The following is a 144,179-nucleotide window of genomic DNA, read 5'->3' as shown; positions in this document are numbered from 1 at the left end:
TATTCAACCTAATAGATATTTAATTTACATGAATTCCATCAACATGGCATTCCGGGTTCCGTACATGATACATGCATGACGGATTCGAGAAACATGCGTTTCTGAGTTGTGAGCATGTGGATTAGTGAACTTTCATCCACCAAAGAAGGCATATATTACACTTTGAAATATTTACTCTGACTTCATAAGTTTTTTGTATCACCAGGTTCTAAAATCGGACATTTGGCAGTAGAAAACACTCTTTGAGCGAATTCTCACCAATACACATGTACTTTACATTGTTTACATAACCATGGCATTCCGTATTCCGAACATGTTTCATGCATCACGGATTCCTCAAACATGCATTTCTGAGCTGTGAACATGCGCATGACAGATGTTTCAATCACCAAACAAGTTACTTATGCACTTTGAAATAGTTCCTTGGACTTCGTTGCTTCTCCTATCACCAGTTTCAAGAATCACACTTTGATCCCAGGAAAACCCTCTTGGAGCGAATTCTACCCTAGAGATATGTAATTTGAATAGATTCCTTCAACATGATATTCCGTGTTCCGTACATGTTACATGCATGACGGATTCGACATACATGCATTCCTGAGTTGTGACCATGTGGATTACTGATTTTTCATCCTCTACAAAAGGAATAATTTCATATAGACTCGTGTACACATTTTCACAAGCTTTCCCTAAGACAAGTTTCGAATTCGTTCATTTTTCACAGAAGAATACTTCTGGAGTGTATTCAACCTAATAGATATATAATTTACATGAATTCCATCAACATGGCATTCCGGGTTCCGTACATGATACATGCATGACGGATTCGAGAAACATGCGTTTCTGAGTTGTGAGCATGTGGATTAGTGAACTTTCATCCACCAAAGAAGGCATATATTACACTTTGAAATATTTACTCTGACTTCATAAGTTTTTTGTATCACCAGGTTCTAAAATCGGACATTTGGCAGTAGAAAACACTCTTTGAGCGAATTCTCACCAATACACATGTACTTTACATTGTTTACATCACCATGGCATTCCGTATTCCGAACATGTTTCATGCATCACGGATTCCTCAAACATGCATTTCTGAGCTGTGAACATGCGCGTGACAGATGTTTCAACCACCAAACAAGTTACTTATGCACTTTGAAATAGTTCCTTGGACTTCGTTGCTTCTCCTATCACCAGTTTCAAGAATCACACTTTGATCCCAGAAAAACCCTCTTGGAGCGAATTCTACCCTAGAGATATGTAATTTGAATAGATCCCTTCAACATGATATTCCGTGTTCCGTACATGTTACATGCATGACGGATTCGACATACATGCATTCCTGAGTTGTGAGCATGTGGATTACTGATTTTTCATCCTCTATAAAAGGAATAATTTCATATAGACTCGTGTACACATTTTCACAAACTTTCCCTAAGACAAGTTTCGAATTCGTTCATTTTTCACAGAAGAATACTTCTGGAGTGTATTCAACCTAATAGATATTTAATTTACATGAATTCCATCAACATGGCATTCCGGGTTCCGTACATGATACATGCATGACGGATTCGAGAAACATGCGTTTCTGAGTTGTGAGCATGTGGATTAGTGAACTTTCATCCACCAAAGAAGGCATATATTACACTTTGAAATATTTACTCTGACTTCATAAGTTTTTTGTATCACCAGGTTCTAAAATCGGACATTTGGCAGTAGAAAACACTCTTTGAGCGAATTCTCACCAATACACATGTACTTTACATTGTTTACATCACCATGGCATTCCGTATTCCGAACATGTTTCATGCATCACGGATTCCTCAAACATGCATTTCTGAGCTGTGAACATGCGCGTGACAGATGTTTCAACCACCAAACAAGTTACTTATGCACTTTGAAATAGTTCCTTGGACTTCGTTGCTTCTCCTATCACCAGTTTCAAGAATCACACTTTGATCCCAGAAAAACCCTCTTGGAGCGAATTCTACCCTAGAGATATGTAATTTGAATAGATCCCTTCAACATGATATTCCGTGTTCCGTACATGTTACATGCATGACGGATTCGACATACATGCATTCCTGAGTTGTGAGCATGTGGATTACTGATTTTTCATCCTCTATAAAAGGAATAATTTCATATAGACTCGTGTACACATTTTCACAAACTTTCCCTAAGACAAGTTTCGAATTCGTTCATTTTTCACAGAAGAATACTTCTGGAGTGTATTCAACCTAATAGATATTTAATTTACATGAATTCCATCAACATGGCATTCCGGGTTCCGTACATGATACATGCATGACGGATTCGAGAAACATGCGTTTCTGAGTTGTGAGCATGTGGATTAGTGAACTTTCATCCACCAAAGAAGGCATATATTACACTTTGAAATATTTACTCTGACTTCATAAGTTTTTTGTATCACCAGGTTCTAAAATCGGACATTTGGCAGTAGAAAACACTCGTTGAGCGAATTCTCACCAATACACATGTACTTTACATTGTTTACATAACCATGGCATTCCGTATTCCGAACATGTTTCATGCATCACGGATTCCTCAAACATGCATTTCTGAGCTGTGAACATGCGCATGACAGATGTTTCAACCACCAAACAAGTTACTTATGCACTTTGAAATAGTTCCTTGGACTTCGTTGCTTCTCCTATCACCAGTTTCAAGAATCACACTTTGATCCCAGAAAAACCCTCTTGGAGCGAACTCTACCCTAGAGATATGTAATTTGAATAGAGTCCTTCAACATGATATTCCGTGTTCCGTACATGTTACATGCATGACGGATTCGTCATACATGCATTCCTGAGTTGTGACCATGTGGATTACTGATTTTTCATCCTCTATAAAAGGAATAATTTCATATAGACTCGTGTACACATTTTCACAAGCTTTCCCTAACACAAGTTTCGAATTCGTTCATTTTTCACAGAAGAATACTTCTGGAGTGTATTCAACCTAATAGATATATAATTTACATGAATTCCATCAACATGGCATTCCGGGTTCCGTACATGATACATGCATGACGGATTCGAGAAACATGCGTTTCTGAGTTGTGAGCATGTGGATTAGTGAACTTTCATCCACCAAAGAAGGCATATATTACACTTTGAAATATTTACTCTGACTTCATAAGTTTTTTGTATCACCAGGGTCTAAAATCGGACATTTGGCAGTAGAAAACTTTCGTTGAGCGAATTCTCTCCAATACACATGTAATTTACATTGTTTACATAACCATGGCATTCCGTATTCCGAACATGTTTCATGCATCAGGGATTCCTCAAACATGCATTTCTGAGCTGTGAACATGCGCATGACAGATGTTTCAACCACCAAACATGTTACTTATGCACTTTGAAATAGTTCCTTGGACTTCGTTGCTTCTCCTATCACCAGTTTCAAGAATCACACTTTGATCCCAGGAAAACCCTCTTGGAGCGAATTCTACCCTAGAGATATGTAATTTGAATAGATTCCTTCAACATGATATTCCGTGTTCCGTACATGTTACATGCATGACGGATTCGACATACATGCATTCCTGAGTTGTGACCATGTGGATTACTGATTTTTCATCCTCTACAAAAGGAATAATTTCATATAGACTCGTGTACACATTTTCACAAGCTTTCCCTAAGACAAGTTTCGAATTCGTTCATTTTTCACAGAAGAATACTTCTGGAGTGTATTCAACCTAATAGATATATAATTTACATGAATTCCATCAACATGGCATTCCGGGTTCCGTACATGATACATGCATGACGGATTCGAGAAACATGCGTTTCTGAGTTGTGAGCATGTGGATTAGTGAACTTTCATCCACCAAAGAAGGCATATATTACACTTTGAAATATTTACTCTGACTTCATAAGTTTTTTGTATCACCAGGTTCTAAAATCGGACATTTGGCAGTAGAAAACACTCTTTGAGCGAATTCTCACCAATACACATGTAATTTACATTGTTTACATAACCATGGCATTCCGTATTCCGAACATGTTTCATGCATCACGGATTCCTCAAACATGCATTTCTGAGCTGTGAACATGCGCATGACAGATGTTTCAACCACCAAACAAGTTACTTATGCACTTTGAAATAGTTCCTTGGACTTCGTTGCTTCTCCTATCACCAGTTTCAAGAATCACACTTTGATCCCAGAAAAACCCTCTTGGAGCGAATTCTACCCTAGAGATATGTAATTTGAATAGATCCCTTCAACATGATATTCCGTGTTCCGTACATGTTACATGCATGACGGATTCGACATACATGCATTCCTGAGTTGTGAGCATGTGGATTACTGATTTTTCATCCTCTATAAAAGGAATAATTTCATATAGACTCGTGTACACATTTTCACAAACTTTCCCTAAGACAAGTTTCGAATTCGTTCATTTTTCACAGAAGAATACTTCTGGAGTGTATTCAACCTAATAGATATTTAATTTACATGAATTCCATCAACATGGCATTCCGGGTTCCGTACATGATACATGCATGACGGATTCGAGAAACATGCGTTTCTGAGTTGTGACCATGTGGATTAGTGAACTTTCATCCACCAAAGAAGGCATATATTACACTTTGAAATATTTACTCTGACTTCATAAGTTTTTTGTATCACCAGGTTCTAAAATCGGACATTTGGCAGTACAAAACATTCGTTGAGCAAATTCTCTCCAATACACATGTAATTTACATTGTTTACATAACCATGGCATTCCGTATTCCGAACATGTTTCATGCATCAGGGATTCCTCAAACATGCATTTCTGAGCTGTGAACATGCGCATGACAGATGTTTCAACCACCAAACAAGTTACTTATGCACTTTGAAATAGTTCCTTGGACTTCGTTGCTTCTCCTATCACCAGTTTCAAGAATCACACTTTGATCTCAGGAAAACCCTCTTGGAGCGAATTCTACCCTAGAGATATGTAATTTGAATAGATTCCTTCAACATGATATTCCGTGTTCCGTACATGTTACATGCATGACGGATTCGACATACATGCATTCCTGAGTTGTGACCATGTGGATTACTGATTTTTCATCCTGTACAAAAGGAATAATTTCATATAGACTCGTGTACACATTTTCACAAGCTTTCCCTAAGACAAGTTTCGAATTCGTTCATTTATCACAGAAGAATACTTCTGGAGTGTATTCAACCTAATAGATATATAATTTACATGAATTCCATCAACATGGCATTCCGGGTTCCGTACATGATACATGCATGACGGATTCGAGAAACATGCGTTTCTGAGTTGTGAGCATGTGGATTAGTGAACTTTCATCCACCAAAGAAGGCATATATTACACTTTGAAATATTTACTCTGACTTCATAAGTTTTTTGTATCACCAGGTTCTAAAATCGGACATTTGGCAGTAGAAAACACTCTTTGAGCGAATTCTCACCAATACACATGTACTTTACATTGTTTACATAACCATGGCATTCCGTATTCCGAACATGTTTCATGCATCACGGATTCCTCAAACATGCATTTCTGAGCTGTGAACATGCGCATGACAGATGTTTCAATCACCAAACAAGTTACTTATGCACTTTGAAATAGTTCCTTGGACTTCGTTGCTTCTCCTATCACCAGTTTCAAGAATCACACTTTGATCCCAGGAAAACCCTCTTGGAGCGAATTCTACCCTAGAGATATGTAATTTGAATAGATTCCTTCAACATGATATTCCGTGTTCCGTACATGTTACATGCATGACGGATTCGACATACATGCATTCCTGAGTTGTGACCATGTGGATTACTGATTTTTCATCCTCTACAAAAGGAATAATTTCATATAGACTCGTGTACACATTTTCACAAGCTTTCCCTAAGACAAGTTTCGAATTCGTTCATTTTTCACAGAAGAATACTTCTGGAGTGTATTCAACCTAATAGATATATAATTTACATGAATTCCATCAACATGGCATTCCGGGTTCCGTACATGATACATGCATGACGGATTCGAGAAACATGCGTTTCTGAGTTGTGAGCATGTGGATTAGTGAACTTTCATCCACCAAAGAAGGCATATATTACACTTTGAAATATTTACTCTGACTTCATAAGTTTTTTGTATCACCAGGTTCTAAAATCGGACATTTGGCAGTAGAAAACACTCTTTGAGCGAATTCTCACCAATACACATGTACTTTACATTGTTTACATCACCATGGCATTCCGTATTCCGAACATGTTTCATGCATCACGGATTCCTCAAACATGCATTTCTGAGCTGTGAACATGCGCGTGACAGATGTTTCAACCACCAAACAAGTTACTTATGCACTTTGAAATAGTTCCTTGGACTTCGTTGCTTCTCCTATCACCAGTTTCAAGAATCACACTTTGATCCCAGAAAAACCCTCTTGGAGCGAATTCTACCCTAGAGATATGTAATTTGAATAGATCCCTTCAACATGATATTCCGTGTTCCGTACATGTTACATGCATGACGGATTCGACATACATGCATTCCTGAGTTGTGAGCATGTGGATTACTGATTTTTCATCCTCTATAAAAGGAATAATTTCATATAGACTCGTGTACACATTTTCACAAACTTTCCCTAAGACAAGTTTCGAATTCGTTCATTTTTCACAGAAGAATACTTCTGGAGTGTATTCAACCTAATAGATATTTAATTTACATGAATTCCATCAACATGGCATTCCGGGTTCCGTACATGATACATGCATGACGGATTCGAGAAACATGCGTTTCTGAGTTGTGAGCATGTGGATTAGTGAACTTTCATCCACCAAAGAAGGCATATATTACACTTTGAAATATTTACTCTGACTTCATAAGTTTTTTGTATCACCAGGTTCTAAAATCGGACATTTGGCAGTAGAAAACACTCGTTGAGCGAATTCTCACCAATACACATGTAATTTACATTGTTTACATAACCATGGCATTCCGTATTCCGAACATGTTTCATGCATCACGGATTCCTCAAACATGCATTTCTGAGCTGTGAACATGCGCATGACAGATGTTTCAACCACCAAACAAGTTACTTATGCACTTTGAAATAGTTCCTTGGACTTCGTTGCTTCTCCTATCACCAGTTTCAAGAATCACACTTTGATCCCAGAAAAACCCTCTTGGAGCGAATTCTACCCTAGAGATATGTAATTTGAATAGATTCCTTCAACATGATATTGCGTGTTCCGTACATGTTACATGCATGACGGATTCGACATACATGCATTCCTGAGTTGTGAGCATGTGGATTACTGATTTTTCATCCTCTATAAAAGGAATAATTTCATATAGACTCGTGTACACATTTTCACAAGCTTTCCCTAACACAAGTTTCGAATTCGTTCATTTTTCACAGAAGAATACTTCTGGAGTGTATTCAACCTAATAGATATATAATTTACATGAATTCCATCAACATGGCATTCCGGGTTCCGTACATGATACATGCATGACGGATTCGAGAAACATGCGTTTCTGAGTTGTGAGCATGTGGATTAGTGAACTTTCATCCACCAAAGAAGGCATATATTACACTTTGAAATATTTACTCTGACTTCATAAGTTTTTTGTATCACCAGGGTCTAAAATCGGACATTTGGCAGTAGAAAACTTTCGTTGAGCGAATTCTCTCCAATACACATGTAATTTACATTGTTTACATAACCATGGCATTCCGTATTCCGAACATGTTTCATGCATCAGGGATTCCTCAAACATGCATTTCTGAGCTGTGAACATGCGCATGACAGATGTTTCAACCACCAAACATGTTACTTATGCACTTTGAAATAGTTCCTTGGACTTCGTTGCTTCTCCTATCACCAGTTTCAAGAATCACACTTTGATCCCAGGAAAACCCTCTTGGAGCGAATTCTACCCTAGAGATATGTAATTTGAATAGATTCCTTCAACATGATATTCCGTGTTCCGTACATGTTACATGCATGACGGATTCGACATACATGCATTCCTGAGTTGTGACCATGTGGATTACTGATTTTTCATCCTCTACAAAAGGAATAATTTCATATAGACTCGTGTACACATTTTCACAAGCTTTCCCTAAGACAAGTTTCGAATTCGTTCATTTTTCACAGAAGAATACTTCTGGAGTGTATTCAACCTAATAGATATATAATTTACATGAATTCCATCAACATGGCATTCCGGGTTCCGTACATGATACATGCATGACGGATTCGAGAAACATGCGTTTCTGAGTTGTGAGCATGTGGATTAGTGAACTTTCATCCACCAAAGAAGGCATATATTACACTTTGAAATATTTACTCTGACTTCATAAGTTTTTTGTATCACCAGGTTCTAAAATCGGACATTTGGCAGTAGAAAACACTCTTTGAGCGAATTCCCACCAATACACATGTACTTTATATTGTTTACATCACCATGGCATTCCGTATTCCGAACATGTTTCATGCATCACGGATTCCTCAAACATGCATTTCTGAGCTGTGAACATGCGCGTGACAGATGTTTCAACCACCAAACAAGTTACTTATGCACTTTGAAATAGTTCCTTGGACTTCGTTGCTTCTCCTATCACCAGTTTCAAGAATCACACTTTGATCCCAGAAAAACCCTCTTGGAGCGAATTCTACCCTAGAGATATGTAATTTGAATAGATCCCTTCAACATGATATTCCGTGTTCCGTACATGTTACATGCATGACGGATTCGACATACATGCATTCCTGAGTTGTGAGCATGTGGATTACTGATTTTTCATCCTCTATAAAAGGAATAATTTCATATAGACTCGTGTACACATTTTCACAAGCTTTCCCTAAGACAAGTTTCGAATTCGTTCATTTTTCACAGAAGAATACTTCTGGAGTGTATTCAACCTAATAGATATTTAATTTACATGAATTCCATCAACATGGCATTCCGGTTTCCGTACATGATACATGCATGACGGATTCGAGAAACATGCGTTTCTGAGTTGTGAGCATGTGGATTAGTGAACTTTCATCCACCAAAGAAGGCATATATTACACTTTGAAATATTTACTCTGACTTCATAAGTTTTTTGTATCACCAGGTTCTAAAATCGGACATTTGGCAGTAGAAAACACTCGTTGAGCGAATTCTCACCAATACACATGTAATTTACATTGTTTACATAACCATGGCATTCCGTATTCCGAACATGTTTCATGCATCACGGATTCCTCAAACATGCATTTCTGAGCTGTGAACATGCGCATGACAGATGTTTCAACCACCAAACAAGTTACTTATGCACTTTGAAATAGTTCCTTGGACTTCGTTGCTTCTCCTATCACCAGTTTCAAGAATCACACTTTGATCCCAGAAAAACCCTCTTGGAGCGAATTCTACCCTAGAGATATGTAATTTGAATAGAGTCCTTCAACATGATATTCCGTGTTCCGTACATGTTACATGCATGACGGATTCGACATACATGCATTCCTGAGTTGTGACCATGTGGATTACTGATTTTTCATCCTCTATAAAAGGAATAATTTCATATAGACTCGTGTACACATTTTCACAAGCTTTCCCTAACACAAGTTTCGAATTCGTTCATTTTTCACAGAAGAATACTTCTGGAGTGTATTCAACCTAATAGATATATAATTTACATGAATTCCATCAACATGGCATTCCGGGTTCCGTACATGATACATGCATGACGGATTCGAGAAACATGCGTTTCTGAGTTGTGAGCATGTGGATTAGTGAACTTTCATCCACCAAAGAAGGCATATATTACACTTTGAAATATTTACTCTGACTTCATAAGTTTTTTGTATCACCAGGTTCTAAAATCGGACATTTGGCAGTAGAAAACACTCTTTGAGCGAATTCTCACCAATACACATGTACTTTACATTGTTTACATAACCATGGCATTCCGTATTCCGAACATGTTTCATGCATCACGGATTCCTCAAACATGCATTTCTGAGCTGTGAACATGCGCATGACAGATGTTTCAACCACCAAACAAGTTACTTATGCACTTTGAAATAGTTCCTTGGACTTCGTTGCTTCTCCTATCACCAGTTTCAAGAATCACACTTTGATCCCAGAAAAACCCTCTTGGAGCGAATTCTACCCTAGAGATATGTAATTTGAATAGATTCCTTCAACATGATATTCCGTGTTCCGTACATGTTACATGCATGACGGATTCGACATACATGCATTCCTGAGTTGTGAGCATGTGGATTACTGATTTTTCATCCTCTACAAAAGGAATAATTTCATATAGACTCGTGTACACATTTTCACAAGCTTTCCCTAAGACAAGTTTCGAATTCGTTCATTTTTCACAGAAGAATACTTCTGGAGTGTATTCAACCTAATAGATATATAATTTACATGAATTCCATCAACATGGCATTCCGGGTTCCGTACATGATACATGCATGACGGATTCGAGAAACATGCGTTTCTGAGTTGTGACCATGTGGATTAGTGAACTTTCATCCACCAAAGAAGGCATATATTACACTTTGAAATATTTACTCTGACTTCATAAGTTTTTTGTATCACCAGGTTCTAAAATCGGACATTTGGCAGTAGAAAACATTCGTTGAGCAAATTCTCTCCAATACACATGTAATTTACATTGTTTACATAACCATGGCATTCCGTATTCCGAACATGTTTCATGCATCAGGGATTCCTCAAACATGCATTTCTGAGCTGTGAACATGCGCATGACAGATGTTTCAACCACCAAACAAGTTACTTATGCACTTTGAAATAGTTCCTTGGACTTCGTTGCTTCTCCTATCACCAGTTTCAAGAATCACACTTTGATCCCAGGAAAACCCTCTTGGAGCGAATTCTACCCTAGAGATATGTAATTTGAATAGATTCCTTCAACATGATATTCCGTGTTCCGTACATGTTACATGCATGACGGATTCGACATACATGCATTCCTGAGTTGTGACCATGTGGATTACTGATTTTTCATCCTCTATAAAAGGAATAATTTCATATAGACTCGTGTACACATTTTCACAAGCTTTCCCTAAGACAAGTTTCGAATTCGTTCATTTTTCACAGAAGAATACTTCTGGAGTGTATTCAACCTAATAGATATATAATTTACATGAATTCCATCAACATGGCATTCCGGGTTCCGTACATGATACATGCATGACGGATTCGAGAAACATGCGTTTCTGAGTTGTGAGCATGTGGATTAGTGAACTTTCATCCACCAAAGAAGGCATATATTACACTTTGAAATATTTACTCTGACTTCATAAGTTTTTTGTATCACCAGGTTCTAAAATCGGACATTTGGCAGTAGAAAACTTTCGTTGAGCGAATTCTCTCCAATACACATGTAATTTACATTGTTTACATAACCATGGCATTCCGTATTCCGAACATGTTTCATGCATCAGGGATTCCTCAAACATGCATTTCTGAGCTGTGAACATGCGCATGACAGATGTTTCAATCACCAAACAAGTTACTTATGCACTTTGAAATAGTTCCTTGGACTTCGTTGCTTCTCCTATCACCAGTTTCAAGAATCACACTTTGATCCCAGGAAAACCCTCTTGGAGCGAATTCTACCCTAGAGATATGTAATTTGAATAGATTCCTTCAACATGATATTCCGTGTTCCGTACATGTTACATGCATGACGGATTCGACATACATGCATTCCTGAGTTGTGACCATGTGGATTACTGATTTTTCATCCTCTACAAAAGGAATAATTTCATATAGACTCGTGTACACATTTTCACAAGCTTTCCTTAAGACAAGTTTCGAATTCGTTCATTTTTCACAGAAGAATACTTCTGGAGTGTATTCAACCTAATAGATATTTAATTTACATGAATTCCATCAACATGGCATTCCGGGTTCCGTACATGATACATGCATGACGGATTCGAGAAACATGCGTTTCTGAGTTGTGAGCATGTGGATTAGTGAACTTTCATCCACCAAAGAAGGCATATATTACACTTTGAAATATTTACTCTGACTTCATAAGTTTTTTGTATCACCAGGTTCTAAAATCGGACATTTGGCAGTAGAAAACATTCGTTGAGCAAATTCTCTCCAATACACATGTAATTTACATTGTTTATATAACCATGGCATTCCGTATTCCGAACATGTTTCATGCATCAGGGATTCCTCAAACATGCATTTCTGAGCTGTGAACATGCGCATGACAGATGTTTCAACCACCAAACAAGTTACTTATGCACTTTGAAATAGTTCCTTGTACTTCGTTGCTTCTCCTATCACCAGTTTCAAGAATCACACTTTGATCCCAGGAAAACCCTCTTGGAGCGAATTCTACCCTAGAGATATGTAATTTGAATAGATTCCTTCAACATGATATTCCGTGTTCCGTACATGTTACATGCATGACGGATTCGACATACATGCATTCCTGAGTTGTGACCATGTGGATTACTGATTTTTCATCCTCTATAAAAGGAATAATTTCATATAGACTCGTGTACACATTTTCACAAGCTTTCCCTAACACAAGTTTCGAATTCGTTCATTTTTCACAGAAGAATACTTCTGGAGTGTATTCAACCTAATAGATATATAATTTACATGAATTCCATCAACATGGCATTCCGGGTTCCGTACATGATACATGCATGACGGATTCGAGAAACATGCGTTTCTGAGTTGTGAGCATGTGGATTAGTGAACTTTCATCCACCAAAGAAGGCATATATTACACTTTGAAATATTTACTCTGACTTCATAAGTTTTTTGTATCACCAGGTTCTAACATCGGACATTTGGCAGTAGAAAACACTCTTTGAGCGAATTCTCACCAATACACATGTACTTTACATTGTTTACATAACCATGGCATTCCGTATTCCGAACATGTTTCATGCATCACGGATTCCTCAAACATGAATTTCTGAGCTGTGAACATGCGCATGACAGATGTTTCAACCACCAAACAAGTTACTTATGCACTTTGAAATAGTTCCTTGGACTTCGTTGCTTCTCCTATCACCAGTTTCAAGAATCACACTTTGATCCCAGAAAAACCCTCTTGGAGCGAATTCTACCCTAGAGATATGTAATTTGAATAGATCCCTTCAACATGATATTCCGTGTTCCGTACATGTTACATGCATGACGGATTCGACATACATGCATTTCTGAGTTGTGACCATGTGGATTACTGATTTTTCATCCTCTATAAAAGGAATAATTTCATATAGACTCGTGTACACATTTTCACAAACTTTCCCTAAGACAAGTTTCGAATTCGTTCATTTTTCACAGAAGAATACTTCTGGAGTGTATTCAACCTAATAGATATTTAATTTACATGAATTCCATCAACATGGCATTCCGGGTTCCGTACATGATACATGCATGACGGATTCGAGAAACATGCCTTTCTGAGTTGTGAGCATGTGGATTAGTGAACTTTCATCCACCAAAGAAGGCATATATTACACTTTGAAATATTTACTCTGACTTCATAAGTTTTTTGTATCACCAGGTTCTAAAATCGGACATTTGGCAGTAGAAAACACTCTTTGAGCGAATTCTCACCAATACACATGTAAATTACATTGTTTACATAACCATGGCATTCCGTATTCCGAACATGTTTCATGCATCAGGGATTCCTCAAACATGCATTTCTGAGCTGTGAACATGCGCATGACAGATGTTTCAACCACCAAACAAGTTACTTATGCACTTTGAAATAGTTCCTTGGACTTCGTTGCTTCTCCTATCACCAGTTTCAAGAATCACACTTTGATCTCAGGAAAACCCTCTTGGAGTGAATTCTACCCTAGAGATATGTAATTTGAATAGATTCCTTCAACATGATATTCCGTGTTCCGTACATGTTACATGCATGACGGATTCGACATACATGCATTCCTGAGTTGTGACCATGTGGATTACTGATTTTTCATCCTCTATAAAAGGAATAATTTCATATAGACTCGTGTACACATTTTCACAAGCTTTCCCTAAGACAAGTTTCGAATTCGTTCATTTTTCACAGAAGAATACTTCTGGAGTGTATTCAACCTAATAGATATATAATTTACATGAATTCCATCAACATGGCATTCCGGGTTCCGTACATGATACATGCATGACGGATTCGAGAAACATGCGTTTCTGAGTTGTGAGCATGTGGATTAGTGAACTTTCATCCACCAAAGAAGGCATATATTACACTTTGAAATATTTACTCTGACTTCATAAGTTTTTTGTATCACCAGGCTCTAAAATCGGACATTTGGCAGTAGAAAACACTCTTTGAGCGAATTCTCACCAATACACATGTACTTTACATTGTTTACATAACCATGGCATTCCGTATTCCGAACATGTTTCATGCATCACGGATTCCTCAAACATGCATTTCTGAGCTGTGAACATGCGCATGACAGATGTTTCAATCACCAAACAAGTTACTTATGCACTTTGAAATAGTTCCTTGGACTTCGTTGCTTCTCCTATCACCAGTTTCAAGAATCACACTTTGATCCCAGGAAAACCCTCTTGGAGCGAATTCTACCCTAGAGATATGAAATTTGAATAGATTCCTTCAACATGATATTCCGTGTTCCGTACATGTTACATGCATGACGGATTCGACATACATGCATTCCTGAATTGTGACCATGTGGATTACTGATTTTTCATCCTCTACAAAAGGAATAATTTCATATAGACTCGTGTACACATTTTCACAAGCTTTCCCTAAGACAAGTTTCGAATTCGTTCATTTTTCACAGAAGAATACTTCTGGAGTGTATTCAACCTAATAGATATATAATTTACATGAATTCCATCAACATGGCATTCCGGGTTCCGTACATGATACATGCATGACGGATTCGAGAAACATGCGTTTCTGAGTTGTGAGCATGTGGATTAGTGAACTTTCATCCACCAAAGAAGGCATATATTACACTTTGAAATATTTACTCTGACTTCATAAGTTTTTTGTATCACCAGGTTCTAAAATCGGACATTTGGCAGTAGAAAACACTCTTTGAGCGAATTCTCACCAATACACATGTACTTTACATTGTTTACATCACCATGGCATTCCGTATTCCGAACATGTTTCATGCATCACGGATTCCTCAAACATGCATTTCTGAGCTGTGAACATGCGCGTGACAGATGTTTCAACCACCAAACAAGTTACTTATGCACTTTGAAATAGTTCCTTGGACTTCGTTGCTTCTCCTATCACCAGTTTCAAGAATCACACTTTGATCCCAGAAAAACCCTCTTGGAGCGAATTCTACCCTAGAGATATGTAATTTGAATAGATCCCTTCAACATGATATTCCGTGTTCCGTACATGTTACATGCATGACGGATTCGACATACATGCATTCCTGAGTTGTGAGCATGTGGATTACTGATTTTTCATCCTCTATAAAAGGAATAATTTCATATAGACTCGTGTACACATTTTCACAAACTTTCCCTAAGACAAGTTTCGAATTCGTTCATTTTTCACAGAAGAATACTTCTGGAGTGTATTCAACCTAATAGATATTTAATTTACATGAATTCCATCAACATGGCATTCCGGGTTCCGTACATGATACATGCATGACGGATTCGAGAAACATGCGTTTCTGAGTTGTGAGCATGTGGATTAGTGAACTTTCATCCACCAAAGAAGGCATATATTACACTTTGAAATATTTACTCTGACTTCATAAGTTTTTTGTATCACCAGGTTCTAAAATCGGACATTTGGCAGTAGAAAACACTCGTTGAGCGAATTCTCACCAATACACATGTAATTTTCATTGTTTACATAACCATGGCATTCCGTATTCCGAACATGTTTCATGCATCAGGGATTCCTCAAACATGCATTTCTGAGCTGTGAACATGCGCATGACAGATGTTTCAACCACCAAACAAGTTACTTATGCACTTTGAAATAGTTCCTTGGACTTCGTTGCTTCTCCTATCACCAGTTTCAAGAATCACACTTTGATCCCAGGAAAACCCTCTTGGAGCGAATTCTACCCTAGAGATATGTAATTTGAATAGATTCCTTCAACATGATATTCCGTGTTCCGTACATGTTACATGCATGACGGATTCGACATACATGCATTCCTGAGTTGTGACCATGTGGATTACTGATTTTTCATCCTCTACAAAAGGAATAATTTCATATAGACTCGTGTACACATTTTCACAAGCTTTCCCTAAGACAAGTTTCGAATTCGTTCATTTTTCACAGAAGAATAGTTCTGGAGTGTATTCAACCTAATAGATATATAATTTACATGAATTCCATCAACATGGCATTCCGGGTTCCGTACATGATACATGCATGACGGATTCGAGAAACATGCGTTTCTGAGTTGTGAGCATGTGGATTAGTGAACTTTCATCCACCAAAGAAGGCATATATTACACTTTGAAATATTTACTCTGACTTCATAAGTTTTTTGTATCACCAGGTTCTAAAATCGGACATTTGGCAGTAGAAAACACTCTTTGAGCGAATTCTCACCAATACACATGTACTTTACATTGTTTACATAACCATGGCATTCCGTAATCCGAACATGTTTCATGCATCAGGGATTCCTCAAACATGCATTTCTGAGCTGTGAACATGCGCATGACAGATGTTTCAACCACCAAACAAGTTACTTATGCACTTTGAAATAGTTCCTTGGACTTCGTTGCTTCTCCTATCACCAGTTTCAAGAATCACACTTTGATCCCAGAAAAACCCTCTTGGAGCGAATTCTACCCTAGAGATATGTAATTTGAATAGATCCCTTCAACATGATATTCCGTGTTTCGTACATGTTACATGCATGACGGATTCGACATACATGCATTCCTGAGTTGTGAGCATGTGGATTACTGATTTTTCATCCTCTATAAAAGGAATAATTTCATATAGACTCGTGTACACATTTTCACACACTTTCCCTAAGACAAGTTTCGAATTCGTTCATTTTTCACAGAAGAATACTTCTGGAGTGTATTCAACCTAATAGATATTTAATTTACATGAATTCCATCAACATGGCATTCCGGGTTCCGTACATGATACATGCATGACGGATTCGAGAAACATGCGTTTCTGAGTTGTGAGCATGTGGATTAGTGAACTTTCATCCACCAAAGAAGGCATATATTACACTTTGAAATATTTACTCTGACTTCATAAGTTTTTTGTATCACCAGGTTCTAAAATCGGACATTTGGCAGTAGAAAACACTCTTTGAGCGAATTCTCACCAATACACATGTACTTTACATTGTTTACATAACCATGGCATTCCGTATTCCGAACATGTTTCATGCATCACGGATTCCTCAAACATGCATTTCTGAGCTGTGAACATGCGCATGACAGATGTTTCAACCACCAAACAAGTTACTTATGCACTTTGAAATAGTTCCTTGGACTTCGTTGCTTCTCCTATCACCAGTTTCAAGAATCACACTTTGATCCCAGAAAAACCCTCTTGGAGCGAATTCTACCCTAGAGATATGTAATTTGAATAGATTCCTTCAACATGATATTCCGTGTTCCGTACATGTTACATGCATGACGGATTCGACAAACATGCATTCCTGAGTTGTGACCATGTAGATTACTGATTTTTCATCCTCTATAAAAGTAATAATTTCATATAGACTCGTGTACACATTTTCACAAGCTTTCCCTAAGACAAGTTTCGAATTCGTTCATTTTTCACAGAAGAATACTTCTGGAGTGTATTCAACCTAATAGATATATAATTTACATGAATTCCATCAACATGGCATTCCGGGTTCCGTACATGATACATGCATGACGGATTCGAGAAACATGCGTTTCTGAGTTGTGAGCATGTGGATTAGTGAACTTTCATCCACCAAAGAAGGCATATATTACACTTTGAAATATTTACTCTGACTTCATAAGTTTTTTGTATCACCAGGTTCTAAAATCGGACATTTGGCAGTGGAAAACACTCTTTGAGCGAATTCTCACCAATACACATGTAATTTACATTGTTTACATAACCATGGCATTCCGTATTCCGAACATGTTTCATGCATCACGGATTCCTCAAACATGCATTTCTGAGCTGTGAACATGCGCATGACAGATGTTTCAACCACCAAACAAGTTACTTATGCACTTTGAAATAGTTCCTTGGACTTCGTTGCTTCTCCTATCACCAGTTTCAAGAATCACACTTTGATCCCAGAAAAACCCTCTTGGAGCGAATTCTACCCTAGAGATATGTAATTTGAATAGATCCCTTCAACATGATATTCCGTGTTTCGTACATGTTACATGCATGACGGATTCGACATACATGCATTCCTGAGTTGTGAGCATGTGGATTACTGATTTTTCATCCTCTATAAAAGGAATAATTTCATATAGACTCGTGTACACATTTTCACAAACTTTCCCTAAGACAAGTTTCGAATTCGTTCATTTTTCACAGAAGAATACTTCTGGAGTGTATTCAACCTAATAGATATTTAATTTACATGAATTCCATCAACATGGCATTCCGGGTTCCGTACATGATACATGCATGACGGATTCGAGAAACATGCGTTTCTGAGTTGTGAGCATGTGGATTAGTGAACTTTCATCCACCAAAGAAGGCATATATTACACTTTGAAATATTTACTCTGACTTCATAAGTTTTTTGTATCACCAGGTTCTAAAATCGGACATTTGGCAGTAGAAAACACTCTTTGAGCGAATTCTCATCAATACACATGTACTTTACATTGTTTACATAACCATGGCATTCCGTATTCCGAACATGTTTCATGCATCACGGATTCCTCAAACATGCATTTCTGAGCTGTGAACATGCGCATGACAGATGTTTCAACCACCAAACAAGTTACTTATGCACTTTGAAATAGTTCCTTGGACTTCGTTGCTTCTCCTATCACCAGTTTCAAGAATCACACTTTGATCCCAGAAAAACCCTCTTGGAGCGAATTCTACCCTAGAGATATGTAATTTGAATAGATTCCTTCAACATGATATTCCGTGTTCCGTACATGTTACATGCATGACGGATTCGACAAACATGCATTCCTGAGTTGTGACCATGTAGATTACTGATTTTTCATCCTCTATAAAAGTAATAATTTCATATAGACTCGTGTACACATTTTCACAAGCTTTCCCTAAGACAAGTTTCGAATTCGTTCATTTTTCACAGAAGAATACTTCTGGAGTGTATTCAACCTAATAGATATATAATTTACATGAATTCCATCAACATGGCATTCCGGGTTCCGTACATGATACATGCATGACGGATTCGAGAAACATGCGTTTCTGAGTTGTGAGCATGTGGATTAGTGAACTTTCATCCACCAAAGAAGGCATATATTACACTTTGAAATATTTACTCTGACTTCATAAGTTTTTTGTATCACCAGGTTCTAAAATCAGACATTTGGCAGTGGAAAACACTCTTTGAGCGAATTCTCACCAATACACATGTAATTTACATTGTTTACATAACCATGGCATTCCGTATTCCGAACATGTTTCATGCATCACGGATTCCTCAAACATGCATTTCTGAGCTGTGAACATGCGCATGACAGATGTTTCAACCACCAGACAAGTTACTTATGCACTTTGAAATAGTTCCTTGGACTACGTTGCTTCTCCTATCACCAGTTTCAAGAATCACACTTTGATCCCAGAAAAACCCTCTTGGAGCGAATTCTACCCTAGAGATATGTAATTTGAATAGATCCCTTCAACATGATATTCCGTGTTTCGTACATGTTACATGCATGACGGATTCGACATACATGCATTCCTGAGTTGTGAGCATGTGGATTACTGATTTTTCATCCTCTATAAAAGGAATAATTTCATATAGACTCGTGTACACATTTTCACAAGCTTTCCCTAACACAAGTTTCAAATTCGTTCATTTTTCACAGAAGAATACTTCTGGAGTGTATTCAACCTAATAGATATTTAATTTACATGAATTCCATCAACATGGCATTCCGGGTTCCGTACATGATACATGCATGACGGATTCGAGAAACATGCGTTTCTGAGTTGTGAGCATGTGGATTAGTGAACTTTCATCCACCAAAGAAGGCATATATTACACTTTGAAATATTTACTCTGACTTCATAAGTTTTTTGTATCACCAGGTTCTAAAATCGGACATTTGGCAGTAGAAAACACTCTTTGAGCGAATTCTCACCAATACACATGTACTTTACATTGTTTACATAACCATGGCATTCCGTATTCCGAACATGTTTCATGCATCACGGATTCCTCAAACATGCATTTCTGAGCTGTGAACATGCGCATGACAGATGTTTCAACCACCAAACAAGTTACTTATGCACTTTGAAATAGTTCCTTGGACTTCGTTGCTTCTCCTATCACCAGTTTCAAGAATCACACTTTGATCCCAGAAAAACCCTCTTGGAGCGAATTCTACCCTAGAGATATGTAATTTGAATAGATTCCTTCAACATGATATTCCGTGTTCCGTACATGTTACATGCATGACGGATTCGACATACATGCATTCCTGAGTTGTGAGCAAGTGGATTACTGATTTTTCATCCTCTATAAAAGGAATAATTTCATATAGACTCGTGTACACATTTTCACAAGCTTTCCCTAAGACAAGTTTCGAATTCGTTCATTTTTCACAGAAGAATACTTCTGGAGTGTATTCAACCTAATAGATATATAATTTACATGAATTCCATCAACATGGCATTCCGGGTTCCGTACATGATACATGCATGACGGATTCGAGAAACATGCGTTTCTGAGTTGTGACCATGTGGATTAGTGAACTTTCATTCACCAAAGAAGGCATATATTACACTTTGAAATATTTACTCTGACTTCATAAGTTTTTTGTATCACCAGGTTCTAAAATCGGACATTTGGCAGTAGAAAACATTCGTTGAGCAAATTCTCTCCAATACACATGTAATTTACATTGTTTACATAACCATGGCATTCCGTATTCCGAACATGTTTCATGCATCAGGGATTCCTCAAACATGCATTTCTGAGCTGTGAACATGCGCATGACAGATGTTTCAACCACCAAACAAGTTACTTATGCACTTTGAAATAGTTCCTTGGACTTCGTTGCTTCTCCTATCACCAGTTTCAAGAATCACACTTTGATCCCAGGAAAACCCTCTTGGAGCGAATTCTACCCTAGAGATATGTAATTTGAATAGATTCCTTCAACATGATATTCCGTGTTCCGTACATGTTACATGCATGACGGATTCGACATACATGCATTCCTGAGTTGTGACCATGTGGATTACTGATTTTTCATCCTCTATAAAAGGAATAATTTCATATAGACTCGTGTACACATTTTCACAAGCTTTCCCTAACACAAGTTTCGAATTCGTTCATTTTTCACAGAAGAATACTTCTGGAGTGTATTCAACCTAATAGATATATAATTTACATGAATTCCATCAACATGGCATTCCGGGTTCCGTACATGATACATGCATGACGGATTCGAGAAACATGCGTTTCTGAGTTGTGACCATGTGGATTAGTTAACTTTCATCCACCAAAGAAGGCATATATTACACTTTGAAATATTTACTCTGACTTCATAAGTTTTTTGTATCACCAGGTTCTAAAATCGGACATTTGGCAGTAGAAAACACTCTTTGAGCGAATTCTCACCAATACACATGTACTTTACATTGTTTACATAACCATGGCATTCCGTATTCCGAACATGTTTCATGCATCACGGATTCCTCAAACATGCATTTCTGAGCTGTGAACATGCGCATGACAGATGTTTCAACCACCAAACAAGTTACTTATGCACTTTGAAATAGTTCCTTGGACTTCGTTGCTTCTCCTATCACCAGTTTCAAGAATCACACTTTGATCCCAGAAAAACCCTCTTGGAGCGAATTCTACCCTAGAGATATGTAATTTGAATAGATCCCTTCAACATGATATTCCGTGTTCCGTACATGTTACATGCATGACGGATTCGACATACATGCATTTCTGAGTTGTGAGCATGTGGATTACTGATTTTTCATCCTCTATAAAAGGAATAATTTCATATAGACTCGTGTACACATTTTCACAAACTTTCCCTAAGACAAGTTTCGAATTCGTTCATTTTTCACAGAAGAATACTTCTGGAGTGTATTCAACCTAATAGATATTTAATTTACATGAATTCCATCAACATGGCATTCCGGGTTCCGTACATGATACATGCATGACGGATTCGAGAAACATGCATTTCTGAGTTGTGAGCATGTGGATTAGTGAACTTTCATCCACCAAAGAAGGCATATATTACACTTTGAAATATTTACTCTGACTTCATAAGTTTTTTGTATCACCAGGTTCTAAAATCGGACATTTGGCAGTAGAAAACACTCTTTGAGCGAATTCTCACCAATACACATTAATTTACATTGTTTACATAACCATGGGATTCCGTATTCCGAACATGTTTCATGCATCACGGATTCCTCAAACATGCATTTCTGAGCTGTGAACATGCGCATGACAGATGTTTCAACCACCAAACAAGTTACTTATGCACTTTGAAATAGTTCCTTGGACTTCGTTGCTTCTCCTATCACCAGTTTCAAGAATCACACTTTGATCCCAGAAAAACCCTCTTGGAGCGAATTCTACCCTAGAGATATGTAATTTGAATAGATTCCTTCAACATGATATTCCGTGTTCCGTACATGTTACATGCATGACGGATTCGACATACATGCATTCCTGAGTTGTGACCATGTGGATTACTGATTTTTCATCCTCTATAAAAGGAATAATTTCATATAGACTCGTGTACACATTTTCACAAGCTTTCCCTAAGACAAGTTTCGAATTCGTTCATTTTTCACAGAAGAATAATTCTGGAGTATATTCAACCTAATAGATATATAATTTACATGAATTCCATCAACATGGCATTCCGGGTTCCGTACATGATACATGCATGACGGATTCGAGAAACATGCGTTTCTGAGTTGTGAGCATGTGGATTAGTGAACTTTCATCCACCAAAGAAGGCATATATTACACTTTGAAATATTTACTCTGACTTCATAAGTTTTTTGTATCACCAGGTTCTAAAATCGGACATTTGGCAGTAGAAAACTTTCGTTGAGCGAATTCTCTCCAATACACATGTAATTTACATTGTTTACATAACCATGGCATTCCGTATTCCGAACATGTTTCATGCATCAGGGATTCCTCAAACATGCATTTCTGAGCTGTGAACATGCGCATGACAGATGTTTCAACCACCAAACAAGTTACTTATGCACTTTGAAATAGTTCCTTGGACTTCGTTGCTTCTCCTATCACCAGTTTCAAGAATCACACTTTGATCCCAGGAAAACCCTCTTGGAGCGAATTCTACCCTAGAGATATGTAATTTGAATAGATTCCTTCAACATGATATTCCGTGTTCCGTACATGTTACATGCATGACGGATTCGACATACATGCATTCCTGAGTTGTGACCATGTGGATTACTGATTTTTCATCCTCTACAAAAGGAATAATTTCATATAGACTCGTGTACACATTTTCACAAGCTTTCCCTAAGACAAGTTTCGAATTCGTTCATTTTTCACAGAAGAATACTTCTGGAGTGTATTCAACCTAATAGATATTTAATTTACATGAATTCCATCAACATGGCATTCCGGGTTCCGTACATGATACATGCATGACGGATTCGAGAAACATGCGTTTCTGAGTTGTGAGCATGTGGATTAGTGAACTTTCATCCACCAAAGAAGGCATATATTACACTTTGAAATATTTACTCTGACTTCATAAGTTTTTTGTATCACCAGGTTCTAAAATCGGACATTTGGCAGTAGAAAACATTCGTTGAGCAAATTCTCTCCAATACACATGTAATTTACATTGTTTACATAACCATGGCATTCCGTATTCCGAACATGTTTCATGCATCAGGGATTCCTCAAACATGCATTTCTGAGCTGTGAACATGCGCATGACAGATGTTTCAACCACCAAACAAGTTACTTATGCACTTTGAATTAGTTCCTTGGACTTCGTTGCTTCTCCTATCACCAGTTTCAAGAATCACACTTTGATCCCAGGAAAACCCTCTTGGAGCGAATTCTACCCTAGAGATATGTAATTTGAATAGATTCCTTCAACATGATATTCCGTGTTCCGTACATGTTACATGCATGACGGATTCGACATACATGCATTCCTGAGTTGTGACCATGTGGATTACTGATTTTTCATCCTCTACAAAAGGAATAATTTCATATAGACTCGTGTACACATTTTCACAAGCTTTCCCTAACACAAGTTTCGAATTCGTTCATTTTTCACAGAAGAATACTTCTGGAGTGTATTCAACCTAATAGATATTTAATTTACATGAATTCCATCAACATGGCATTCCGGGTTCCGTACATGATACATGCATGACGGATTCGAGAAACATGCGTTTCTGAGTTGTGAGCATGTGGATTAGTGAACTTTCATCCACCAAAGAAGGCATATATTACACTTTGAAATATTTACTCTGACTTCATAAGTTTTTTGTATCACCAGGTTCTAAAATCGGACATTTGGCAGTAGAAAACATTCGTTGAGCAAATTCTCTCCAATACACATGTAATTTACATTGTTTACATAACCATGGCATTCCGTATTCCGAACATGTTTCATGCATCAGGGATTCCTCACACATGCATTTCTGAGCTGTGAACATGCGCATGACAGATGTTTCAACCACCAAACAAGTTACTTATGCACTTTGAATTAGTTCCTTGGACTTCGTTGCTTCTCCTATCACCAGTTTCAAGAATCACACTTTGATCCCAGGAAAACCCTCTTGGAGCGAATTCTACCCTAGAGATATGTAATTTGAATAGATTCCTTCAACATGATATTCCGTGTTCCGTACATGTTACATGCATGACGGATTCGACATACATGCATTCCTGAGTTGTGACCATGTGGATTACTGATTTTTCATCCTCTACAAAAGGAATAATTTCATATAGACTCGTGTACACATTTTCACAAGCTTTCCCTAAGACAAGTTTCGAATTCGTTCATTTTTCACAGAAGAATACTTCTGGAGTGTATTCAACCTAATAGATATTTAATTTACATGAATTCCATCAACATGGCATTCCGGGTTCCGTACATGATACATGCATGACGGATTCGAGAAACATGCGTTTCTGAGTTGTGAGCATGTGGATTAGTGAACTTTCATCCACCAAAGAAGGCATATATTACACTTTGAAATATTTACTCTGACTTCATAAGTTTTTTGTATCACCAGGTTCTAAAATCGGACATTTGGCAGTAGAAAACATTCGTTGAACAAATTCTCTCCAATACACATGTAATTTACATTGTTTACATAACCATGGCATTCCGTATTCCGAACATGTTTCATGCATCAGGGATTCCTCAAACATGCATTTCTGAGCTGTGAACATGCGCATGACAGATGTTTCAACCACCAAACAAGTTACTTATGCACTTTGAAATAGTTCCTTGTACTTCGTTGCTTCTCCTATCACCAGTTTCAAGAATCACACTTTGATCCCAGGAAAACCCTCTTGGAGCGAATTCTACCCTAGAGATATGTAATTTGAATAGATTCCTTCAACATGATATTCCGTGTTCCGTACATGTTACATGCATGACGGATTCGACATACATGCATTCCTGAGTTGTGACCATGTGGATTACTGATTTTTCATCCTCTATAAAAGGAATAATTTCATATAGACTCGTGTACACATTTTCACAAGCTTTCCCTAACACAAGTTTCGAATTCGTTCATTTTTCACAGAAGAATACTTCTGGAGTGTATTCAACCTAATAGATATATAATTTACATGAATTCCATCAACATGGCATTCCGGGTTCCGTACATGATACATGCATGACGGATTCGAGAAAAATGCGTTTCTGAGTTGTGAGCATGTGGATTAGTGAACTTTCATCCACCAAAGAAGGCATATATTACACTTTGAAATATTTACACTGACTTCATAAGTTTTTTGTATCACCAGGTCCTAACATCGGACATTTGGCAGTAGAAAACACTCTTTGAGCGAATTCTCACCAATACACATGTACTTTACATTGTTTACATAACCATGGCATTCCGTATTCCGAACATGTTTCATGCATCACGGATTCCTCAAACATGAATTTCTGAGCTGTGAACATGCGCATGACAGATGTTTCAACCACCAAACAAGTTACTTATGCACTTTGAAATAGTTCCTTGGACTTCGTTGCTTCTCCTATCACCAGTTTCAAGAATCACACTTTGATCCCAGATAAACCCTCTTGGAGCGAATTCTACCCTAGAGATATGTAATTTGAATAGATCCCTTCAACATGATATTCCGTGTTCCGTACATGTTACATGCATGACGGATTCGACATACATGCATTTCTGAGTTGTGACCATGTGGATTACTGATTTTTCATCCTCTATAAAAGGAATAATTTCATATAGACTCGTGTACACATTTTCACAAACTTTCCCTAAGACAAGTTTCGAATTCGTTCATTTTTCACAGAAGAATACTTCTGGAGTGTATTCAACCTAATAGATATTTAATTTACATGAATTCCATCAACATGGCATTCCGGGTTCCGTACATGATACATGCATGACGGATTCGAGAAACATGCATTTCTGAGTTGTGAGCATGTGGATTAGTGAACTTTCATCCACCAAAGAAGGCATATATTACACTTTGAAATATTTACTCTGACTTCATAAGTTTTTTGTATCACCAGGTTCTAAAATCGGACATTTGGCAGTAGAAAACACTCTTTGAGCGAATTCTCACCAATACACATGTAATTTACATTGTTTACATAACCATGGCATTCCGTATTCCGAACATGTTTCATGCATCAGGGATTCCTCAAAGATGCATTTCTGAGCTGTGAACATGCGCATGACAGATGTTTCAACCACCAAACAAGTTACTTATGCACTTTGAAATAGTTCCTTGGACTTCGTTGCTTCTCCTATCACCAGTTTCAAGAATCACACTTTGATCCCAGAAAAACCCTCTTGGAGCGAATTCTACCCTAGAGATATGTAATTTGAATAGATCCCTTCAACATGATATTCCGTGTTCCGTACATGTTACATGCATGACGGATTCGACATACATGCATTCCTGAGTTGTGAGCATGTGGATTACTGATTTTTCATCCTCTATAAAAGGAATAATTTCATATAGACTCGTGTACACATTTTCACAAACTTTCCCTAAGACAAGTTTCGAATTCGTTCATTTTTCACAGAAGAATACTTCTGGAGTGTATTCAACCTAATAGATATTTAATTTACATGAATTCCATCAACATGGCATTCCGGGTTCCGTTCATGATACATGCATGACGGATTCGAGAAACATGCGTTTCTGAGTTGTGACCATGTGGATTAGTGAACTTTCATCCACCAAAGAAGGCATATATTACACTTTGAAATATTTACTCTGACTTCATAAGTTTTTTGTATCACCAGGTTCTAAAATCGGACATTTGGCAGTAGAAAACATTCGTTGAGCAAATTCTCTCCAATACACATGTAATTTACATTGTTTACATAACCATGGCATTCCGTATTCCGAACATGTTTCATGCATCAGGGATTCCTCAAACATGCATTTCTGAGCTGTGAACATGCGCATGACAGATGTTTCAACCACCAAACAAGTTACTTATGCACTTTGAAATAGTTCCTTGGACTTCGTTGCTTCTCCTATCACCAGTTTCAAGAATCACACTTTGATCTCAGGAAAACCCTCTTGGAGCGAATTCTACCCTAGAGATATGTAATTTGAATAGATTCCTTCAACATGATATTCCGTGTTCCGTACATGTTACATGCATGACGGATTCGACATACATGCATTCCTGAGTTGTGACCATGTGGATTACTGATTTTTCATCCTCTATAAAAGGAATAATTTCATATAGACTCGTGTACACATTTTCACAAGCTTTCCCTAAGACAAGTTTCGAATTCGTTCATTTTTCACAGAAGAATACTTCTGGAGTGTATTCAACCTAATAGATATATAATTTACATGAATTCCATCAACATGGCATTCCGGGTTCCGTACATGATACATGCATGACGGATTCGAGAAACATGCGTTTATGAGTTGTGAGCATGTGGATTAGTGAACTTTCATCCACCAAAGAAGGCATATATTACACTTTGAAATATTTACTCTGACTTCATAAGTTTTTTGTATCACCAGGTTCTAAAATCGGACATTTGGCAGTAGAAAACACTCTTTGAGCGAATTCTCACCAATACACATGTACTTTACATTGTTTACATAACCATGGCATTCCGTATTCCGAACATGTTTCATGCATCACGGATTCCTCAAACATGAATTTCTGAGCTGTGAACATGCGCATGACAGATGTTTCAATCACCAAACAAGTTACTTATGCACTTTGAAATAGTTCCTTGGACTTCGTTGCTTCTCCTATCACCAGTTTCAAGAATCACACTTTGATCCCAGGAAAACCCTCTTGGAGCGAATTCTACCCTAGAGATATGTAATTTGAATAGATTCCTTCAACATGATATTCCATGTTCCGTACATGTTACATGCATGACGGATTCGACATACATGCATTCCTGAGTTGTGACCATGTGGATTACTGATTTTTCATCCTCTACAAAAGGAATAATTTCATATAGACTCGTGTACACATTTTCACAAGCTTTCCCTAAGACAAGTTTCGAATTCGTTCATTTTTCACAGAAGAATACTTCTGGAGTGTATTCAACCTAATAGATATATAATTTACATGAATTCCATCAACATGGCATTCTGGGTTCCGTACATGATACATGCATGACGGATTCGAGAAACATGCATTTCTGAGTTGTGAGCATGTGGATTAGTGAACTTTCATCCACCAAAGAAGGCATATATTACACTTTGAAATATTTACTCTGACTTCATAAGTTTTTTGTATCACCAGGTTCTAAAATCGGACATTTGGCAGTAGAAAACACTCGTTGAGCGAATTCTCACCAATACACATGTAATTTACATTGTTTACATAACCATGGCATTCCGTATTCCGAACATGTTTCATGCATCACGGATTCCTCAAACATGCATTTCTGAGCTGTGAACATGCGCATGACAGATGTTTCAACCACCAAACAAGTTACTTATGCACTTTGAAATAGTTCCTTGGACTTCGTTGCTTCTCCTATCACCAGTTTCAAGAATCACACTTTGATCCCAGAAAAACCCTCTTGGAGCGAATTCTACCCTAGAGATATGTAATTTGAATTGAGTCCTTCAACATGATATTCCGTGTTCCGTACATGTTACATGCATGACGGATTCGACATACATGCATTCCTGAGTTGTGACCATGTGGATTACTGATTTTTCATCCTCTATAAATGGAATAATTTCATATAGACTCGTGTACACATTTTCACAAACTTTCCCTAAGACAAGTTTCGAATTCGTTCATTTTTCACAGAAGAATACTTCTGGAGTGTATTCAACCTAATAGATATTTAATTTACATGAATTCCATCAACATGGCATTCCGGGTTCCGTACATGATACATGCATGACGGATTCGAGAAACATGCGTTTCTGAGTTGTGAGCATGTGGATTAGTGAACTTTCATCCACCAAAGAAGGCATATATTACACTTTGAAATATTTACTCTGACTTCATAAGTTTTTTGTATCACCAGGTTCTAAAATCGGACATTTGGCAGTAGAAAACACTCTTTGAGCGAATTCTCACCAATACACATGTACTTTACATTGTTTACATAACCATGGCATTCCGTATTCCGAACATGTTTCATGCATCACGGATTCCTCAAACATGCATTTCTGAGCTGTGAACATGCGCATGACAGATGTTTCAACCACCAAACAAGTTACTTATGCACTTTGAAATAGTTCCTTGGACTTCGTTGCTTCTCCTATCACCAGTTTCAAGAATCACACTTTGATCCCAGAAAAACCCTCTTGGAGCGAATTCTACCCTAGAGATATGTAATTTGAATAGATTCCTTCAACATGATATTCCGTGTTCCGTACATGTTACATGCATGACGGATTCGACATACATGCATTCCTGAGTTGTGACCATGTGGATTACTGATTTTTCATCCTCTATAAAAGGAATAATTTCATATAGACTCGTGTACACATTTTCACAAGCTTTCCCTAACACAAGTTTCGAATTCGTTCATTTTTCACAGAAGAATACTTCTGGAGTGTATTCAACCTAATAGATATATAATTTACATGAATTCCATCAACATGGCATTCCGGGTTCCGTACATGATACATGCATGACGGATTCGAGAAACATGCGTTTCTGAGTTGTGAGCATGTGGATTAGTGAACTTTCATCCACCAAAGAAGGCATATATTACACTTTGAAATATTTACACTGACTTCATAAGTTTTTTGTATCACCAGGTCCTAACATCGGACATTTGGCAGTAGAAAACACTCTTTGAGCGAATTCTCACCAATACACATGTACTTTACATTGTTTACATAACCATGGCATTCCGTATTCCGAACATGTTTCATGCATCAGGGATTCCTCAAACATGCATTTCTGAGCTGTGAACATGCGCATGACAGATGTTTCAACCACCAAACAAGTTACTTATGCACTTTGAAATAGTTCCTTGGACTTCGTTGCTTCTCCTATCACCAGTTTCAAGAATCACACTTTGATCTCAGGAAAACCCTCTTGGAGCGAATTCTACCCTAGAGATATGTAATTTGAATAGATTCCTTCAACATGATATTCCGTGTTCCGTACATGTTACATGCATGACGGATTCGACATACATGCATTCCTGAGTTGTGACCATGTGGATTACTGATTTTTCATCCTCTATAAAAGGAATAATTTCATATAGACTCGTGTACACATTTTCACAAGCTTTCCCTAAGACAAGTTTCGAATTCGTTCATTTTTCACAGAAGAATACTTCTGGAGTGTATTCAACCTAATAGATATATAATTTACATGAATTCCATCAACATGGCATTCCGGGTTCCGTACATGATACATGCATGACGGATTCGAGAAACATGCGTTTATGAGTTGTGAGCATGTGGATTAGTGAACTTTCATCCACCAAAGAAGGCATATATTACACTTTGAAATATTTACTCTGACTTCATAAGTTTTTTGTATCACCAGGTTCTAAAATCGGACATTTGGCAGTAGAAAACACTCTTTGAGCGAATTCTCACCAATACACATGTACTTTACATTGTTTACATAACCATGGCATTCCGTATTCCGAACATGTTTCATGCATCACGGATTCCTCAAACATGAATTTCTGAGCTGTGAACATGCGCATGACAGATGTTTCAATCACCAAACAAGTTACTTATGCACTTTGAAATAGTTCCTTGGACTTCGTTGCTTCTCCTATCACCAGTTTCAAGAATCACACTTTGATCCCAGGAAAACCCTCTTGGAGCGAATTCTACCCTAGAGATATGTAATTTGAATAGATTCCTTCAACATGATATTCCATGTTCCGTACATGTTACATGCATGACGGATTCGACATACATGCATTCCTGAGTTGTGACCATGTGGATTACTGATTTTTCATCCTCTACAAAAGGAATAATTTCATATAGACTCGTGTACACATTTTCACAAGCTTTCCCTAAGACAAGTTTCGAATTCGTTCATTTTTCACAGAAGAATACTTCTGGAGTGTATTCAACCTAATAGATATATAATTTACATGAATTCCATCAACATGGCATTCTGGGTTCCGTACATGATACATGCATGACGGATTCGAGAAACATGCATTTCTGAGTTGTGAGCATGTGGATTAGTGAACTTTCATCCACCAAAGAAGGCATATATTACACTTTGAAATATTTACTCTGACTTCATAAGTTTTTTGTATCACCAGGTTCTAAAATCGGACATTTGGCAGTAGAAAACACTCTTTGAGCGAATTCTCACCAATACACATGTACTTTACATTGTTTACATCACCATGGCATTCCGTATTCCGAACATGTTTCATGCATCACGGATTCCTCAAACATGCATTTCTGAGCTGTGAACATGCGCGTGACAGATGTTTCAACCACCAAACAAGTTACTTATGCACTTTGAAATAGTTCCTTGGACTTCGTTGCTTCTCCTATCACCAGTTTCAAGAATCACACTTTGATCCCAGAAAAACCCTCTTGGAGCGAATTCTACCCTAGAGATATGTAATTTGAATAGATCCCTTCAACATGATATTCCGTGTTCCGTACATGTTACATGCATGACGGATTCGACATACATGCATTCCTGAGTTGTGAGCATGTGGATTACTGATTTTTCATCCTCTATAAAAGGAATAATTTCATATAGACTCGTGTACACATTTTCACAAACTTTCCCTAAGACAAGTTTCGAATTCGTTCATTTTTCACAGAAGAATACTTCTGGAGTGTATTCAACCTAATAGATATTTAATTTACATGAATTCCATCAACATGGCATTCCGGGTTCCGTACATGATACATGCATGACGGATTCGAGAAACATGCGTTTCTGAGTTGTGAGCATGTGGATTAGTGAACTTTCATCCACCAAAGAAGGCATATATTACACTTTGAAATATTTACTCTGACTTCATAAGTTTTTTGTATCACCAGGTTCTAAAATCGGACATTTGGCAGTAGAAAACACTCGTTGAGCGAATTCTCACCAATACACATGTAATTTACATTGTTTACATAACCATGGCATTCCGTATTCCGAACATGTTTCATGCATCACGGATTCCTCAAACATGCATTTCTGAGCTGTGAACATGCGCATGACAGATGTTTCAACCACCAAACAAGTTACTTATGCACTTTGAAATAGTTCCTTGGACTTCGTTGCTTCTCCTATCACCAGTTTCAAGAATCACACTTTGATCCCAGAAAAACCCTCTTGGAGCGAATTCTACCCTAGAGATATGTAATTTGAATTGAGTCCTTCAACATGATATTCCGTGTTCCGTACATGTTACATGCATGACGGATTCGACATACATGCATTCCTGAGTTGTGACCATGTGGATTACTGATTTTTCATCCTCTATAAATGGAATAATTTCATATAGACTCGTGTACACATTTTCACAAACTTTCCCTAAGACAAGTTTCGAATTCGTTCATTTTTCACAGAAGAATACTTCTGGAGTGTATTCAACCTAATAGATATTTAATTTACATGAATTCCATCAACATGGCATTCCGGGTTCCGTACATGATACATGCATGACGGATTCGAGAAACATGCGTTTCTGAGTTGTGAGCATGTGGATTAGTGAACTTTCATCCACCAAAGAAGGCATATATTACACTTTGAAATATTTACTCTGACTTCATAAGTTTTTTGTATCACCAGGTTCTAAAATCGGACATTTGGCAGTAGAAAACACTCTTTGAGCGAATTCTCACCAATACACATGTACTTTACATTGTTTACATAACCATGGCATTCCGTATTCCGAACATGTTTCATGCATCACGGATTCCTCAAACATGCATTTCTGAGCTGTGAACATGCGCATGACAGATGTTTCAACCACCAAACAAGTTACTTATGCACTTTGAAATAGTTCCTTGGACTTCGTTGCTTCTCCTATCACCAGTTTCAAGAATCACACTTTGATCCCAGAAAAACCCTCTTGGAGCGAATTCTACCCTAGAGATATGTAATTTGAATAGATTCCTTCAACATGATATTCCGTGTTCCGTACATGTTACATGCATGACGGATTCGACATACATGCATTCCTGAGTTGTGACCATGTGGATTACTGATTTTTCATCCTCTATAAAAGGAATAATTTCATATAGACTCGTGTACACATTTTCACAAGCTTTCCCTAACACAAGTTTCGAATTCGTTCATTTTTCACAGAAGAATACTTCTGGAGTGTATTCAACCTAATAGATATATAATTTACATGAATTCCATCAACATGGCATTCCGGGTTCCGTACATGATACATGCATGACGGATTCGAGAAAAATGCGTTTCTGAGTTGTGAGCATGTGGATTAGTGAACTTTCATCCACCAAAGAAGGCATATATTACACTTTGAAATATTTACACTGACTTCATAAGTTTTTTGTATCACCAGGTCCTAACATCGGACATTTGGCAGTAGAAAACACTCTTTGAGCGAATTCTCACCAATACACATGTACTTTACATTGTTTACATAACCATGGCATTCCGTATTCCGAACATGTTTCATGCATCAGGGATTCCTCAAACATGCATTTCTGAGCTGTGAACATGCGCATGACAGATGTTTCAACCACCAAACAAGTTACTTATGCACTTTGAAATAGTTCCTTGGACTTCGTTGCTTCTCCTATCACCAGTTTCAAGAATCACACTTTGATCTCAGGAAAACCCTCTTGGAGCGAATTCTACCCTAGAGATATGTAATTTGAATAGATTCCTTCAACATGATATTCCGTGTTCCGTACATGTTACATGCATGACGGATTCGACATACATGCATTCCTGAGTTGTGACCATGTGGATTACTGATTTTTCATCCTCTACAAAAGGAATAATTTCATATAGACTCGTGTACACATTTTCACAAGCTTTCCCTAAGACAAGTTTCGAATTCGTTCATTTTTCACAGAAGAATACTTCTGGAGTGTATTCAACCTAATAGATATATAATTTACATGAATTCCATCAACATGGCATTCCGGGTTCCGTACATGATACATGCATGACGGATTAGAGAAACATGCGTTTATGAGTTGTGAGCATGTGGATTAGTGAACTTTCATCCACCAAAGAAGGCATATATTACACTTTGAAATATTTACTCTGACTTCATAAGTTTTTTGTATCACCAGGTTCTAAAATCGGACATTTGGCAGTAGAAAACACTCTTTGAGCGAATTCTCACCAATACACATGTACTTTACATTGTTTACATAACCATGGCATTCCGTATTCCGAACATGTTTCATGCATCACGGATTCCTCAAACATGCATTTCTGAGCTGTGAACATGCGCATGACAGATGTTTCAACCACCAAACAAGTTACTTATGCACTTTGAAATAGTTCCTTGGACTTCGTTGCTTCTCCTATCACCAGTTTCAAGAATCACACTTTGATCCCAGAAAAACCCTCTTGGAGCGAATTCTACCCTAGAGATATGTAATTTGAATAGATTCCTTCAACATGATATTCCGTGTTCCGTACATGTTACATGCATGACGGATTCGACATACATGCATTCCTGAGTTGTGAGCATGTGGATTACTGATTTTTCATCCTCTACAAAAGGAATAATTTCATATAGACTCGTGTACACATTTTCACAAGCTTTCCCTAAGACAAGTTTCGAATTCGTTCATTTTTCACAGAAGAATACTTCTGGAGTGTATACAAACTAATAGATATATAATTTACATGAATTCCATCAACATGGCATTCCGGGTTCCGTACATGATACATGCATGACGGATTCGAGAAACATGCGTTTCTGAGTTGTGACCATGTGGATTAGTGAACTTTCATCCACCAAAGAAGGCATATATTACACTTTGAAATATTTACTCTGACTTCATAAGTTTTTTGTATCACCAGGTTCTAAAATCGGACATTTGGCAGTGGAAAACACTCTTTGAGCGAATTCTCACCAATACACATGTAATTTACATTGTTTACATAACCATGGCATTCCGTATTCCGAACATGTTTCATGCATCACGGATTCCTCAAACATGCATTTCTGAGCTGTGAACATGCGCATGACAGATGTTTCAACCACCAAACAAGTTACTTATGCACTTTGAAATAGTTCCTTGGACTTCGTTGCTTCTCCTATCACCAGTTTCAAGAATCACACTTTGATCCCAGAAAAACCCTCTTGGAGCGAATTCTACCCTAGAGATATGTAATTTGAATAGATTCCTTCAACATGATATTCCGTGTTCCGTACATGTTACATGCATGACGGATTCGACATACATGCATTCCTGAGTTGTGAGCATGTGGATTACTGATTTTTCATCCTCTACAAAAGGAATAATTTCATATAGACTCGTGTACACATTTTCACAAGCTTTCCCTAAGACAAGTTTCGAATTCGTTCATTTTTCACAGAAGAATACTTCTGGAGTGTATTCAACCTAATAGATATATAATTTACATGAATTCCATCAACATGGCATTCCGGGTTCCGTACATGATACATGCATGACGGATTCGAGAAACATGCGTTTCTGAGTTGTGACCATGTGGATTAGTGAACTTTCATTCACCAAAGAAGGCATATATTACACTTTGAAATATTTACTCTGACTTCATAAGTTTTTTGTATCACCAGGTTCTAAAATCGGACATTTGGCAGTAGAAAACATTCGTTGAGCAAATTCTCTCCAATACACATGTAATTTACATTGTTTACATAACCATGGCATTCCGTATTCCGAACATGTTTCATGCATCAGGGATTCCTCAAACATGCATTTCTGAGCTGTGAACATGCGCATGACAGATGTTTCAACCACCAAACAAGTTACTTATGCACTTTGAAATAGTTCCTTGGACTTCGTTGCTTCTCCTATCACCAGTTTCAAGAATCACACTTTGATCCCAGAAAAACCCTCTTGGAGCGAATTCTACCCTAGAGATATGTAATTTGAATAGATCCCTTCAACATGATATTCCGTGTTCCGTACATGTTACATGCATGACGGATTCGACATACATGCATTCCTGAGTTGTGAGCATGTGGATTACTGATTTTTCATCCTCTATAAAAGGAATAATTTCATATAGACTCGTGTACACATTTTCACAAACTTTCCCTAAGACAAGTTTCGAATTCGTTCATTTTTCACAGAAGAATACTTCTGGAGTGTATTCAACCTAATAGATATTTAATTTACATGAATTCCATCAACATGGCATTCCGGGTTCCGTACATGATACATGCATGACGGATTCGAGAAACATGCGTTTCTGAGTTGTGAGCATGTGGATTAGTGAACTTTCATCCACCAAAGAAGGCATATATTACACTTTGAAATATTTACTCTGACTTCATAAGTTTTTTGTATCACCAGGTTCTAAAATCGGACATTTGGCAGTAGAAAACACTCGTTGAGCGAATTCTCACCAATACACATGTAATTTACATTGTTTACATAACCATGGCATTCCGTATTCCGAACATGTTTCATGCATCACGGATTCCTCAAACATGCATTTCTGAGCTGTGAACATGCGCATGACAGATGTTTCAACCACCAAACAAGTTACTTATGCACTTTGAAATAGTTCCTTGGACTTCGTTGCTTCTCCTATCACCAGTTTCAAGAATCACACTTTGATCCCAGAAAAACCCTCTTGGAGCGAATTCTACCCTAGAGATATGTAATTTGAATTGAGTCCTTCAACATGATATTCCGTGTTCCGTACATGTTACATGCATGACGGATTCGACATACATGCATTCCTGAGTTGTGACCATGTGGATTACTGATTTTTCATCCTCTATAAATGGAATAATTTCATATAGACTCGTGTACACATTTTCACAAACTTTCCCTAAGACAAGTTTCGAATTCGTTCATTTTTCACAGAAGAATACTTCTGGAGTGTATTCAACCTAATAGATATTTAATTTACATGAATTCCATCAACATGGCATTCCGGGTTCCGTACATGATACATGCATGACGGATTCGAGAAACATGCGTTTCTGAGTTGTGAGCATGTGGATTAGTGAACTTTCATCCACCAAAGAAGGCATATATTACACTTTGAAATATTTACTCTGACTTCATAAGTTTTTTGTATCACCAGGTTCTAAAATCGGACATTTGGCAGTAGAAAACACTCTTTGAGCGAATTCTCACCAATACACATGTACTTTACATTGTTTACATAACCATGGCATTCCGTATTCCGAACATGTTTCATGCATCACGGATTCCTCAAACATGCATTTCTGAGCTGTGAACATGCGCATGACAGATGTTTCAACCACCAAACAAGTTACTTATGCACTTTGAAATAGTTCCTTGGACTTCGTTGCTTCTCCTATCACCAGTTTCAAGAATCACACTTTGATCCCAGAAAAACCCTCTTGGAGCGAATTCTACCCTAGAGATATGTAATTTGAATAGATTCCTTCAACATGATATTCCGTGTTCCGTACATGTTACATGCATGACGGATTCGACATACATGCATTCCTGAGTTGTGACCATGTGGATTACTGATTTTTCATCCTCTATAAAAGGAATAATTTCATATAGACTCGTGTACACATTTTCACAAGCTTTCCCTAACACAAGTTTCGAATTCGTTCATTTTTCACAGAAGAATACTTCTGGAGTGTATTCAACCTAATAGATATATAATTTACATGAATTCCATCAACATGGCATTCCGGGTTCCGTACATGATACATGCATGACGGATTCGAGAAAAATGCGTTTCTGAGTTGTGAGCATGTGGATTAGTGAACTTTCATCCACCAAAGAAGGCATATATTACACTTTGAAATATTTACACTGACTTCATAAGTTTTTTGTATCACCAGGTCCTAACATCGGACATTTGGCAGTAGAAAACACTCTTTGAGCGAATTCTCACCAATACACATGTACTTTACATTGTTTACATAACCATGGCATTCCGTATTCCGAACATGTTTCATGCATCAGGGATTCCTCAAACATGCATTTCTGAGCTGTGAACATGCGCATGACAGATGTTTCAACCACCAAACAAGTTACTTATGCACTTTGAAATAGTTCCTTGGACTTCGTTGCTTCTCCTATCACCAGTTTCAAGAATCACACTTTGATCTCAGGAAAACCCTCTTGGAGCGAATTCTACCCTAGAGATATGTAATTTGAATAGATTCCTTCAACATGATATTCCGTGTTCCGTACATGTTACATGCATGACGGATTCGACATACATGCATTCCTGAGTTGTGACCATGTGGATTACTGATTTTTCATCCTCTACAAAAGGAATAATTTCATATAGACTCGTGTACACATTTTCACAAGCTTTCCCTAAGACAAGTTTCGAATTCGTTCATTTTTCACAGAAGAATACTTCTGGAGTGTATTCAACCTAATAGATATATAATTTACATGAATTCCATCAACATGGCATTCCGGGTTCCGTACATGATACATGCATGACGGATTAGAGAAACATGCGTTTATGAGTTGTGAGCATGTGGATTAGTGAACTTTCATCCACCAAAGAAGGCATATATTACACTTTGAAATATTTACTCTGACTTCATAAGTTTTTTGTATCACCAGGTTCTAAAATCGGACATTTGGCAGTAGAAAACACTCTTTGAGCGAATTCTCACCAATACACATGTACTTTACATTGTTTACATAACCATGGCATTCCGTATTCCGAACATGTTTCATGCATCACGGATTCCTCAAACATGCATTTCTGAGCTGTGAACATGCGCATGACAGATGTTTCAACCACCAAACAAGTTACTTATGCACTTTGAAATAGTTCCTTGGACTTCGTTGCTTCTCCTATCACCAGTTTCAAGAATCACACTTTGATCCCAGAAAAACCCTCTTGGAGCGAATTCTACCCTAGAGATATGTAATTTGAATAGATTCCTTCAACATGATATTCCGTGTTCCGTACATGTTACATGCATGACGGATTCGACATACATGCATTCCTGAGTTGTGAGCATGTGGATTACTGATTTTTCATCCTCTACAAAAGGAATAATTTCATATAGACTCGTGTACACATTTTCACAAGCTTTCCCTAAGACAAGTTTCGAATTCGTTCATTTTTCACAGAAGAATACTTCTGGAGTGTATACAAACTAATAGATATATAATTTACATGAATTCCATCAACATGGCATTCCGGGTTCCGTACATGATACATGCATGACGGATTCGAGAAACATGCGTTTCTGAGTTGTGACCATGTGGATTAGTGAACTTTCATCCACCAAAGAAGGCATATATTACACTTTGAAATATTTACTCTGACTTCATAAGTTTTTTGTATCACCAGGTTCTAAAATCGGACATTTGGCAGTGGAAAACACTCTTTGAGCGAATTCTCACCAATACACATGTAATTTACATTGTTTACATAACCATGGCATTCCGTATTCCGAACATGTTTCATGCATCACGGATTCCTCAAACATGCATTTCTGAGCTGTGAACATGCGCATGACAGATGTTTCAACCACCAAACAAGTTACTTATGCACTTTGAAATAGTTCCTTGGACTTCGTTGCTTCTCCTATCACCAGTTTCAAGAATCACACTTTGATCCCAGAAAAACCCTCTTGGAGCGAATTCTACCCTAGAGATATGTAATTTGAATAGATTCCTTCAACATGATATTCCGTGTTCCGTACATGTTACATGCATGACGGATTCGACATACATGCATTCCTGAGTTGTGAGCATGTGGATTACTGATTTTTCATCCTCTACAAAAGGAATAATTTCATATAGACTCGTGTACACATTTTCACAAGCTTTCCCTAAGACAAGTTTCGAATTCGTTCATTTTTCACAGAAGAATACTTCTGGAGTGTATTCAACCTAATAGATATATAATTTACATGAATTCCATCAACATGGCATTCCGGGTTCCGTACATGATACATGCATGACGGATTCGAGAAACATGCGTTTCTGAGTTGTGACCATGTGGATTAGTGAACTTTCATTCACCAAAGAAGGCATATATTACACTTTGAAATATTTACTCTGACTTCATAAGTTTTTTGTATCACCAGGTTCTAAAATCGGACATTTGGCAGTAGAAAACATTCGTTGAGCAAATTCTCTCCAATACACATGTAATTTACATTGTTTACATAACCATGGCATTCCGTATTCCGAACATGTTTCATGCATCAGGGATTCCTCAAACATGCATTTCTGAGCTGTGAACATGCGCATGACAGATGTTTCAACCACCAAACAAGTTACTTATGCACTTTGAAATAGTTCCTTGGACTTCGTTGCTTCTCCTATCACCAGTTTCAAGAATCACACTTTGATCCCAGGAAAACCCTCTTGGAGCGAATTCTACCCTAGAGATATGTAATTTGAATAGATTCCTTCAACATGATATTCCGTGTTCCGTACATGTTACATGCATGACGGATTCGACATACATGCATTCCTGAGTTGTGAGCATGTGGATTACTGATTTTTCATCCTCTATAAAAGGAATAATTTCATATAGACTCGTGTACACATTTTCACAAACTTTCCCTAAGACAAGTTTCGAATTCGTTCATTTTTCACAGAAGAATACTTCTGGAGTGTATTCAACCTAATAGATATTTAATTTACATGAATTCCATCAACATGGCATTCCGGGTTCCGTACATGATACATGCATGACGGATTCGAGAAACATGCATTTCTGAGTTGTGACCATGTGGATTAGTGAACTTTCATCCACCAAAGAAGGCATATATTACACTTTGAAATATTTACTCTGACTTCATAAGTTTTTTGTATCACCAGGTTCTAAAATCGGACATTTGGCAGTGGAAAACACTCTTTGAGCGAATTCTCACCAATACACATGTAATTTACATTGTTTACATAACCATGGCATTCCGTATTCCGAACATGTTTCATGCATCACGGATTCCTCAAACATGCATTTCTGAGCTGTGAACATGCGCATGACAGATGTTTCAACCACCAAACAAGTTACTTATGCACTTTGAAATAGTTCCTTGGACTTCGTTGCTTCTCCTATCACCAGTTTCAAGAATCACACTTTGATCCCAGAAAAACCCTCTTGGAGCGAATTCTACCCTAGAGATATGTAATTTGAATAGATTCCTTCAACATGATATTCCGTGTTCCGTACATGTTACATGCATGACGGATTCGACATACATGCATTCCTGAGTTGTGAGCATGTGGATTACTGATTTTTCATCCTCTACAAAAGGAATAATTTCATATAGACTCGTGTACACATTTTCACAAGCTTTCCCTAAGACAAGTTTCGAATTCGTTCATTTTTCACAGAAGAATACTTCTGGAGTGTATTCAACCTAATAGATATATAATTTACATGAATTCCATCAACATGGCATTCCGGGTTCCGTACATGATACATGCATGACGGATTCGAGAAACATGCGTTTCTGAGTTGTGACCATGTGGATTAGTGAACTTTCATTCACCAAAGAAGGCATATATTACACTTTGAAATATTTACTCTGACTTCATAAGTTTTTTGTATCACCAGGTTCTAAAATCGGACATTTGGCAGTAGAAAACATTCGTTGAGCAAATTCTCTCCAATACACATGTAATTTACATTGTTTACATAACCATGGCATTCCGTATTCCGAACATGTTTCATGCATCAGGGATTCCTCACACATGCATTTCTGAGCTGTGAACATGCGCATGACAGATGTTTCAACCACCAAACAAGTTACTTATGCACTTTGAAATAGTTCCTTGGACTTCGTTGCTTCTCCTATCACCAGTTTCAAGAATCACACTTTGATCCCAGGAAAACCCTCTTGGAGCGAATTCTACCCTAGAGATATGTAATTTGAATAGATTCCTTCAACATGATATTCCGTGTTCCGTACATGTTACATGCATGACGGATTCGACATACATGCATTCCTGAGTTGTGACCATGTGGATTACTGATTTTTCATCCTCTATAAAAGGAATAATTTCATATAGACTCGTGTACACATTTTCACAAGCTTTCCCTAACACAAGTTTCGAATTCGTTCATTTTTCACAGAAGAATACTTCTGGAGTGTATTCAACCTAATAGATATATAATTTACATGAATTCCATCAACATGGCATTCCGGGTTCCGTACATGATACATGCATGACGGATTCGAGAAACATGCGTTTCTGAGTTGTGACCATGTGGATTAGTTAACTTTCATCCACCAAAGAAGGCATATATTACACTTTGAAATATTTACTCTGACTTCATAAGTTTTTTGTATCACCAGGTTCTAAAATCGGACATTTGGCAGTAGAAAACACTCTTTGAGCGAATTCTCACCAATACACATGTACTTTACATTGTTTACATAACCATGGCATTCCGTATTCCGAACATGTTTCATGCATCACGGATTCCTCAAACATGCATTTCTGAGCTGTGAACATGCGCATGACAGATGTTTCAACCACCAAACAAGTTACTTATGCACTTTGAAATAGTTCCTTGGACTTCGTTGCTTCTCCTATCACCAGTTTCAAGAATCACACTTTGATCCCAGAAAAACCCTCTTGGAGCGAATTCTACCCTAGAGATATGTAATTTGAATAGATCCCTTCAACATGATATTCCGTGTTCCGTACATGTTACATGCATGACGGATTCGACATACATGCATTTCTGAGTTGTGAGCATGTGGATTACTGATTTTTCATCCTCTATAAAAGGAATAATTTCATATAGACTCGTGTACACATTTTCACAAACTTTCCCTAAGACAAGTTTCGAATTCGTTCATTTTTCACAGAAGAATACTTCTGGAGTGTATTCAACCTAATAGATATTTAATTTACATGAATTCCATCAACATGGCATTCCGGGTTCCGTACATGATACATGCATGACGGATTCGAGAAACATGCATTTCTGAGTTGTGAGCATGTGGATTAGTGAACTTTCATCCACCAAAGAAGGCATATATTACACTTTGAAATATTTACTCTGACTTCATAAGTTTTTTGTATCACCAGGTTCTAAAATCGGACATTTGGCAGTAGAAAACACTCTTTGAGCGAATTCTCACCAATACACATTAATTTACATTGTTTACATAACCATGGCATTCCATATTCCGAACATGTTTCATGCATCACGGATTCCTCAAACATGCATTTCTGAGCTGTGAACATGCGCATGACAGATGTTTCAACCACCAAACAAGTTACTTATGCACTTTGAAATAGTTCCTTGGACTTCGTTGCTTCTCCTATCACCAGTTTCAAGAATCACACTTTGATCCCAGAAAAACCCTCTTGGAGCGAATTCTACCCTAGAGATATGTAATTTGAATAGATTCCTTCAACATGATATTCCGTGTTCCGTACATGTTACATGCATGACGGATTCGACATACATGCATTCCTGAGTTGTGACCATGTGGATTACTGATTTTTCATCCTCTATAAAAGGAATAATTTCATATAGACTCGTGTACACATTTTCACAAGCTTTCCCTAAGACAAGTTTCGAATTCGTTCATTTTTCACAGAAGAATAATTCTGGAGTATATTCAACCTAATAGATATATAATTTACATGAATTCCATCAACATGGCATTCCGGGTTCCGTACATGATACATGCATGACGGATTCGAGAAACATGCGTTTCTGAGTTGTGAGCATGTGGATTAGTGAACTTTCATCCACCAAAGAAGGCATATATTACACTTTGAAATATTTACTCTGACTTCATAAGTTTTTTGTATCACCAGGTTCTAAAATCGGACATTTGGCAGTAGAAAGCTTTCGTTGAGCGAATTCTCTCCAATACACATGTAATTTACATTGTTTACATAACCATGGCATTCCGTATTCCGAACATGTTTCATGCATCAGGGATTCCTCAAACATGCATTTCTGAGCTGTGAACATGCGCATGACAGATGTTTCAATCACCAAACAAGTTACTTATGCACTTTGAAATAGTTCCTTGGACTTCGTTGCTTCTCCTATCACCAGTTTCAAGAATCACAATTTGATCCCAGGAAAACCCTCTTGGAGCGAATTCTACCCTAGAGATATGTAATTTGAATAGATTCCTTCAACATGATATTCCGTGTTCCGTACATGTTACATGCATGACGGATTCGACATACATGCATTCCTGAGTTGTGACCATGTGGATTACTGATTTTTCATCCTCTACAAAAGGAATAATTTCATATAGACTCGTGTACACATTTTCACAAGCTTTCCCTAAGACAAGTTTCGAATTCGTTCATTTTTCACAGAAGAATACTTCTGGAGTGTATTCAACCTAATAGATATTTAATTTACATGAATTCCATCAACATGGCATTCCGGGTTCCGTACATGATACATGCATGACGGATTCGAGAAACATGCGTTTCTGAGTTGTGAGCATGTGGATTAGTGAACTTTCATCCACCAAAGAAGGCATATATTACACTTTGAAATATTTACTCTGACTTCATAAGTTTTTTGTATCACCAGGTTCTAAAATCGGACATTTGGCAGTAGAAAACATTCGTTGAGCAAATTCTCTCCAATACAAATGTAATTTACATTGTTTACATAACCATGGCATTCCGTATTCCGAACATGTTTCATGCATCAGGGATTCCTCAAACATGCATTTCTGAGCTGTGAACATGCGCATGACAGATGTTTCAACCACCAAACAAGTTACTTATGCACTTTGAATTAGTTCCTTGGACTTCGTTGCTTCTCCTATCACCAGTTTCAAGAATCACACTTTGATCCCAGGAAAACCCTCTTGGAGCGAATTCTACCCTAGAGATATGTAATTTGAATTGAGTCCTTCAACATGATATTCCGTGTTCCGTACATGTTACATGCATGACGGATTCGACATACATGCATTCCTGAGTTGTGACCATGTGGATTACTGATTTTTCATCCTCTACAAAAGGAATAATTTCATATAGACTCGTGTACACATTTTCACAAGCTTTCCCTAAGACAAGTTTCGAATTCGTTCATTTTTCACAGAAGAATACTTCTGGAGTGTATTCAACCTAATAGATATTTAATTTACATGAATTCCATCAACATGGCATTCCGGGTTCCGTACATGATACATGCATGACGGATTCGAGAAACATGCGTTTCTGAGTTGTGAGCATGTGGATTAGTGAACTTTCATCCACCAAAGAAGGCATATATTACACTTTGAAATATTTACTCTGACTTCATAAGTTTTTTGTATCACCAGGTTCTAAAATCGGACATTTGGCAGTAGAAAACTTTCGTTGAGCGAATTCTCTCCAATACACATGTAATTTACATTGTTTACATAACCATGGCATTCCGTATTCCGAACATGTTTCATGCATCAGGGATTCCTCACACATGCATTTCTGAGCTGTGAACATGCGCATGACAGATGTTTCAACCACCAAACAAGTTACTTATGCACTTTGAATTAGTTCCTTGTACTTCGTTGCTTCTCCTATCACCAGTTTCAAGAATCACACTTTGATCCCAGGAAAACCCTCTTGGAGCGAATTCTACCCTAGAGATATGTAATTTGAATAGATTCCTTCAACATGATATTCCGTGTTCCGTACATGTTACATGCATGACGGATTCGACATACATGCATTCCTGAGTTGTGACCATGTGGATTACTGATTTTTCATCCTCTACAAAAGGAATAATTTCATATAGACTCGTGTACACATTTTCACAAGCTTTCCCTAAGACAAGTTTCGAATTCGTTCATTTTTCACAGAAGAATACTTCTGGAGTGTATTCAACCTAATAGATATTTAATTTACATGAATTCCATCAACATGGCATTCCGGGTTCCGTACATGATACATGCATGACGGATTCGAGAAACATGCGTTTCTGAGTTGTGAGCATGTGGATTAGTGAACTTTCATCCACCAAAGAAGGCATATATTACACTTTGAAATATTTACTCTGACTTCATAAGTTTTTTGTATCACCAGGTTCTAAAATCGGACATTTGGCAGTAGAAAACATTCGTTGAGCAAATTCTCTCCAATACACATGTAATTTACATTGTTTACATAACCATGGCATTCCGTATTCCGAACATGTTTCATGCATCACGGATTCCTCAAACATGCATTTCTGAGCTGTGAACATGCGCATGACAGATGTTTCAACCACCAAACAAGTTACTTATGCACTTTGAAATAGTTCCTTGTACTTCGTTGCTTCTCCTATCACCAGTTTCAAGAATCACACTTTGATCCCAGGAAAACCCTCTTGGAGCGAATTCTACCCTAGAGATATGTAATTTGAATAGATTCCTTCAACATGATATTCCGTGTTCCGTACATGTTACATGCATGACGGATTCGACATACATGCATTCCTGAGTTGTGACCATGTGGATTACTGATTTTTCATCCTCTATAAAAGGAATAATTTCATATAGACTCGTGTACACATTTTCACAAGCTTTCCCTAACACAAGTTTCGAATTCGTTCATTTTTCACAGAAGAATACTTCTGGAGTGTATTCAACCTAATAGATATATAATTTACATGAATTCCATCAACATGGCATTCCGGGTTCCGTACATGATACATGCATGACGGATTCGAGAAAAATGCGTTTCTGAGTTGTGAGCATGTGGATTAGTGAACTTTCATCCACCAAAGAAGGCATATATTACACTTTGAAATATTTACACTGACTTCATAAGTTTTTTGTATCACCAGGTCCTAACATCGGACATTTGGCAGTAGAAAACACTCTTTGAGCGAATTCTCACCAATACACATGTACTTTACATTGTTTACATAACCATGGCATTCCGTATTCCGAACATGTTTCATGCATCACGGATTCCTCAAACATGAATTTCTGAGCTGTGAACATGCGCATGACAGATGTTTCAACCACCAAACAAGTTACTTATGCACTTTGAAATAGTTCCTTGGACTTCGTTGCTTCTCCTATCACCAGTTTCAAGAATCACACTTTGATCCCAGATAAACCCTCTTGGAGCGAATTCTACCCTAGAGATATGTAATTTGAATAGATCCCTTCAACATGATATTCCGTGTTCCGTACATGTTACATGCATGACGGATTCGACATACATGCATTTCTGAGTTGTGACCATGTGGATTACTGATTTTTCATCCTCTATAAAAGGAATAATTTCATATAGACTCGTGTACACATTTTCACAAACTTTCCCTAAGACAAGTTTCGAATTCGTTCATTTTTCACAGAAGAATACTTCTGGAGTGTATTCAACCTAATAGATATTTAATTTACATGAATTCCATCAACATGGCTTTCCGGGTTCCGTACATGATACATGCATGACGGATTCGAGAAACATGCGTTTCTGAGTTGTGAGCATGTGGATTAGTGAACTTTCATCCACCAAAGAAGGCATATATTACACTTTGAAATATTTACTCTGACTTCATAAGTTTTTTGTATCACCAGGTTCTAAAATCGGACATTTGGCAGTAGAAAACACTCTTTGAGCGAATTCTCACCAATACACATGTAATTTACATTGTTTACATAACCATGGCATTCCGTATTCCGAACATGTTTCATGCATCAGGGATTCCTCAAAGATGCATTTCTGAGCTGTGAACATGCGCATGACAGATGTTTCAACCACCAAACAAGTTACTTATGCACTTTGAAATAGTTCCTTGGACTTCGTTGCTTCTCCTATCACCAGTTTCAAGAATCACACTTTGATCCCAGAAAAACCCTCTTGGAGCGAATTCTACCCTAGAGATATGTAATTTGAATAGATCCCTTCAACATGATATTCCGTGTTCCGTACATGTTACATGCAAGACGGATTCGACATACATGCATTCCTGAGTTGTGAGCATGTGGATTACTGATTTTTCATCCTCTATAAAAGGAATAATTTCATATAGACTCGTGTACACATTTTCACAAACTTTCACTAAGACAAGTTTCGAATTCGTTCATTTTTCACAGAAGAATACTTCTGGAGTGTATTCAACCTAATAGATATTTAATTTATATGAATTCCATCAACATGGCATTCCGGGTTCCGTACATGATACATGCATGACGGATTCGAGAAACATGCGTTTCTGAGTTGTGACCATGTGGATTAGTGAACTTTCATCCACCAAAGAAGGCATATATTACACTTTGAAATATTTACTCTGACTTCATAAGTTTTTTGTATCACCAGGTTCTAAAATCGGACATTTGGCAGTAGAAAACATTCGTTGAGCAAATTCTCTCCAATACACATGTAATTTACATTGTTTACATAACCATGGCATTCCGTATTCCGAACATGTTTCATGCATCAGGGATTCCTCAAACATGCATTTCTGAGCTGTGAACATGCGCATGACAGATGTTTCAACCACCAAACAAGTTACTTATGCACTTTGAAATAGTTCCTTGGACTTCGTTGCTTCTCCTATCACCAGTTTCAAGAATCACACTTTGATCTCAGGAAAACCCTCTTGGAGCGAATTCTACCCTAGAGATATGTAATTTGAATAGATTCCTTCAACATGATATTCCGTGTTCCGTACATGTTACATGCATGACGGATTCGACATACATGCATTCCTGAGTTGTGACCATGTGGATTACTGATTTTTCATCCTCTATAAAAGGAATAATTTCATATAGACTCGTGTACACATTTTCACAAGCTTTCCCTAAGACAAGTTTCGAATTCGTTCATTTTTCACAGAAGAATACTTCTGGAGTGTATTCAACCTAATATATATATAATTTACATGAATTCCATCAACATGGCATTCCGGGTTCCGTACATGATACATGCATGACGGATTCGAGAAACATGCGTTTATGAGTTGTGAGCATGTGGATTAGTGAACTTTCATCCACCAAAGAAGGCATATATTACACTTTGAAATATTTACTCTGACTTCATAAGTTTTTTGTATCACCAGGTTCTAAAATCGGACATTTGGCAGTAGAAAACACTCTTTGAGCGAATTCTCACCAATACACATGTACTTTACATTGTTTACATAACCATGGCATTCCGTATTCCGAACATGTTTCATGCATCACGGATTCCTCAAACATGAATTTCTGAGCTGTGAACATGCGCATGACAGATGTTTCAATCACCAAACAAGTTACTTATGCACTTTGAAATAGTTCCTTGGACTTCGTTGCTTCTCCTATCACCAGTTTCAAGAATCACACTTTGATCCCAGGAAAACCCTCTTGGAGCGAATTCTACCCTAGAGATATGTAATTTGAATAGATTCCTTCAACATGATATTCCATGTTCCGTACATGTTACATGCATGACGGATTCGACATACATGCATTCCTGAGTTGTGACCATGTGGATTACTGATTTTTCATCCTCTACAAAAGGAATAATTTCATATAGACTCGTGTACACATTTTCACAAGCTTTCCCTAAGACAAGTTTCGAATTCGTTCATTTTTCACAGAAGAATACTTCTGGAGTGTATTCAACCTAATAGATATATAATTTACATGAATTCCATCAACATGGCATTCTGGGTTCCGTACATGATACATGCATGACGGATTCGAGAAACATGCATTTCTGAGTTGTGAGCATGTGGATTAGTGAACTTTCATCCACCAAAGAAGGCATATATTACACTTTGAAATATTTACTCTGACTTCATAAGTTTTTTGTATCACCAGGTTCTAAAATCGGACATTTGGCAGTAGAAAACACTCTTTGAGCGAATTCTCACCAATACACATGTACTTTACATTGTTTACATCACCATGGCATTCCGTATTCCGAACATGTTTCATGCATCACGGATTCCTCAAACATGCATTTCTGAGCTGTGAACATGCGCATGACAGATGTTTCAACCACCAAACAAGTTACTTATGCACTTTGAAATAGTTCCTTGGACTTCGTTGCTTCTCCTATCACCAGTTTCAAGAATCACACTTTGATCCCAGAAAAACCCTCTTGGAGCGAATTCTACCCTAGAGATACGTAATTTGAATAGATTCCTTCAACATGATATTCCGTGTTCCGTACATGTTACATGCATGACGGATTCGACATACATGCATTCCTGAGTTGTGAGCATGTGGATTACTGATTTTTCATCCTCTACAAAAGGAATAATTTCATATAGACTCGTGTACACATTTTCACAAGCTTTCCCTAAGACAAGTTTCGAATTCGTTCATTTTTCACAGAAGAATACTTCTGGAGTGTATTCAACCTAATAGATATATAATTTACATGAATTCCATCAACATGGCATTCCGGGTTCCGTACATGATACATGCATGACGGATTCGAGAAACATGCGTTTCTGAGTTGTGACCATGTGGATTAGTGAACTTTCATCCACCAAAGAAGGCATATATTACACTTTGAAATATTTACTCTGACTTCATAAGTTTTTTGTATCACCAGGTTCTAAAATCGGACATTTGGCAGTAGAAAACATTCGTTGAGCAAATTCTCTCCAATACACATTTAATTTACATTGTTTACATAACCATGGCATTCCGTATTCCGAACATGTTTCATGCATCAGGGATTCCTCAAACATGCATTTCTGAGCTGTGAACATGCGCATGACAGATGTTTCAACCACCAAACAAGTTACTTATGCACTTTGAAATAGTTCCTTGGACTTCGTTGCTTCTCCTATCACCAGTTTCAAGAATCACACTTTGATCCCAGGAAAACCCTCTTGGAGCGAATTCTACCCTAGAGATATGTAATTTGAATAGATTCCTTCAACATGATATTCCGTGTTCCGTACATGTTACATGCATGACGGATTCGACATACATGCATTCCTGAGTTGTGACCATGTGGATTACTGATTTTTCATCCTCTATAAAAGGAATAATTTCATATAGACTCGTGTACACATTTTCACAAGCTTTCCCTAACACAAGTTTCGAATTCGTTCATTTTTCACAGAAGAATACTTCTGGAGTGTATTCAACCTAATAGATATATAATTTACATGAATTCCATCAACATGGCATTCCGGGTTCCGTACATGATACATGCATGACGGATTCGAGAAACATGCGTTTCTGAGTTGTGAGCATGTGGATTAGTTAACTTTCATCCACCAAAGAAGGCATATATTACACTTTGAAATATTTACTCTGACTTCATAAGTTTTTTGTATCACCAGGTTCTAAAATCGGACATTTGGCAGTAGAAAACACTCTTTGAGCGAATTCTCACCAATACACATGTACTTTACATTGTTTACATAACCATGGCATTCCGTATTCCGAACATGTTTCATGCATCACGGATTCCTCAAACATGCATTTCTGAGCTGTGAACATGCGCATGACAGATGTTTCAACCACCAAACAAGTTACTTATGCACTTTGAAATAGTTCCTTGGACTTCGTTGCTTCTCCTATCACCAGTTTCAAGAATCACACTTTGATCCCAGAAAAACCCTCTTGGAGCGAATTCTACCCTAGAGATATGTAATTTGAATAGATCCCTTCAACATGATATTCCGTGTTCCGTACATGTTACATGCATGACGGATTCGACATACATGCATTTCTGAGTTGTGAGCATGTGGATTACTGATTTTTCATCCTCTATAAAAGGAATAATTTCATATAGACTCGTGTACACATTTTCACAAACTTTCCCTAAGACAAGTTTCGAATTCGTTCATTTTTCACAGAAGAATACTTCTGGAGTGTATTCAACCTAATAGATATTTAATTTACATGAATTCCATCAACATGGCATTCCGGGTTCCGTACATGATACATGCATGACGGATTCGAGAAACATGCATTTCTGAGTTGTGAGCATGTGGATTAGTGAACTTTCATCCACCAAAGAAGGCATATATTACACTTTGAAATATTTACTCTGACTTCATAAGTTTTTTGTATCACCAGGTTCTAAAATCGGACATTTGGCAGTAGAAAACTTTCGTTGAGCGAATTCTCTCCAATACACATGTAATTTACATTGTATACATAACCATGGCATTCCGTATTCCGAACATGTTTCATGCATCAGGGATTCCTCAAACATGCATTTCTGAGCTGTGAACATGCGCATGACAGATGTTTCAACCACCAAACAAGTTACTTATGCACTTTGAAATAGTTCCTTGGACTTCGTTGCTTCTCCTATCACCAGTTTCAAGAATCACAATTTGATCCCAGGAAAACCCTCTTGGAGCGAATTCTACCCTAGAGATATGTAATTTGAATAGATTCCTTCAACATGATATTCCGTGTTCCGTACATGTTACATGCATGACGGATTCGACATACATGCATTCCTGAGTTGTGACCATGTGGATTACTGATTTTTCATCCTCTATAAAAGGAATAATTTCATATAGACTCGTGTACACATTTTCACAAGCTTTCCCTAACACAAGTTTCGAATTCGTTCATTTTTCACAGAAGAATACTTCTGGAGTGTATTCAACCTAATAGATATATAATTTACATGAATTCCATCAACATGGCATTCCGGGTTCCGTACATGATACATGCATGACGGATTCGAGAAACATGCGTTTCTGAGTTGTGAGCATGTGGATTAGTGAACTTTCATCCAACAAAGAAGGCATATATTACACTTTGAAATATTTACTCTGACTTCATATGTTTTTTGTATCACCAGGTTCTAACATCGGACATTTGGCAGTAGAAAACACTCTTTGAGCGAATTCTCACCAATACACATGTAATTTACATTGTTTACATAACCATGGCATTCCGTATTCCGAACATGTTTCATGCATCACGGATTCCTCAAACATGCATTTCTGAGCTGTGAACATGCGCATTACAGATGTTTCAACCACCAAACAAGTTACTTATGCACTTTGAAATAGTTCCTTGGACTTCGTTGCTTCTCCTATCACCAGTTTCAAGAATCACACTTTGATCCCAGAAAAACCCTCTAGGAGCGAATTCTACCCTAGAGATATGTAATTTGAATAGATTCCTTCAACATGATATTCCGTGTTCCGTACATGTTACATGCATGACGGATTCGACATACATGCATTCCTGAGTTGTGAGCATGTGGATTACTGATTTTTCATCCTCTATAAAAGGAATAATTTCATATAGACTCGTGTACACATTTTCACAAACTTTCCCTAAGACAAGTTTCGAATTCGTTCATTTTTCACAGAAGAATACTTCTGGAGTGTATTCAACCTAATAGATATTTAATTTACATGAAATCCATCAACATGGCATTCCGGGTTCCGTACATGATACATGCATGACGGATTCGAGAAACATGCGTTTCTGAGTTGTGACCATGTGGATTAGTGAACTTTCATCCACCAAAGAAGGCATATATTACACTTTGAAATATTTACTCTGACTTCATAAGTTTTTTGTATCACCAGGTTCTAAAATCGGACATTTGGCAGTAGAAAACATTCGTTGAGCAAATTCTCTCCAATACACATGTAATTTACATTGTTTACATAACCATGGCATTCCGTATTCCGAACATGTTTCATGCATCAGGGATTCCTCAAACATGCATTTCTGAGCTGTGAACATGCGCATGACAGATGTTTCAACCACCAAACAAGTTACTTATGCACTTTGAAATAGTTCCTTGGACTTCGTTGCTTCTCGTATCACCAGTTTCAAGAATCACACTTTGATCTCAGGAAAACCCTCTTGGAGCGAATTCTACCTTAGAGATATGTAATTTGAATAGATTCCTTCAACATGATATTCCGTGTTCCGTACATGTTACATGCATGACGGATTCGACATACATGCATTCCTGAGTTGTGACCATGTGGATTACTGATTTTTCATCCTCTACAAAAGGAATAATTTCATATAGACTCGTGTACACATTTTCACAAGCTTTCCCTAAGACAAGTTTCGAATTCGTTCATTTTTCACAGAAGAATACTTCTGGAGTGTATTCAACCTAATAGATATATAATTTACATGAATTCCATCAACATGGCATTCCGGGTTCCGTACATGATACATGCATGACGGATTCGAGAAACATGCGTTTCTGAGTTGTGAGCATGTGGATTAGTGAACTTTCATCCACCAAAGAAGGCATATATTACACTTTGAAATATTTACTCTGACTTCATAAGTTTTTTGTATCACCAGGTTCTAAAATCGGACATTTGGCAGTAGAAAACACTCTTTGAGCGAATTCTCACCAATACACATGTACTTTACATTGTTTACATAACCATGGCATTCCGTATTCCGAACATGTTTCATGCATCACGGATTCCTCAAACATGCATTTCTGAGCTGTGAACATGCGCATGACAGATGTTTCAACCACCAAACAAGTTACTTATGCACTTTGAAATAGTTCCTTGGACTTCGTTGCTTCTCCTATCACCAGTTTCAAGAATCACACTTTGATCCCAGAAAAACCCTCTTGGAGCGAATTCTACCCTAGAGATATGTAATTTGAATAGATTCCTTCAACATGATATTCCGTGTTCCGTACATGTTACATGCATGACGGATTCGACATACATGCATTCCTGAGTTGTGAGCATGTGGATTACTGATTTTTCATCCTCTACAAAAGGAATAATTTCATATAGACTCGTGTACACATTTTCACAAGCTTTCCCTAAGACAAGTTTCGAATTCGTTCATTTTTCACAGAAGAATACTTCTGGAGTGTATACAAACTAATAGATATATAATTTACATGAATTCCATCAACATGGCATTCCGGGTTCCGTACATGATACATGCATGACGGATTCGAGAAACATGCGTTTCTGAGTTGTGACCATGTGGATTAGTGAACTTTCATCCACCAAAGAAGGCATATATTACACTTTGAAATATTTACTCTGACTTCATAAGTTTTTTGTATCACCAGGTTCTAAAATCGGACATTTGGCAGTGGAAAACACTCTTTGAGCGAATTCTCACCAATACACATGTAATTTACATTGTTTACATAACCATGGCATTCCGTATTCCGAACATGTTTCATGCATCACGGATTCCTCAAACATGCATTTCTGAGCTGTGAACATGCGCATGACAGATGTTTCAACCACCAAACAAGTTACTTATGCACTTTGAAATAGTTCCTTGGACTTCGTTGCTTCTCCTATCACCAGTTTCAAGAATCACACTTTGATCCCAGAAAAACCCTCTTGGAGCGAATTCTACCCTAGAGATATGTAATTTGAATAGATTCCTTCAACATGATATTCCGTGTTCCGTACATGTTACATGCATGACGGATTCGACATACATGCATTCCTGAGTTGTGAGCATGTGGATTAGTGATTTTTCATCCTCTACAAAAGGAATAATTTCATATAGACTCGTGTACACATTTTCACAAGCTTTCCCTAAGACAAGTTTCGAATTCGTTCATTTTTCACAGAAGAATACTTCTGGAGTGTATTCAACCTAATAGATATATAATTTACATGAATTCCATCAACATGGCATTCCGGGTTCCGTACATGATACATGCATGACGGATTCGAGAAACATGCGTTTCTGAGTTGTGACCATGTGGATTAGTGAACTTTCATCCACCAAAGAAGGCATATATTACACTTTGAAATATTTACTCTGACTTCATAAGTTTTTTGTATCACCAGGTTCTAAAATCGGACATTTGGCAGTAGAAAACATTCGTTGAGCAAATTCTCTCCAATACACATGTAATTTACATTGTTTACATAACCATGGCATTCCGTATTCCGAACATGTTTCATGCATCAGGGATTCCTCAAACATGCATTTCTGAGCTGTGAACATGCGCATGACAGATGTTTCAACCACCAAACAAGTTACTTATGCACTTTGAAATAGTTCCTTGGACTTCGTTGCTTCTCCTATCACCAGTTTCAAGAATCACACTTTGATCCCAGGAAAACCCTCTTGGAGCGAATTCTACCCTAGAGATATGTAATTTGAATAGATTCCTTCAACATGATATTCCGTGTTCCGTACATGTTACATGCATGACGGATTCGACATACATGCATTCCTGAGTTGTGACCATGTGGATTACTGATTTTTCATCCTCTATAAAAGGAATAATTTCATATAGACTCGTGTACACATTTTCACAAGCTTTCCCTAACACAAGTTTCGAATTCGTTCATTTTTCACAGAAGAATACTTCTGGAGTGTATTCAACCTAATAGATATATAATTTACATGAATTCCATCAACATGGCATTCCGGGTTCCGTACATGATACATGCATGACGGATTCGAGAAACATGCGTTTCTGAGTTGTGAGCATGTGGATTAGTGAACTTTCATCCACCAAAGAAGGCATATATTACACTTTGAAATATTTACTCTGACTTCATAAGTTTTTTGTATCACCAGGTTCTAAAATCGGACATTTGGCAGTAGAAAACACTCTTTGAGCGAATTCTCACCAATACACATGTACTTTACATTGTTTACATAACCATGGCATTCCGTATTCCGAACATGTTTCATGCATCACGGATTCCTCAAACATGCATTTCTGAGCTGTGAACATGCGCATGACAGATGTTTCAACCACCAAACAAGTTACTTATGCACTTTGAAATAGTTCCTTGGACTTCGTTGCTTCTCCTATCACCAGTTTCAAGAATCACACTTTGATCCCAGAAAAACCCTCTTGGAGCGAATTCTACCCTAGAGATATGTAATTTGAATTGAGTCCTTCAACATGATATTCCGTGTTCCGTACATGTTACATGCATGACGGATTCGACATACATGCATTTCTGAGTTGTGAGCATGTGGATTACTGATTTTTCATCCTCTATAAAAGGAATAATTTCATATAGACTCGTGTACACATTTTCACAAACTTTCCCTAAGACAAGTTTCGAATTCGTTCATTTTTCACAGAAGAATACTTCTGGAGTGTATTCAACCTAATAGATATTTAATTTACATGAATTCCATCAACATGGCATTCCGGGTTCCGTACATGATACATGCATGACGGATTCGAGAAACATGCATTTCTGAGTTGTGAGCATGTGGATTAGTGAACTTTCATCCACCAAAGAAGGCATATATTACACTTTGAAATATTTACTCTGACTTCATAAGTTTTTTGTATCACCAGGTTCTAAAATCGGACATTTGGCAGTAGAAAACTTTCGTTGAGCGAATTCTCTCCAATACACATGTAATTTACATTGTTTACATAACCATGGCATTCCGTATTCCGAACATGTTTCATGCATCAGGGATTCCTCAAACATGCATTTCTGAGCTGTGAACATGCGCATGACAGATGTTTCAACCACCAAACAAGTTACTTATGCACTTTGAAATAGTTCCTTGGACTTCGTTGCTTCTCCTATCACCAGTTTCAAGAATCACAATTTGATCCCAGGAAAACCCTCTTGGAGCGAATTCTACCCTAGAGATATGTAATTTGAATAGATTCCTTCAACATGATATTCCGTGTTCCGTACATGTTACATGCATGACGGATTCGACATACATGCATTCCTGAGTTGTGACCATGTGGATTACTGATTTTTCATCCTCTATAAAAGGAATAATTTCATATAGACTCGTGTACACATTTTCACAAGCTTTCCCTAACACAAGTTTCGAATTCGTTCATTTTTCACAGAAGAATACTTCTGGAGTGTATTCAACCTAATAGATATATAATTTACATGAATTCCATCAACATGGCATTCCGGGTTCCGTACATGATACATGCATGACGGATTCGAGAAACATGCGTTTCTGAGTTGTGAGCATGTGGATTAGTGAACTTTCATCCACCAAAGAAGGCATATATTACACTTTGAAATATTTACTCTGACTTCATAAGTTTTTTGTATCACCAGGTTCTAACATCGGACATTTGGCAGTAGAAAACACTCTTTGAGCGAATTCTCACCAATACACATGTAATTTACATTGTTTACATAACCATGGCATTCCGTATTCCGAACATGTTTCATGCATCACGGATTCCTCAAACATGCATTTCTGAGCTGTGAACATGCGCATTACAGATGTTTCAACCACCAAACAAGTTACTTATGCACTTTGAAATAGTTCCTTGGACTTCGTTGCTTCTCCTATCACCAGTTTCAAGAATCACACTTTGATCCCAGAAAAACCCTCTAGGAGCGAATTCTACCCTAGAGATATGTAATTTGAATAGATTCCTTCAACATGATATTCCGTGTTCCGTACATGTTACATGCATGACGGATTCGACATACATGCATTCCTGAGTTGTGAGCATGTGGATTACTGATTTTTCATCCTCTATAAAAGGAATAATTTCATATAGACTCGTGTACACATTTTCACAAACTTTCCCTAAGACAAGTTTCGAATTCGTTCATTTTTCACAGAAGAATACTTCTGGAGTGTATTCAACCTAATAGATATTTAATTTACATGAAATCCATCAACATGGCATTCCGGGTTCCGTACATGATACATGCATGACGGATTCGAGAAACATGCGTTTCTGAGTTGTGACCATGTGGATTAGTGAACTTTCATCCACCAAAGAAGGCATATATTACACTTTGAAATATTTACTCTGACTTCATAAGTTTTTTGTATCACCAGGTTCTAAAATCGGACATTTGGCAGTAGAAAACACTCTTTGAGCGAATTCTCACCAATACACATGTAATTTACATTGTTTACATAACCATGGCATTCCGTATTCCGAACATGTTTCATGCATCACGGATTCCTCAAACATGCATTTCTGAGCTGTGAACATGCGCATGACAGATGTTTCAACCACCAAACAAGTTACTTATGCACTTTGAAATAGTTCCTTGTACTTCGTTGCTTCTCCTATCACCAGTTTCAAGAATCACACTTTGATCCCAGGAAAACCCTCTTGGAGCGAATTCTACCCTAGAGATATGTAATTTGAATAGATTCCTTCAACATGATATTCCGTGTTCCGTACATGTTACATGCATGACGGATTCGACATACATGCATTCCTGAGTTGTGACCATGTGGATTACTGATTTTTCATCCTCTATAAAAGGAATAATTTCATATAGACTCGTGTACACATTTTCACAAGCTTTCCCTAACACAAGTTTCGAATTCGTTCATTTTTCACAGAAGAATACTTCTGGAGTGTATTCAACCTAATAGATATATAATTTACATGAATTCCATCAACATGGCATTCCGGGTTCCGTACATGATACATGCATGACGGATTCGAGAAACATGCGTTTCTGAGTTGTGAGCATGTGGATTAGTGAACTTTCATCCACCAAAGAAGGCATATATTACACTTTGAAATATTTACTCTGACTTCATAAGTTTTTTGTATCACCAGGTTCTAACATCGGACATTTGGCAGTAGAAAACACTCTTTGAGCGAATTCTCACCAATACACATGTAATTTACATTGTTTACATAACCATGGCATTCCGTATTCCGAACATGTTTCATGCATCACGGATTCCTCAAACATGCATTTCTGAGCTGTGAACATGCGCATTACAGATGTTTCAACCACCAAACAAGTTACTTATGCACTTTGAAATAGTTCCTTGGACTTCGTTGCTTCTCCTATCACCAGTTTCAAGAATCACACTTTGATCCCAGAAAAACCCTCTAGGAGCGAATTCTACCCTAGAGATATGTAATTTGAATAGATTCCTTCAACATGATATTCCGTGTTCCGTACATGTTACATGCATGACGGATTCGACATACATGCATTCCTGAGTTGTGAGCATGTGGATTACTGATTTTTCATCCTCTATAAAAGGAATAATTTCATATAGACTCGTGTACACATTTTCACAAACTTTCCCTAAGACAAGTTTCGAATTCGTTCATTTTTCACAGAAGAATACTTCTGGAGTGTATTCAACCTAATAGATATTTAATTTACATGAATTCCATCAACATGGCATTCCGGGTTCCGTACATGATACATGCATGACGGATTCGAGAAACATGCGTTTCTGAGTTGTGAGCATGTGGATTAGTGAACTTTCATCCACCAAAGAAGGCATATATTACACTTTGAAATATTTACTCTGACTTCATAAGTTTTTTGTATCACCAGGTTCTAAAATCGGACATTTGGCAGTAGAAAACACTCTTTGAGCGAATTCTCACCAATACACATGTACTTTACATTGTTTACATAACCATGGCATTCCGTATTCCGAACATGTTTCATGCATCACGGATTCCTCAAACATGCATTTCTGAGCTGTGAACATGCGCATGACAGATGTTTCAACCACCAAACAAGTTACTTATGCACTTTGAAATAGTTCCTTGGACTTCGTTGCTTCTCCTATCACCAGTTTCAAGAATCACACTTTGATCCCAGAAAAAGCCTCTTGGAGCGAATTCTACCCTAGAGATATGTAATTTGAATAGATTCCTTCAACATGATATTCCGTGTTCCGTACATGTTACATGCATGACGGATTCGACAAACATGCATTCCTGAGTTGTGACCATGTAGATTACTGATTTTTCATCCTCTATAAAAGTAATAATTTCATATAGACTCGTGTACACATTTTCACAAGCTTTCCCTAAGACAAGTTTCGAATTCGTTCATTTTTCACAGAAGAATACTTCTGGAGTGTATTCAACCTAATAGATATATAATTTACATGAATTCCATCAACATGGCATTCCGGGTTCCGTACATGATACATGCATGACGGATTCGAGAAACATGCGTTTCTGAGTTGTGAGCATGTGGATTAGTGAACTTTCATCCACCAAAGAAGGCATATATTACACTTTGAAATATTTACTCTGACTTCATAAGTTTTTTGTATCACCAGGTTCTAAAATCGGACATTTGGCAGTGGAAAACACTCTTTGAGCGAATTCTCACCAATACACATGTACTTTACATTGTTTACATAACCATGGCATTCCGTATTCCGAACATGTTTCATGCATCACGGATTCCTCAAACATGCATTTCTGAGCTGTGAACATGCGCATGACAGATGTTTCAACCACCAAACAAGTTACTTATGCACTTTGAAATAGTTCCTTGGACTTCGTTGCTTCTCCTATCACCAGTTTCAAGAATCACACTTTGATCCCAGAAAAACCCTCTTGGAGCGAATTCTACCCTAGAGATATGTAATTTGAATAGATTCCTTCAACATGATATTCCGTGTTCCGTACATGTTACATGCATGATGGATTCGACAAACATGCATTCCTGAGTTGTGACCATGTAGATTACTGATTTTTCATCCTCTATAAAAGTAATAATTTCATATAGACTCGTGTACACATTTTCACAAGCTTTCCCTAAGACAAGTTTCGAATTCGTTCATTTTTCACAGAAGAATACTTCTGGAGTGTATTCAACCTAATAGATATATAATTTACATGAATTCCATCAACATGGCATTCCGGGTTCCGTACATGATACATGCATGACGGATTCGAGAAACATGCGTTTCTGAGTTGTGAGCATGTGGATTAGTGAACTTTCATCCACCAAAGAAGGCATATATTACACTTTGAAATATTTACTCTGACTTCATAAGTTTTTTGTATCACCAGGTTCTAAAATCGGACATTTGGCAGTAGAAAACACTCTTTGAGCGAATTCTCACCAATACACATGTAATTTACATTGTTTACATAACCATGGCATTCCGTATTCCGAACATGTTTCATGCATCACGGATTCCTCAAACATGCATTTCTGAGCTGTGAACATGCGCATGACAGATGTTTCAACCACCAAACAAGTTACTTATGCACTTTGAAATAGTTCCTTGGACTTCGTTGCTTCTCCTATCACCAGTTTCAAGAATCACACTTTGATCCCAGAAAAACCCTCTTGGAGCGAATTCTACCCTAGAGATATGTAATTTGAATAGATTCCTTCAACATGATATTCCGTGTTCCGTACATGTTACATGCATGACGGATTCGACATACATGCATTCCTGAGTTGTGAGCATGTGGATTACTGATTTTTCATCCTCTACAAAAGGAATAATTTCATATAGACTCGTGTACACATTTTCACAAGCTTTCCCTAAGACAAGTTTCGAATTCGTTCATTTTTCACAGAAGAATACTTCTGGAGTGTATTCAACCTAATAGATATATAATTTACATGAATTCCATCAACATGGCATTCCGGGTTCCGTACATGATACATGCATGACGGATTCGAGAAACATGCGTTTCTGAGTTGTGACCATGTGGATTAGTGAACTTTCATCCAGCGAATTCTCACCAATACACATGTAATTTACATTGTTTACATAACCATGGCATTCCGTATTCCGAACATGTTTCATGCATCAGGGATTCCTCAAACATGCATTTCTGAGCTGTGAACATGCGCATGACAGATGTTTCAACCACCAAACAAGTTACTTATGCACTTTGAAATAGTTCCTTGGACTTCGTTGCTTCTCCTATCACCAGTTTCAAGAATCACACTTTGATCCCAGAAAAACCCTCTTGGAGCGAATTCTACCCTAGAGATATGTAATTTGAATAGATTCCTTCAACATGATATTCCGTGTTCCGTACATGTTACATGCATGACGGATTCGACATACATGCATTCCTGAGTTGTGACCATGTGGATTACTGATTTTTCATCCTCTATAAAAGGAATAATTTCATATAGACTCGTGTACACATTTTCACAAGCTTTCCCTAAGACAAGTTTCGAATTCGTTCATTTTTCACAGAAGAATACTTCTGGAGTAAATTCAACCTAATAGATATATAATTTACATGAATTCCATCAACATGGCATTCCGGGTTCCGTACATGATACATGCATGACGGATTCGAGAAACATGCGTTTCTGAGTTGTGAGCATGTGGATTAGTGAACTTTCATCCACCAAAGAAGGCATATATTACACTTTGAAATATTTACTCTGACTTCATAAGTTTTTTGTATCACCAGGTTCTAAAATCGGACATTTGGCAGTAGAAAACTTTCGTTGAGCGAATTCTCTCCAATACACATGTAATTTACATTGTTTACATAACCATGGCATTCCGTATTCCGAACATGTTTCATGCATCAGGGATTCATCAAACATGCATTTCTGAGCTGTGAACATGCGCATGACAGATGTTTCAATCACCAAACAAGTTACTTATGCACTTTGAAATAGTTCCTTGGACTTCGTTGCTTCTCCTATCACCAGTTTCAAGAATCACACTTTGATCCCAGGAAAACCCTCTTGGAGCGAATTCTACCCTAGAGATATGTAATTTGAATAGATTCCTTCAACATGATATTCCGTGTTCCGTACATGTTACATGCATGACGGATTCGACTTTGTATCACCAGGTTCTAAAATCGGACATTTGGCAGTAGAAAACACTCTTTGAGCGAATTCTCACCAATACACATGTACTTTACATTGTTTACATAACCATGGCATTCCGTATTCCGAACATGTTTCATGCATCACGGATTCCTCAAACATGCATTTCTGAGCTGTGAACATGCGCATGACAGATGTTTCAACCACCAAACAAGTTACTTATGCACTTTGAAATAGTTCCTTGGACTTCGTTGCTTCTCCTATCACCAGTTTCAAGAATCACACTTTGATCCCAGAAAAACCCTCTTGGAGCGAATTCTACCCTAGAGATATGTAATTTTAATAGATCCCTTCAACATGATATTCCGTGTTCCGTACATGTTACATGCATGACGGATTCGACATACATGCATTCCTGAGTTGTGACCATGTGGATTACTGATTTTTCATCCTCTATAAAAGGAATAATTTCATATAGACTCGTGTACACATTTTCACAAACTTTCCCTAAGACAAGTTTCGAATTCGTTCATTTTTCACAGAAGAATACTTCTGGAGTGTATTCAACCTAATAGATATTTAATTTACATGAATTCCATCAACATGGCATTCCGGGTTCCGTACATGATACATGCATGACGGATTCGAGAAACATGCATTTCTGAGTTGTGAGCATGTGGATTAGTGAACTTTCATCCACCAAAGAAGGCATATATTACACTTTGAAATATTTACTCTGACTTCATAAGTTTTTTGTATCACCAGGTTCTAAAATCGGACATTTGGCAGTAGAAAACACTCTTTGAGCGAATTCTCACCAATACACATGTAATTTACATTGTTTACATAACCATGGCATTCCGTATTCCGAACATGTTTCATGCATCACGGATTCCTCAAACATGCATTTCTGAGCTGTGAACATGCGCATGACAGATGTTTCAACCACCAAACAAGTTACTTATGCACTTTGAAATAGTTCCTTGGACTTCGTGTACACATTTTCACAAGCTTTCCCTAAGACAAGTTTCGAATTCGTTCATTTTTCACAGAAGAATACTTCTGGAGTGTATTCAACCTAATAGATATTTAATTTACATGAATTCCATCAACATGGCATTCCGGGTTCCGTACATGATACATGCATGACGGATTCGAGAAACATGCGTTTCTGAGTTGTGAGCATGTGGATTAGTGAACTTTCATCCACCAAAGAAGGCATATATTACACTTTGAAATATTTACTCTGACTTCATAAGTTTTTTGTATCACCAGGTTCTAAAATCGGACATTTGGCAGTAGAAAACATTCGTTGAGCAAATTCTCTCCAATACACATGTAATTTACATTGTTTACATAACCATGGCATTCCGTATTCCGAACATGTTTCATGCATCAGGGATTCCTCAAACATGCATTTCTGAGCTGTGAACATGCGCATGACAGATGTTTCAACCACCAAACAAGTTACTTATGCACTTTGAAATAGTTCCTTGGACTTCGTTGCTTCTCCTATCACCAGTTTCAAGAATCACACTTTGATCCCAGGAAAACCCTCTTGGAGCGAATTCTACCCTAGAGATATGTAATTTGAATAGATTCCTTCAACATGATATTCCGTGTTCCGTACATGTTACATGCATGACGGATTCGACATACATGCATTCCTGAGTTGTGACCATGTGGATTACTGATTTTTCATCCTCTATAAAAGGAATAATTTCATATAGACTCGTGTACACATTTTCACAAGCTTTCCCTAACACAAGTTTCGAATTCGTTCATTTTTCACAGAAGAATACTTCTGGAGTGTATTCAACCTAATAGATATATAATTTACATGAATTCCATCAACATGGCATTCCGGGTTCCGTACATGATACATGCATGACGGATTCGAGAAACATGCGTTTCTGAGTTGTGAGCATGTGGATTAGTGAACTTTCATCCACCAAAGAAGGCATATATTACACTTTGAAATATTTACTCTGACTTCATAAGTTTTTTGTATCACCAGGTTCTAACATCGGACATTTGGCAGTAGAAAACACTCTTTGAGCGAATTCTCACCAATACACATGTACTTTACATTGTTTACATAACCATGGCATTCCGTATTCCGAACATGTTTCATGCATCACGGATTCCTCAAACATGCATTTCTGAGCTGTGAACATGCGCATGACAGATGTTTCAACCACCAAACAAGTTACTTATGCACTTTGAAATAGTTCCTTGGACTTCGTTGCTTCTCCTATCACCAGTTTCAAGAATCACACTTTGATCCCAGAAAAACCCTCTTGGAGCGAATTCTACCCTAGAGATATGTAATTTGAATAGATCCCTTCAACATGATATTCCGTGTTCCGTACATGTTACATGCATGACGGATTCGACATACATGCATTCCTGAGTTGTGACCATGTGGATTACTGATTTTTCATCCTCTATAAAAGGAATAATTTCATATAGACTCGTGTACACATTTTCACAAACTTTCCCTAAGACAAGTTTCGAATTCGTTTATTTTTCACAGAAGAATACTTCTGGAGTGTATTCAACCTAATAGATATTTAATTTACATGAATTCCATCAACATGGCATTCCGGGTTCCGTACATGATACATGCATGACGGATTCGAGAAACATGCATTTCTGAGTTGTGAGCATGTGGATTAGTGAACTTTCATCCACCAAAGAAGGCATATATTACACTTTGAAATATTTACTCTGACTTCATAAGTTTTTTGTATCACCAGGTTCTAAAATCGGACATTTGGCAGTAGAAAATTTTCGTTGAGCGAATTCTCTCCAATACACATGTAATTTACATTGTTTACATAACCATGGCATTCCGTATTCCGAACATGTTTCATGCATCAGGGATTCCTCAAACATGCATTTCTGAGCTGTGAACATGCGCATGACAGATGTTTCAACCACCAAACAAGTTACTTATGCACTTTGAAATAGTTCCTTGGACTTCGTTGCTTCTCCTATCACCAGTTTCAAGAATCACACTTTGATCCCAGGAAAACCCTCTTGGAGCGAATTCTACCCTAGAGATATGTAATTTGAATAGATTCCTTCAACATGATATTCCGTGTTCCGTACATGTTACATGCATGACGGATTCGACATACATGCATTCCTGAGTTGTGACCATGTGGATTACTGATTTTTCATCCTCTATAAAAGGAATAATTTCATATAGACTCGTGTACACATTTTCACAAGCTTTCCCTAACACAAGTTTCGAATTCGTTCATTTTTCACAGAAGAATACTTCTGGAGTGTATTCAACCTAATAGATATATAATTTACATGAATTCCATCAACATGGCATTCCGGGTTCCGTACATGATACATGCATGACGGATTCGAGAAACATGCGTTTCTGAGTTGTGAGCATGTGGATTAGTGAACTTTCATCCACCAAAGAAGGCATATATTACACTTTGAAATATTTACTCTGACTTCATAAGTTTTTTGTATCACCAGGTTCTAACATCGGACATTTGGCAGTAGAAAACACTCTTTGAGCGAATTCTCACCAATACACATGTACTTTACATTGTTTACATAACCATGGCATTCCGTATTCCGAACATGTTTCATGCATCACGGATTCCTCAAACATGCATTTCTGAGCTGTGAACATGCGCATGACAGATGTTTCAACCACCAAACAAGTTACTTATGCACTTTGAAATAGTTCCTTGGACTTCGTTGCTTCTCCTATCACCAGTTTCAAGAATCACACTTTGATCCCAGGAAAACCCTCTTGGAGCGAATTCTACCCTAGAGATATGTAATTTGAATAGATTCCTTCAACATGATATTCCGTGTTCCGTACATGTTACATGCATGACGGATTCGACATACATGCATTCCTGAGTTGTGACCATGTGGATTACTGATTTTTCATCCTCTATAAAAGGAATAATTTCATATAGACTCGTGTACACATTTTCACAAGCTTTCCCTAACACAAGTTTCGAATTCGTTCATTTTTCACAGAAGAATACTTCTGGAGTGTATTCAACCTAATAGATATATAATTTACATGAATTCCATCAACATGGCATTCCGGGTTCCGTACATGATACATGCATGACGGATTCGAGAAACATGCGTTTCTGAGTTGTGAGCATGTGGATTAGTGAACTTTCATCCACCAAAGAAGGCATATATTACACTTTGAAATATTTACTCTGACTTCATAGGTTTTTTGTATCACCAGGTTCTAACATCGGACATTTGGCAGTAGAAAACACTCTTTGAGCGAATTCTCACCAATACACATGTACTTTACATTGTTTACATAACCATGGCATTCCGTATTCCGAACATGTTTCATGCATCACGGATTCCTCAAACATGCATTTCTGAGCTGTGAACATGCGCATGACAGATGTTTCAACCACCAAACAAGTTACTTATGCACTTTGAAATAGTTCCTTGGACTTCGTTGCTTCTCCTATCACCAGTTTCTAGAATCACACTTTGATCCCAGAAAAACCCTCTTGGAGCGAATTCTACCCTAGAGATATGTAATTTGAATAGATCCCTTCAACATGATATTCCGTGTTCCGTACATGTTACATGCATGACGGATTCGACATACATGCATTCCTGAGTTGTGACCATGTGGATTACTGATTTTTCATCCTCTATAAAAGGAATAATTTCATATAGACTCGTGTACACATTTTCACAAACTTTCCCTAAGACAAGTTTCGAATTCGTTTATTTTTCACAGAAGAATACTTCTGGAGTGTATTCAACCTAATAGATATTTAATTTACATGAATTCCATCAACATGGCATTCCGGGTTCCGTACATGATACATGCATGACGGATTCGAGAAACATGCATTTCTGAGTTGTGAGCATGTGAATTAGTGAACTTTCATCCACCAAAGAAGGCATATATTACACTTTGAAATATTTACTCTGACTTCATAAGTTTTTTGTATCACCAGGTTCTAAAATCGGACATTTGGCAGTAGAAAACTTTCGTTGAGCGAATTCTCTCCAATACACATGTAATTTACATTGTTTACATAACCATGGCATTCCGTATTCCGAACATGTTTCATGCATCAGGGATTCCTCAAACATGCATTTCTGAGCTGTGAACATGCGCATGACAGATGTTTCAATCACCAAACAAGTTACTTATGCACTTTGAAATAGTTCCTTGGACTTCGTTGCTTCTCCTATCACCAGTTTCAAGAATCACACTTTGATCCCAGGAAAACCCTCTTGGAGCGAATTCTACCCTAGAGATATGTAATTTGAATAGATTCCTTCAACATGATATTCCGTGTTCCGTACATGTTACATGCATGACGGATTCGACATACATGCATTCCTGAGTTGTGACCATGTGGATTACTGATTTTTCATCCTCTATAAAAGGAATAATTTCATATAGACTCGTGTACACATTTTCACAAGCTTTCCCTAACACAAGTTTCAAATTCGTTCATTTTTCACAGAAGAATACTTCTGGAGTGTATTCAACCTAATAGATATATAATTTACATGAATTCCATCAACATGGCATTCCGGGTTCCGTACATGATACATGCATGACGGATTCGAGAAACATGCGTTTCTGAGTTGTGAGCATGTGGATTAGTGAACTTTCATCCACCAAAGAAGGCATATATTACACTTTGAAATATTTACTCTGACTTCATAAGTTTTTTGTATCACCAGGTTCTAAAATCGGACATTTGGCAGTAGAAAACATTCGTTGAGCAAATTCTCTCCAATACACATGTAATTTACATTGTTTACATAACCATGGCATTCCGTATTCCGAACATGTTTCATGCATCAGGGATTCCTCAAACATGCATTTCTGAGCTGTGAACATGCGCATGACAGATGTTTCAACCACCAAACAAGTTACTTATGCACTTTGAAATAGTTCCTTGGACTTCGTTGCTTCTCCTATCACCAGTTTCAAGAATCACACTTTAATCCCAGGAAAACCCTCTTGGAGCGAATTCTACCCTAGAGATATGTAATTTGAATAGATTCCTTCAACATGATATTCCGTGTTCCGTACATGTTACATGCATGACGGATTCGACATACATGCATTCCTGAGTTGTGACCATGTGGATTACTGATTTTTCATCCTCTATAAAAGGAATAATTTCATATAGACTCGTGTACACATTTTCACAAGCTTTCCCTAACACAAGTTTCGAATTCGTTCATTTTTCACAGAAGAATACTTCTGGAGTGTATTCAACCTAATAGATATATAATTTACATGAATTCCATCAACATGGCATTCCGGGTTCCGTACATGATACATGCATGACGGATTCGAGAAACATGCGTTTCTGAGTTGTGAGCATGTGGATTAGTGAACTTTCATCCACCAAAGAAGGCATATATTACACTTTGAAATATTTACTCTGACTTCATAAGTTTTTTGTATCACCAGGTTCTAACATCGGACATTTGGCAGTAGAAAACACTCTTTGAGCGAATTCTCACCAATACACATGTACTTTACATTGTTTACATAACCATGGCATTCCGTATTCCGAACATGTTTCATGCATCACGGATTCCTCAAACATGCATTTCTGAGCTGTGAACATGCGCATGACAGATGTTTCAACCACCAAACAAGTTACTTATGCACTTTGAAATAGTTCCTTGGACTTCGTTGCTTCTCCTATCACCAGTTTCAAGAATCACACTTTGATCCCAGGAAAACCCTCTTGGAGCGAATTCTACCCTAGAGATATGTAATTTGAATAGATTCCTTCAACATGATATTCCGTGTTCCGTACATGTTACATGCATGACGGATTCGACATACATGCATTCCTGAGTTGTGACCATGTGGATTACTGATTTTTCATCCTCTATAAAAGGAATAATTTCATATAGACTCGTGTACACATTTTCACAAGCTTTCCCTAACACAAGTTTCGAATTCGTTCATTTTTCACAGAAGAATACTTCTGGAGTGTATTCAACCTAATAGATATATAATTTACATGAATTCCATCAACATGGCATTCCGGGTTCCGTACATGATACATGCATGACGGATTCGAGAAACATGCGTTTCTGAGTTGTGAGCATGTGGATTAGTGAACTTTCATCCACCAAAGAAGGCATATATTACACTTTGAAATATTTACTCTGACTTCATAGGTTTTTTGTATCACCAGGTTCTAACATCGGACATTTGGCAGTAGAAAACACTCTTTGAGCGAATTCTCACCAATACACATGTACTTTACATTGTTTACATAACCATGGCATTCCGTATTCCGAACATGTTTCATGCATCACGGATTCCTCAAACATGCATTTCTGAGCTGTGAACATGCGCATGACAGATGTTTCAACCACCAAACAAGTTACTTATGCACTTTGAAATAGTTCCTTGGACTTCGTTGCTTCTCCTATCACCAGTTTCTAGAATCACACTTTGATCCCAGAAAAACCCTCTTGGAGCGAATTCTACCCTAGAGATATGTAATTTGAATAGATCCCTTCAACATGATATTCCGTGTTCCGTACATGTTACATGCATGACGGATTCGACATACATGCATTCCTGAGTTGTGACCATGTGGATTACTGATTTTTCATCCTCTATAAAAGGAATAATTTCATATAGACTCGTGTACACATTTTCACAAACTTTCCCTAAGACAAGTTTCGAATTCGTTTATTTTTCACAGAAGAATACTTCTGGAGTGTATTCAACCTAATAGATATTTAATTTACATGAATTCCATCAACATGGCATTCCGGGTTCCGTACATGATACATGCATGACGGATTCGAGAAACATGCATTTCTGAGTTGTGAGCATGTGAATTAGTGAACTTTCATCCACCAAAGAAGGCATATATTACACTTTGAAATATTTACTCTGACTTCATAAGTTTTTTGTATCACCAGGTTCTAAAATCGGACATTTGGCAGTAGAAAACTTTCGTTGAGCGAATTCTCTCCAATACACATGTAATTTACATTGTTTACATAACCATGGCATTCCGTATTCCGAACATGTTTCATGCATCAGGGATTCCTCAAACATGCATTTCTGAGCTGTGAACATGCGCATGACAGATGTTTCAATCACCAAACAAGTTACTTATGCACTTTGAAATAGTTCCTTGGACTTCGTTGCTTCTCCTATCACCAGTTTCAAGAATCACACTTTGATCCCAGGAAAACCCTCTTGGAGCGAATTCTACCCTAGAGATATGTAATTTGAATAGATTCCTTCAACATGATATTCCGTGTTCCGTACATGTTACATGCATGACGGATTCGACATACATGCATTCCTGAGTTGTGACCATGTGGATTACTGATTTTTCATCCTCTATAAAAGGAATAATTTCATATAGACTCGTGTACACATTTTCACAAGCTTTCCCTAACACAAGTTTCAAATTCGTTCATTTTTCACAGAAGAATACTTCTGGAGTGTATTCAACCTAATAGATATATAATTTACATGAATTCCATCAACATGGCATTCCGGGTTCCGTACATGATACATGCATGACGGATTCGAGAAACATGCGTTTCTGAGTTGTGAGCATGTGGATTAGTGAACTTTCATCCACCAAAGAAGGCATATATTACACTTTGAAATATTTACTCTGACTTCATAAGTTTTTTGTATCACCAGGTTCTAAAATCGGACATTTGGCAGTAGAAAACATTCGTTGAGCAAATTCTCTCCAATACACATGTAATTTACATTGTTTACATAACCATGGCATTCCGTATTCCGAACATGTTTCATGCATCAGGGATTCCTCAAACATGCATTTCTGAGCTGTGAACATGCGCATGACAGATGTTTCAACCACCAAACAAGTTACTTATGCACTTTGAAATAGTTCCTTGGACTTCGTTGCTTCTCCTATCACCAGTTTCAAGAATCACACTTTAATCCCAGGAAAACCCTCTTGGAGCGAATTCTACCCTAGAGATATGTAATTTGAATAGATTCCTTCAACATGATATTCCGTGTTCCGTACATGTTACATGCATGACGGATTCGACATACATGCATTCCTGAGTTGTGACCATGTGGATTACTGATTTTTCATCCTCTATAAAAGGAATAATTTCATATAGACTCGTGTACACATTTTCACAAGCTTTCCCTAACACAAGATTCGAATTCGTTCATTTTTCACAGAAGAATACTTCTGGAGTGTATTCAACCTAATAGATATATAATTTACATGAATTCCATCAACATGGCATTCCGGGTTCCGTACATGATACATGCATGACGGATTCGAGAAACATGCGTTTCTGAGTTGTGAGCATGTGGATTAGTGAACTTTCATCCACCAAAGAAGGCATATATTACACTTTGAAATATTTACTCTGACTTCATAAGTTTTTTGTATCACCAGGTTCTAACATCGGACATTTGGCAGTAGAAAACACTCTTTGAGCGAATTCTCACCAATACACATGTACTTTACATTGTTTACATAACCATGGCATTCCGTATTCCGAACATGTTTCATGCATCACGGATTCCTCAAACATGCATTTCTGAGCTGTGAACATGCGCATGACAGATGTTTCAACCACCAAACAAGTTACTTATGCACTTTGAAATAGTTCCTTGGACTTCGTTGCTTCTCCTATCACCAGTTTCAAGAATCACACTTTGATCCCAGAAAAACCCTCTTGGAGCGAATTCTACCCTAGAGATATGTAATTTTAATAGATCCCTTCAACATGATATTCCGTGTTCCGTACATGTTACATGCATGACGGATTCGACATACATGCATTCCTGAGTTGTGACCTTGTGGATTACTGATTTTTCATCCTCTATAAAAGGAATAATTTCATATAGACTCGTGTACACATTTTCACAAACTTTCCCTAAGACAAGTTTCGAATTCGTTCATTTTTCACAGAAGAATACTTCTGGAGTGTATTCAACCTAATAGATATTTAATTTACATGAATTCCATCAACATGGCATTCCGGGTTCCGTACATGATACATGCATGACGGATTCGAGAAACATGCATTTCTGAGTTGTGAGCATGTGGATTAGTGAACTTTCATCCACCAAAGAAGGCATATATTACACTTTGAAATATTTACTCTGACTTCATAAGTTTTTTGTATCACCAGGTTCTAAAATCAGACATTTGGCAGTAGAAAACACTCTTTGAGCGAATTCTCACCAATACACATGTAATTTACATTGTTTACATAACCATGGCATTCCGTATTCCGAACATGTTTCATGCATCACGGATTCCTCAAACATGCATTTCTGAGCTGTGAACATGCGCATGACAGATGTTTCAACCACCAAACAAGTTACTTATGCACTTTGAAATAGTTCCTTGGACTTCGTTGCTTCTCCTATCACCAGTTTCAAGAATCACACTTTGATCCCAGAAAAACCCTCTTGGAGCGAATTCTACCCTAGAGATATGAAATTTGAATAGATTCCTTCAACATGATATTCCGTGTTCCGTACATGTTACATGCATGACGGATTCGACATACATGCATTCCTGAGTTGTGACCATGTGGATTACTGATTTTTCATCCTCTACAAAAGGAATAATTTCATATAGACTCGTGTACACATTTTCACAAGCTTTCCCTAAGACAAGTTTCGAATTCGTTCATTTTTCACAGAAGAATACTTCTGGAGTGTATTCAACCTAATAGATATTTAATTTACATGAATTCCATCAACATGGCATTCCGGGTTCCGTACATGATACATGCATGACGGATTCGAGAAACATGCGTTTCTGAGTTGTGAGCATGTGGATTAGTGAACTTTCATCCACCAAAGAAGGCATATATTACACTTTGAAATATTTACTCTGACTTCATAAGTTTTTTGTATCACCAGGTTCTAAAATCGGACATTTGGCAGTAGAAAACATTCGTTGAGCAAATTCTCTCCAATACACATGTAATTTACATTGTTTACATAACCATGGCATTCCGTATTCCGAACATGTTTCATGCATCAGGGATTCCTCAAACATGCATTTCTGAGCTGTGAACATGCGCATGACAGATGTTTCAACCACCAAACAAGTTACTTATGCACTTTGAAATAGTTCCTTGGACTTCGTTGCTTCTCCTATCACCAGTTTCAAGAATCACACTTTGATCCCAGGAAAACCCTCTTGGAGCGAATTCTACCCTAGAGATATGTAATTTGAATAGATTCCTTCAACATGATATTCCGTGTTCCGTACATGTTACATGCATGACGGATTCGACATACATGCATTCCTGAGTTGTGACCATGTGGATTACTGATTTTTCATCCTCTATAAAAGGAATAATTTCATATAGACTCGTGTACACATTTTCACAAGCTTTCCCTAACACAAGTTTCGAATTCGTTCATTTTTCACAGAAGAATACTTCTGGAGTGTATTCAACCTAATAGATATATAATTTACATGAATTCCATCAACATGGCATTCCGGGTTCCGTACATGATACATGCATGACGGATTCGAGAAACATGCGTTTCTGAGTTGTGAGCATGTGGATTAGTGAACTTTCATCCACCAAAGAAGGCATATATTACACTTTGAAATATTTACTCTGACTTCATAAGTTTTTGTATCACCAGGTTCTAACATCGGACATTTGGCAGTAGAAAACACTCTTTGAGCGAATTCTCACCAATACACATGTACTTTACATTGTTTACATAACCATGGCATTCCGTATTCCGAACATGTTTCATGCATCACGGATTCCTCAAACATGCATTTCTGAGCTGTGAACATGCGCATGACAGATGTTTCAACCACCAAACAAGTTACTTATGCACTTTGAAATAGTTCCTTGGACTTCGTTGCTTCTCCTATCACCAGTTTCAAGAATCACACTTTGATCCCAGAAAAACCCTCTTGGAGCGAATTCTACCCTAGAGATATGTAATTTGAATAGATCCCTTCAACATGATATTCCGTGTTCCGTACATGTTACATGCATGACGGATTCGACATACATGCATTTCTGAGTTGTGACCATGTGGATTACTGATTTTTCATCCTCTATAAAAGGAATAATTTCATATAGACTCGTGTACACATTTTCACAAACTTTCCCTAAGACAAGTTTCGAATTCGTTCATTTTTCACAGAAGAATACTTCTGGAGTGTATTCAACCTAATAGATATTTAATTTACATGAATTCCATCAACATGGCATTCCGGGTTCCGTACATGATACATGCATGACGGATTCGAGAAACATGCATTTCTGAGTTGTGAGCATGTGGATTAGTGAACTTTCATCCACCAAAGAAGGCATATATTACACTTTGAAATATTTACTCTGACTTCATAAGTTTTTTGTATCACCAGGTTCTAAAATCGGACATTTGGCAGTAGAAAACACTCTTTGAGCGAATTCTCACCAATACACATGTAATTTACATTGTTTACATAACCATGGCATTCCGTATTCCGAACATGTTTCATGCATCACGGATTCCTCAAACATGCATTTCTGAGCTGTGAACATGCGCATGACAGATGTTTCAACCACCAAACAAGTTACTTATGCACTTTGAAATAGTTCCTTGGACTTCGTTGCTTCTCCTATCACCAGTTTCAAGAATCACACTTTGATCCCAGAAAAACCCTCTTGGAGCGAATTCTACCCTAGAGATATGTAATTTGAATAGATTCCTTCAACATGATATTCCGTGTTCTGTACATGTTACATGCATGACGGATTCGACATACATGCATTCCTGAGTTGTGACCATGTGGATTACTGATTTTTCATCCTCTACAAAAGGAATAATTTCATATAGACTCGTGTACACATTTTCACAAGCTTTCCCTAAGACAAGTTTCGAATTCGTTCATTCTTCACAGAAGAATACTTCTGGAGTGTATTCAACCTAATAGATATTTAATTTACATGAATTCCATCAACATGGCATTCCGGGTTCCGTACATGATACATGCATGACGGATTCGAGAAACATGCGTTTCTGAGTTGTGAGCATGTGGATTAGTGAACTTTCATCCACCAAAGAAGGCATATATTACACTTTGAAATATTTACTCTGACTTCATAAGTTTTTGTATCACCAGGTTCTAACATCGGACATTTGGCAGTAGAAAACACTCTTTGAGCGAATTCTCACCAATACACATGTACTTTACATTGTTTACATAACCATGGCATTCCGTATTCCGAACATGTTTCATGCATCACGGATTCCTCAAACATGCATTTCTGAGCTGTGAACATGCGCATGACAGATGTTTCAACCACCAAACAAGTTACTTATGCACTTTGAAATAGTTCCTTGGACTTCGTTGCTTCTCCTATCACCAGTTTCAAGAATCACACTTTGATCCCAGAAAAACCCTCTTGGAGCGAATTCTACCCTAGAGATATGTAATTTGAATAGATCCCTTCAACATGATATTCCGTGTTCCGTACATGTTACATGCATGACGGATTCGACATACATGCATTTCTGAGTTGTGACCATGTGGATTACTGATTTTTCATCCTCTATAAAAGGAATAATTTCATATAGACTCGTGTACACATTTTCACAAACTTTCCCTAAGACAAGTTTCGAATTCGTTCATTTTTCACAGAAGAATACTTCTGGAGTGTATTCAACCTAATAGATATTTAATTTACATGAATTCCATCAACATGGCATTCCGGGTTCCGTACATGATACATGCATGACGGATTCGAGAAACATGCATTTCTGAGTTGTGAGCATGTGGATTAGTGAACTTTCATCCACTAAAGAAGGCATATATTACACTTTGAAATATTTACTCTGACTTCATAAGTTTTTTGTATCACCAGGTTCTAAAATCGGACATTTGGCAGTTGAAAACATTCGTTGAGCAAATTCTCTCCAATACACATGTAATTTACATTGTTTACATAACCATGGCATTCCGTATTCCGAACATGTTTCATGCATCAGGGATTCCTCAAACATGCATTTCTGAGCTGTGAACATGCGCATGACAGATGTTTCAACCACCAAACAAGTTACTTATGCACTTTGAAATAGTTCCTTGTACTTCGTTGCTTCTCCTATCACCAGTTTCAAGAATCACACTTTGATCCCAGGAAAACCCTCTTGGAGCGAATTCTACCCTAGAGATATGTAATTTGAATAGATTCCTTCAACATGATATTCCGTGTTCCGTACATGTTACATGCATGACGGATTCGACATACATGCATTCCTGAGTTGTGAGCATGTGGATTACTGATTTTTCATCCTCTATAAAAGGAATAATTTCATATAGACTCGTGTACACATTTTCACAAGCTTTCCCTAACACAAGTTTCGAATTCGTTCATTTTTCACAGAAGAATACTTCTGGAGTGTATTCAACCTAATAGATATATAATTTACATGAATTCCATCAACATGGCATTCCGGGTTCCGTACATGATACATGCATGACGGATTCGAGAAACATGCGTTTCTGAGTTGTGAGCATGTGGATTAGTGAACTTTCATCCACCAAAGAAGGCATATATTACACTTTGAAATATTTACTCTGACTTCATAAGTTTTTTGTATCACCAGGTTCTAACATCGGACATTTGGCAGTAGAAAACTCTCTTTGAGCGAATTCTCACCAATACACATGTACTTTACATTGTTTACATAACCATGGCATTCCGTATTCCGAACATGTTTCATGCATCACGGATTCCTCAAACATGCATTTCTGAGCTGTGAACATGCGCATGACAGATGTTTCAACCACCAAACAAGTTACTTATGCACTTTGAAATAGTTCCTTGGACTTCGTTGCTTCTCCTATCACCAGTTTCAAGAATCACACTTTGATCCCAGAAAAACCCTCTTGGAGCGAATTCTACCCTAGAGATATGTAATTTGAATAGATTCCTTCAACATGATATTCCGTGTTCCGTACATGTTACATGCATGACGGATTCGACATACATGCATTCCTGAGTTGTGAGCATGTGGATTACTGATTTTTCATCCTCTACAAAAGGAATAATTTCATATAGACTCGTGTACACATTTTCACAAGCTTTCCCTAACACAAGTTTCGAATTCGTTCTTTTTTCACAGAAGAATACTTCTGGAGTGTATACAACCTAATAGATATATAATTTACATGAATTCCATCAACATGGCATTCCGGGTTCCGTACATGATACATGCATGACGGATTCGAGAAACATGCGTTTCTGAGTTGTGACCATGTGGATTAGTGAACTTTCATCCACCAAAGAAGGCATATATTACACTTTGAAATATTTACTCTGACTTCATAAGTTTTTTGTATCACCAGGTTCTAAAATCGGACATTTGGCAGTGGAAAACACTCTTTGAGCGAATTCTCACCAATACACATGTAATTTACATTGTTTACATAACCATGGCATTCCGTATTCCGAACATGTTTCATGCATCACGGATTCCTCAAACATGCATTTCTGAGCTGTGAACATGCGCATGACAGATGTTTCAACCACCAAACAAGTTACTTATGCACTTTGAAATAGTTCCTTGGACTTCGTTGCTTCTCCTATCACCAGTTTCAAGAATCACACTTTGATCCCAGAAAAACCCTCTTGGAGCGAATTCTACCCTAGAGATATGTAATTTGAATAGATTCCTTCAACATGATATTCCGTGTTCCGTACATGTTACATGCATGACGGATTCGACATACATGCATTCCTGAGTTGTGAGCATGTGGATTACTGATTTTTCATCCTCTACAAAAGGAATAATTTCATATAGACTCGTGTACACATTTTCACAAACTTTCCCTAAGACAAGTTTCGAATTCGTTCATTTTTCACAGAAGAATACTTCTGGAGTGTATTCAACCTAATAGATATTTAATTTACATGAATTCCATCAACATGGCATTCCGGGTTCCGTACATGATACATGCATGACGGATTCGAGAAACATGCATTTCTGAGTTGTGAGCATGTGGATTAGTGAACTTTCATCCACCAAAGAAGGCATATATTACACTTTGAAATATTTACTCTGACTTCATAAGTTTTTTGTATCACCAGGTTCTAAAATCGGACATTTGGCAGTAGAAAACACTCTTTGAGCGAATTCTCACCAATACACATGTAATTTACATTGTTTACATAACCATGGCATTCCGTATTCCGAACATGTTTCATGCATCACGGATTCCTCAAACATGCATTTCTGAGCTGTGAACATGCGCATGACAGATGTTTCAACCACCAAACAAGTTACTTATGCACTTTGAAATAGTTCCTTGGACTTCGTTGCTTCTCCTATCACCAGTTTCAAGAATCACACTTTGATCCCAGAAAAACCCTCTTGGAGCGAATTCTACCCTAGAGATATGTAATTTGAATAGATTCCTTCAACATGATATTCCGTGTTCTGTACATGTTACATGCATGACGGATTCGACATACATGCATTCCTGAGTTGTGACCATGTGGATTACTGATTTTTCATCCTCTACAAAAGGAATAATTTCATATAGACTCGTGTACACATTTTCACAAGCTTTCCCTAAGACAAGTTTCGAATTCGTTCATTCTTCACAGAAGAATACTTCTGGAGTGTATTCAACCTAATAGATATTTAATTTACATGAATTCCATCAACATGGCATTCCGGGTTCCGTACATGATACATGCATGACGGATTCGAGAAACATGCGTTTCTGAGTTGTGAGCATGTGGATTAGTGAACTTTCATCCACCAAAGAAGGCATATATTACACTTTGAAATATTTACTCTGACTTCATAAGTTTTTGTATCACCAGGTTCTAACATCGGACATTTGGCAGTAGAAAACACTCTTTGAGCGAATTCTCACCAATACACATGTACTTTACATTGTTTACATAACCATGGCATTCCGTATTCCGAACATGTTTCATGCATCACGGATTCCTCAAACATGCATTTCTGAGCTGTGAACATGCGCATGACAGATGTTTCAACCACCAAACAAGTTACTTATGCACTTTGAAATAGTTCCTTGGACTTCGTTGCTTCTCCTATCACCAGTTTCAAGAATCACACTTTGATCCCAGAAAAACCCTCTTGGAGCGAATTCTACCCTAGAGATATGTAATTTGAATAGATCCCTTCAACATGATATTCCGTGTTCCGTACATGTTACATGCATGACGGATTCGACATACATGCATTTCTGAGTTGTGACCATGTGGATTACTGATTTTTCATCCTCTATAAAAGGAATAATTTCATATAGACTCGTGTACACATTTTCACAAACTTTCCCTAAGACAAGTTTCGAATTCGTTCATTTTTCACAGAAGAATACTTCTGGAGTGTATTCAACCTAATAGATATTTAATTTACATGAATTCCATCAACATGGCATTCCGGGTTCCGTACATGATACATGCATGACGGATTCGAGAAACATGCATTTCTGAGTTGTGAGCATGTGGATTAGTGAACTTTCATCCACTAAAGAAGGCATATATTACACTTTGAAATATTTACTCTGACTTCATAAGTTTTTTGTATCACCAGGTTCTAAAATCGGACATTTGGCAGTTGAAAACATTCGTTGAGCGAATTCTCTCCAATACACATGTAATTTACATTGTTTACATAACCATGGCATTCCGTATTCCGAACATGTTTCATGCATCAGGGATTCCTCAAACATGCATTTCTGAGCTGTGAACATGCGCATGACAGATGTTTCAACCACCAAACAAGTTACTTATGCACTTTGAAATAGTTCCTTGTACTTCGTTGCTTCTCCTATCACCAGTTTCAAGAATCACACTTTGATCCCAGGAAAACCCTCTTGGAGCGAATTCTACCCTAGAGATATGTAATTTGAATAGATTCCTTCAACATGATATTCCGTGTTCCGTACATGTTACATGCATGACGGATTCGACATACATGCATTCCTGAGTTGTGAGCATGTGGATTACTGATTTTTCATCCTCTATAAAAGGAATAATTTCATATAGACTCGTGTACACATTTTCACAAGCTTTCCCTAACACAAGTTTCGAATTCGTTCATTTTTCACAGAAGAATACTTCTGGAGTGTATTCAACCTAATAGATATATAATTTACATGAATTCCATCAACATGGCATTCCGGGTTCCGTACATGATACATGCATGACGGATTCGAGAAACATGCGTTTCTGAGTTGTGAGCATGTGGATTAGTGAACTTTCATCCACCAAAGAAGGCATATATTACACTTTGAAATATTTACTCTGACTTCATAAGTTTTTTGTATCACCAGGTTCTAAAATCGGACATTTGGCAGTAGAAAACACTCTTTGAGCGAATTCTCACCAATACACATGTAATTTACATTGTTTACATAACCATGGCATTCCGTATTCCGAACATGTTTCATGCATCACGGATTCCTCAAACATGCATTTCTGAGCTGTGAACATGCGCATGACAGATGTTTCAACCACCAAACAAGTTACTTATGCACTTTGAAATAGTTCCTTGGACTTCGTTGCTTCTCCTATCACCAGTTTCAAGAATCACACTTTGATCCCAGAAAAACCCTCTTGGAGCGAATTCTACCCTAGAGATATGTAATTTGAATAGATTCCTTCAACATGATATTCCGTGTTCTGTACATGTTACATGCATGACGGATTCGACATACATGCATTCCTGAGTTGTGACCATGTGGATTACTGATTTTTCATCCTCTACAAAAGGAATAATTTCATATAGACTCGTGTACACATTTTCACAAGCTTTCCCTAAGACAAGTTTCGAATTCGTTCATTCTTCACAGAAGAATACTTCTGGAGTGTATTCAACCTAATAGATATTTAATTTACATGAATTCCATCAACATGGCATTCCGGGTTCCGTACATGATACATGCATGACGGATTCGAGAAACATGCGTTTCTGAGTTGTGAGCATGTGGATTAGTGAACTTTCATCCACCAAAGAAGGCATATATTACACTTTGAAATATTTACTCTGACTTCATAAGTTTTTGTATCACCAGGTTCTAACATCGGACATTTGGCAGTAGAAAACACTCTTTGAGCGAATTCTCACCAATACACATGTACTTTACATTGTTTACATAACCATGGCATTCCGTATTCCGAACATGTTTCATGCATCACGGATTCCTCAAACATGCATTTCTGAGCTGTGAACATGCGCATGACAGATGTTTCAACCACCAAACAAGTTACTTATGCACTTTGAAATAGTTCCTTGGACTTCGTTGCTTCTCCTATCACCAGTTTCAAGAATCACACTTTGATCCCAGAAAAACCCTCTTGGAGCGAATTCTACCCTAGAGATATGTAATTTGAATAGATCCCTTCAACATGATATTCCGTGTTCCGTACATGTTACATGCATGACGGATTCGACATACATGCATTTCTGAGTTGTGACCATGTGGATTACTGATTTTTCATCCTCTATAAAAGGAATAATTTCATATAGACTCGTGTACACATTTTCACAAACTTTCCCTAAGACAAGTTTCGAATTCGTTCATTTTTCACAGAAGAATACTTCTGGAGTGTATTCAACCTAATAGATATATAATTTACATGAATTCCATCAACATGGCATTCCGGGTTCCGTACATGATACATGCATGACGGATTCGAGAAACATGCGTTTCTGAGTTGTGAGCATGTGGATTAGTGAACTTTCATCCACCAAAGAAGGCATATATTACACTTTGAAATATTTACTCTGACTTCATAAGTTTTTTGTATCACCAGGTTCTAACATCGGACATTTGGCAGTAGAAAACTCTCTTTGAGCGAATTCTCACCAATACACATGTACTTTACATTGTTTACATAACCATGGCATTCCGTATTCCGAACATGTTTCATGCATCACGGATTCCTCAAACATGCATTTCTGAGCTGTGAACATGCGCATGACAGATGTTTCAACCACCAAACAAGTTACTTATGCACTTTGAAATAGTTCCTTGGACTTCGTTGCTTCTCCTATCACCAGTTTCAAGAATCACACTTTGATCCCAGAAAAACCCTCTTGGAGCGAATTCTACCCTAGAGATATGTAATTTGAATAGATTCCTTCAACATGATATTCCGTGTTCCGTACATGTTACATGCATGACGGATTCGACATACATGCATTCCTGAGTTGTGAGCATGTGGATTACTGATTTTTCATCCTCTACAAAAGGAATAATTTCATATAGACTCGTGTACACATTTTCACAAGCTTTCCCTAACACAAGTTTCGAATTCGTTCTTTTTTCACAGAAGAATACTTCTGGAGTGTATACAACCTAATAGATATATAATTTACATGAATTCCATCAACATGGCATTCCGGGTTCCGTACATGATACATGCATGACGGATTCGAGAAACATGCGTTTCTGAGTTGTGACCATGTGGATTAGTGAACTTTCATCCACCAAAGAAGGCATATATTACACTTTGAAATATTTACTCTGACTTCATAAGTTTTTTGTATCACCAGGTTCTAAAATCGGACATTTGGCAGTGGAAAACACTCTTTGAGCGAATTCTCACCAATACACATGTAATTTACATTGTTTACATAACCATGGCATTCCGTATTCCGAACATGTTTCATGCATCACGGATTCCTCAAACATGCATTTCTGAGCTGTGAACATGCGCATGACAGATGTTTCAACCACCAAACAAGTTACTTATGCACTTTGAAATAGTTCCTTGGACTTCGTTGCTTCTCCTATCACCAGTTTCAAGAATCACACTTTGATCCCAGAAAAACCCTCTTGGAGCGAATTCTACCCTAGAGATATGTAATTTGAATAGATTCCTTCAACATGATATTCCGTGTTCCGTACATGTTACATGCATGACGGATTCGACATACATGCATTCCTGAGTTGTGAGCATGTGGATTACTGATTTTTCATCCTCTACAAAAGGAATAATTTCATATAGACTCGTGTACACATTTTCACAAGCTTTCCCTAAGACAAGTTTCGAATTCGTTCATTTTTCACAGAAGAATACTTCTGGAGTGTATTCAACCTAATAGATATATAATTTACATGAATTCCATCAACATGGCATTCCGGGTTCCGTACATGATACATGCATGACGGATTCGTGAAACATGCGTTTCTGAGTTGTGACCATGTGGATTAGTGAACTTTCATCCACCAAAGAAGGCATATATTACACTTTGAAATATTTACTCTGACTTCATAAGTTTTTTGTATCACCAGGTTCTAAAATCGGACATTTGGCAGTAGAAAACATTCGTTGAGCAAATTCTCTCCAATACACATTTAATTTACATTGTTTACATAACCATGGCATTCCGTATTCCGAACATGTTTCATGCATCAGGGATTCCTCAAACATGCATTTCTGAGCTGTGAACATGCGCATGACAGATGTTTCAACCACCAAACAAGTTACTTATGCACTTTGAAATAGTTCCTTGGACTTCGTTGCTTCTCCTATCACCAGTTTCAAGAATCACACTTTGATCCCAGGAAAACCCTCTTGGAGCGAATTCTACCCTAGAGATATGTAATTTGAATAGATTCCTTCAACATGATATTCCGTGTTCCGTACATGTTACATGCATGACGGATTCGACATACATGCATTCCTGAGTTGTGACCATGTGGATTACTGATTTTTCATCCTCTATAAAAGGAATAATTTCATATAGACTCGTGTACACATTTTCACAAGCTTTCCCTAACACAAGTTTCGAATTCGTTCATTTTTCACAGAAGAATACTTCTGGAGTGTATTCAACCTAATAGATATATAATTTACATGAATTCCATCAACATGGCATTCCGGGTTCCGTACATGATACATGCATGACGGATTCGAGAAACATGCGTTTCTGAGTTGTGAGCATGTGGATTAGTTAACTTTCATCCACCAAAGAAGGCATATATTACACTTTGAAATATTTACTCTGACTTCATAAGTTTTTTGTATCACCAGGTTCTAAAATCGGACATTTGGCAGTAGAAAACTCTCTTTGAGCGAATTCTCACCAATACACATGTACTTTACATTGTTTACATAACCATGGCATTCCGTATTCCGAACATGTTTCATGCATCACGGATTCCTCAAACATGCATTTCTGAGCTGTGAACATGCGCATGACAGATGTTTCAACCACCAAACAAGTTACTTATGCACTTTGAAATAGTTCCTTGGACTTCGTTGCTTCTCCTATCACCAGTTTCAAGAATCACACTTTGATCCCAGAAAAACCCTCTTGGAGCGAATTCTACCCTAGAGATATGTAATTTGAATAGATCCCTTCAACATGATATTCCGTGTTCCGTACATGTTACATGCATGACGGATTCGACATACATGCATTTCTGAGTTGTGAGCATGTGGATTACTGATTTTTCATCCTCTATAAAAGGAATAATTTCATATAGACTCGTGTACACATTTTCACAAACTTTCCCTAAGACAAGTTTCGAATTCGTTCATTTTTCACAGAAGAATACTTCTGGAGTGTATTCAACCTAATAGATATTTAATTTACATGAATTCCATCAACATGGCATTCCGGGTTCCGTACATGATACATGCATGACGGATTCGAGAAACATGCGTTTCTGAGTTGTGAGCATGTGGATTAGTGAACTTTCATCCACCAAAGAAGGCATATATTACACTTTAAAATATTTACTCTGACTTCATAAGTTTTTTGTATCACCAGGTTCTGAAATCGGACATTTGGCAGTAGAAAACACTCTTTGAGCGAATTCTCACCATTACACATGTAATTTACATTGTTTACATAACCATGGCATTCCGTATTCCGAACATGTTTCATGCATCACGGATTCCTCAAACATGCATTTCTGAGCTGTGAACATGCGCATGACAGATGTTTCAACCACCAAACAAGTTACTTATGCACTTTGAAATAGTTCCTTGTACTTCGTTGCTTCTCCTATCACCAGTTTCAAGAATCACACTTTGATCCCAGGAAAACCCTCTTGGAGCGAATTCTACCCTAGAGATATGTAATTTGAATAGATTCCTTCAACATGATATTCCGTGTTCCGTACATGTCACATGCATGACGGATTCGACATACATGCATTCCTGAGTTGTGACCATGTGGATTACTGATTTTTCATCCTCTATAAAAGGAATAATTTCATATAGACTCGTGTACACATTTTCACAAGCTTTCCCTAACACAAGTTTCGAATTCGTTCATTTTTCACAGAAGAATACTTCTGGAGTGTATTCAACCTAATAGATATATAATTTACATGAATTCCATCAACATGGCATTCCGGGTTCCGTACATGATACATGCATGACGGATTCGAGAAACATGCGTTTCTGAGTTGTGAGCATGTGGATTAGTGAACTTTCATCCACCAAAGAAGGCATATATTACACTTTGAAATATTTACTCTGACTTCATAAGTTTTTTGTATCACCAGGTTCTAACATCGGACATTTGGCAGTAGAAAACACTCTTTGAGCGAATTCTCACCAATACACATGTACTTTACATTGTTTACATAACCATGGCATTCCGTATTCCGAACATGTTTCATGCATCACGGATTCCTCAAACATGAATTTCTGAGCTGTGAACATGCGCATGACAGATGTTTCAACCACCAAACAAGTTACTTATGCACTTTGAAATAGTTCCTTGGACTTCGTTGCTTCTCCTATCACCAGTTTCAAGAATCACACTTTGATCCCAGATAAACCCTCTTGGAGCGAATTCTACCCTAGAGATATGTAATTTGAATAGATCCCTTCAACATGATATTCCGTGTTCCGTACATGTTACATGCATGACGGATTCGACATACATGCATTTCTGAGTTGTGACCATGTGGATTACTGATTTTTCATCCTCTATAAAAGGAATAATTTCATATAGACTCGTGTACACATTTTCACAAACTTTCCCTAAGACAAGTTTCGAATTCGTTCATTTTTCACAGAAGAATACTTCTGGAGTGTATTCAACCTAATAGATATTTAATTTACATGAATTCCATCAACATGGCATTCCGGGTTCCGTACATGATACATGCATGACGGATTCGAGAAACATGCGTTTCTGAGTTGTGACCATGTGGATTAGTGAACTTTCATCCACCAAAGAAGGCATATATTACACTTTGAAATATTTACTCTGACTTCATAAGTTTTTTGTATCACCAGGTTCTAAAATCGGACATTTGGCAGTAGAAAACATTCGTTGAGCAAATTCTCTCCAATACACATGTACTTTACATTGTTTACATAACCATGGCATTCCGTATTCCGAACATGTTTCATGCATCAGGGATTCCTCAAACATGCATTTCTGAGCTGTGAACATGCGCATGACAGATGTTTCAACCACCAAACAAGTTACTTATGCACTTTGAAATAGTTCCTTGGACTTCGTTGCTTCTCCTATCACCAGTTTCAAGAATCACACTTTGATCCCAGAAAAACCCTCTTGGAGCGAATTCTACCCTAGAGATATGTAATTTGAATAGATTCCTTCAACATGATATTCCGTGTTCCGTACATGTTACATGCATGACGGATTCGACATACATGCATTCCTGAGTTGTGAGCATGTGGATTACTGATTTTTCATCCTCTATAAAAGGAATAATTTCATATAGACTTGTGTACACATTTTCACAAACTTTCCCTAAGACAAGTTTCGAATTCGTTCATTTTTCACAGAAGAATACTTCTGGAGTGTATTCAACCTAATAGATATTTAATTTACATGAATTCCATCAACATGGCATTCCGGGTTCCGTACATGATACATGCATGACGGATTCGAGAAACATGCGTTTCTGAGTTGTGACCATGTGGATTAGTGAACTTTCATCCACCAAAGAAGGCATATATTACACTTTGAAATATTTACTCTGACTTCATAAGTTTTTTGTATCACCAGGTTCTAAAATCGGACATTTGGCAGTAGAAAACACTCTTTGAGCGAATTCTGACCAATACACATGTAATTTACATTGTTTACATAACCATGGCATTCCGTATTCCGAACATGTTTCATGCATCACGGATTCCTCAAACATGCATTTCTGAGCTGTGAACATGCGCATTACAGATGTTTCAACCACCAAACAAGTTACTTATGCACTTTGAAATAGTTCCTTGGACTTCGTTGCTTCTCCTATCACCAGTTTCAAGAATCACACTTTGATCCCAGAAAAACCCTCTTGGAGCGAATTCTACCCTAGAGATATGTAATTTGAATAGATCCCTTCAACATGATATTCCGTGTTCCGTACATGTTACATGCATGACGGATTCGACATACATGCATTCCTGAGTTGTGAGCATGTGGATTACTGATTTTTCATCCTCTATAAAAGGAATAATTTCATATAGACTCGTGTACACATTTTCACAAACTTTCCCTAAGACAAGTTTCGAATTCGTTCATTTTTCACAGAAGAATACTTCTGGAGTGTATTCAACCTAATAGATATTTAATTTACATGAATTCCATCAACATGGCATTCCGGGTTCCGTACATGATACATGCATGACGGATTCGAGAAACATGCGTTTCTGAGTTGTGACCATGTGGATTAGTGAACTTTCATCCACCAAAGAAGGCATATATTACACTTTGAAATATTTACTCTGACTTCATAAGTTTTTTGTATCACCAGGTTCTAAAATCGGACATTTGGCAGTAGAAAACATTCGTTGAGCAAATTCTCTCCAATACACATGTACTTTACATTGTTTACATAACCATGGCATTCCGTATTCCGAACATGTTTCATGCATCAGGGATTCCTCAAACATGCATTTCTGAGCTGTGAACATGCGCATGACAGATGTTTCAACCACCAAACAAGTTACTTATGCACTTTGAAATAGTTCCTTGGACTTCGTTGCTTCTCCTATCACCAGTTTCAAGAATCACACTTTGATCCCAGAAAAACCCTCTTGGAGCGAATTCTACCCTAGAGATATGTAATTTGAATAGATTCCTTCAACATGATATTCCGTGTTCCGTACATGTTACATGCATGACGGATTCGACATACATGCATTCCTGAGTTGTGACCATGTGGATTACTGATTTTTCATCCTCTATAAAAGGAATAATTTCATATAGACTCGTGTACACATTTTCACAAGCTTTCCCTAACACAAGTTTCGAATTCGTTCATTTTTCACAGAAGAATACTTCTGGAGTGTATTCAACCTAATAGATGTATAATTTACATGAATTCCATCAACATGGCATTCCGGATTCCGTACATGATACATGCATGACGGATTCGAGAAACATGCGTTTCTGAGTTGTGAGCATGTGGATTAGTGAACTTTCATCCACCAAAGAAGGCATATATTACACTTTGAAATATTTACTCTGACTTCATAAGTTTTTTGTATCACCAGGTTCTAAAATCGGACATTTGGCAGTAGAAAACACTCTTTGTGCGAATTCTCACCAATACACATGTAATTTACATTGTTTACATAACCATGGCATTCCGTATTCCGAACATGTTTCATGCATCACGGATTCCTCAAACATGCATTTCTGAGCTGTGAACATGCGCATGACAGATGTTTCAACCACCAAACAAGTTACTTATGCACTTTGAAATAGTTCCTTGGACTTCGTTGCTTCTCCTATCACCAGTTTCAAGAATCACACTTTGATCCCAGAAAAACCCTCTTGGAGCGAATTCTACCCTAGAGATATGTAATTTGAATAGATTCCTTCAACATGATATTCCGTGTTCCGTACATGTTACATGCATGACGGATTCGACAAACATGCATTCCTGAGTTGTGAGCATGTGGATTACTGATTTTTCATCCTCTATAAAAGGAATAATTTCATATAGACTCGTGTACACATTTTCACAAGCTTTCCCTAACACAAGTTTCGAATTCGTTCATTTTTCACAGAAGAATACTTCTGGAGTGTATTCAACCTAATAGATATATAATTTACATGAATTCCATCAACATGGCATTCCGGGTTCCGTACATGATACATGCATGACGGATTCGAGAAACATGCGTTTCTGAGTTGTGAGCATGTGGATTAGTGAACTTTCATCCACCAAAGAAGGCATATATTACACTTTGAAATATTTACTCTGACTTCATAAGTTTTTTGTATCACCAGGTTCTAAAATCGGACATTTGGCAGTAGAAAACACTCTTTGAGCGAATTCTCACCAATACACACGTAATTTACATTGTTTACATAACCATGGCATTCCGTATTCTGAACATGTTTCATGCATCACGGATTCCTCAAACATGCATTTCTGAGCTGTGAACATGCGCATGACAGATGTTTCAACCACCAAACAAGTTACTTATGCACTTTGAAATAGTTCCTTGGACTTCGTTGCTTCTCCTATCACCAGTTTCAAGAATCACACTTTGATCCCAGAAAAACCCTCTTGGAGCGAATTCTACCCTAGAGATATGTAATTTGAATAGATTCCTTCAACATGATATTCCGTGTTCCGTACATGTTACATGCATGACGGATTGGACAAACATGTATTCCTGAGTTGTGAGCATGTGGATTACTGATTTTTCATCCTCTATAAAAGGAATAATTTCATATAGACTCGTGTACACATTTTCACAAGCTTTCCCTAACACAAGTTTCGAATTCGTTCATTTTTCACAGAAGAATACTTCTGGACTGTATTCAACCAAATAGATGTATAATTATCATGAATTCCATCAACATGGCATTCCTGGTTCCGTACATGATACATGCATGACGGATTCGAGAAACATGCGTTTCTGAGTTGTGAGCATGTGGATTAGTGAACTTTCATCCACCAAAGAAGGCATATATTACACTTTGAAATATTTACTCTGACTTCATAAATTTTTTGTATCACCAGGTTCTAAAATCGGACATTTGGCAGTAGAAAACACTCTTTGAGCGAATTCTCACCAATACACATGTAATTTACATTGTTTACATAACCATGGCATTCCGTATTCCGAACATGTTTCATGCATCACGGATTCCTCAAACATGCATTTCTGAGCTGTGAACATGCGCATGACAGATGTTTCAACCACCAAACAAGTTACTTATGCACTTTGAAATAGTTCCTTGGACTTCGTTGCTTCTCCTATCACCAGTTTCAAGAATCACACTTTGATCCCAGGAAAACCCTCTTGGAGCGAATTCTACCCTAGAGATATGTAATTTGAATAGATTCCTTCAACATGATATTCCGTGTTCCGTACATGTTACATGCATGACGGATTCGACATACATGCATTCCTGAGTTGTGACCATGTGGATTACTGATTTTTCATCCTCTATAAAAGGAATAATTTCATATAGACTCGTGTACACATTTTCACAAGCTTTCCCTAACACAAGTTTCGAATTCGTTCATTTTTCACAGAAGAATACTTCTGGAGTGTATTCAACCTAATAGATATATAATTTACATGAATTCCATCAACATGGCATTCCAGGTTCCGTACATGATACATGCATGACGGATTCGAGAAACATGCGTTTCTGAGTTGTGAGCATGTGGATTAGTGAACTTTCATCCACCAAAGAAGGCATATATTACACTTTGAAATATTTACTCTGACTTCATAAGTTTTTTGTATCACCAGGTTCTAACATCGGACATTTGGCAGTAGAAAACACTCTTTGAGCGAATTCTCACCAATACACATGTACTTTACATTGTTTACATAACCATGGCATTCCGTATTCCGAACATGTTTCATGCATCACGGATTCCTCAAACATGAATTTCTGAGCTGTGAACATGCGCATGACAGATGTTTCAACCACCAAACAAGTTACTTATGCACTTTGAAATAGTTCCTTGGACTTCGTTGCTTCTCCTATCACCAGTTTCAAGAATCACACTTTGATCCCAGATAAACCCTCTTGGAGCGAATTCTACCCTAGAGATATGTAATTTGAATAGATCCCTTCAACATGATATTCCGTGTTCCGTACATGTTACATGCATGACGGATTCGACATACATGCATTTCTGAGTTGTGACCATGTGGATTACTGATTTTTCATCCTCTATAAAAGGAATAATTTCATATAGACTCGTGTACACATTTTCACAAACTTTCCCTAAGACAAGTTTCGAATTCGTTCATTTTTCACAGAAGAATACTTCTGGAGTGTATTCAACCTAATAGATATTTAATTTACATGAATTCCATCAACATGGCATTCCGGGTTCCGTACATGATACATGCATGACGGATTCGAGAAACATGCGTTTCTGAGTTGTGAGCATGTGGATTAGTGAACTTTCATCCACCAAAGAAGGCATATATTACACTTTGAAATATTTACTCTGACTTCATAAGTTTTTTGTATCACCAGGTTCTAAAATCGGACATTTGGCAGTAGAAAACACTCTTTGAGCGAATTCTCACCAATACACATGTAATTTACATTGTTTACATAACCATGGCATTCCGTATTCCGAACATGTTTCATGCATCACGGATTCCTCAAACATGCATTTCTGAGCTGTGAACATGCGCATGACAGATGTTTCAACCACCAAACAAGTTACTTATGCACTTTGAAATAGTTCCTTGGACTTCGTTGCTTCTCCTATCACCAGTTTCAAGAATCACACTTTGATCCCAGAAAAACCCTCTTGGAGCGAATTCTACCCTAGAGATATGTAATTTGAATAGATCCCTTCAACATGATATTCCGTGTTCCGTACATGTTACATGCATGACGGATTCGACATACATGCATTCCTGAGTTGTGAGCATGTGGATTACTGATTTTTCATCCTCTATAAAAGGAATAATTTCATATAGACTTGTGTACACATTTTCACAAACTTTCCCTAAGACAAGTTTCGAATTCGTTCATTTTTCACAGAAGAATACTTCTGGAGTGTATTCAACCTAATAGATATTTAATTTACATGAATTCCATCAACATGGCATTCCGGGTTCCGTACATGATACATGCATGACGGATTCGAGAAACATGCGTTTCTGAGTTGTGACCATGTGGATTAGTGAACTTTCATCCACCAAAGAAGGCATATATTACACTTTGAAATATTTACTCTGACTTCATAAGTTTTTTGTATCACCAGGTTCTAAAATCGGACATTTGGCAGTAGAAAACACTCTTTGAGCGAATTCTCACCAATACACATGTAATTTACATTGTTTACATAACCATGGCATTCCGTATTCCGAACATGTTTCATGCATCACGGATTCCTCAAACATGCATTTCTGAGCTGTGAACATGCGCATTACAGATGTTTCAACCACCAAACAAGTTACTTATGCACTTTGAAATAGTTCCTTGGACTTCGTTGCTTCTCCTATCACCAGTTTCAAGAATCACACTTTGATCCCAGAAAAACCCTCTTGGAGCGAATTCTACCCTAGAGATATGTAATTTGAATAGATTCCTTCAACATGATATTCCGTGTTCCGTACATGTTACATGCATGACGGATTCGACATACATGCATTCCTGAGTTGTGAGCATGTGGATTACTGATTTTTCATCCTCTACAAAAGGAATAATTTCATATAGACTCGTGTACACATTTTCACAAGCTTTCCCTAAGACAAGTTTCGAATTCGTTCATTTTTCACAGAAGAATACTTCTGGAGTGTATTCAACCTAATAGATATATAATTTACATGAATTCCATCAACATGGCATTCCGGGTTCCGTACATGATACATGCATGACGGATTCGAGAAACATGCGTTTCTGAGTTGTGACCATGTGGATTAGTGAACTTTCATCCAGCGAATTCTCACCAATACACATGTAATTTACATTGTTTACATAACCATGGCATTCCGTATTCCGAACATGTTTCATGCATCAGGGATTCCTCAAACATGCATTTCTGAGCTGTGAACATGCGCATGACAGATGTTTCAACCACCAAACAAGTTACTTATGCACTTTGAAATAGTTCCTTGGACTTCGTTGCTTCTCCTATCACCAGTTTCAAGAATCACACTTTGATCCCAGGAAAACCCTCTTGGAGCGAATTCTACCCTAGAGATATGTAATTTGAATAGATTCCTTCAACATGATATTCCGTGTTCCGTACATGTTACATGCATGACGGATTCGACATACATGCATTCCTGAGTTGTGACCATGTGGATTACTGATTTTTCATCCTCTATAAAAGGAATAATTTCATATAGACTCGTGTACACATTTTCACAAGCTTTCCCTAACACAAGTTTCGAATTCGTTCATTTTTCACAGAAGAATACTTCTGGAGTAAATTCAACCTAATAGATATATAATTTACATGAATTCCATCAACATGGCATTCCGGGTTCCGTACATGATACATGCATGACGGATTCGAGAAACATGCGTTTCTGAGTTGTGAGCATGTGGATTAGTGAACTTTCATCCACCAAAGAAGGCATATATTACACTTTGAAATATTTACTCTGACTTCATAAGTTTTTTGTATCACCAGGTTCTAAAATCGGACATTTGGCAGTAGAAAACTTTCGTTGAGCGAATTCTCTCCAATACACATGTAATTTACATTGTTTACATAACCATGGCATTCCGTATTCCGAACATGTTTCATGCATCAGGGATTCATCAAACATGCATTTCTGAGCTGTGAACATGCGCATGACAGATGTTTCAATCACCAAACAAGTTACTTATGCACTTTGAAATAGTTCCTTGGACTTCGTTGCTTCTCCTATCACCAGTTTCAAGAATCACACTTTGATCCCAGGAAAACCCTCTTGGAGCGAATTCTACCCTAGAGATATGTAATTTGAATAGATTCCTTCAACATGATATTCCGTGTTCCGTACATGTTACATGCATGACGGATTCGACTTTGTATCACCAGGTTCTAAAATCGGACATTTGGCAGTAGAAAACACTCTTTGAGCGAATTCTCACCAATACACATGTACTTTACATTGTTTACATAACCATGGCATTCCGTATTCCGAACATGTTTCATGCATCACGGATTCCTCAAACATGCATTTCTGAGCTGTGAACATGCGCATGACAGATGTTTCAACCACCAAACAAGTTACTTATGCACTTTGAAATAGTTCCTTGGACTTCGTTGCTTCTCCTATCACCAGTTTCAAGAATCACACTTTGATCCCAGAAAAACCCTCTTGGAGCGAATTCTACCCTAGAGATATGTAATTTTAATAGATCCCTTCAACATGATATTCCGTGTTCCGTACATGTTACATGCATGACGGATTCGACATACATGCATTCCTGAGTTGTGACCATGTGGATTACTGATTTTTCATCCTCTATAAAAGGAATAATTTCATATAGACTCGTGTACACATTTTCACAAACTTTCCCTAAGACAAGTTTCGAATTCGTTCATTTTTCACAGAAGAATACTTCTGGAGTGTATTCAACCTAATAGATATTTAATTTACATGAATTCCATCAACATGGCATTCCGGGTTCCGTACATGATACATGCATGACGGATTCGAGAAACATGCATTTCTGAGTTGTGAGCATGTGGATTAGTGAACTTTCATCCACCAAAGAAGGCATATATTACACTTTGAAATATTTACTCTGACTTCATAAGTTTTTTGTATCACCAGGTTCTAAAATCGGACATTTGGCAGTAGAAAACACTCTTTGAGCGAATTCTCACCAATACACATGTAATTTACATTGTTTACATAACCATGGCATTCCGTATTCCGAACATGTTTCATGCATCACGGATTCCTCAAACATGCATTTCTGAGCTGTGAACATGCGCATGACAGATGTTTCAACCACCAAACAAGTTACTTATGCACTTTGAAATAGTTCCTTGGACTTCGTGTACACATTTTCACAAGCTTTCCCTAACACAAGTTTCGAATTCGTTCATTTTTCACAGAAGAATACTTCTGGAGTGTATTCAACCTAATAGATATATAATTTACATGAATTCCATCAACATGGCATTCCAGGTTCCGTACATGATACATGCATGACGGATTCGAGAAACATGCGTTTCTGAGTTGTGAGCATGTGGATTAGTGAACTTTCATCCACCAAAGAAGGCATATATTACACTTTGAAATATTTACTCTGACTTCATAAGTTTTTTGTATCACCAGGTTCTAACATCGGACATTTGGCAGTAGAAAACACTCTTTGAGCGAATTCTCACCAATACACATGTACTTTACATTGTTTACATAACCATGGCATTCCGTATTCCGAACATGTTTCATGCATCACGGATTCCTCAAACATGAATTTCTGAGCTGTGAACATGCGCATGACAGATGTTTCAACCACCAAACAAGTTACTTATGCACTTTGAAATAGTTCCTTGGACTTCGTTGCTTCTCCTATCACCAGTTTCAAGAATCACACTTTGATCCCAGATAAACCCTCTTGGAGCGAATTCTACCCTAGAGATATGTAATTTGAATAGATCCCTTCAACATGATATTCCGTGTTCCGTACATGTTACATGCATGACGGATTCGACATACATGCATTTCTGAGTTGTGACCATGTGGATTACTGATTTTTCATCCTCTATAAAAGGAATAATTTCATATAGACTCGTGTACACATTTTCACAAACTTTCCCTAAGACAAGTTTCGAATTCGTTCATTTTTCACAGAAGAATACTTCTGGAGTGTATTCAACCTAATAGATATTTAATTTACATGAATTCCATCAACATGGCATTCCGGGTTCCGTACATGATACATGCATGACGGATTCGAGAAACATGCGTTTCTGAGTTGTGAGCATGTGGATTAGTGAACTTTCATCCACCAAAGAAGGCATATATTACACTTTGAAATATTTACTCTGACTTCATAAGTTTTTTGTATCACCAGGTTCTAAAATCGGACATTTGGCAGTAGAAAACACTCTTTGAGCGAATTCTCACCAATACACATGTAATTTACATTGTTTACATAACCATGGCATTCCGTATTCCGAACATGTTTCATGCATCACGGATTCCTCAAACATGCATTTCTGAGCTGTGAACATGCGCATGACAGATGTTTCAACCACCAAACAAGTTACTTATGCACTTTGAAATAGTTCCTTGGACTTCGTTGCTTCTCCTATCACCAGTTTCAAGAATCACACTTTGATCCCAGAAAAACCCTCTTGGAGCGAATTCTACCCTAGAGATATGTAATTTGAATAGATCCCTTCAACATGATATTCCGTGTTCCGTACATGTTACATGCATGACGGATTCGACATACATGCATTCCTGAGTTGTGAGCATGTGGATTACTGATTTTTCATCCTCTATAAAAGGAATAATTTCATATAGACTTGTGTACACATTTTCACAAACTTTCCCTAAGACAAGTTTCGAATTCGTTCATTTTTCACAGAAGAATACTTCTGGAGTGTATTCAACCTAATAGATATTTAATTTACATGAATTCCATCAACATGGCATTCCGGGTTCCGTACATGATACATGCATGACGGATTCGAGAAACATGCGTTTCTGAGTTGTGACCATGTGGATTAGTGAACTTTCATCCACCAAAGAAGGCATATATTACACTTTGAAATATTTACTCTGACTTCATAAGTTTTTTGTATCACCAGGTTCTAAAATCGGACATTTGGCAGTAGAAAACACTCTTTGAGCGAATTCTCACCAATACACATGTAATTTACATTGTTTACATAACCATGGCATTCCGTATTCCGAACATGTTTCATGCATCACGGATTCCTCAAACATGCATTTCTGAGCTGTGAACATGCGCATTACAGATGTTTCAACCACCAAACAAGTTACTTATGCACTTTGAAATAGTTCCTTGGACTTCGTTGCTTCTCCTATCACCAGTTTCAAGAATCACACTTTGATCCCAGAAAAACCCTCTTGGAGCGAATTCTACCCTAGAGATATGTAATTTGAATAGATTCCTTCAACATGATATTCCGTGTTCCGTACATGTTACATGCATGACGGATTCGACATACATGCATTCCTGAGTTGTGAGCATGTGGATTACTGATTTTTCATCCTCTACAAAAGGAATAATTTCATATAGACTCGTGTACACATTTTCACAAGCTTTCCCTAAGACAAGTTTCGAATTCGTTCATTTTTCACAGAAGAATACTTCTGGAGTGTATTCAACCTAATAGATATATAATTTACATGAATTCCATCAACATGGCATTCCGGGTTCCGTACATGATACATGCATGACGGATTCGAGAAACATGCGTTTCTGAGTTGTGACCATGTGGATTAGTGAACTTTCATCCAGCGAATTCTCACCAATACACATGTAATTTACATTGTTTACATAACCATGGCATTCCGTATTCCGAACATGTTTCATGCATCAGGGATTCCTCAAACATGCATTTCTGAGCTGTGAACATGCGCATGACAGATGTTTCAACCACCAAACAAGTTACTTATGCACTTTGAAATAGTTCCTTGGACTTCGTTGCTTCTCCTATCACCAGTTTCAAGAATCACACTTTGATCCCAGGAAAACCCTCTTGGAGCGAATTCTACCCTAGAGATATGTAATTTGAATAGATTCCTTCAACATGATATTCCGTGTTCCGTACATGTTACATGCATGACGGATTCGACATACATGCATTCCTGAGTTGTGACCATGTGGATTACTGATTTTTCATCCTCTATAAAAGGAATAATTTCATATAGACTCGTGTACACATTTTCACAAGCTTTCCCTAAGACAAGTTTCGAATTCGTTCATTTTTCACAGAAGAATACTTCTGGAGTAAATTCAACCTAATAGATATATAATTTACATGAATTCCATCAACATGGCATTCCGGGTTCCGTACATGATACATGCATGACGGATTCGAGAAACATGCGTTTCTGAGTTGTGAGCATGTGGATTAGTGAACTTTCATCCACCAAAGAAGGCATATATTACACTTTGAAATATTTACTCTGACTTCATAAGTTTTTTGTATCACCAGGTTCTAAAATCGGACATTTGGCAGTAGAAAACTTTCGTTGAGCGAATTCTCTCCAATACACATGTAATTTACATTGTTTACATAACCATGGCATTCCGTATTCCGAACATGTTTCATGCATCAGGGATTCATCAAACATGCATTTCTGAGCTGTGAACATGCGCATGACAGATGTTTCAATCACCAAACAAGTTACTTATGCACTTTGAAATAGTTCCTTGGACTTCGTTGCTTCTCCTATCACCAGTTTCAAGAATCACACTTTGATCCCAGGAAAACCCTCTTGGAGCGAATTCTACCCTAGAGATATGTAATTTGAATAGATTCCTTCAACATGATATTCCGTGTTCCGTACATGTTACATGCATGACGGATTCGACTTTGTATCACCAGGTTCTAAAATCGGACATTTGGCAGTAGAAAACACTCTTTGAGCGAATTCTCACCAATACACATGTACTTTACATTGTTTACATAACCATGGCATTCCGTATTCCGAACATGTTTCATGCATCACGGATTCCTCAAACATGCATTTCTGAGCTGTGAACATGCGCATGACAGATGTTTCAACCACCAAACAAGTTACTTATGCACTTTGAAATAGTTCCTTGGACTTCGTTGCTTCTCCTATCACCAGTTTCAAGAATCACACTTTGATCCCAGAAAAACCCTCTTGGAGCGAATTCTACCCTAGAGATATGTAATTTTAATAGATCCCTTCAACATGATATTCCGTGTTCCGTACATGTTACATGCATGACGGATTCGACATACATGCATTCCTGAGTTGTGACCATGTGGATTACTGATTTTTCATCCTCTATAAAAGGAATAATTTCATATAGACTCGTGTACACATTTTCACAAACTTTCCCTAAGACAAGTTTCGAATTCGTTCATTTTTCACAGAAGAATACTTCTGGAGTGTATTCAACCTAATAGATATTTAATTTACATGAATTCCATCAACATGGCATTCCGGGTTCCGTACATGATACATGCATGACGGATTCGAGAAACATGCATTTCTGAGTTGTGAGCATGTGGATTAGTGAACTTTCATCCACCAAAGAAGGCATATATTACACTTTGAAATATTTACTCTGACTTCATAAGTTTTTTGTATCACCAGGTTCTAAAATCGGACATTTGGCAGTAGAAAACACTCTTTGAGCGAATTCTCACCAATACACATGTAATTTACATTGTTTACATAACCATGGCATTCCGTATTCCGAACATGTTTCATGCATCACGGATTCCTCAAACATGCATTTCTGAGCTGTGAACATGCGCATGACAGATGTTTCAACCACCAAACAAGTTACTTATGCACTTTGAAATAGTTCCTTGGACTTCGTGTACACATTTTCACAAGCTTTCCCTAAGACAAGTTTCGAATTCGTTCATTTTTCACAGAAGAATACTTCTGGAGTGTATTCAACCTAATAGATATTTAATTTACATGAATTCCATCAACATGGCATTCCGGGTTCCGTACATGATACATGCATGACGGATTCGAGAAACATGCATTTCTGAGTTGTGAGCATGTGGATTAGTGAACTTTCATCCACCAAAGAAGGCATATATTACACTTTGAAATATTTACTCTGACTTCATAAGTTTTTTGTATCACCAGGTTCTAAAATCGGACATTTGGCAGTAGAAAATTTTCGTTGAGCGAATTCTCTCCAATACACATGTAATTTACATTGTTTACATAACCATGGCATTCCGTATTCCGAACATGTTTCATGCATCAGGGATTCCTCAAACATGCATTTCTGAGCTGTGAACATGCGCATGACAGATGTTTCAACCACCAAACAATTTACTTATGCACTTTGAAATAGTTCCTTGGACTTCGTTGCTTCTCCTATCACCAGTTTCAAGAATCACACTTTGATCCCAGGAAAACCCTCTTGGAGCGAATTCTACCCTAGAGATATGTAATTTGAATAGATTCCTTCAACATGATATTCCGTGTTCCGTACATGTTACATGCATGACGGATTCGACATACATGCATTCCTGAGTTGTGACCATGTGGATTACTGATTTTTCATCCTCTATAAAAGGAATAATTTCATATAGACTCGTGTACACATTTTCACAAGCTTTCCCTAACACAAGTTTCGAATTCGTTCATTTTTCACAGAAGAATACTTCTGGAGTGTATTCAACCTAATAGATATATAATTTACATGAATTCCATCAACATGGCATTCCGGGTTCCGTACATGATACATGCATGACGGATTCGAGAAACATGCGTTTCTGAGTTGTGAGCATGTGGATTAGTGAACTTTCATCCACCAAAGAAGGCATATATTACACTTTGAAATATTTACTCTGACTTCATAAGTTTTTTGTATCACCAGGTTCTAACATCGGACATTTGGCAGTAGAAAACACTCTTTGAGCGAATTCTCACCAATACACATGTACTTTACATTGTTTACATAACCATGGCATTCCGTATTCCGAACATGTTTCATGCATCACGGATTCCTCAAACATGCATTTCTGAGCTGTGAACATGCGCATGACAGATGTTTCAACCACCAAACAAGTTACTTATGCACTTTGAAATAGTTCCTTGGACTTCGTTGCTTCTCCTATCACCAGTTTCAAGAATCACACTTTGATCCCAGGAAAACCCTCTTGGAGCGAATTCTACCCTAGAGATATGTAATTTGAATAGATTCCTTCAACATGATATTCCGTGTTCCGTACATGTTACATGCATGACGGATTCGACATACATGCATTCCTGAGTTGTGACCATGTGGATTACTGATTTTTCATCCTCTATAAAAGGAATAATTTCATATAGACTCGTGTACACATTTTCACAAGCTTTCCCTAACACAAGTTTCGAATTCGTTCATTTTTCACAGAAGAATACTTCTGGAGTGTATTCAACCTAATAGATATATAATTTACATGAATTCCATCAACATGGCATTCCGGGTTCCGTACATGATACATGCATGACGGATTCGAGAAACATGCGTTTCTGAGTTGTGAGCATGTGGATTAGTGAACTTTCATCCACCAAAGAAGGCATATATTACACTTTGAAATATTTACTCTGACTTCATAGGTTTTTTGTATCACCAGGTTCTAACATCGGACATTTGGCAGTAGAAAACACTCTTTGAGCGAATTCTCACCAATACACATGTACTTTACATTGTTTACATAACCATGGCATTCCGTATTCCGAACATGTTTCATGCATCACGGATTCCTCAAACATGCATTTCTGAGCTGTGAACATGCGCATGACAGATGTTTCAACCACCAAACAAGTTACTTATGCACTTTGAAATAGTTCCTTGGACTTCGTTGCTTCTCCTATCACCAGTTTCTAGAATCACACTTTGATCCCAGAAAAACCCTCTTGGAGCGAATTCTACCCTAGAGATATGTAATTTGAATAGATCCCTTCAACATGATATTCCGTGTTCCGTACATGTTACATGCATGACGGATTCGACATACATGCATTCCTGAGTTGTGACCATGTGGATTACTGATTTTTCATCCTCTATAAAAGGAATAATTTCATATAGACTCGTGTACACATTTTCACAAACTTTCCCTAAGACAAGTTTCGAATTCGTTTATTTTTCACAGAAGAATACTTCTGGAGTGTATTCAACCTAATAGATATTTAATTTACATGAATTCCATCAACATGGCATTCCGGGTTCCGTACATGATACATGCATGACGGATTCGAGAAACATGCATTTCTGAGTTGTGAGCATGTGAATTAGTGAACTTTCATCCACCAAAGAAGGCATATATTACACTTTGAAATATTTACTCTGACTTCATAAGTTTTTTGTATCACCAGGTTCTAAAATCGGACATTTGGCAGTAGAAAACTTTCGTTGAGCGAATTCTCTCCAATACACATGTAATTTACATTGTTTACATAACCATGGCATTCCGTATTCCGAACATGTTTCATGCATCAGGGATTCCTCAAACATGCATTTCTGAGCTGTGAACATGCGCATGACAGATGTTTCAATCACCAAACAAGTTACTTATGCACTTTGAAATAGTTCCTTGGACTTCGTTGCTTCTCCTATCACCAGTTTCAAGAATCACACTTTGATCCCAGGAAAACCCTCTTGGAGCGAATTCTACCCTAGAGATATGTAATTTGAATAGATTCCTTCAACATGATATTCCGTGTTCCGTACATGTTACATGCATGACGGATTCGACATACATGCATTCCTGAGTTGTGACCATGTGGATTACTGATTTTTCATCCTCTATAAAAGGAATAATTTCATATAGACTCGTGTACACATTTTCACAAGCTTTCCCTAACACAAGTTTCAAATTCGTTCATTTTTCACAGAAGAATACTTCTGGAGTGTATTCAACCTAATAGATATATAATTTACATGAATTCCATCAACATGGCATTCCGGGTTCCGTACATGATACATGCATGACGGATTCGAGAAACATGCGTTTCTGAGTTGTGAGCATGTGGATTAGTGAACTTTCATCCACCAAAGAAGGCATATATTACACTTTGAAATATTTACTCTGACTTCATAAGTTTTTTGTATCACCAGGTTCTAAAATCGGACATTTGGCAGTAGAAAACATTCGTTGAGCAAATTCTCTCCAATACACATGTAATTTACATTGTTTACATAACCATGGCATTCCGTATTCCGAACATGTTTCATGCATCAGGGATTCCTCAAACATGCATTTCTGAGCTGTGAACATGCGCATGACAGATGTTTCAACCACCAAACAAGTTACTTATGCACTTTGAAATAGTTCCTTGGACTTCGTTGCTTCTCCTATCACCAGTTTCAAGAATCACACTTTAATCCCAGGAAAACCCTCTTGGAGCGAATTCTACCCTAGAGATATGTAATTTGAATAGATTCCTTCAACATGATATTCCGTGTTCCGTACATGTTACATGCATGACGGATTCGACATACATGCATTCCTGAGTTGTGACCATGTGGATTACTGATTTTTCATCCTCTATAAAAGGAATAATTTCATATAGACTCGTGTACACATTTTCACAAGCTTTCCCTAACACAAGTTTCGAATTCGTTCATTTTTCACAGAAGAATACTTCTGGAGTGTATTCAACCTAATAGATATATAATTTACATGAATTCCATCAACATGGCATTCCGGGTTCCGTACATGATACATGCATGACGGATTCGAGAAACATGCGTTTCTGAGTTGTGAGCATGTGGATTAGTGAACTTTCATCCACCAAAGAAGGCATATATTACACTTTGAAATATTTACTCTGACTTCATAAGTTTTTTGTATCACCAGGTTCTAACATCGGACATTTGGCAGTAGAAAACACTCTTTGAGCGAATTCTCACCAATACACATGTACTTTACATTGTTTACATAACCATGGCATTCCGTATTCCGAACATGTTTCATGCATCACGGATTCCTCAAACATGCATTTCTGAGCTGTGAACATGCGCATGACAGATGTTTCAACCACCAAACAAGTTACTTATGCACTTTGAAATAGTTCCTTGGACTTCGTTGCTTCTCCTATCACCAGTTTCAAGAATCACACTTTGATCCCAGGAAAACCCTCTTGGAGCGAATTCTACCCTAGAGATATGTAATTTGAATAGATTCCTTCAACATGATATTCCGTGTTCCGTACATGTTACATGCATGACGGATTCGACATACATGCATTCCTGAGTTGTGACCATGTGGATTACTGATTTTTCATCCTCTATAAAAGGAATAATTTCATATAGACTCGTGTACACATTTTCACAAGCTTTCCCTAACACAAGTTTCGAATTCGTTCATTTTTCACAGAAGAATACTTCTGGAGTGTATTCAACCTAATAGATATATAATTTACATGAATTCCATCAACATGGCATTCCGGGTTCCGTACATGATACATGCATGACGGATTCGAGAAACATGCGTTTCTGAGTTGTGAGCATGTGGATTAGTGAACTTTCATCCACCAAAGAAGGCATATATTACACTTTGAAATATTTACTCTGACTTCATAGGTTTTTTGTATCACCAGGTTCTAACATCGGACATTTGGCAGTAGAAAACACTCTTTGAGCGAATTCTCACCAATACACATGTACTTTACATTGTTTACATAACCATGACATTCCGTATTCCGAACATGTTTCATGCATCACGGATTCCTCAAACATGCATTTCTGAGCTGTGAACATGCGCATGACAGATGTTTCAACCACCAAACAAGTTACTTATGCACTTTGAAATAGTTCCTTGGACTTCGTTGCTTCTCCTATCACCAGTTTCTAGAATCACACTTTGATCCCAGAAAAACCCTCTTGGAGCGAATTCTACCCTAGAGATATGTAATTTGAATAGATCCCTTCAACATGATATTCCGTGTTCCGTACATGTTACATGCATGACGGATTCGACATACATGCATTCCTGAGTTGTGACCATGTGGATTACTGATTTTTCATCCTCTATAAAAGGAATAATTTCATATAGACTCGTGTACACATTTTCACAAACTTTCCCTAAGACAAGTTTCGAATTCGTTTATTTTTCACAGAAGAATACTTCTGGAGTGTATTCAACCTAATAGATATTTAATTTACATGAATTCCATCAACATGGCATTCCGGGTTCCGTACATGATACATGCATGACGGATTCGAGAAACATGCATTTCTGAGTTGTGAGCATGTGAATTAGTGAACTTTCATCCACCAAAGAAGGCATATATTACACTTTGAAATATTTACTCTGACTTCATAAGTTTTTTGTATCACCAGGTTCTAAAATCGGACATTTGGCAGTAGAAAACTTTCGTTGAGCGAATTCTCTCCAATACACATGTAATTTACATTGTTTACATAACCATGGCATTCCGTATTCCGAACATGTTTCATGCATCAGGGATTCCTCAAACATGCATTTCTGAGCTGTGAACATGCGCATGACAGATGTTTCAATCACCAAACAAGTTACTTATGCACTTTGAAATAGTTCCTTGGACTTCGTTGCTTCTCCTATCACCAGTTTCAAGAATCACACTTTGATCCCAGGAAAACCCTCTTGGAGCGAATTCTACCCTAGAGATATGTAATTTGAATAGATTCCTTCAACATGATATTCCGTGTTCCGTACATGTTACATGCATGACGGATTCGACATACATGCATTCCTGAGTTGTGACCATGTGGATTACTGATTTTTCATCCTCTATAAAAGGAATAATTTCATATAGACTCGTGTACACATTTTCACAAGCTTTCCCTAACACAAGTTTCAAATTCGTTCATTTTTCACAGAAGAATACTTCTGGAGTGTATTCAACCTAATAGATATATAATTTACATGAATTCCATCAACATGGCATTCCGGGTTCCGTACATGATACATGCATGACGGATTCGAGAAACATGCGTTTCTGAGTTGTGAGCATGTGGATTAGTGAACTTTCATCCACCAAAGAAGGCATATATTACACTTTGAAATATTTACTCTGACTTCATAAGTTTTTTGTATCACCAGGTTCTAAAATCGGACATTTGGCAGTAGAAAACATTCGTTGAGCAAATTCTCTCCAATACACATGTAATTTACATTGTTTACATAACCATGGCATTCCGTATTCCGAACATGTTTCATGCATCAGGGATTCCTCAAACATGCATTTCTGAGCTGTGAACATGCGCATGACAGATGTTTCAACCACCAAACAAGTTACTTATGCACTTTGAAATAGTTCCTTGGACTTCGTTGCTTCTCCTATCACCAGTTTCAAGAATCACACTTTAATCCCAGGAAAACCCTCTTGGAGCGAATTCTACCCTAGAGATATGTAATTTGAATAGATTCCTTCAACATGATATTCCGTGTTCCGTACATGTTACATGCATGACGGATTCGACATACATGCATTCCTGAGTTGTGACCATGTGGATTACTGATTTTTCATCCTCTATAAAAGGAATAATTTCATATAGACTCGTGTACACATTTTCACAAGCTTTCCCTAACACAAGATTCGAATTCGTTCATTTTTCACAGAAGAATACTTCTGGAGTGTATTCAACCTAATAGATATATAATTTACATGAATTCCATCAACATGGCATTCCGGGTTCCGTACATGATACATGCATGACGGATTCGAGAAACATGCGTTTCTGAGTTGTGAGCATGTGGATTAGTGAACTTTCATCCACCAAAGAAGGCATATATTACACTTTGAAATATTTACTCTGACTTCATAAGTTTTTTGTATCACCAGGTTCTAACATCGGACATTTGGCAGTAGAAAACACTCTTTGAGCGAATTCTCACCAATACACATGTACTTTACATTGTTTACATAACCATGGCATTCCGTATTCCGAACATGTTTCATGCATCACGGATTCCTCAAACATGCATTTCTGAGCTGTGAACATGCGCATGACAGATGTTTCAACCACCAAACAAGTTACTTATGCACTTTGAAATAGTTCCTTGGACTTCGTTGCTTCTCCTATCACCAGTTTCAAGAATCACACTTTGATCCCAGAAAAACCCTCTTGGAGCGAATTCTACCCTAGAGATATGTAATTTTAATAGATCCCTTCAACATGATATTCCGTGTTCCGTACATGTTACATGCATGACGGATTCGACATACATGCATTCCTGAGTTGTGACCTTGTGGATTACTGATTTTTCATCCTCTATAAAAGGAATAATTTCATATAGACTCGTGTACACATTTTCACAAACTTTCCCTAAGACAAGTTTCGAATTCGTTCATTTTTCACAGAAGAATACTTCTGGAGTGTATTCAACCTAATAGATATTTAATTTACATGAATTCCATCAACATGGCATTCCGGGTTCCGTACATGATACATGCATGACGGATTCGAGAAACATGCATTTCTGAGTTGTGAGCATGTGGATTAGTGAACTTTCATCCACCAAAGAAGGCATATATTACACTTTGAAATATTTACTCTGACTTCATAAGTTTTTTGTATCACCAGGTTCTAAAATCAGACATTTGGCAGTAGAAAACACTCTTTGAGCGAATTCTCACCAATACACATGTAATTTACATTGTTTACATAACCATGGCATTCCGTATTCCGAACATGTTTCATGCATCACGGATTCCTCAAACATGCATTTCTGAGCTGTGAACATGCGCATGACAGATGTTTCAACCACCAAACAAGTTACTTATGCACTTTGAAATAGTTCCTTGGACTTCGTTGCTTCTCCTATCACCAGTTTCAAGAATCACACTTTGATCCCAGAAAAACCCTCTTGGAGCGAATTCTACCCTAGAGATATGAAATTTGAATAGATTCCTTCAACATGATATTCCGTGTTCCGTACATGTTACATGCATGACGGATTCGACATACATGCATTCCTGAGTTGTGACCATGTGGATTACTGATTTTTCATCCTCTACAAAAGGAATAATTTCATATAGACTCGTGTACACATTTTCACAAGCTTTCCCTAAGACAAGTTTCGAATTCGTTCATTTTTCACAGAAGAATACTTCTGGAGTGTATTCAACCTAATAGATATTTAATTTACATGAATTCCATCAACATGGCATTCCGGGTTCCGTACATGATACATGCATGACGGATTCGAGAAACATGCGTTTCTGAGTTGTGAGCATGTGGATTAGTGAACTTTCATCCACCAAAGAAGGCATATATTACACTTTGAAATATTTACTCTGACTTCATAAGTTTTTTGTATCACCAGGTTCTAAAATCGGACATTTGGCAGTAGAAAACATTCGTTGAGCAAATTCTCTCCAATACACATGTAATTTACATTGTTTACATAACCATGGCATTCCGTATTCCGAACATGTTTCATGCATCAGGGATTCCTCAAACATGCATTTCTGAGCTGTGAACATGCGCATGACAGATGTTTCAACCACCAAACAAGTTACTTATGCACTTTGAAATAGTTCCTTGGACTTCGTTGCTTCTCCTATCACCAGTTTCAAGAATCACACTTTGATCCCAGGAAAACCCTCTTGGAGCGAATTCTACCCTAGAGATATGTAATTTGAATAGATTCCTTCAACATGATATTCCGTGTTCCGTACATGTTACATGCATGACGGATTCGACATACATGCATTCCTGAGTTGTGACCATGTGGATTACTGATTTTTCATCCTCTATAAAAGGAATAATTTCATATAGACTCGTGTACACATTTTCACAAGCTTTCCCTAACACAAGTTTCGAATTCGTTCATTTTTCACAGAAGAATACTTCTGGAGTGTATTCAACCTAATAGATATATAATTTACATGAATTCCATCAACATGGCATTCCGGGTTCCGTACATGATACATGCATGACGGATTCGAGAAACATGCGTTTCTGAGTTGTGAGCATGTGGATTAGTGAACTTTCATCCACCAAAGAAGGCATATATTACACTTTGAAATATTTACTCTGACTTCATAAGTTTTTGTATCACCAGGTTCTAACATCGGACATTTGGCAGTAGAAAACACTCTTTGAGCGAATTCTCACCAATACACATGTACTTTACATTGTTTACATAACCATGGCATTCCGTATTCCGAACATGTTTCATGCATCACGGATTCCTCAAACATGCATTTCTGAGCTGTGAACATGCGCATGACAGATGTTTCAACCACCAAACAAGTTACTTATGCACTTTGAAATAGTTCCTTGGACTTCGTTGCTTCTCCTATCACCAGTTTCAAGAATCACACTTTGATCCCAGAAAAACCCTCTTGGAGCGAATTCTACCCTAGAGATATGTAATTTGAATAGATCCCTTCAACATGATATTCCGTGTTCCGTACATGTTACATGCATGACGGATTCGACATACATGCATTTCTGAGTTGTGACCATGTGGATTACTGATTTTTCATCCTCTATAAAAGGAATAATTTCATATAGACTCGTGTACACATTTTCACAAACTTTCCCTAAGACAAGTTTCGAATTCGTTCATTTTTCACAGAAGAATACTTCTGGAGTGTATTCAACCTAATAGATATTTAATTTACATGAATTCCATCAACATGGCATTCCGGGTTCCGTACATGATACATGCATGACGGATTCGAGAAACATGCATTTCTGAGTTGTGAGCATGTGGATTAGTGAACTTTCATCCACCAAAGAAGGCATATATTACACTTTGAAATATTTACTCTGACTTCATAAGTTTTTTGTATCACCAGGTTCTAAAATCGGACATTTGGCAGTAGAAAACACTCTTTGAGCGAATTCTCACCAATACACATGTAATTTACATTGTTTACATAACCATGGCATTCCGTATTCCGAACATGTTTCATGCATCACGGATTCCTCAAACATGCATTTCTGAGCTGTGAACATGCGCATGACAGATGTTTCAACCACCAAACAAGTTACTTATGCACTTTGAAATAGTTCCTTGGACTTCGTTGCTTCTCCTATCACCAGTTTCAAGAATCACACTTTGATCCCAGAAAAACCCTCTTGGAGCGAATTCTACCCTAGAGATATGTAATTTGAATAGATTCCTTCAACATGATATTCCGTGTTCTGTACATGTTACATGCATGACGGATTCGACATACATGCATTCCTGAGTTGTGACCATGTGGATTACTGATTTTTCATCCTCTACAAAAGGAATAATTTCATATAGACTCGTGTACACATTTTCACAAGCTTTCCCTAAGACAAGTTTCGAATTCGTTCATTCTTCACAGAAGAATACTTCTGGAGTGTATTCAACCTAATAGATATTTAATTTACATGAATTCCATCAACATGGCATTCCGGGTTCCGTACATGATACATGCATGACGGATTCGAGAAACATGCGTTTCTGAGTTGTGAGCATGTGGATTAGTGAACTTTCATCCACCAAAGAAGGCATATATTACACTTTGAAATATTTACTCTGACTTCATAAGTTTTTGTATCACCAGGTTCTAACATCGGACATTTGGCAGTAGAAAACACTCTTTGAGCGAATTCTCACCAATACACATGTACTTTACATTGTTTACATAACCATGGCATTCCGTATTCCGAACATGTTTCATGCATCACGGATTCCTCAAACATGCATTTCTGAGCTGTGAACATGCGCATGACAGATGTTTCAACCACCAAACAAGTTACTTATGCACTTTGAAATAGTTCCTTGGACTTCGTTGCTTCTCCTATCACCAGTTTCAAGAATCACACTTTGATCCCAGAAAAACCCTCTTGGAGCGAATTCTACCCTAGAGATATGTAATTTGAATAGATCCCTTCAACATGATATTCCGTGTTCCGTACATGTTACATGCATGACGGATTCGACATACATGCATTTCTGAGTTGTGACCATGTGGATTACTGATTTTTCATCCTCTATAAAAGGAATAATTTCATATAGACTCGTGTACACATTTTCACAAACTTTCCCTAAGACAAGTTTCGAATTCGTTCATTTTTCACAGAAGAATACTTCTGGAGTGTATTCAACCTAATAGATATTTAATTTACATGAATTCCATCAACATGGCATTCCGGGTTCCGTACATGATACATGCATGACGGATTCGAGAAACATGCATTTCTGAGTTGTGAGCATGTGGATTAGTGAACTTTCATCCACTAAAGAAGGCATATATTACACTTTGAAATATTTACTCTGACTTCATAAGTTTTTTGTATCACCAGGTTCTAAAATCGGACATTTGGCAGTTGAAAACATTCGTTGAGCAAATTCTCTCCAATACACATGTAATTTACATTGTTTACATAACCATGGCATTCCGTATTCCGAACATGTTTCATGCATCAGGGATTCCTCAAACATGCATTTCTGAGCTGTGAACATGCGCATGACAGATGTTTCAACCACCAAACAAGTTACTTATGCACTTTGAAATAGTTCCTTGTACTTCGTTGCTTCTCCTATCACCAGTTTCAAGAATCACACTTTGATCCCAGGAAAACCCTCTTGGAGCGAATTCTACCCTAGAGATATGTAATTTGAATAGATTCCTTCAACATGATATTCCGTGTTCCGTACATGTTACATGCATGACGGATTCGACATACATGCATTCCTGAGTTGTGAGCATGTGGATTACTGATTTTTCATCCTCTATAAAAGGAATAATTTCATATAGACTCGTGTACACATTTTCACAAGCTTTCCCTAACACAAGTTTCGAATTCGTTCATTTTTCACAGAAGAATACTTCTGGAGTGTATTCAACCTAATAGATATATAATTTACATGAATTCCATCAACATGGCATTCCGGGTTCCGTACATGATACATGCATGACGGATTCGAGAAACATGCGTTTCTGAGTTGTGAGCATGTGGATTAGTGAACTTTCATCCACCAAAGAAGGCATATATTACACTTTGAAATATTTACTCTGACTTCATAAGTTTTTTGTATCACCAGGTTCTAACATCGGACATTTGGCAGTAGAAAACTCTCTTTGAGCGAATTCTCACCAATACACATGTACTTTACATTGTTTACATAACCATGGCATTCCGTATTCCGAACATGTTTCATGCATCACGGATTCCTCAAACATGCATTTCTGAGCTGTGAACATGCGCATGACAGATGTTTCAACCACCAAACAAGTTACTTATGCACTTTGAAATAGTTCCTTGGACTTCGTTGCTTCTCCTATCACCAGTTTCAAGAATCACACTTTGATCCCAGAAAAACCCTCTTGGAGCGAATTCTACCCTAGAGATATGTAATTTGAATAGATTCCTTCAACATGATATTCCGTGTTCCGTACATGTTACATGCATGACGGATTCGACATACATGCATTCCTGAGTTGTGAGCATGTGGATTACTGATTTTTCATCCTCTACAAAAGGAATAATTTCATATAGACTCGTGTACACATTTTCACAAGCTTTCCCTAACACAAGTTTCGAATTCGTTCTTTTTTCACAGAAGAATACTTCTGGAGTGTATACAACCTAATAGATATATAATTTACATGAATTCCATCAACATGGCATTCCGGGTTCCGTACATGATACATGCATGACGGATTCGAGAAACATGCGTTTCTGAGTTGTGACCATGTGGATTAGTGAACTTTCATCCACCAAAGAAGGCATATATTACACTTTGAAATATTTACTCTGACTTCATAAGTTTTTTGTATCACCAGGTTCTAAAATCGGACATTTGGCAGTGGAAAACACTCTTTGAGCGAATTCTCACCAATACACATGTAATTTACATTGTTTACATAACCATGGCATTCCGTATTCCGAACATGTTTCATGCATCACGGATTCCTCAAACATGCATTTCTGAGCTGTGAACATGCGCATGACAGATGTTTCAACCACCAAACAAGTTACTTATGCACTTTGAAATAGTTCCTTGGACTTCGTTGCTTCTCCTATCACCAGTTTCAAGAATCACACTTTGATCCCAGAAAAACCCTCTTGGAGCGAATTCTACCCTAGAGATATGTAATTTGAATAGATTCCTTCAACATGATATTCCGTGTTCCGTACATGTTACATGCATGACGGATTCGACATACATGCATTCCTGAGTTGTGAGCATGTGGATTACTGATTTTTCATCCTCTACAAAAGGAATAATTTCATATAGACTCGTGTACACATTTTCACAAACTTTCCCTAAGACAAGTTTCGAATTCGTTCATTTTTCACAGAAGAATACTTCTGGAGTGTATTCAACCTAATAGATATTTAATTTACATGAATTCCATCAACATGGCATTCCGGGTTCCGTACATGATACATGCATGACGGATTCGAGAAACATGCATTTCTGAGTTGTGAGCATGTGGATTAGTGAACTTTCATCCACCAAAGAAGGCATATATTACACTTTGAAATATTTACTCTGACTTCATAAGTTTTTTGTATCACCAGGTTCTAAAATCGGACATTTGGCAGTAGAAAACACTCTTTGAGCGAATTCTCACCAATACACATGTAATTTACATTGTTTACATAACCATGGCATTCCGTATTCCGAACATGTTTCATGCATCACGGATTCCTCAAACATGCATTTCTGAGCTGTGAACATGCGCATGACAGATGTTTCAACCACCAAACAAGTTACTTATGCACTTTGAAATAGTTCCTTGGACTTCGTTGCTTCTCCTATCACCAGTTTCAAGAATCACACTTTGATCCCAGAAAAACCCTCTTGGAGCGAATTCTACCCTAGAGATATGTAATTTGAATAGATTCCTTCAACATGATATTCCGTGTTCTGTACATGTTACATGCATGACGGATTCGACATACATGCATTCCTGAGTTGTGACCATGTGGATTACTGATTTTTCATCCTCTACAAAAGGAATAATTTCATATAGACTCGTGTACACATTTTCACAAGCTTTCCCTAAGACAAGTTTCGAATTCGTTCATTCTTCACAGAAGAATACTTCTGGAGTGTATTCAACCTAATAGATATTTAATTTACATGAATTCCATCAACATGGCATTCCGGGTTCCGTACATGATACATGCATGACGGATTCGAGAAACATGCGTTTCTGAGTTGTGAGCATGTGGATTAGTGAACTTTCATCCACCAAAGAAGGCATATATTACACTTTGAAATATTTACTCTGACTTCATAAGTTTTTGTATCACCAGGTTCTAACATCGGACATTTGGCAGTAGAAAACACTCTTTGAGCGAATTCTCACCAATACACATGTACTTTACATTGTTTACATAACCATGGCATTCCGTATTCCGAACATGTTTCATGCATCACGGATTCCTCAAACATGCATTTCTGAGCTGTGAACATGCGCATGACAGATGTTTCAACCACCAAACAAGTTACTTATGCACTTTGAAATAGTTCCTTGGACTTCGTTGCTTCTCCTATCACCAGTTTCAAGAATCACACTTTGATCCCAGAAAAACCCTCTTGGAGCGAATTCTACCCTAGAGATATGTAATTTGAATAGATCCCTTCAACATGATATTCCGTGTTCCGTACATGTTACATGCATGACGGATTCGACATACATGCATTTCTGAGTTGTGACCATGTGGATTACTGATTTTTCATCCTCTATAAAAGGAATAATTTCATATAGACTCGTGTACACATTTTCACAAACTTTCCCTAAGACAAGTTTCGAATTCGTTCATTTTTCACAGAAGAATACTTCTGGAGTGTATTCAACCTAATAGATATTTAATTTACATGAATTCCATCAACATGGCATTCCGGGTTCCGTACATGATACATGCATGACGGATTCGAGAAACATGCATTTCTGAGTTGTGAGCATGTGGATTAGTGAACTTTCATCCACTAAAGAAGGCATATATTACACTTTGAAATATTTACTCTGACTTCATAAGTTTTTTGTATCACCAGGTTCTAAAATCGGACATTTGGCAGTTGAAAACATTCGTTGAGCGAATTCTCTCCAATACACATGTAATTTACATTGTTTACATAACCATGGCATTCCGTATTCCGAACATGTTTCATGCATCAGGGATTCCTCAAACATGCATTTCTGAGCTGTGAACATGCGCATGACAGATGTTTCAACCACCAAACAAGTTACTTATGCACTTTGAAATAGTTCCTTGTACTTCGTTGCTTCTCCTATCACCAGTTTCAAGAATCACACTTTGATCCCAGGAAAACCCTCTTGGAGCGAATTCTACCCTAGAGATATGTAATTTGAATAGATTCCTTCAACATGATATTCCGTGTTCCGTACATGTTACATGCATGACGGATTCGACATACATGCATTCCTGAGTTGTGAGCATGTGGATTACTGATTTTTCATCCTCTATAAAAGGAATAATTTCATATAGACTCGTGTACACATTTTCACAAGCTTTCCCTAACACAAGTTTCGAATTCGTTCATTTTTCACAGAAGAATACTTCTGGAGTGTATTCAACCTAATAGATATATAATTTACATGAATTCCATCAACATGGCATTCCGGGTTCCGTACATGATACATGCATGACGGATTCGAGAAACATGCGTTTCTGAGTTGTGAGCATGTGGATTAGTGAACTTTCATCCACCAAAGAAGGCATATATTACACTTTGAAATATTTACTCTGACTTCATAAGTTTTTTGTATCACCAGGTTCTAAAATCGGACATTTGGCAGTAGAAAACACTCTTTGAGCGAATTCTCACCAATACACATGTAATTTACATTGTTTACATAACCATGGCATTCCGTATTCCGAACATGTTTCATGCATCACGGATTCCTCAAACATGCATTTCTGAGCTGTGAACATGCGCATGACAGATGTTTCAACCACCAAACAAGTTACTTATGCACTTTGAAATAGTTCCTTGGACTTCGTTGCTTCTCCTATCACCAGTTTCAAGAATCACACTTTGATCCCAGAAAAACCCTCTTGGAGCGAATTCTACCCTAGAGATATGTAATTTGAATAGATTCCTTCAACATGATATTCCGTGTTCTGTACATGTTACATGCATGACGGATTCGACATACATGCATTCCTGAGTTGTGACCATGTGGATTACTGATTTTTCATCCTCTACAAAAGGAATAATTTCATATAGACTCGTGTACACATTTTCACAAGCTTTCCCTAAGACAAGTTTCGAATTCGTTCATTCTTCACAGAAGAATACTTCTGGAGTGTATTCAACCTAATAGATATTTAATTTACATGAATTCCATCAACATGGCATTCCGGGTTCCGTACATGATACATGCATGACGGATTCGAGAAACATGCGTTTCTGAGTTGTGAGCATGTGGATTAGTGAACTTTCATCCACCAAAGAAGGCATATATTACACTTTGAAATATTTACTCTGACTTCATAAGTTTTTGTATCACCAGGTTCTAACATCGGACATTTGGCAGTAGAAAACACTCTTTGAGCGAATTCTCACCAATACACATGTACTTTACATTGTTTACATAACCATGGCATTCCGTATTCCGAACATGTTTCATGCATCACGGATTCCTCAAACATGCATTTCTGAGCTGTGAACATGCGCATGACAGATGTTTCAACCACCAAACAAGTTACTTATGCACTTTGAAATAGTTCCTTGGACTTCGTTGCTTCTCCTATCACCAGTTTCAAGAATCACACTTTGATCCCAGAAAAACCCTCTTGGAGCGAATTCTACCCTAGAGATATGTAATTTGAATAGATCCCTTCAACATGATATTCCGTGTTCCGTACATGTTACATGCATGACGGATTCGACATACATGCATTTCTGAGTTGTGACCATGTGGATTACTGATTTTTCATCCTCTATAAAAGGAATAATTTCATATAGACTCGTGTACACATTTTCACAAACTTTCCCTAAGACAAGTTTCGAATTCGTTCATTTTTCACAGAAGAATACTTCTGGAGTGTATTCAACCTAATAGATATTTAATTTACATGAATTCCATCAACATGGCATTCCGGGTTCCGTACATGATACATGCATGACGGATTCGAGAAACATGCATTTCTGAGTTGTGAGCATGTGGATTAGTGAACTTTCATCCACTAAAGAAGGCATATATTACACTTTGAAATATTTACTCTGACTTCATAAGTTTTTTGTATCACCAGGTTCTAAAATCGGACATTTGGCAGTTGAAAACATTCGTTGAGCAAATTCTCTCCAATACACATGTAATTTACATTGTTTACATAACCATGGCATTCCGTATTCCGAACATGTTTCATGCATCAGGGATTCCTCAAACATGCATTTCTGAGCTGTGAACATGCGCATGACAGATGTTTCAACCACCAAACAAGTTACTTATGCACTTTGAAATAGTTCCTTGTACTTCGTTGCTTCTCCTATCACCAGTTTCAAGAATCACACTTTGATCCCAGGAAAACCCTCTTGGAGCGAATTCTACCCTAGAGATATGTAATTTGAATAGATTCCTTCAACATGATATTCCGTGTTCCGTACATGTTACATGCATGACGGATTCGACATACATGCATTCCTGAGTTGTGAGCATGTGGATTACTGATTTTTCATCCTCTATAAAAGGAATAATTTCATATAGACTCGTGTACACATTTTCACAAGCTTTCCCTAACACAAGTTTCGAATTCGTTCATTTTTCACAGAAGAATACTTCTGGAGTGTATTCAACCTAATAGATATATAATTTACATGAATTCCATCAACATGGCATTCCGGGTTCCGTACATGATACATGCATGACGGATTCGAGAAACATGCGTTTCTGAGTTGTGAGCATGTGGATTAGTGAACTTTCATCCACCAAAGAAGGCATATATTACACTTTGAAATATTTACTCTGACTTCATAAGTTTTTTGTATCACCAGGTTCTAACATCGGACATTTGGCAGTAGAAAACTCTCTTTGAGCGAATTCTCACCAATACACATGTACTTTACATTGTTTACATAACCATGGCATTCCGTATTCCGAACATGTTTCATGCATCACGGATTCCTCAAACATGCATTTCTGAGCTGTGAACATGCGCATGACAGATGTTTCAACCACCAAACAAGTTACTTATGCACTTTGAAATAGTTCCTTGGACTTCGTTGCTTCTCCTATCACCAGTTTCAAGAATCACACTTTGATCCCAGAAAAACCCTCTTGGAGCGAATTCTACCCTAGAGATATGTAATTTGAATAGATTCCTTCAACATGATATTCCGTGTTCCGTACATGTTACATGCATGACGGATTCGACATACATGCATTCCTGAGTTGTGAGCATGTGGATTACTGATTTTTCATCCTCTACAAAAGGAATAATTTCATATAGACTCGTGTACACATTTTCACAAGCTTTCCCTAACACAAGTTTCGAATTCGTTCTTTTTTCACAGAAGAATACTTCTGGAGTGTATACAACCTAATAGATATATAATTTACATGAATTCCATCAACATGGCATTCCGGGTTCCGTACATGATACATGCATGACGGATTCGAGAAACATGCGTTTCTGAGTTGTGACCATGTGGATTAGTGAACTTTCATCCACCAAAGAAGGCATATATTACACTTTGAAATATTTACTCTGACTTCATAAGTTTTTTGTATCACCAGGTTCTAAAATCGGACATTTGGCAGTGGAAAACACTCTTTGAGCGAATTCTCACCAATACACATGTAATTTACATTGTTTACATAACCATGGCATTCCGTATTCCGAACATGTTTCATGCATCACGGATTCCTCAAACATGCATTTCTGAGCTGTGAACATGCGCATGACAGATGTTTCAACCACCAAACAAGTTACTTATGCACTTTGAAATAGTTCCTTGGACTTCGTTGCTTCTCCTATCACCAGTTTCAAGAATCACACTTTGATCCCAGAAAAACCCTCTTGGAGCGAATTCTACCCTAGAGATATGTAATTTGAATAGATTCCTTCAACATGATATTCCGTGTTCCGTACATGTTACATGCATGACGGATTCGACATACATGCATTCCTGAGTTGTGAGCATGTGGATTACTGATTTTTCATCCTCTACAAAAGGAATAATTTCATATAGACTCGTGTACACATTTTCACAAGCTTTCCCTAAGACAAGTTTCGAATTCGTTCATTTTTCACAGAAGAATACTTCTGGAGTGTATTCAACCTAATAGATATATAATTTACATGAATTCCATCAACATGGCATTCCGGGTTCCGTACATGATACATGCATGACGGATTCGAGAAACATGCGTTTCTGAGTTGTGACCATGTGGATTAGTGAACTTTCATCCACCAAAGAAGGCATATATTACACTTTGAAATATTTACTCTGACTTCATAAGTTTTTTGTATCACCAGGTTCTAAAATCGGACATTTGGCAGTAGAAAACATTCGTTGAGCAAATTCTCTCCAATACACATTTAATTTACATTGTTTACATAACCATGGCATTCCGTATTCCGAACATGTTTCATGCATCAGGGATTCCTCAAACATGCATTTCTGAGCTGTGAACATGCGCATGACAGATGTTTCAACCACCAAACAAGTTACTTATGCACTTTGAAATAGTTCCTTGGACTTCGTTGCTTCTCCTATCACCAGTTTCAAGAATCACACTTTGATCCCAGGAAAACCCTCTTGGAGCGAATTCTACCCTAGAGATATGTAATTTGAATAGATTCCTTCAACATGATATTCCGTGTTCCGTACATGTTACATGCATGACGGATTCGACATACATGCATTCCTGAGTTGTGACCATGTGGATTACTGATTTTTCATCCTCTATAAAAGGAATAATTTCATATAGACTCGTGTACACATTTTCACAAGCTTTCCCTAACACAAGTTTCGAATTCGTTCATTTTTCACAGAAGAATACTTCTGGAGTGTATTCAACCTAATAGATATATAATTTACATGAATTCCATCAACATGGCATTCCGGGTTCCGTACATGATACATGCATGACGGATTCGAGAAACATGCGTTTCTGAGTTGTGAGCATGTGGATTAGTTAACTTTCATCCACCAAAGAAGGCATATATTACACTTTGAAATATTTACTCTGACTTCATAAGTTTTTTGTATCACCAGGTTCTAAAATCGGACATTTGGCAGTAGAAAACTCTCTTTGAGCGAATTCTCACCAATACACATGTACTTTACATTGTTTACATAACCATGGCATTCCGTATTCCGAACATGTTTCATGCATCACGGATTCCTCAAACATGCATTTCTGAGCTGTGAACATGCGCATGACAGATGTTTCAACCACCAAACAAGTTACTTATGCACTTTGAAATAGTTCCTTGGACTTCGTTGCTTCTCCTATCACCAGTTTCAAGAATCACACTTTGATCCCAGAAAAACCCTCTTGGAGCGAATTCTACCCTAGAGATATGTAATTTGAATAGATCCCTTCAACATGATATTCCGTGTTCCGTACATGTTACATGCATGACGGATTCGACATACATGCATTTCTGAGTTGTGAGCATGTGGATTACTGATTTTTCATCCTCTATAAAAGGAATAATTTCATATAGACTCGTGTACACATTTTCACAAACTTTCCCTAAGACAAGTTTCGAATTCGTTCATTTTTCACAGAAGAATACTTCTGGAGTGTATTCAACCTAATAGATATTTAATTTACATGAATTCCATCAACATGGCATTCCGGGTTCCGTACATGATACATGCATGACGGATTCGAGAAACATGCGTTTCTGAGTTGTGAGCATGTGGATTAGTGAACTTTCATCCACCAAAGAAGGCATATATTACACTTTAAAATATTTACTCTGACTTCATAAGTTTTTTGTATCACCAGGTTCTGAAATCGGACATTTGGCAGTAGAAAACACTCTTTGAGCGAATTCTCACCATTACACATGTAATTTACATTGTTTACATAACCATGGCATTCCGTATTCCGAACATGTTTCATGCATCACGGATTCCTCAAACATGCATTTCTGAGCTGTGAACATGCGCATGACAGATGTTTCAACCACCAAACAAGTTACTTATGCACTTTGAAATAGTTCCTTGTACTTCGTTGCTTCTCCTATCACCAGTTTCAAGAATCACACTTTGATCCCAGGAAAACCCTCTTGGAGCGAATTCTACCCTAGAGATATGTAATTTGAATAGATTCCTTCAACATGATATTCCGTGTTCCGTACATGTCACATGCATGACGGATTCGACATACATGCATTCCTGAGTTGTGACCATGTGGATTACTGATTTTTCATCCTCTATAAAAGGAATAATTTCATATAGACTCGTGTACACATTTTCACAAGCTTTCCCTAACACAAGTTTCGAATTCGTTCATTTTTCACAGAAGAATACTTCTGGAGTGTATTCAACCTAATAGATATATAATTTACATGAATTCCATCAACATGGCATTCCGGGTTCCGTACATGATACATGCATGACGGATTCGAGAAACATGCGTTTCTGAGTTGTGAGCATGTGGATTAGTGAACTTTCATCCACCAAAGAAGGCATATATTACACTTTGAAATATTTACTCTGACTTCATAAGTTTTTTGTATCACCAGGTTCTAACATCGGACATTTGGCAGTAGAAAACACTCTTTGAGCGAATTCTCACCAATACACATGTACTTTACATTGTTTACATAACCATGGCATTCCGTATTCCGAACATGTTTCATGCATCACGGATTCCTCAAACATGAATTTCTGAGCTGTGAACATGCGCATGACAGATGTTTCAACCACCAAACAAGTTACTTATGCACTTTGAAATAGTTCCTTGGACTTCGTTGCTTCTCCTATCACCAGTTTCAAGAATCACACTTTGATCCCAGATAAACCCTCTTGGAGCGAATTCTACCCTAGAGATATGTAATTTGAATAGATCCCTTCAACATGATATTCCGTGTTCCGTACATGTTACATGCATGACGGATTCGACATACATGCATTTCTGAGTTGTGACCATGTGGATTACTGATTTTTCATCCTCTATAAAAGGAATAATTTCATATAGACTCGTGTACACATTTTCACAAACTTTCCCTAAGACAAGTTTCGAATTCGTTCATTTTTCACAGAAGAATACTTCTGGAGTGTATTCAACCTAATAGATATTTAATTTACATGAATTCCATCAACATGGCATTCCGGGTTCCGTACATGATACATGCATGACGGATTCGAGAAACATGCGTTTCTGAGTTGTGACCATGTGGATTAGTGAACTTTCATCCACCAAAGAAGGCATATATTACACTTTGAAATATTTACTCTGACTTCATAAGTTTTTTGTATCACCAGGTTCTAAAATCGGACATTTGGCAGTAGAAAACATTCGTTGAGCAAATTCTCTCCAATACACATGTACTTTACATTGTTTACATAACCATGGCATTCCGTATTCCGAACATGTTTCATGCATCAGGGATTCCTCAAACATGCATTTCTGAGCTGTGAACATGCGCATGACAGATGTTTCAACCACCAAACAAGTTACTTATGCACTTTGAAATAGTTCCTTGGACTTCGTTGCTTCTCCTATCACCAGTTTCAAGAATCACACTTTGATCCCAGAAAAACCCTCTTGGAGCGAATTCTACCCTAGAGATATGTAATTTGAATAGATTCCTTCAACATGATATTCCGTGTTCCGTACATGTTACATGCATGACGGATTCGACATACATGCATTCCTGAGTTGTGAGCATGTGGATTACTGATTTTTCATCCTCTATAAAAGGAATAATTTCATATAGACTTGTGTACACATTTTCACAAACTTTCCCTAAGACAAGTTTCGAATTCGTTCATTTTTCACAGAAGAATACTTCTGGAGTGTATTCAACCTAATAGATATTTAATTTACATGAATTCCATCAACATGGCATTCCGGGTTCCGTACATGATACATGCATGACGGATTCGAGAAACATGCGTTTCTGAGTTGTGACCATGTGGATTAGTGAACTTTCATCCACCAAAGAAGGCATATATTACACTTTGAAATATTTACTCTGACTTCATAAGTTTTTTGTATCACCAGGTTCTAAAATCGGACATTTGGCAGTAGAAAACACTCTTTGAGCGAATTCTGACCAATACACATGTAATTTACATTGTTTACATAACCATGGCATTCCGTATTCCGAACATGTTTCATGCATCACGGATTCCTCAAACATGCATTTCTGAGCTGTGAACATGCGCATTACAGATGTTTCAACCACCAAACAAGTTACTTATGCACTTTGAAATAGTTCCTTGGACTTCGTTGCTTCTCCTATCACCAGTTTCAAGAATCACACTTTGATCCCAGAAAAACCCTCTTGGAGCGAATTCTACCCTAGAGATATGTAATTTGAATAGATCCCTTCAACATGATATTCCGTGTTCCGTACATGTTACATGCATGACGGATTCGACATACATGCATTCCTGAGTTGTGAGCATGTGGATTACTGATTTTTCATCCTCTATAAAAGGAATAATTTCATATAGACTCGTGTACACATTTTCACAAACTTTCCCTAAGACAAGTTTCGAATTCGTTCATTTTTCACAGAAGAATACTTCTGGAGTGTATTCAACCTAATAGATATTTAATTTACATGAATTCCATCAACATGGCATTCCGGGTTCCGTACATGATACATGCATGACGGATTCGAGAAACATGCGTTTCTGAGTTGTGACCATGTGGATTAGTGAACTTTCATCCACCAAAGAAGGCATATATTACACTTTGAAATATTTACTCTGACTTCATAAGTTTTTTGTATCACCAGGTTCTAAAATCGGACATTTGGCAGTAGAAAACATTCGTTGAGCAAATTCTCTCCAATACACATGTACTTTACATTGTTTACATAACCATGGCATTCCGTATTCCGAACATGTTTCATGCATCAGGGATTCCTCAAACATGCATTTCTGAGCTGTGAACATGCGCATGACAGATGTTTCAACCACCAAACAAGTTACTTATGCACTTTGAAATAGTTCCTTGGACTTCGTTGCTTCTCCTATCACCAGTTTCAAGAATCACACTTTGATCCCAGAAAAACCCTCTTGGAGCGAATTCTACCCTAGAGATATGTAATTTGAATAGATTCCTTCAACATGATATTCCGTGTTCCGTACATGTTACATGCATGACGGATTCGACATACATGCATTCCTGAGTTGTGACCATGTGGATTACTGATTTTTCATCCTCTATAAAAGGAATAATTTCATATAGACTCGTGTACACATTTTCACAAGCTTTCCCTAACACAAGTTTCGAATTCGTTCATTTTTCACAGAAGAATACTTCTGGAGTGTATTCAACCTAATAGATGTATAATTTACATGAATTCCATCAACATGGCATTCCGGATTCCGTACATGATACATGCATGACGGATTCGAGAAACATGCGTTTCTGAGTTGTGAGCATGTGGATTAGTGAACTTTCATCCACCAAAGAAGGCATATATTACACTTTGAAATATTTACTCTGACTTCATAAGTTTTTTGTATCACCAGGTTCTAAAATCGGACATTTGGCAGTAGAAAACACTCTTTGTGCGAATTCTCACCAATACACATGTAATTTACATTGTTTACATAACCATGGCATTCCGTATTCCGAACATGTTTCATGCATCACGGATTCCTCAAACATGCATTTCTGAGCTGTGAACATGCGCATGACAGATGTTTCAACCACCAAACAAGTTACTTATGCACTTTGAAATAGTTCCTTGGACTTCGTTGCTTCTCCTATCACCAGTTTCAAGAATCACACTTTGATCCCAGAAAAACCCTCTTGGAGCGAATTCTACCCTAGAGATATGTAATTTGAATAGATTCCTTCAACATGATATTCCGTGTTCCGTACATGTTACATGCATGACGGATTCGACAAACATGCATTCCTGAGTTGTGAGCATGTGGATTACTGATTTTTCATCCTCTATAAAAGGAATAATTTCATATAGACTCGTGTACACATTTTCACAAGCTTTCCCTAACACAAGTTTCGAATTCGTTCATTTTTCACAGAAGAATACTTCTGGAGTGTATTCAACCTAATAGATATATAATTTACATGAATTCCATCAACATGGCATTCCGGGTTCCGTACATGATACATGCATGACGGATTCGAGAAACATGCGTTTCTGAGTTGTGAGCATGTGGATTAGTGAACTTTCATCCACCAAAGAAGGCATATATTACACTTTGAAATATTTACTCTGACTTCATAAGTTTTTTGTATCACCAGGTTCTAAAATCGGACATTTGGCAGTAGAAAACACTCTTTGAGCGAATTCTCACCAATACACACGTAATTTACATTGTTTACATAACCATGGCATTCCGTATTCTGAACATGTTTCATGCATCACGGATTCCTCAAACATGCATTTCTGAGCTGTGAACATGCGCATGACAGATGTTTCAACCACCAAACAAGTTACTTATGCACTTTGAAATAGTTCCTTGGACTTCGTTGCTTCTCCTATCACCAGTTTCAAGAATCACACTTTGATCCCAGAAAAACCCTCTTGGAGCGAATTCTACCCTAGAGATATGTAATTTGAATAGATTCCTTCAACATGATATTCCGTGTTCCGTACATGTTACATGCATGACGGATTGGACAAACATGTATTCCTGAGTTGTGAGCATGTGGATTACTGATTTTTCATCCTCTATAAAAGGAATAATTTCATATAGACTCGTGTACACATTTTCACAAGCTTTCCCTAACACAAGTTTCGAATTCGTTCATTTTTCACAGAAGAATACTTCTGGACTGTATTCAACCAAATAGATGTATAATTATCATGAATTCCATCAACATGGCATTCCTGGTTCCGTACATGATACATGCATGACGGATTCGAGAAACATGCGTTTCTGAGTTGTGAGCATGTGGATTAGTGAACTTTCATCCACCAAAGAAGGCATATATTACACTTTGAAATATTTACTCTGACTTCATAAATTTTTTGTATCACCAGGTTCTAAAATCGGACATTTGGCAGTAGAAAACACTCTTTGAGCGAATTCTCACCAATACACATGTAATTTACATTGTTTACATAACCATGGCATTCCGTATTCCGAACATGTTTCATGCATCACGGATTCCTCAAACATGCATTTCTGAGCTGTGAACATGCGCATGACAGATGTTTCAACCACCAAACAAGTTACTTATGCACTTTGAAATAGTTCCTTGGACTTCGTTGCTTCTCCTATCACCAGTTTCAAGAATCACACTTTGATCCCAGGAAAACCCTCTTGGAGCGAATTCTACCCTAGAGATATGTAATTTGAATAGATTCCTTCAACATGATATTCCGTGTTCCGTACATGTTACATGCATGACGGATTCGACATACATGCATTCCTGAGTTGTGACCATGTGGATTACTGATTTTTCATCCTCTATAAAAGGAATAATTTCATATAGACTCGTGTACACATTTTCACAAGCTTTCCCTAACACAAGTTTCGAATTCGTTCATTTTTCACAGAAGAATACTTCTGGAGTGTATTCAACCTAATAGATATATAATTTACATGAATTCCATCAACATGGCATTCCAGGTTCCGTACATGATACATGCATGACGGATTCGAGAAACATGCGTTTCTGAGTTGTGAGCATGTGGATTAGTGAACTTTCATCCACCAAAGAAGGCATATATTACACTTTGAAATATTTACTCTGACTTCATAAGTTTTTTGTATCACCAGGTTCTAACATCGGACATTTGGCAGTAGAAAACACTCTTTGAGCGAATTCTCACCAATACACATGTACTTTACATTGTTTACATAACCATGGCATTCCGTATTCCGAACATGTTTCATGCATCACGGATTCCTCAAACATGAATTTCTGAGCTGTGAACATGCGCATGACAGATGTTTCAACCACCAAACAAGTTACTTATGCACTTTGAAATAGTTCCTTGGACTTCGTTGCTTCTCCTATCACCAGTTTCAAGAATCACACTTTGATCCCAGATAAACCCTCTTGGAGCGAATTCTACCCTAGAGATATGTAATTTGAATAGATCCCTTCAACATGATATTCCGTGTTCCGTACATGTTACATGCATGACGGATTCGACATACATGCATTTCTGAGTTGTGACCATGTGGATTACTGATTTTTCATCCTCTATAAAAGGAATAATTTCATATAGACTCGTGTACACATTTTCACAAACTTTCCCTAAGACAAGTTTCGAATTCGTTCATTTTTCACAGAAGAATACTTCTGGAGTGTATTCAACCTAATAGATATTTAATTTACATGAATTCCATCAACATGGCATTCCGGGTTCCGTACATGATACATGCATGACGGATTCGAGAAACATGCGTTTCTGAGTTGTGAGCATGTGGATTAGTGAACTTTCATCCACCAAAGAAGGCATATATTACACTTTGAAATATTTACTCTGACTTCATAAGTTTTTTGTATCACCAGGTTCTAAAATCGGACATTTGGCAGTAGAAAACACTCTTTGAGCGAATTCTCACCAATACACATGTAATTTACATTGTTTACATAACCATGGCATTCCGTATTCCGAACATGTTTCATGCATCACGGATTCCTCAAACATGCATTTCTGAGCTGTGAACATGCGCATGACAGATGTTTCAACCACCAAACAAGTTACTTATGCACTTTGAAATAGTTCCTTGGACTTCGTTGCTTCTCCTATCACCAGTTTCAAGAATCACACTTTGATCCCAGAAAAACCCTCTTGGAGCGAATTCTACCCTAGAGATATGTAATTTGAATAGATCCCTTCAACATGATATTCCGTGTTCCGTACATGTTACATGCATGACGGATTCGACATACATGCATTCCTGAGTTGTGAGCATGTGGATTACTGATTTTTCATCCTCTATAAAAGGAATAATTTCATATAGACTTGTGTACACATTTTCACAAACTTTCCCTAAGACAAGTTTCGAATTCGTTCATTTTTCACAGAAGAATACTTCTGGAGTGTATTCAACCTAATAGATATTTAATTTACATGAATTCCATCAACATGGCATTCCGGGTTCCGTACATGATACATGCATGACGGATTCGAGAAACATGCGTTTCTGAGTTGTGACCATGTGGATTAGTGAACTTTCATCCACCAAAGAAGGCATATATTACACTTTGAAATATTTACTCTGACTTCATAAGTTTTTTGTATCACCAGGTTCTAAAATCGGACATTTGGCAGTAGAAAACACTCTTTGAGCGAATTCTCACCAATACACATGTAATTTACATTGTTTACATAACCATGGCATTCCGTATTCCGAACATGTTTCATGCATCACGGATTCCTCAAACATGCATTTCTGAGCTGTGAACATGCGCATTACAGATGTTTCAACCACCAAACAAGTTACTTATGCACTTTGAAATAGTTCCTTGGACTTCGTTGCTTCTCCTATCACCAGTTTCAAGAATCACACTTTGATCCCAGAAAAACCCTCTTGGAGCGAATTCTACCCTAGAGATATGTAATTTGAATAGATTCCTTCAACATGATATTCCGTGTTCCGTACATGTTACATGCATGACGGATTCGACATACATGCATTCCTGAGTTGTGAGCATGTGGATTACTGATTTTTCATCCTCTACAAAAGGAATAATTTCATATAGACTCGTGTACACATTTTCACAAGCTTTCCCTAAGACAAGTTTCGAATTCGTTCATTTTTCACAGAAGAATACTTCTGGAGTGTATTCAACCTAATAGATATATAATTTACATGAATTCCATCAACATGGCATTCCGGGTTCCGTACATGATACATGCATGACGGATTCGAGAAACATGCGTTTCTGAGTTGTGACCATGTGGATTAGTGAACTTTCATCCAGCGAATTCTCACCAATACACATGTAATTTACATTGTTTACATAACCATGGCATTCCGTATTCCGAACATGTTTCATGCATCAGGGATTCCTCAAACATGCATTTCTGAGCTGTGAACATGCGCATGACAGATGTTTCAACCACCAAACAAGTTACTTATGCACTTTGAAATAGTTCCTTGGACTTCGTTGCTTCTCCTATCACCAGTTTCAAGAATCACACTTTGATCCCAGGAAAACCCTCTTGGAGCGAATTCTACCCTAGAGATATGTAATTTGAATAGATTCCTTCAACATGATATTCCGTGTTCCGTACATGTTACATGCATGACGGATTCGACATACATGCATTCCTGAGTTGTGACCATGTGGATTACTGATTTTTCATCCTCTATAAAAGGAATAATTTCATATAGACTCGTGTACACATTTTCACAAGCTTTCCCTAAGACAAGTTTCGAATTCGTTCATTTTTCACAGAAGAATACTTCTGGAGTAAATTCAACCTAATAGATATATAATTTACATGAATTCCATCAACATGGCATTCCGGGTTCCGTACATGATACATGCATGACGGATTCGAGAAACATGCGTTTCTGAGTTGTGAGCATGTGGATTAGTGAACTTTCATCCACCAAAGAAGGCATATATTACACTTTGAAATATTTACTCTGACTTCATAAGTTTTTTGTATCACCAGGTTCTAAAATCGGACATTTGGCAGTAGAAAACTTTCGTTGAGCGAATTCTCTCCAATACACATGTAATTTACATTGTTTACATAACCATGGCATTCCGTATTCCGAACATGTTTCATGCATCAGGGATTCATCAAACATGCATTTCTGAGCTGTGAACATGCGCATGACAGATGTTTCAATCACCAAACAAGTTACTTATGCACTTTGAAATAGTTCCTTGGACTTCGTTGCTTCTCCTATCACCAGTTTCAAGAATCACACTTTGATCCCAGGAAAACCCTCTTGGAGCGAATTCTACCCTAGAGATATGTAATTTGAATAGATTCCTTCAACATGATATTCCGTGTTCCGTACATGTTACATGCATGACGGATTCGACTTTGTATCACCAGGTTCTAAAATCGGACATTTGGCAGTAGAAAACACTCTTTGAGCGAATTCTCACCAATACACATGTACTTTACATTGTTTACATAACCATGGCATTCCGTATTCCGAACATGTTTCATGCATCACGGATTCCTCAAACATGCATTTCTGAGCTGTGAACATGCGCATGACAGATGTTTCAACCACCAAACAAGTTACTTATGCACTTTGAAATAGTTCCTTGGACTTCGTTGCTTCTCCTATCACCAGTTTCAAGAATCACACTTTGATCCCAGAAAAACCCTCTTGGAGCGAATTCTACCCTAGAGATATGTAATTTTAATAGATCCCTTCAACATGATATTCCGTGTTCCGTACATGTTACATGCATGACGGATTCGACATACATGCATTCCTGAGTTGTGACCATGTGGATTACTGATTTTTCATCCTCTATAAAAGGAATAATTTCATATAGACTCGTGTACACATTTTCACAAACTTTCCCTAAGACAAGTTTCGAATTCGTTCATTTTTCACAGAAGAATACTTCTGGAGTGTATTCAACCTAATAGATATTTAATTTACATGAATTCCATCAACATGGCATTCCGGGTTCCGTACATGATACATGCATGACGGATTCGAGAAACATGCATTTCTGAGTTGTGAGCATGTGGATTAGTGAACTTTCATCCACCAAAGAAGGCATATATTACACTTTGAAATATTTACTCTGACTTCATAAGTTTTTTGTATCACCAGGTTCTAAAATCGGACATTTGGCAGTAGAAAACACTCTTTGAGCGAATTCTCACCAATACACATGTAATTTACATTGTTTACATAACCATGGCATTCCGTATTCCGAACATGTTTCATGCATCACGGATTCCTCAAACATGCATTTCTGAGCTGTGAACATGCGCATGACAGATGTTTCAACCACCAAACAAGTTACTTATGCACTTTGAAATAGTTCCTTGGACTTCGTGTACACATTTTCACAAGCTTTCCCTAAGACAAGTTTCGAATTCGTTCATTTTTCACAGAAGAATACTTCTGGAGTGTATTCAACCTAATAGATATTTAATTTACATGAATTCCATCAACATGGCATTCCGGGTTCCGTACATGATACATGCATGACGGATTCGAGAAACATGCGTTTCTGAGTTGTGAGCATGTGGATTAGTGAACTTTCATCCACCAAAGAAGGCATATATTACACTTTGAAATATTTACTCTGACTTCATAAGTTTTTTGTATCACCAGGTTCTAAAATCGGACATTTGGCAGTAGAAAACATTCGTTGAGCAAATTCTCTCCAATACACATGTAATTTACATTGTTTACATAACCATGGCATTCCGTATTCCGAACATGTTTCATGCATCAGGGATTCCTCAAACATGCATTTCTGAGCTGTGAACATGCGCATGACAGATGTTTCAACCACCAAACAAGTTACTTATGCACTTTGAAATAGTTCCTTGGACTTCGTTGCTTCTCCTATCACCAGTTTCAAGAATCACACTTTGATCCCAGGAAAACCCTCTTGGAGCGAATTCTACCCTAGAGATATGTAATTTGAATAGATTCCTTCAACATGATATTCCGTGTTCCGTACATGTTACATGCATGACGGATTCGACATACATGCATTCCTGAGTTGTGACCATGTGGATTACTGATTTTTCATCCTCTATAAAAGGAATAATTTCATATAGACTCGTGTACACATTTTCACAAGCTTTCCCTAACACAAGTTTCGAATTCGTTCATTTTTCACAGAAGAATACTTCTGGAGTGTATTCAACCTAATAGATATATAATTTACATGAATTCCATCAACATGGCATTCCGGGTTCCGTACATGATACATGCATGACGGATTCGAGAAACATGCGTTTCTGAGTTGTGAGCATGTGGATTAGTGAACTTTCATCCACCAAAGAAGGCATATATTACACTTTGAAATATTTACTCTGACTTCATAGGTTTTTTGTATCACCAGGTTCTAACATCGGACATTTGGCAGTAGAAAACACTCTTTGAGCGAATTCTCACCAATACACATGTACTTTACATTGTTTACATAACCATGGCATTCCGTATTCCGAACATGTTTCATGCATCACGGATTCCTCAAACATGCATTTCTGAGCTGTGAACATGCGCATGACAGATGTTTCAACCACCAAACAAGTTACTTATGCACTTTGAATTAGTTCCTTGGACTTCGTTGCTTCTCCTATCACCAGTTTCTAGAATCACACTTTGATCCCAGAAAAACCCTCTTGGAGCGAATTCTACCCTAGAGATATGTAATTTGAATAGATCCCTTCAACATGATATTCCGTGTTCCGTACATGTTACATGCATGACGGATTCGACATACATGCATTCCTGAGTTGTGACCATGTGGATTACTGATTTTTCATCCTCTATAAAAGGAATAATTTCATATAGACTCGTGTACACATTTTCACAAACTTTCCCTAAGACAAGTTTCGAATTCGTTTATTTTTCACAGAAGAATACTTCTGGAGTGTATTCAACCTAATAGATATTTAATTTACATGAATTCCATCAACATGGCATTCCGGGTTCCGTACATGATACATGCATGACGGATTCGAGAAACATGCATTTCTGAGTTGTGAGCATGTGAATTAGTGAACTTTCATCCACCAAAGAAGGCATATATTACACTTTGAAATATTTACTCTGACTTCATAAGTTTTTTGTATCACCAGGTTCTAAAATCGGACATTTGGCAGTAGAAAACTTTCGTTGAGCGAATTCTCTCCAATACACATGTAATTTACATTGTTTACATAACCATGGCATTCCGTATTCCGAACATGTTTCATGCATCAGGGATTCCTCAAACATGCATTTCTGAGCTGTGAACATGCGCATGACAGATGTTTCAATCACCAAACAAGTTACTTATGCACTTTGAAATAGTTCCTTGGACTTCGTTGCTTCTCCTATCACCAGTTTCAAGAATCACACTTTGATCCCAGGAAAACCCTCTTGGAGCGAATTCTACCCTAGAGATATGTAATTTGAATAGATTCCTTCAACATGATATTCCGTGTTCCGTACATGTTACATGCATGACGGATTCGACATACATGCATTCCTGAGTTGTGACCATGTGGATTACTGATTTTTCATCCTCTATAAAAGGAATAATTTCATATAGACTCGTGTACACATTTTCACAAGCTTTCCCTAACACAAGTTTCAAATTCGTTCATTTTTCACAGAAGAATACTTCTGGAGTGTATTCAACCTAATAGATATATAATTTACATGAATTCCATCAACATGGCATTCCGGGTTCCGTACATGATACATGCATGACGGATTCGAGAAACATGCGTTTCTGAGTTGTGAGCATGTGGATTAGTGAACTTTCATCCACCAAAGAAGGCATATATTACACTTTGAAATATTTACTCTGACTTCATAAGTTTTTTGTATCACCAGGTTCTAAAATCGGACATTTGGCAGTAGAAAACATTCGTTGAGCAAATTCTCTCCAATACACATGTAATTTACATTGTTTACATAACCATGGCATTCCGTATTCCGAACATGTTTCATGCATCAGGGATTCCTCAAACATGCATTTCTGAGCTGTGAACATGCGCATGACAGATGTTTCAACCACCAAACAAGTTACTTATGCACTTTGAAATAGTTCCTTGGACTTCGTTGCTTCTCCTATCACCAGTTTCAAGAATCACACTTTAATCCCAGGAAAACCCTCTTGGAGCGAATTCTACCCTAGAGATATGTAATTTGAATAGATTCCTTCAACATGATATTCCGTGTTCCGTACATGTTACATGCATGACGGATTCGACATACATGCATTCCTGAGTTGTGACCATGTGGATTACTGATTTTTCATCCTCTATAAAAGGAATAATTTCATATAGACTCGTGTACACATTTTCACAAGCTTTCCCTAACACAAGATTCGAATTCGTTCATTTTTCACAGAAGAATACTTCTGGAGTGTATTCAACCTAATAGATATATAATTTACATGAATTCCATCAACATGGCATTCCGGGTTCCGTACATGATACATGCATGACGGATTCGAGAAACATGCGTTTCTGAGTTGTGAGCATGTGGATTAGTGAACTTTCATCCACCAAAGAAGGCATATATTACACTTTGAAATATTTACTCTGACTTCATAAGTTTTTTGTATCACCAGGTTCTAACATCGGACATTTGGCAGTAGAAAACACTCTTTGAGCGAATTCTCACCAATACACATGTACTTTACATTGTTTACATAACCATGGCATTCCGTATTCCGAACATGTTTCATGCATCACGGATTCCTCAAACATGCATTTCTGAGCTGTGAACATGCGCATGACAGATGTTTCAACCACCAAACAAGTTACTTATGCACTTTGAAATAGTTCCTTGGACTTCGTTGCTTCTCCTATCACCAGTTTCAAGAATCACACTTTGATCCCAGAAAAACCCTCTTGGAGCGAATTCTACCCTAGAGATATGTAATTTTAATAGATCCCTTCAACATGATATTCCGTGTTCCGTACATGTTACATGCATGACGGATTCGACATACATGCATTCCTGAGTTGTGACCATGTGGATTACTGATTTTTCATCCTCTATAAAAGGAATAATTTCATATAGACTCGTGTACACATTTTCACAAACTTTCCCTAAGACAAGTTTCGAATTCGTTCATTTTTCACAGAAGAATACTTCTGGAGTGTATTCAACCTAATAGATATTTAATTTACATGAATTCCATCAACATGGCATTCCGGGTTCCGTACATGATACATGCATGACGGATTCGAGAAACATGCATTTCTGAGTTGTGAGCATGTGGATTAGTGAACTTTCATCCACCAAAGAAGGCATATATTACACTTTGAAATATTTACTCTGACTTCATAAGTTTTTTGTATCACCAGGTTCTAAAATCAGACATTTGGCAGTAGAAAACACTCTTTGAGCGAATTCTCACCAATACACATGTAATTTACATTGTTTACATAACCATGGCATTCCGTATTCCGAACATGTTTCATGCATCACGGATTCCTCAAACATGCATTTCTGAGCTGTGAACATGCGCATGACAGATGTTTCAACCACCAAACAAGTTACTTATGCACTTTGAAATAGTTCCTTGGACTTCGTTGCTTCTCCTATCACCAGTTTCAAGAATCACACTTTGATCCCAGAAAAACCCTCTTGGAGCGAATTCTACCCTAGAGATATGTAATTTGAATAGATTCCTTCAACATGATATTCCGTGTTCCGTACATGTTACATGCATGACGGATTCGACATACATGCATTCCTGAGTTGTGACCATGTGGATTACTGATTTTTCATCCTCTACAAAAGGAATAATTTCATATAGACTCGTGTACACATTTTCACAAGCTTTCCCTAAGACAAGTTTCGAATTCGTTCATTTTTCACAGAAGAATACTTCTGGAGTGTATTCAACCTAATAGATATTTAATTTACATGAATTCCATCAACATGGCATTCCGGGTTCCGTACATGATACATGCATGACGGATTCGAGAAACATGCGTTTCTGAGTTGTGAGCATGTGGATTAGTGAACTTTCATCCACCAAAGAAGGCATATATTACACTTTGAAATATTTACTCTGACTTCATAAGTTTTTTGTATCACCAGGTTCTAAAATCGGACATTTGGCAGTAGAAAACATTCGTTGAGCAAATTCTCTCCAATACACATGTAATTTACATTGTTTACATAACCATGGCATTCCGTATTCCGAACATGTTTCATGCATCAGGGATTCCTCAAACATGCATTTCTGAGCTGTGAACATGCGCATGACAGATGTTTCAACCACCAAACAAGTTACTTATGCACTTTGAAATAGTTCCTTGGACTTCGTTGCTTCTCCTATCACCAGTTTCAAGAATCACACTTTGATCCCAGGAAAACCCTCTTGGAGCGAATTCTACCCTAGAGATATGTAATTTGAATAGATTCCTTCAACATGATATTCCGTGTTCCGTACATGTTACATGCATGACGGATTCGACATACATGCATTCCTGAGTTGTGACCATGTGGATTACTGATTTTTCATCCTCTATAAAAGGAATAATTTCATATAGACTCGTGTACACATTTTCACAAGCTTTCCCTAACACAAGTTTCGAATTCATTAATTTTTCACAGAAGAATACTTCTGGAGTGTATTCAACCTAATAGATATATAATTTACATGAATTCCATCAACATGGCATTCCGGGTTCCGTACATGATACATGCATGACGGATTCGAGAAACATGCGTTTCTGAGTTGTGAGCATGTGGATTAGTGAACTTTCATCCACCAAAGAAGGCATATATTACACTTTGAAATATTTACTCTGACTTCATAAGTTTTTGTATCACCAGGTTCTAACATCGGACATTTGGCAGTAGAAAACACTCTTTGAGCGAATTCTCACCAATACACATGTACTTTACATTGTTTACATAACCATGGCATTCCGTATTCCGAACATGTTTCATGCATCACGGATTCCTCAAACATGCATTTCTGAGCTGTGAACATGCGCATGACAGATGTTTCAACCACCAAACAAGTTACTTATGCACTTTGAAATAGTTCCTTGGACTTCGTTGCTTCTCCTATCACCAGTTTCAAGAATCACACTTTGATCCCAGAAAAACCCTCTTGGAGCGAATTCTACCCTAGAGATATGTAATTTGAATAGATTCCTTCAACATGATATTCCGTGTTCCGTACATGTTACATGCATGACGGATTCGACATACATGCATTCCTGAGTTGTGAGCATGTGGATTACTGATTTTTCATCCTCTACAAAAGGAATAATTTCATATAGACTCGTGTACACATTTTCACAAGCTTTCCCTAAGACAAGTTTCGAATTCGTTCATTTTTCACAGAAGAATACTTCTGGAGTGTATTCAACCTAATAGATATATAATTTACATGAATTCCATCAACATGGCATTCCGGGTTCCGTACATGATACATGCATGACGGATTCGAGAAACATGCGTTTCTGAGTTGTGACCATGTGGATTAGTGAACTTTCATCCAGCGAATTCTCACCAATACACATGTAATTTACATTGTTTACATAACCATGGCATTCCGTATTCCGAACATGTTTCATGCATCAGGGATTCCTCAAACATGCATTTCTGAGCTGTGAACATGCGCATGACAGATGTTTCAACCACCAAACAAGTTACTTATGCACTTTGAAATAGTTCCTTGGACTTCGTTGCTTCTCCTATCACCAGTTTCAAGAATCACACTTTGATCCCAGGAAAACCCTCTTGGAGCGAATTCTACCCTAGAGATATGTAATTTGAATAGATTCCTTCAACATGATATTCCGTGTTCCGTACATGTTACATGCATGACGGATTCGACATACATGCATTCCTGAGTTGTGACCATGTGGATTACTGATTTTTCATCCTCTATAAAAGGAATAATTTCATATAGACTCGTGTACACATTTTCACAAGCTTTCCCTAAGACAAGTTTCGAATTCGTTCATTTTTCACAGAAGAATACTTCTGGAGTAAATTCAACCTAATAGATATATAATTTACATGAATTCCATCAACATGGCATTCCGGGTTCCGTACATGATACATGCATGACGGATTCGAGAAACATGCGTTTCTGAGTTGTGAGCATGTGGATTAGTGAACTTTCATCCACCAAAGAAGGCATATATTACACTTTGAAATATTTACTCTGACTTCATAAGTTTTTTGTATCACCAGGTTCTAAAATCGGACATTTGGCAGTAGAAAACTTTCGTTGAGCGAATTCTCTCCAATACACATGTAATTTACATTGTTTACATAACCATGGCATTCCGTATTCCGAACATGTTTCATGCATCAGGGATTCATCAAACATGCATTTCTGAGCTGTGAACATGCGCATGACAGATGTTTCAATCACCAAACAAGTTACTTATGCACTTTGAAATAGTTCCTTGGACTTCGTTGCTTCTCCTATCACCAGTTTCAAGAATCACACTTTGATCCCAGGAAAACCCTCTTGGAGCGAATTCTACCCTAGAGATATGTAATTTGAATAGATTCCTTCAACATGATATTCCGTGTTCCGTACATGTTACATGCATGACGGATTCGACTTTGTATCACCAGGTTCTAAAATCGGACATTTGGCAGTAGAAAACACTCTTTGAGCGAATTCTCACCAATACACATGTACTTTACATTGTTTACATAACCATGGCATTCCGTATTCCGAACATGTTTCATGCATCACGGATTCCTCAAACATGCATTTCTGAGCTGTGAACATGCGCATGACAGATGTTTCAACCACCAAACAAGTTACTTATGCACTTTGAAATAGTTCCTTGGACTTCGTTGCTTCTCCTATCACCAGTTTCAAGAATCACACTTTGATCCCAGAAAAACCCTCTTGGAGCGAATTCTACCCTAGAGATATGTAATTTTAATAGATCCCTTCAACATGATATTCCGTGTTCCGTACATGTTACATGCATGACGGATTCGACATACATGCATTCCTGAGTTGTGACCATGTGGATTACTGATTTTTCATCCTCTATAAAAGGAATAATTTCATATAGACTCGTGTACACATTTTCACAAACTTTCCCTAAGACAAGTTTCGAATTCGTTCATTTTTCACAGAAGAATACTTCTGGAGTGTATTCAACCTAATAGATATTTAATTTACATGAATTCCATCAACATGGCATTCCGGGTTCCGTACATGATACATGCATGACGGATTCGAGAAACATGCATTTCTGAGTTGTGAGCATGTGGATTAGTGAACTTTCATCCACCAAAGAAGGCATATATTACACTTTGAAATATTTACTCTGACTTCATAAGTTTTTTGTATCACCAGGTTCTAAAATCGGACATTTGGCAGTAGAAAACACTCTTTGAGCGAATTCTCACCAATACACATGTAATTTACATTGTTTACATAACCATGGCATTCCGTATTCCGAACATGTTTCATGCATCACGGATTCCTCAAACATGCATTTCTGAGCTGTGAACATGCGCATGACAGATGTTTCAACCACCAAACAAGTTACTTATGCACTTTGAAATAGTTCCTTGGACTTCGTGTACACATTTTCACAAGCTTTCCCTAAGACAAGTTTCGAATTCGTTCATTTTTCACAGAAGAATACTTCTGGAGTGTATTCAACCTAATAGATATTTAATTTACATGAATTCCATCAACATGGCATTCCGGGTTCCGTACATGATACATGCATGACGGATTCGAGAAACATGCGTTTCTGAGTTGTGAGCATGTGGATTAGTGAACTTTCATCCACCAAAGAAGGCATATATTACACTTTGAAATATTTACTCTGACTTCATAAGTTTTTTGTATCACCAGGTTCTAAAATCGGACATTTGGCAGTAGAAAACATTCGTTGAGCAAATTCTCTCCAATACACATGTAATTTACATTGTTTACATAACCATGGCATTCCGTATTCCGAACATGTTTCATGCATCAGGGATTCCTCAAACATGCATTTCTGAGCTGTGAACATGCGCATGACAGATGTTTCAACCACCAAACAAGTTACTTATGCACTTTGAAATAGTTCCTTGGACTTCGTTGCTTCTCCTATCACCAGTTTCAAGAATCACACTTTGATCCCAGGAAAACCCTCTTGGAGCGAATTCTACCCTAGAGATATGTAATTTGAATAGATTCCTTCAACATGATATTCCGTGTTCCGTACATGTTACATGCATGACGGATTCGACATACATGCATTCCTGAGTTGTGACCATGTGGATTACTGATTTTTCATCCTCTATAAAAGGAATAATTTCATATAGACTCGTGTACACATTTTCACAAGCTTTCCCTAACACAAGTTTCGAATTCGTTCATTTTTCACAGAAGAATACTTCTGGAGTGTATTCAACCTAATAGATATATAATTTACATGAATTCCATCAACATGGCATTCCGGGTTCCGTACATGATACATGCATGACGGATTCGAGAAACATGCGTTTCTGAGTTGTGAGCATGTGGATTAGTGAACTTTCATCCACCAAAGAAGGCATATATTACACTTTGAAATATTTACTCTGACTTCATAGGTTTTTTGTATCACCAGGTTCTAACATCGGACATTTGGCAGTAGAAAACACTCTTTGAGCGAATTCTCACCAATACACATGTACTTTACATTGTTTACATAACCATGGCATTCCGTATTCCGAACATGTTTCATGCATCACGGATTCCTCAAACATGCATTTCTGAGCTGTGAACATGCGCATGACAGATGTTTCAACCACCAAACAAGTTACTTATGCACTTTGAATTAGTTCCTTGGACTTCGTTGCTTCTCCTATCACCAGTTTCTAGAATCACACTTTGATCCCAGAAAAACCCTCTTGGAGCGAATTCTACCCTAGAGATATGTAATTTGAATAGATCCCTTCAACATGATATTCCGTGTTCCGTACATGTTACATGCATGACGGATTCGACATACATGCATTCCTGAGTTGTGACCATGTGGATTACTGATTTTTCATCCTCTATAAAAGGAATAATTTCATATAGACTCGTGTACACATTTTCACAAACTTTCCCTAAGACAAGTTTCGAATTCGTTTATTTTTCACAGAAGAATACTTCTGGAGTGTATTCAACCTAATAGATATTTAATTTACATGAATTCCATCAACATGGCATTCCGGGTTCCGTACATGATACATGCATGACGGATTCGAGAAACATGCATTTCTGAGTTGTGAGCATGTGAATTAGTGAACTTTCATCCACCAAAGAAGGCATATATTACACTTTGAAATATTTACTCTGACTTCATAAGTTTTTTGTATCACCAGGTTCTAAAATCGGACATTTGGCAGTAGAAAACTTTCGTTGAGCGAATTCTCTCCAATACACATGTAATTTACATTGTTTACATAACCATGGCATTCCGTATTCCGAACATGTTTCATGCATCAGGGATTCCTCAAACATGCATTTCTGAGCTGTGAACATGCGCATGACAGATGTTTCAATCACCAAACAAGTTACTTATGCACTTTGAAATAGTTCCTTGGACTTCGTTGCTTCTCCTATCACCAGTTTCAAGAATCACACTTTGATCCCAGGAAAACCCTCTTGGAGCGAATTCTACCCTAGAGATATGTAATTTGAATAGATTCCTTCAACATGATATTCCGTGTTCCGTACATGTTACATGCATGACGGATTCGACATACATGCATTCCTGAGTTGTGACCATGTGGATTACTGATTTTTCATCCTCTATAAAAGGAATAATTTCATATAGACTCGTGTACACATTTTCACAAGCTTTCCCTAACACAAGTTTCAAATTCGTTCATTTTTCACAGAAGAATACTTCTGGAGTGTATTCAACCTAATAGATATATAATTTACATGAATTCCATCAACATGGCATTCCGGGTTCCGTACATGATACATGCATGACGGATTCGAGAAACATGCGTTTCTGAGTTGTGAGCATGTGGATTAGTGAACTTTCATCCACCAAAGAAGGCATATATTACACTTTGAAATATTTACTCTGACTTCATAAGTTTTTTGTATCACCAGGTTCTAAAATCGGACATTTGGCAGTAGAAAACATTCGTTGAGCAAATTCTCTCCAATACACATGTAATTTACATTGTTTACATAACCATGGCATTCCGTATTCCGAACATGTTTCATGCATCAGGGATTCCTCAAACATGCATTTCTGAGCTGTGAACATGCGCATGACAGATGTTTCAACCACCAAACAAGTTACTTATGCACTTTGAAATAGTTCCTTGGACTTCGTTGCTTCTCCTATCACCAGTTTCAAGAATCACACTTTAATCCCAGGAAAACCCTCTTGGAGCGAATTCTACCCTAGAGATATGTAATTTGAATAGATTCCTTCAACATGATATTCCGTGTTCCGTACATGTTACATGCATGACGGATTCGACATACATGCATTCCTGAGTTGTGACCATGTGGATTACTGATTTTTCATCCTCTATAAAAGGAATAATTTCATATAGACTCGTGTACACATTTTCACAAGCTTTCCCTAACACAAGATTCGAATTCGTTCA

The sequence above is a fragment of the Vicugna pacos genome, unplaced genomic scaffold, assembly GCF_048564905.1.
Source record: "Vicugna pacos unplaced genomic scaffold, VicPac4 scaffold_20, whole genome shotgun sequence".
In the NCBI taxonomy this organism is placed as follows: Eukaryota; Metazoa; Chordata; class Mammalia; order Artiodactyla; family Camelidae; genus Vicugna; species Vicugna pacos.
The sequence above is the reverse complement of the archived record's forward strand: the minus strand, read 5'-3'. Positions refer to the sequence as shown.